Genomic DNA, 136884 nt, shown 5'->3' with positions numbered 1-136884 from the left:
TCTAGCTTCTTCTTTAAAGTTTATTCTTTTTTTGCTATTTTTCAGTACAATCACTTTCTTATGTCTCTCTATGGGGGAATCTCATTTGAGAAGTCAAACGGGCCGAAGCAAATTGAATCATGGAATTGTTCAGGTTGGAAAAGCCCTCTAAGATCATGGAGTCCAACCATCCCCCAGCACTGCCAAGGCCACCGCTGACCCCTGTCCCCAAGTGCCGCATCCACACGGCTTTAAATCCCTCCAGGGATGGGGACTCACCGCTGCCCTGGGCAGCTGTGCCAGGGCTGGACAGCCCTTCTGGGGAAGGAATTCTCCCCGATATCCAGCATGGCTCCTGCGACGTAGCTTGGACTGGGTTTTGTGGGAGCATGGGATGTGTGCTTAGAATTTCATTGTATTTCATAACACATGGCATTGATTCCTGCTTTGCTAGCACAGTCCTCTCCGCCCTGGACTTAAGTGCTCTCCAACAGAATTGTCCAATGAAATGACAGTTCCAAAAGGCTCTTTCCAAAGGAAGCTGGAGCTTCTCTTCAGCTCGAGCAATACGTGAAACAGCCACGGAGAGGAATTCAGTGTCCATTTCTTTAAGGAGCGCTCATGGCCAAGGCTCTGTTGGGAATTGCCTGCATGTTGCAAGTGATTCCTTCGAATTGCTCGACTGAAATGGAAACAAAATCAGGTTTTATGGCCTGATTTTGTGTTCTGTGGGGAAATCAAATAATAGAGTGTGTAAAGTCACTGGTGGAGCAAAAGGCCCCAGACCCACGGCAGCAGATCTCAGCAGCTGTAGCAGCTTCTGCATTTCCTGTCTTGTTTTTTGCCTTTAGTTTTTTGCTAGTGGCTCATTCAGAGTTAAGCACCTGGATGGGATTTAAAAATATAAGTCAGTTTGCCGTTCCTTTCCAGTGTGCGAGTAAAAATCACGTACAATCTCTGAAGATCTTTTAATTATCTAGAAGGGCTTGATTGGATCAGATCTGTGTCATTTGATCATGGCAATTCCAACTAATTTTTTCTTTTTTAATCCATTTTTTTCCCTTGGAATCCTTTTAATAAAGAAACATTTTATGTATTCAGCATCTCTAAGGCAGAACTTAAGATACTGTCCTTGTCAATTTTTAGAATTTCTAAATACAACTTGTCAGCCGTGACAGTTCTTACTTGTAGATGATGTTTGATTTGGTTGGGTTCAAATATGATGCGAGAATGAAATCTCTTGATTCATGCACTTGTTCTATATTTGCTTTAGTAGTTTTAAATAGGGGCTCTCAGCAGAAAAAGGACTTTCTGAAAATGGTTCCTTCTGCTTGGTGCAATTTTTTTTTTTTTTTCATTTTAGGAAAATAACCTGAGAGAAAACCCCTTCAAAAATTGGGGAGAGATTTGCTGAGCCATGTGGGCATCCTAGGGATCGAGGACATGATAAAGAGGACGAACTGCACAATAGGATAAAACAGCTGCAGAGGGTGCCCAGAATTTGTTTTGTAATTCCAGTTTCATATGCTGCCTGGCTGGCTTGGAGTTTAGGGATCATTCTAGAAAAGTTATTATGTCAGATCCATTTCTGTTTTGGCTTGCTGGATACTTTAAAAAGCTGTAATTAGTTCTGTCAGCTTAAATATTTGGTCAGCAAAATACGGCTTCAGCATAGGAAGGTGCAAAACCACAGCTGCTGTTTATTGGGCACACTTCTAATTTTGAATGTGTGTTGATGTTTTGCTAAAAAAAGCAGCTCTAGAAAAACTCAAATTCAAAGATACTTATTCTTTTCTTTGGAGAAATGTCTTCGCACAGCTCTCTGCGGTCACCTGGGATTTCATGGAAAACGACACATTTTTTCTGCCCTTTTGGGGGTTCAGTGTTAAACCTGAGGTCACTCATGTTTTCCCAGCCTTGCTTGGAGACGAGTATTTTGTTTTAAATCACAACCTACACGTATTTGCATCAGGGGTGACAATAGTTTTAATTCCCAGCTCCTCTTCACTTTCTGCTCCAGTTCCCTTGCAAACATAGGAGTTCTGGTGTATGTTTTTCCCAGCTACTTCACGTATGACACAACTACTAACATTTTCTCTGCAGGTATTAACTCTCGTTCAGCTGAATTTGAAGCATTGACTAATGGTGCTAAATACATCCATGTGGCAGGCTCCTAGGGAAGGGTTCTGCTGTGGTTTCATGGATTCCTCTTGCAATTCATGAGAAACTCTCCATGGATCTGCTCTGGAATTAGCATCTGCCCACCTCTTGCATGAAAATTTTAGCATTGGATCTCTGCTGTCAGAAATGGCATTTGGAGGAGACACAAAAATACTCATCCCTGGAGTGTCCAAGGCCAGGTTGGATGGGGCTTGGAGCAGCCTGGTCTGGTGAAAGGTGATTTCTTTGCACCAGCCAAGAGGCTGCTGTGTTCCCCCGTGTAACAGTGGCTGTCCATCCTGTAGCCCTGCTTCCACAAAAATGGCTTCATTTGGCACACAGCCAAAACTCTTCATCATGCATGACACAATCAATCAGCCACTTCCCCATGCTCTGCCTCCCCTGTAGGTAAGAGAATTCCCTTACAGATTTCTGGTGTCACAGTAGTACACAGGGGTGGATTACCAGGGAGTTCCTGCTGTTCACCAGATTTATGGATTATGTGGGAAGGGCTGTAGCCGGGCAGATGACAATGTTTACTGATCACCTGGAATTGCTCAGGGCAGTGGAACCTAAAACCAGCTGTAACTTGCGGTGCAAAAGTCTGACTGCAGTTGAAATGTTGCATTTTGAAAGGGTGGTGGAATTTATTTTCGCTAACTGCACATCCTACCTATTCAAAAACCGGAGAAGGGAAATCATCCAAGCTGTGGGCAGTTCTCTCCATCTCCAGAAAGAACCAGAACTGGTATGGACAGACCATGTGATCAGGGCTGGGATGGCTTCCAGAGAAAAATTAAGCTTGGAATGTGATATTTTTTTCCTTGATCAGAGAGTGAGATTAAGCTGAGGCGGTAAAAGAGATTAATATTTTCTGGATTTATGTAGGTGTGTGACATCTCAGTTTATTTAATTGACATCTGACAAGAAGTCTGGAAACCCACAGGAGGGAATTTGGTCTATTCAGGGGCTGGCTGGTTTATGTTTCATATCCTAGAAACACCAGGGGAAACAGAAATTTTGTTTCTACAAAATGGAAAAGCTGCTTTGTCTGTTCTTTTCTATTTCTTTAGGAAGCCAAGAATTCAGGAGAAGCTTTTTCAGCAGGGATTTTTCTGCTGGGAAGGTCTTTCACCCCTCACGCCCATGCTTGATTTTAATATTCTGTGCTGCCTGCCTGCCTCCCCCAGAAGAGTTGAAGTGCAAAAACATGGTGGTTAAAATGGTGCACTGTTACTCATCCTGTATCCTGGGCTCGAATTGAGCCTAATTATGCCACTTCCAAAATTAAGCACTACTCTTTTAGCCTTATTGAGTAAATACCAGCCTGAGAAACAGATTCTGCATCAACTGAGTCATCAGGAAAATTCTGATTGCAGAGCCTTTTGTCAGTAATGGGGATACAAGGAGAGGGCACAGCTGCACCTTTTGAAGGAACCAAAAAATAAATTGGTTTGTCAGCTGGGCACCTTTTGTCTGTGGGTCATTGCAAACTCGGAGGTTGTACGGGGACAGTATCATTGTTCTGTTTATTTTCCCTTGGCTTGGGTCTGTGTAGTCTAAATCACCATTGTTCAGTCTTCCTTGGAATTACTTGATGAGGAAAATACTCTTTTCTCTGTTTCCACTACATTTAGCAACAATTAGGGAGGGGAAAAAGGGGAGGATTTCTTCACTGACAATAAAATTCTGAATATTGTAGTTGTATGGGAATTTCACTGATGCATTGTTTGCTTCCAGTCCTGAGCTGTTGTGTAACACCAGCGTGTTCTCTTCAGTGAGAGGAGGCCTGGATGCCAATTTCAGTGAAAGACTTTAAAAATAACTCTTTCCTATGGAATTTTTTTCTGTCTTGCAGCCCTGGAAGAAAGCGTGATTTTTCACCAGTGCTTTGGAGCCAGTACTTTGAGTCTATGGAGGATGTTGTGGTAGAAAATGACACTGGCAAGGATATATCCTTTTTTTCATATTGAACTTGTCATAATCTAAGAGATAGCACATTTTTAGTTTATTGGGGTTTTTCAGCTTTTTCATGTGTTCCTTCTCATCTTCCATTATGTCTCTTGCAGGGTTCAGTGTCAGTAACTAGAACTGTCCCTTCTATGCTGATAGTTAAACTGTATCTAGCAAGGTCAGTTCCTGACAATTGCTTCTTTAGTAATCATTAATTAAAAAAAACTGTTTCCAGCAGTTTGATAGCATATTTTGCAGGGAAACACTCATCAGGTTCTCGTAATTCAAACCATGTCAGGACCAAAGCTGTTCACTGATTTTTATTAACTACAGTTAGTTAACTGGCAATCAGTGAACTGTCTGCTCAGGATTAATAGCAGCAGTACAACAGATAAACCTCGACGGAAACACAGAGATGTGAATAAATACTTCCAAATTTCTGGCCAAGACAGACGCTGTGATGCCACCAGTGTCTTCTGGCAGTGTCAGCCAGAGATTTTTCTGCAGCTGTTTCCTCTCCAAGATCAGGAATGCCATTAAGAAAACCAAACTTTCAAGTTATTTCTCTCCAAACACACTGGGAGGTGTGAGATCTCTGTTCAGTGCCTGAAACTGTGACCAACACATAAGACAAGTCACTTCATCAGCTGGGCTTTGTACACAAAGGGGATGTGCTGGAGCTCTAGCAGGTCCCTGGGGCAGAGCAGCGGGCACCAACCCAATCATGAATTCAGCTGCTTCCACAGTTCAGTCTGTCCACAGACTTTCATATGGGAGCTCAAGCTTCTGCTGAAGGGAACAGAATAAATCCTAAACAACTATGATTTGGTTAAACTTGGCATGCTTCTATGCACAACCTATCCAAATAGGTCTATTATGTTTTCTATTTTACATTAAACCCCTGGGGGAGTGCACAGCCCTTCATCAAATGTGGACAAGGTGCACATCATGAATCATGGAGTCACCAGAGCATCTGGGTTGGAAGGGACCTTAAAGCCCATCCAGTGCCACCCCCTGCCATGGGCAGGGACACCTTCCACAGTCCCAGGCTGCTCCAAGCCCCATCCAACCTGGCCTTGGGCACTGTCAGGGATCCAGGGGCAGCCACAGCTTCTCTGGGCACCCTGTGCCAGGGCCTGCCCACCCTCCCAGGGAAGAATTTCTTACAAACATTTGATCTAAATCTCCCTTCTTCCAGCTTAAAACCATTCCCTTGTCCTCTCATTATCTGCCTGTGTAAAAAATAACTATCCATCTTTTTTACAAATGGATTTCTAGTTTTCTCTTAGTTCACTGTTGTGCCCATAGCGAAAAGGACGGGAGGTGAGTGAATTACGGGGGGAGAAAACCTGGGCAGCAGGAGAAAACTCTTGAAGCTTAAGTTGAGTTACATTTTTGTCCAGGTAATGCTTGAACATTCCTGTTGGTCAGAGAAACAAGGCCTTGGGTACAGAAGGCTAGAAATAAAATACTGTTAGGTATAGCAAGCTCCAAAATTCATTCAACTGCCTTGAAGTAACTCTGTGAAATGTCCTTAACTGTTCATACACTTTTCGAATTTACAAAAGTGGGTTGGAGGGGCCTGTCTTGCTGCTGTTACATGGTGGAGGCCACTCTGCTCTGTCCTGGGCTGTGTTTACTGTAAGTAAAGCTGCTGCTCTGTAGAAATAAATGTGTGGAAATGAAGCTCTCTGAGTGTGGAAGGCAGTTATCCATTCACCTCTGGGAAACACTGCAAAACAGTATTATAAAAGATAACAGTATTATCTTTGTGTGGTTGGGGTTATTGCTTAGGTGCCTGGGCACCTTGCAGGTGAAGGGTTTGGGCTGTTTTTAGGGGCTGGAAAATACTAATTTGTGGATTCATTTGGTTTGGGGAAAGCAACTGCTCCAGTCATTTAAGAATCGAATAGCTGAAAAATCAAAAGAAGAGGACTGGGTAGCTTTGAGGTCTGGGTAGCTTTTGCCAGTTGTGTAGGTGGTTCTATTAAGAATCCCTCAGCAAATTCCCCCACTCCTGCAGGGCTGTTATTTAAATAATCAATGATTCCTTAACACAGAAGTCTTCCTGTCAACAAAACATGCCACTTAATCTTTGTGATGCCTGAAATAACGTAGTTAAATTGATCTGTCAGGGACAAATAGAGCCGTAACTGTGTTGCAATTATTATGCCCTGCCTTACCTTAAAAAGATTCCTCACTTGTTTCCCCTGACCTCTTTGGACTAATCAATTTTTATACATTTCAGCCTGTAAAATTCCTTTCTTTGAGAGCAAACTGAACGTGTACTGCAAAGCAGCTGCTTCACCTCCATGTCAGCCATGAAGCCAAGAGTAATTCTATACTGTGTGGGGCTCGGAGAGCGGGGGAATCCCTTTGGTGTCTGTAATCCCACTGCCGTTCCAGTTTTCAGAGGTGCTGCAGGGCTTGAATTCACAATCCCAGGAAACACACGTCATGTCTTAGGCACAGTGAAATAATTGTCCCTGTTAACAGTGCTAACAAGGATGGGGCTTTGGCCCATTAAGGATAGTCTTGTGGATTCTTTTTGCTTGTGCTTTGTAACACCCCATCCAATCCAGGTTCAGCCACTTCTGTGGCCGTGAAGGGTTTTTAGGGAGTTCTTGTTGTTGCTAATCCCATTTTGCAAACAATATTCTCTCCCTCTCTCCTTGCAGTCTGCAATCATTAACAGGATCCAGTGTAGGATTGTGGCTTTAGACCTCCGAGGCCATGGTAAGTCAAAGAAATAAGTCGAGTTAAATCAGTGTGTTACACACTCCCAGTTTTTAAAGGAGATGCAATGAATTCCTCACAGGATGACTAGGGAAACATCCTTAAGGTATCCCAATTTGGATTCGAAAGCAGGGATGGAAGACTGGCTTCTGTCAGAAGCTGAGACCCCCTCAACTTTTGTGCGAGACAGTGGTGGACTAGTTCCTTCCACCAAGCCCTCATTCAGATTTCCATAACCTAGAGGTGGTCTTTGCCATGAGAAACAAGGGCTGTTCTTTCATTTTAACATCCATTAAGAACAGTTACGGGCAGTGTTTCCTACCCATAGTACCAAGTGTTCCTGTTAATTCTGTGTTTCTTAATTATTCATGTTCATTGCAGTAGGCTTGCTCTACATATCTGTGCCTAAAGCTTTGTACAGTCACTGCTCTAAGTCCTGAGGGGGCCTGAAGTTTTTCAACTTAAGTGAACTTAACTTGGGTTGGGTTTTTTTCAGGAGAAACGAAAGTAAGGAATCCCGAAGATCTGTCTGCAGAGACTATGTCGAAGTAAGGAAACTTACGCTGATTTCCCTTTTCACAAAGCTCCATTTTCTTTCCTTGGCTGAACAATAAACTACTTGAGGGCACACAGCCTTCATTCAAAGGAGCTGGAAGATAGTTTAATTTCATGTGATCCTGGTAGTTATCTCTTCTTTATCTTCCATTCTGGGGCAGTTTGAAATTACGTCTCTCCCGGCTGAGTCAGATTCCGAACTGGTGGTGTTCTCCAGGTACTCTGAGTTTTTAAACAGTGAGCACTTCAAACCTGCAGCATGCTGTAACACTTGCCAAAGAGTTCCTAATGGAGGTGGACTGCTTTCCTTAGACATCCATGGGGTATTTTAGCCTGAAATCACCAGTTTGGCTCTTCTTGGAACGAGTGTTCAGAGCGGGCCCGCGTTGGCCTGGTGACAGTCCCAAAGTCTGGGTCACAGGCACAGGATTTTCAAGCATAGAGTTGCTTTTTCAAGCTGTCATGACCCGCTTTGGCATGCAAATCCATCCCCCTCTTGACAAAACTGTAAGAAAAACAAATACCCACTGCTAAGTACATTATGTTCTGCCCATATTTAGTACAAAGAGACTCTTTGCTGTGACTACAACTAAATGATGAAGGATTTTGTAACCTTCCCATGGACAAATCCGCTTGGTTTGTTGAGGGGAGGCCATGTGTGAAATGTATTCTGACTTCCATTGTATACCTTATTCCTGCTGCTTATGCCTTGTCAGATCCTGATGTGTAACTGTCCTGAGGAGATGCCGGATTAAATAATTAGAATATTTTAGATCTGGAGCAGCACTGCTCCCACTGGGGGGAAAGCAAGTTCCTTTTGTTTTGAAACCTTCCCCTCTTCTTAGCAATAAGCTTGAAACTTAGTCCTGACTATCTTTTAAATAGGAGCCTTAAATTATAACTGGTTTTCATGTTTGTTCTTTTAAATCAAATCCTCAAGCAATTTTCTCTAGCAGAGCAAATAAGCTGGTCAGCCCGTTCATTTCTTCACTTGTTTTCTATTTCCAATACTGCTCAGTTCTCAGGTTCCTCTGAATGGTTGTAGTCAGGAAAGCCAGCTGGGGTGTCTTTAAACTGCTCTTCAGCAGATTTCAGTCGTTAGTTCTGCTGCTGTTTTGGGGTTTGAGAATCATACTAGCCAGCTTTCCCGTCCTGGGAAAAGTGTCAAGTGACAGCTTCAGTTTAAAGTAGGTGTGCTGTGGAAAGGATGGGGAAATTTCCCCTTGCCTTGTGGCATCTGTGTTCATAGAGAGTCTCAATCTTTTTGCTCGTGCTCAGTGTTGTTCATCTTTGCCATGGTCAGTAGGGCCCAGTTATTTTTCTCTCTCTAATTCCAGTTTCTTCTTTTCAGAACAATTAATTTCTTGGTTTGTGCTTCCATGCAAGATGATTTGACAGCTTTTCCTCACCTTTTATTTAACATTCCCACCAGCAAGTGTCAACCTAAAATGTCTTCTACAAGGAATCACAGAATTTGGGTGGGAAGGGACTATAAATTTCAGCCACATGGGCAAGGACACCTTCCACTAGACCAGTTTGCTTGAATTTCTTTTAAATTTGTATCTTTTAAATGAGGATTTTCTGCTAATAAAAAGAGAAATTACATGGATGATCAGGAAAGCATTGGCTTGCAGGGTTTCCTGCATTGGTACTAAGATGAAGCAGTGACAGGAGAATAAACTTATCTGTTGCCTGCGGGTTAGAAGAGGCTTTGGAGCTGCACACCCGTCTCGGGGGTGTCCCTTGTCCTCCCCTGGAGGTGGAGGTGCCATCCATGGTTTGCTCTCCCTTGGCAGAGACGTGGGGAACGTGGTGGAAGCGCTGTACGGGGACCTGCCCCCGCCCATCATGTTGATTGGGCACAGCATGGGGGGGGCCATCGCCGTGCACACGGCCGTCGCCAACCTGGTGCCGAGTTTGCTGGGGCTCTGCATGATCGACGTTGTGGAAGGTGAGTGTGGGTGCCCTCAGAGGCTTTCAGCCCTTCAGGTGGGCTTCTGCCTTCCCCCTCTTCTCTTCGCCCCAAATCCCTGAATACAGAAAGTTTTGCCCCATTGTTAAACCAATTCCATTCTACTAACAGATCCTACCCACACAAAAATCTTTCCAGTGTGACCCTTCCTTTTCGTTTTCCCAGCTGGACTCTCTGTTTGCTTTTTTCCTGCTAATTTCACAGAATCAGAGAATCAGCTAGGTTGGAAAAGACCTCTGAGATCATCGAGTCCAACCTATGAACCTAACACCACCTTGTCAACTAGACCATGGAACTAATTCCTTTGAAACACTTTCTTGGTGGGGAAGACTGTGGCTTTTGCTGTAGTGCTTGGTGCTGATAAATATTTGCTGCTCTTAATATCTGAACATCCTACCTATTCAAATAGTAATTTTCCAATGTGACTGTTGGCTCAGAAATACTATCTGTACTTTCCTTAGCATTATATCCCCAGGGAGCTCCAGCTCTCTCTGAGGGTGTTGCAGCCAGTTGTGTATAGAGGGATGTGGCAATAATTTCATCAGATGCCATGAAGTTGATGTAGATGATGTCATTTGCTTTTAGGTACAGCCATGGATGCCTTGAACAGCATGCAGAACTTCCTAAGGAGTCGTCCCAAAACATTCAAGTCACTTGAGAATGCCATTGAGTGGAGGTAAGGCTTGGGCTCAGTCACTCGAATCAGTTGTCTTTGTAGCTTGACTCCAGAAGGAAACTAAGTTTATATACCTTGGCTGTTTACAGGCCCTCTCCCAGCCCCCTGGCATGGGTTTAACCCTGTTTCACTGTTTCCCCACCAGCACTTCTCCCTCTTTCTCACAGTTACAGTGACAACGGGAGGTCCACATAAGTTGAGCGTGAGCCACTGTGAGACCAGGAGCTGTGGGAATGGTTTGGGGAAATCCTGAGCTGTAGAGGAGTTTAACTCCTGTTTCTGGGCCTGCTGGTTCTTGAAGCTCTTCAGTAAATATTTCTGTCTGTCTTCTGATTATTTTTTTTTCCTAGTGTAAAAAGTGGACAGATAAGAAATCTCGAATCTGCCAGAGTTTCTATGGTCGGTCAAGTCAAACAGTAGGTGGCTTTTGGTTTATTTTTAAATAATTTTTTCTGTTTTACAATACTATTGCTGCATAAGTGCACTTGAAAGTGAAAATTTCTTCAAGCAAAATTGCTGAACACCTTAGGTTTAATCCTGGGTGGTTTTTTGGTTTGGAGTTTTTTCTTTCGTCAGGGAATCAGTTTCTGGTTTTATTTTCACAGGTGCGAAGGGGCTGCCAGTCCTGAATGCCCTAAAGCCATAGTAGAGGGAATTATTGAGGAAGAGGAGGAGGAGGATGAGGATGAGGAAGGGGGAGGCTCTGTCAACAAAAGGAAGAAAGAGGATGACACAGAGGTAGGGAGTTCGTTACTGTGTTTTCAGCTTCCCCTGCAAGAGCAGTCACCTGTAGTTATCCAAATCATTCTGGTATGAAAGGGAGCCACTCCAGGGAGAGAAAACTGAATGAGAGCCAAGTCGAAATGTTCAGACAATTTGTGAGCTATTTGTGGCAGTAAGAAGTAGCAAATTGATTGCCCTGAATCCTTCAGTCTTCTCCTGAAGGCTCTTCTCTTCTTGGTGTAGTTCCTGCTGACTTTCTTGTTCCTTACTCAGGTACTTTGATTTGGAGAGATACTTAGAAGCAAGGAGGGTCATCCCTGGAAGTATGTAATCCACCAGAGGGAGCCAGTATTTTTTTATTTTTTATATCTATATACTTATGCATTTCCAAGTGGCTCCCTGAGTTGGTTTTCTTTCTGCTGTTTTACTGATCACTAATGCAGAGCTCTCTCTCCTCCCTGCAGACAAAGAAGGAGCATTTATACACGTGGCGAATCGAACTGGCCAAAACAGAAAAGTACTGGGATGGCTGGTTCAGGGGTTTATCCAACCTCTTCCTAAGCTGTCCGACTCCAAAGCTTTTGCTTTTAGCTGGTACGTGTCTCTTCCAGTCCTGGTGAGCACTTCAGTGATGTCCCACTTGTATTTCAGAGGACAGGGTCAGCATTGGGCTACAGTGTTTCCAGGGAATACCTGGGCTTCTCTGTGTCTCTTAAAATAGTGTGGAGTGATTTGAACTTTTCAAGTGAAAGTCAAATACAGCTGTAAGCCCTTTTTGTACCTTAATAGGAAATACAGCAAGTAAATATCCTTTTAAGTTGTAGGGAGGGCTGTGCTCTTGCATTTTTTGGCTGTGTTTCTTTCCTGTCACTTTACTTTCTTGAGGTGCAGCAGTGAAATGTCATTGTTGTGGGTGTCAGAGGTGTTTATTTTCTGTTTTTCAAGCTAAGGTCTCTTTAAAATATGGAGTAAAGCCTGGCTCAGAGAGTTGTGTTCTCTCTGGCTTTTCTCCAATACATTTGTTTATTTGATTGTAGGTGTTGACAGGCTGGACAAAGATCTGACCATTGGACAGATGCAAGGTAAATATTTAATATTGTTACTGCAGCCTTACTGTAATGCTCTTTTTGCATGACAGCTTGTTGCTATGGGTACAGTCAATATCCTAACAAATGGGCATTAAAGAATTAGTCCATCCCCAAGTGTTCTCTAACTGTGGTCCAGGAGAGGTGGGGAAGGTGAGGAGGGAAAGGTTCAATTTGAAGGGCCGTTGCCATGGGTTTTGTTCAATCTAGTGTTCGATGCTCCCAGCAGTGGAGCTGCCACACTTCTCTTGCATGAGAGTGATTGTCTGTGAGGGCTTCCTTCTAATCCATTTTTTCCCTTTCTAGCTACATTTCTGATGTTCCTAGCTAGAGCACCTGGGACCATCCAAAACTGTCCCATCTTCCAGTGTTTCTGGCAGACAGCAGACCAAGATTAAGCATCTTCATTCATGTTTTGGGTTGGGTTTTTCCCCCCCCATCCCGGCTTTCCAGAGCAACCAGTACTGGAAAGTAGCATTGGATAGCAGGATAAATGTTACCTTAAGGTAAATCTGATAACAGTTCCAACTCTGACACTTGCCTGCATTGAGAAGCTCTGAGAAGTTCAGCTTCATTTTAACTCCTGGGAACCTGCTCTAGTTACACCTCAGGAAGGTGAATTAAGCAGCTGGTCCATGTTTTCTTTGGAGCCAGCGGTTGTGTACGGTGTAGAGTCTGCTGAGACCTCCTGCCATCCTGGGGCCTCTTTTCCAGCTACATTTAGTGAGATTAGTTGGTACAGAACGTGAGATCCATGTGCTGACTCTCTCAATCCACAGGGAAATTCCAGATGCAGGTCCTCCCACAGTGTGGCCACGCAGTCCATGAAGATGCTCCAGACAAGGTGAGCCCCACCGTGGGGTTGGAGCTACATAAGCCATGGTCTGAAATGCAAAAATGGATCTGTTCATTACCATGGAGCAGAGATCATACTTCAGGGGCATTTTTTGGCACAACAACTGGCTTTCACAAGCAGCTTGGATTTTTTAGCTGTCTGGAAAGCTCTGGCTAAGACGTTATGTGCCACAGGGCTGGGTTATGGATTTAACTCTCAGGCTCGTGGTGATGTACCTAATTCTACCCATGTGGAGTGTGGATTTCTCCTCTCTTCCTTTCCTCATGAAGTTCCCCACTATCCCTTGCACTAAGCTGCAGCTTTAGGGGTTGGTCTGTGTTTTGTTGAGTTGGGTGGCTCACATTTTCCAAATAGAAACCAAATGTTCCTGAAGCAGCTTTGACAGAGCAGTGCTGCTTCTGGGCATTGCTGGAGTTTGTTTCCAGATGGAATCTGGAATGTGGTGCAGCCAGTGGAGCCTGTGGTTGGGAGCACATCTGGTTTTAAAGCTCATTCTGCACTGACAGCTGCGTTAAAACTCAGCCTTTCTGTGCTTCACTTTACCTGTCTGAAATAGGTATTTTTATCTAAACACACTGAGTTCTTAAGTTGTTACTCTTTTTTCATACATTCTAAGCAGTATTGAACAGATTGGGTGAGGCTTGGAGCAGCCTGGTCTAGTGGAAGGTGTCCCTGCCCATGGCAGGGGGTGGAACTGGATGAGCTCTAATGTCCCTCCCAACCGAAACCATTCCAAGTCACCGTCTTGCATCCTGAATTTACCTTTTCTCCCTGCTAAACTTAGACATTGTTTTAAGAATTACCGAAATGGCTGGACAAAAAGTTTGGTCACTTCTTGATGGCAGGCTCAGTGTCTGAGTACAGCTGGAAGGGTCTTACACAGAGCTCTTGTTTTAAAGGAGCAAACTCGATTCAGCAAGAGAACCCTGAGGACATGAACTGTTGTTGGAAATACTGCAGGCTTTGAAAACTGACTGGCTTTGCTGTTCTCTTTGTGTCCCTTTAAATCCTGAGCGATGTTTTTCCCTTCCCTCAGGTTGCTGAAGCTGTTGCGACATTCCTGATCCGTCATAGGTTTACAGAGCCCATCGGTGGATTCCAGTGGTAAGGCTCCATGGAGCTGTGTCCTGCTCTCACTGCCCGTTTGGCTCTCGAGGTGGGAGGTTGGAATTCTAGCATGGTGCTAAAAACCACAGATAAACAAACAGCTCTGAATCACAGCCAGTAATACATTTGGTGTTTGTGTTCCCTTTAAACTTCTCATGTATTTACATGTGCTGATGAAACCTCCTTCCTTGCAAGGGAGGAGCAAAGCTGATTTCTTTCTTTATAGCCTGCCAGAAGGCAAAATGACAAATTTTATGACATTTAGCTTAAATAGTATTTTAGTAAGTAACCAAGGCCCTGTGGTGTGGAAACAACTTGCATCACAGTCCCTTGGCCAGGAAATACTGGTGAGATGAGGCAGGTAAAGCTGTGTGCTTCACTTTGCAGACTTTCCTTACTTATCTCATGTGTTTTCTTATCAAAATGGTCTGTGGAAGCCAGGCCTCTGTGATCAGCCAGGCAGTGAGAGAAGGGTGTGATTGATATGGTTGGTAGGAAAAACTCCCAAAGTCTTACTTACAGCACCATGAAGCGTAGACCTCACAGAAGGTGCTGATTTCTTTTAGGATCATATTTCAGGTGAGTGGTACAATAAGCCTGTTTCTTAAGCAGTCCTGAAAAGTCTTCCCGCTTTTAGCTAAGAATTCCTCTACAAAAGCTGGAAACCCCAGAAAGTGTGATGCTAGAGTGGCAATGCTAAAGAGGTATTGCTGCACAACATCTACATTTATTTTCGTCTTTATCTTGTCCCTTGGGGTTGAAACTGTAGGAATGCAGGACTGTGGACTGCATGTTTTAAATCCAGTGAAAGGATATAGTGTAGGTTGATGTGTAAATAGGGAGAGAGGGAGAAGACCAAAGGACTTTACAGCTAAATTTAGGTTGTTGCCGAGTTTGCAGAGAATACCTTGATGCTAACACGGGGTCTTTCTTCCACTCTCTTTTTTGCCTCCTAGTGTGTTTCCTGCTTGTTAATATCCTGGTGTTCTCCAGCACTGATTCCCATTGTAAATAAACTGCACCAGAGGCCACTGTGATGTATCCATATCCTCTCATCTCCCAGTCCAGCAGCAGTGAGAAGTTGATGTGAGATTCCTCCCCTAGAACTAGTTCTCCAGAATATCTAAATTCTTAGGGACTTCCTTGCTGGGAAGCAGCTTCTACTGAAGACCATGAAAAGCTCTTCAGGCCCTTGGAAGTGGGATCCTCTTCTCTGCTGCCACAAGGAAAGACCTCCTGGAATCCCATGCAGTCGATCATACCAATCTCCATCAATTCTCAGACTTTCTTGGACCCAACTGCAGAAGGGCTGTTGGCAGTCCAGATTCACTGAGGGCATTGCAGCACAGCCAAAGGCTTCAGGATTTCTCTGTGGAATCGTAGAATCATCTTGGAAGTGCCCCTTAGGTTTGGGTTTTATATATACACTTTTTTTTCCCCTAAAGCAGACGAGGAATTGGCTTCATTGGGAGCTCAGGTTTCACCTCACCGGCACCAGCCTTTGGGGTTAAGCTGTGGGAAGAGCCTGGAGGCCACTTTCCTGGGCAAAGTTGGATGGGATTGTAAATCAAAAAGGTGAGGGGGGGACCGTGAGCTCCATTTCAGAGTCATGCAGCTTTTCTAGTTCTCATTTCAAGTCCTCTCTGGGAAGAAGAGCCTGGATAACTCCATCTCCTGCAGACACATCCCAGGCCAGAGGACTCTGAACCTGCATTTATGGGGAAGACCCAAGAGCAGCAGGGACAATGTGGTCAACAGGCAGTTTGGCTGCTTTCTGCCCCTGGAATGTGTTTGTTCTTCCCTTCTTGTAGCTGCCACACACAGCTGAGCACAGATCAGCGCCTTTGGGATGGAGAGACGTGGAACGGGCTGTAGGAAAAACCCTGGGAGAGCTTGGAGTCAGTCCTGCTGATGTTGATGCAGAGGTGTAGGCAGCTGTTCCCCGCAGTATCAGAGGAAGGACCTTGTTTCCACTGTTGCTTCCTAGATCATTTTGCTGCCTGCCTTCCAGAATTCCATGTGCATAGAGCTTTTCTTCAGGGTTCAGTTATCCACAGACAGTTTGTGGGCTTGCTTTCACCTAAGAGTCACTCTAGAGTGTAACAGCAGACACAGTTTGGAGCAGTTTTCCTCAATATTTTGCTGGTGGATGTCCGAAATCCCCTTTTTTGCCTGGTGTCCATAATCCCTTGCTGCTGTCCGATGATTTTAACCCTGCTTTGCCAAGGCAGGGTTCTGGGGTCATTTGGGAGCTGCCCTGTGCATCCCATGACAAGAGCCATCAGGAATTCTTGGCATTTGAGTGGTGCAGATGGGGCAAAGGGTTTAGCCCTGGCCTTGGGCCTGGTGGAGATCCACTTAGCTCTGATTCACCGGGCACAGCAGCCCCGTGGCCTTGCTCTGTGTCCCTTCCCTGACACATCAGGATGGGAAGCACCTGGATTAGAGACAGGAAAGCCTCATTCCAGAGAGGAATGCCCTCCTGGCACTTTGGCCATCGGCACTCAGGTGTTACAAGAGCAACTGCTGGCTCTCTGCACTTCCCTCTGTGAGTCACCATGTTAATTACTGCATTAATTTGATGTAGCATCCACGCTGGTTTAGTTCCTGATGGATTCAATGGATCTTCAGTAGCTGAGATGCAAAATAGCTCTTTCCCCAGCCATGTCCCCAAAATGGGCAAAATTCTCTTTTCCAGGCAACTATTTTGTTCAGATTGTTAGGGATTAAATAATCCAGTGTGTATATCCAGAGTCTCACTTCCCGGGATCATACTCATGAATGATCGTGGTGAAGTCACATTCCTCTGTGGTGAAATAACTCGGAGAGTCTGACTTGGAGTGATTCCTTGTGTTATCCCTTTGGTTTGTGAGGTTGTAAAAAAGCCCAACCAAACAGAACCCTCCTTGGAAAGCAAATCAGTTTTGTGTTCTGTAGAAGCACCACTGGAAAAGGAATGATTTCTGAAATCCTGTGGGCTCCCCGGGATTCTCTTTTGTTGTTAACATTGAGTGAGTGAAAAGAAAATAAATCTTTCAAGAGCCTGTTTAATTGAATGGTGCGTCGCTCCGTGCCAGCTCCCAGCCCCCAGCCCTGCCTTGCCCAGGATAGGTGGCTGTTCAGGGACTCATGTGGTACTGGATTAAAAAAATGGATTCCAGGGACAGCAGCACCACTGTGGGGGTGGGGGAAAGGGAAATTCCTTTCGGCTCTGTCAAGCCATGTACATTTTTGAGACTGTACTTTTGTCTGAGAAATATTAATGCTCCTGCTGCAGTTTCCAGGGGGCTGCAGGCTGGGATAAATGGCATTTGGTGAAGGATACACAGGCTGTGGTAAAAGTAACTGCAGAGAGAAGGAATCTTCTCTTTGGCTCACGAGAAACAGGGACATAGAGAAATTCCCCCCAAAAACTTCCAGCTTTGCATTTTTCCTGCAAGAAAGCCTTTGGATTACTTAGAAACCTCTCTTGGTTTTGTTTCACTTGTCAGATTGAGGATCAGTGACAACTTTCCCAATGGAAGATCCCAAGGCTTGGCAGGAGCAGGAGATGTACTTTAGGATGCTGATTTGTTGCAGGCTTCATTTTAATTGAATAAATTAAAGAAAGAAATGTCTAAGACCTAGGATGAGTTTTGCCAGATTATGTGCACTGGACAAAGCCATCAGGGACTTGCAGATGATTGGAGCATTGGGATTGTTGGAAAAAGATTATTTCCTGTATTGCCAAAGCAGGTTTGAACTCTTGCTTTGAATAAATCAACCCCTGAGTAAGGAATTAAACTCAGGCCTGGGACTGTCCAGCCAGAATTTTCCCCTTTTGGCAAGGGAAGGGCCTGGACAACCTGAGGAAGCCCATTCCAGCCCTGTTTTCCACGTGTTTGTGATTTGCAAGCAGTGTTGGGATGACTTGCAAAAGGTGGAGCTGGGCAACACAGACCTTGGAAAATCCCCCCAGGAGGGTCGACTGGGTATTAGGAAAAAGGTTTTTTACAATTTAGGCCCTGGCACAGGTTGCCCAGAGAAGCTGTGGCTACCCCTGGATCCCTGGAAGTGTCCAAGGCCAAGTTGGACGGGGCTTGGAGCAACCTGGGGTAGTGGAAGTTGTCCCTGCCATGGCAGGGGGTGGCACTGGATGGGCTTTAAGGTTGTTCTGTACCCAAATTATTCTGATTCTGTGACCTTAGCACTGACATTTTTCGTCTTCTCCACTACTGCCTTTTCTTTTGGGAGCAGGAAGGCCCGCGAAAAGGGCTGTGTGGAGGTGCCTGGCAACCAGCTGTTCACTGGTTTGAACTGGTCATCAACACTCCTGGAAATCTAGACCTGGATCTTTAGGCAAGGTCAAAAAATTGAGCTTATGGCTTGTCACTTCCAAGAAATCTTGGCCCTAGTGCATTCTCCCACCCGTCTCTGAGCCTGGCGCTCTGCTCACAGCCTGGAAGTGCCCTTTGTGTTGCCCAGACCTGCATCCCTTGGTTGTGTCATCCGTCCCACGATGCTGCACCCTTTGGTGGCATCCAACATGGCGGGAATGGGATCGGCTGTTTGCTCCAAGTTTTGCTGCCGGATGCTTGGCCAGTTGTGGCTGAGCTTTCCCAGTGTGGCAGGGTGACCTCTTGCCACGTGCTGCTGTTTCCAGAAGGAAAATGTGTGTGTGTGTGTGTGTGCGCGTCAGTTCTCTGGAAACCACACGCTGTGTCCCATGTCAGCCTCATCCTGGTCTTGTCTTGTTCTGTGTCTGTTTCCCTCGCCTACAAATAAAGCATTTGTGAAAAGCCTGGAGTAGGAATTCCTGCTTTCCCTTTAGCTGTGATTCTTGGGCTCCTCGGAGCAGCCTGTGGAGGAAGGGGGTTGATCCAGCTGTTCCTGTGCCAGACCCAACCCTTGGGTTTTTCTGGTGACTCACGGAAGCCTCTTGTCGTCTAAAATGCTGCCCCATCCCTTCCCTGCACCCCAGTGTGGGGAGGAGGGGGGAGTTTAGCCACAGCTTTCGCTTTTCCCCCTCCTTTCCGTGACCAGTGACTCCCACGTGTACAGAAACATCTGGAAGTAATAAACCCCAGCACTGGGGCTGGTAAGTAACCTGTGCTCTGTTCAGCCTTCTCTGAGTCCTGTGGTCGTTGTTCCTGGCTGAAAAGCAGGAACTGGGAGAAACTGGAAATCTTCCAGGCTGTTTTACATTCAGGCAGGTTTAACAACCCCAAAGGGCTGCTGGAGCCTCTTCCCAGTGCTCCAGCTCCTGCTGTCCTGCCCAAATGCTCCTTGCAGCTCACCCCCTATCCCTGTGTGCCTACGGAAAGGTTAATCCACGGCTGGATGAACACAGCCAAGGAGTGATAAACGCACATTTTTGAACCCAAAGCAAGCAGGAGAGCCTTGGGAGAGGTCTGCCTGCCGTTTCTATCCCCCTCCCCGATTTTTTGTCCTTTTCCTGCAAGCTGGGATAGAGGCCAACAGGTGACATGGTGACTTAGACCTCCCTGGGAAGCTGGGTTTCCATCCTGGAGGATTTGAATCTCATCCAAATGTCACCTAGATGAGTGTCTCGGTTTAGAGACAAGTTTAGGAGAAAAACGCTCTGGAATGAGTGTTTCATCTAAAAAAAAAGGGGTTCCAACAATCCCTTTCTGCCAATAGGAGATTAACACTAGTGAAAACCCCCCAATCGTTTATTGACAGAGTGCCCACACGGCGCGGAAAAAGAAAATGAATAAATGCCAGATATTGAATTGTCCGACCTTACCACCGCCGCCCCCCCACCCCCCATACCCACACACACCGGATAAAAACCACCAAAACCAAAAACAAACCAACCCCTCCTCCCAAAACAAACAAACAACAACAACAACAAAAAAAAACCAAACAAAAAAAAGCAACTAAAACCCCCCCAAAACAACAACAAAATGTCAGGGAAAGGAAAAAAAACCACGACGGCGCAACGTGCTGGAGAAGAAAAAAAAATGGCGCCGGCTCCTGTCTCAGGGAAGGAAAAAAACCAAAGGGTTCACGCAGCAAAAACAGGCAAAACAGATGGGAACCTGGTGAATCCCTGGCGTGGGTCCCCTCCTCACAGCAGATGAAGCCGGTGGATTTGGTGTCCTTTCTCTCGTTGGCTCGGCTGTCCCGAGCTCTGGGGCCGGGGCGGAGCGGCCCCTCTCCGTCCCGCCGGTCCCCGGCCGACGCTCGTCCCGTCGACTCCGATCTCGGACCAAAACCAAACCGAACAGTTCAGGGGGAAAAAAAAAAGCTGCCGAAGGATTGCTCCTACAGTCTCCAAAGCCAGAAAAAAAGGAAAAAAAAAAAAAAACACCTTCTTGCCTAAGCTAACAAAACCCAGGCTAGCCAAGCAAGCGAAGAGAGCCCCGCCCGCACGGCACCGGACACCTGAGGCCTGAGGCTTTGAATAAACCCGCGCAGAGCAAGGACCAGGGAATGGGAAACCTCGACAGCACCATCGCTGGGCACAGAGCAAGGACCAGGGAATGGGAAATCTCTACAGCACCATCGCTGCGCACAGAGCAAGGACCAGGGAATGGGAAATCTCTACAGCACCATCGCTGCGCACAGAGCAAGGACCAGGGAATAGGAAACCACCCAGGACAATGAGGCGGGGTAGGGCTGGGGAGCTGCTGTGCCAGAGGTGTCCCCTCCAGCGTGACCCTCATTCAGCCGGGCTGTCGCCCACGGGAAGTGCCGGGGCTCAGCGTGGGCTCCGGCCCGATCTCCGTGCGCTGCCGGGCATCCCGGCCGCCGGCTCTTTGCCTTCCAGTCACGTAGGAGCTGCGGTCAAGGTGGAGAAAGGGAACTTGTCTGCAGGCAGGCGGGGGGGGGGGGGGGGGGGGGTGTGCCTAGGACGGCTGGAAGGAGCTGCCTTCTCCCCGAGACTGGATTTTGGCATTCCAAAACAGATGGGAGCCCCAGGGATAGCGTTTGGCATCCCAGAACAGACTCCAGTTTAGTCTCTTTTGACTTTATTTCCACCCAGTTTGGCCGTGGTCGAGCAAATGCCTCTCCCGATCACTCCCTGCTCCGCTGCTACCCCCTTCCCTCCCTTCCTCCCTCCCTTGCTCCGCCCTTGGGGCCACGCTGTGCCGGGGTGGCTTTGCCACCTGCAGATGTCACATCTGTGATCCTACGGCGGCTCAGTCCTGTGGGTCAGCACTGCAGGGCCGCCGAAACTCCTGCCCGTGTTCATGGATCCACTTATTCGCCACTGGAACAGACAAGGACACCGACCTCTGTCTGTTCCCATCCCTCTGCACCCTTCTCTAACCCTGCATTGGTATCGGTGAACTTCTTCCTTGTTATCCAGGATATCTGGGCATTCCCAGCCCCCCTTGCCTCCCTGCCGGTGGAGCTGTCCCTCCAACCCCGTGTGACCCTGGGGTGACACCTGGTAGCGTCTCTCACCCCACTTGTCCCCGGCCAGGACGGGGCAGCCGGCGTGGAGGGTGTCCCCGTCACCATTCCCGTTCCTCCGCAGGTTCCACCAGAAAAGAGCCGCATTCTGTGGAGCAGAGATGGGTTTGGCACCCTAAAACAGAGCTGGGGTCCCCAAGACTCGATTTTGGCACCCTAAAAGAGATTAGGGAGCCCCGGGGCTGGGGATTGGCGTCAGGAGAGGCTTGACCACAATTCCCTGCAAGAGCTGAGATACAGAGAGCAGCATCCTCACTTCCCTGCTTCCAGCGATTCCACATGTCCCCCTCACCTTGACCACGGGCACGCTGAAGTTGGCATAGATGAAAGCAGTGGAGCCTCCAGCCTCCACTGCACTCAGCTGGAAAAGGACCACAAATAGGAGCCATGGATCCCCCTTTCCCTGTGATGCTCCTTTGCACAGGGAAACTGAGGCACAAAACCTCCCTTGGGCCCCAGCTCTGTTCCCCTCACTTTGCCACAGCACAAACTCCTGAATACTCCACAGGCACTGGCATTTCCCACCCACTGCAGTGTTTTAGGGCTGCCCTTACCCATCCCATACCCTGAGGACCAAGCCAGTGCCGTCTCTCCAGGCCTGGAAATGAGGGAGGACTCACATAGATCATGATTGTGGCGATCCTGTTGCCTGACTTCATTCTGTACAGGGGGCTCTTCTTGGACTGCTCCAAAAGGGGAGGTGGGGTGGTCAGTCCCATGGGGACAGTCAGTCCTACACTGACACAGCCCAGCCCAGGCGCACCTCACACCCCAGCAGCTCTAAGCTGCCCCACCCTGCTCCCCCCTGGAAAATCCCTCCCTTTCCCTTCTTTTCCCTTCCTTCCTTCCTTCCTGCCTGCCTGCCTTCCCTTACCTCCTTCCCCCCTCCCTCCCTCCTTCCTTCCCCTCCAAGGAATACCCCAGGCAGCCACCCAGGGACCACCATCCTGGGACCACCTATCCTACCCCTGCCAGGGGCCATCCCAGGGTCCATCACTAGGAACATCTTGGGGAATAACCCAGGGATCACCATGGGGACACCCCCAGGAACCATTCAGGGTCTTCCCTTGGGTACCATCCCAGGGGCATCATGAGGAACATCCCAGGGCCCATCTCCAGGAATATCTGAGGGACTACCCAAGAGTTCTTCTTCAGGAACATCTGAGGAATCACCTCAAAGGCCAGCCCAGGGTCCATACCCAGGAACATCCCAGGGACCACCCCTGAGTCCACCCCATGAACCACCTCCAGGAGCATCCTAGAGTCCTCCCCAGGAGCACCACCCTGGGCGTCACCCCATGGTTCCCCCACAGCCCACCCTAGCAGCTCCCTGACCGTGGCGTGGTCGAAGTGTGGCTCGTAGTGGCCTCCCAAGCCGTAGTTGACCACCTGCAGGTACTCGGCGTAGGGTGGCCGCAGGTCCAGGCCAGTGACAGCAGCGATGCGCTGATCCAACGCCCGCACCACTGGGTCAGCCGTGTCCTTCAGCCAGGCACTGTGGGACCACCCCATGTTCAGCCCCCCGAATTCATGCGTGGCTGGGCTTTACCCTCAGGGCACTGCTGGAGGAGCCAGGCCTCCCAGCATGGCCACTCAGAGGTGGCCATGCAGCCACGGTGGTCCCGCTGGCCGGAGGACAAGGGAGGGGTGGCTACTACCTCTTGCTTATCCGGTACTCGGCTTTCTGCTGCTTCTCCCCAGAGGCAACCACGGATCTCTGCAGCTGAAGGACACATGGGGGATGCATGTTGCTACACATGGGGACCCTCACACCAAGCAGGGGCCATGGTCAGGGTTGAAGTTGGTGGGTTTGTACCAGCTGGTTGCCAAACATCCCACCCCAAGGGGTCCCGCTGGGGTGAGGGAAGCAGTGGCAGCAGGTGGAGGCAATGCAGTACGTATCATCAAGTCAAGCCTGGTTGGGAAGCGGTTTAGGTGTATCCGTGGACCTGGTTTCTTCCAAAAAATCTTTTGGGGGGCTCAGATGGAGCTGGGGTCATCATCCCCGGGGTCTCACAGAATCCTAGACTGGTTTGGGTTGGAAGGGACCTTCCAAGATCATCCAGTACCACCCCCCTGCCATAGGCAGGGACACCTTCCACTAGACCAGGTTGCTCCAAGCCCTGTCCCATCTGAACTCCCTGGAGGAGGCTTTGGCCTTAAAACCTCTCCTATCTCTGCATTCACCCTGGATCAGGATCTCCTGGGGCACCCTGCTGCAGGAAAGGGACATCCCTGGAGACGGGGACAGCTCACCCAGGGCCCTGCCAACCCCTTGATGGTCTCAGCCTCAGCATCGGTGATGAAATCATGGTACAGAGCCACATAGGGCTGGATCCGGACCATCTCCTTCTTGGCAGGCTGGAGGAGGAGGTAGGGGCTGCTGTTGGTCTCATAGGAGCAGCCGAGGTGCAGGAGCCGCTCTGGGGCTGGCTGGGGAGAAAGGGGACCAAGGAGGCTGTGAGGGGGGGAACAGCGGCACTGGGGACCATGGCACCCCTGCCAGTCCCACCTGCCCCCTGGGGCGCTGGCACAGCTCCTCGTAGGCATCACGGCTCTGCAGGCGGGTGCTGTTGGGGCGTTGTAGGGGGCTGGCACTTGCCCCCGTCCCCATCTCCAGCAGCTTCTTGTACTTGGCCACGTTCCTCGACACCCTTTGGTTACTGGGATCTGCCGGGGAGGTGGTGTCACCCCGAATGCCGCGTCCCCATCAACCCCCTTCCCCGGCATCAGTCCCGGGAGAATTACCCCACATGGGGCAAGAAATGGGGTGAGGGAGGCTGTTGCCATGAAGAGGTGATGGGGAAATCCCAAAATCTTTCCCCTCTTCCTGCTGCATCCAGGGTTGTCCCACATACCATAGCGGAGAAACTCCCTGGAGAGGCTCAAGGCATGAGAGATGTTTCCAGCCTGGATAGGGGAGTGGAGACTCCATGAACATCCATCCTCCCACCCATGGTCTGGCTCTGCTGGACACTGGCAATGGGGAGGGGACTCATGGCTGTACCATGAAGTAGGAGAAGGCCAGATGGTCCAGAGCATCCTCCAGGCTGCTCCGGTCCTCCAGGTTCCAGCTGCCATAGGAGAGGCGGAAGAGGCTGACAGCCTCCTCCAGCCACGCAATGGAGTGGTAATAGTCACCTGTGTCATAGGCCACCTGCGAGGCAACACATCCCCTGCACCTGCCAGCTGGGCCAGCCTGGCCTGCATCCCATCCCATCCCATCCCATCCCATCCCATCCCATCCCATCCTATCCCCTCATGCCATGTCATGCCATCCCATTGCAATCACCCCCCATCCTGTACCATGACATGCGTCACTTTCCTATTGCCATCTCCATCCCCATTCCCTCCCACATCATCCCCATCCTGTCCCATCCCTTCCTTTCCTGTTCCATCCCCATCTCAATCTCCATCCCCATTTGCACCTGCACTTCCATCTCATCCCATGTAAAGAACCCTCAGTGTCTATTCCTGTGGAAGAAACATCCCGGGCTGGAGAAGCTTTGTGGAGCTTTATGGGGTTTCCCCTCACCTTTCCCACATGGAAGCAGTCGTCGGCAGAGAGGGAGACGCGCCGGCCGGGGCTGTAGAGAGGCGGGTGCCCGGCTCTCTGGAAGACGCCTTTGGCCAAGCCCCTGACGCTGAGTGCGTAGACGTCCTGCAGCCGCATCAGAGCCCTGGCTGCCCCATCCAGGTCCTCAGTTCCAGGCAGCTCCTGCTCTACCTCCTCGAGGCCAGCATGGAGTGCTGCAGGGTGGGAAGGAGGTATGGGGAGGGATAAACAAAATTCTGAGGTGCAACCGCCCTTATCGTCTCTTCTCCCTGGGCACCCCACGTCCTGCTCCTCCATCCGTTCCCCTGCTCCTACACCTGTTCTCCATCTCCATCTGTTCCCTTGCTCCTCCATCCATTCTGCTCCTCCAACAATTTTCTTGCTTCTCTACCCATTCCCCAGGCCTTCCATCTATTCCCTGTCTCCTCCATCCCTTCTCCTGTTCCTCTACCCATTGACCCTTGCTCTCCATCCGTTCTCCTGTTCTTCCACATGTTCCACTCTTCTATCAATTCTCCTGGTCCTCCATCCTCTCCCTACCACCTCCTGGCTCTGCTCAGGTGACAGAGGGGACACACGGCTGAGCATCTTCCCCGTACCCTGAGTGTTCCTGGTGACCTCGTCGCTGTAGATGACGTTGGGCCAGTCAGAGTGGAGGCGTTTGATGAGGCTGAAGGCCAGCAAGGGGTTCTCCACCGAGGCCTTGGGGTCCTGGTGCAGCGCCTGGACCTTCTCGTAGAACCTACAAGGCACCCACTGGGGGACACTTTGATGCTCCTCAGTGTTGTCACCACCTGGGTGGGGGCTGAGTCCTCCCCATTGTTGGGCAGCTTTGCCTCAGTGTCCACTCTTTGGCCAAGCCAGAGCGGAGGGATTGTCTGACCCCATCCCTGGTGGGTGTGTGGGAATGGCCCGTGCCCTGGGGATGCTGCGACCCAGATCTCCGTGGGTGGGGGAACCATGTCCCCCTCCCGGGGGACGGCTGGGGGAAGTGGGGCGTGAGGTCTGTCCGGTCTGAGCTTCCCATCCTCCCACCATCCTCTTATTTAGGGCCACCCCCAAAAACTGGGTGCTGCGGGGAAGGTGGGGATGGGTTAACCCCTCCTCGTAGCCAGGGAATCACCCACCCCTGGGGCTGGGGGGCGGGATGGGTGGCTGGAGGAGAGCGGATGCTGCGGGTGCCCCACCCGTGGCCGCGGCGCGGTTGGGGGGTGCCGGTACCTGCGGAGGCGGCGCAGGCGGGAGCTCTCGTCCCGCAGGTAGGAGCGGAGCCGGCGGAGCAGGCGGCGCTCGGCGCCCAGCGCTCCCCGCACGCTCAGCATCGCAGAGAACGTCTCGGCCGGGGCGGGGGGCGGCAGCAGCGCCAGCAGCGCCCCCAGCACCCCCAGCGCCCCCAGTGTTCCCAGCGCCCCCAGTGCTCCAAGAATCCCCAGTACCTCCACTGCCCCCAGCGCCCCCAGTCCCAGCAGCGCCCCCAGAACACCCCGTATCCCAAGCGCTCGCCGTGCTCCAAGTACCCAGAGTGTCTCCTGTCCCAGCAACGCCACCAGCACCCTCAGCGCTCCCAGTGTCCCCAGTACCCTCAGCGCCCCTAGTCCCCAGCAGTGCCCCTAGTACCCGCAGTATCCCCGGTGCCCCCAGTATCCTCAGTGGCCCCAGTGCTCCAAATATCCCCAATTACCCCCAGCACTCCCCAGCCTCAGCGCCCGCATCCGGCCGCCGCCGCCGCCGCCGGGAGAAGCCGGGGGAAAAGGGGCGGAGAGGCCCCGCCTTTGGGGGGAAAAGGGGTGGGGGGGGTGCCCCGGATCCGCCACGCTGGCTGGGGAGGGCGGTGTGGTGCTGGTCCCCGTCCTGCTTGTCCCTGTCCCCATCCCTGCCCCTCTGTCCCTATCCTGCTTGTCCCCCTCTTATCTGTCCCTGTCCTGCCCCAGCCTCATCTTGCCTGTCCCTGCCCCTTTCCCCATTCTGCCCTGGCCCCATCCTGCTCTGTCCCCAGCTGCATCCTGCCTGTCTCCCTCCTGTCTGTCCCCATTTTGTCTTCTGTCCCTCTCTTGTCTGGCCCCATCCTGCCTGTCCCCATTCCATCTTGCTCCCATCCTGCCCGTCCCTGTCCACATCCTGCCTGCGCCCGTCCCGATTTGATCTTCTGCCCATCCTGCCTGTTCTTGCCCTGCCTTGCAGTCATCGTGTCTGCTCCCATCCTGTCCCCATCCTGCCTCTCATACCCCAAACATAGCACCAGGATGGAGTGGGAGGTGCCACGCTCAGGGCCATCCTACATCCTTGCGGGGCAGGGTCAGCTCCGTTGGGATTTTCCCAGTATTGACTGGATTTCTTATATTTTGGGAGGATTTTATTTGACAGCAGCACAGGGATGTGAGGTCACTGTCACTGTCGGGATGCTACAGCCCGTTCCCTATAGAGCAGAATGAAACACCCCCCATCCCAAGATTTGAGCACCTTTCCCTAGGAGGCAGGGAGTAACTCAGTCTGAAGCTGGCAAGTGAAGAAAACAGGATAAAAAAAGGTAAAAACTGGGAATTATCTGCCACCTGCAGGAACAAAGGAACTGGAATGTTTTTAACTAAAGCAAGATTTTTGGGTACTTTTTCCTCAGGGAACCAGCTGCTCTTGCTGGCACCTTCTGCTTTTCTGATGCTACCAGGCAAAAAATGCTGATTTTTGAGAAACAGCGGCATTTCGGACCAGAGCAGATCCTCCACTGCCGCAGGTCACCGACAACATCTGACGGGTGATTAAAAAGCCGTAAATAAATAAAAGGTACACGGTGCTGAGTCTCCTGATGTAGCTGAAATATCCTGGTGAGGTCTCGGCACTGCCGTGCTCACTGGATCCGGCTGCCGATGCTCAGGAGTGACTGCACTGCCTAAAATGGGTCTATTTTAGGAAGCCGTGAGGTTCTGATCGCCAGAGGGGTCCAGGATGAAGAGGCAGAAGGTGATTTCCTCGCAGGCGCTGCTGGCGCCGCACTCGAACAAGCACCCAAAAACGCCGCCGGGGCAGACGGCCAGGTCGGAATAGCCGGCCGGCCCCGTGTGCAGCAGCCACGGGCGCCGCCAGCCCGCCCCGTCCAGCGGCGAGGGGTTGACATAGAGGCCCAAATCGCGCCGGCGGTGCCGGTCGGTGGGGTGGGAGTACAGTAGCCAGGTGGGCGCCTGGGCGGCGCGGGCGGGCGCGGCGAAGCTGACCACGCTGCCCTGGCAGCCCCGCGGCGGCTCGCCCAGCGCCTCGCACCGCGCCGGCCGCTCGAAGCGCAGCCCGCGGTCGGAGCTGAGCGCCACGGCCCGGCAGCCCCGCGGCGCACGGGCGCTGCAGTACAGCAGGGGCTGCTGGGCGCCGCGGATTTCGGCCACCTGGCACTCGCCCGTCCGCTCTCCGCCCAGCAGGGCACCCTTGTGCCAGTGGCGCCCGCCGTCGTCGCTGTAGAAGACGAGGGAATGCTGCCGGGTGAAGCACGGCAGCCGCACGGCCCCGCACAGGCACCCGTGCACGTAGTAGGTGTAGGCCGGCACCACCAGCCGCCCCGAGTCCAGCTGTACCCCGTGGCCCGGCCCCACGGCGAAGGTGGCCCACCGGGACAGGTCGGCACCGATGGCTTCGTCCGTCACGTCCCGCAGCGCGGTCCAGCCGCGGCCGCCGTCGGCGCTGGTGGCGAAGCAGAGGCGCGCGGCGCTGCAGCCGCTCAGGATCTGGCATCGCTCCGTCTTTCCCTGCTCCACGCAGATGCAGAAGAGGAAGACGGTGCCGCTCCTGGCGTCGTAGAGAGGACAGGGGTTCATGGTGCGGTGGCCGGGCAGAGCCAATGCCGACAGCTCCTCCATGAGACCCCACTGCCGGCAAGGAGGAAAACGGGGCTCAGCCACGGGATGCACCGCTGTCGCTGCACCCTGGAGTCACCCGGCATCGCCCCCATCTCTTGTTCCTACAGCCCGGGGAGATTTTTACCTTGACCGAGGAGCCGTGCCGGCGGCCCCGCCGCAGCACCAGGTACTTGGCATCCTCGTCCCGGGCCGAGGAGCGCTTCTCGGCAAAGGCCAGGAAGGAATCATCCGGGGGGACGTAGAGCAGAGCCGGGATGCGGTAGGTGACCCCACCTGCCTGTCGGAAGAGCGTCTCCCGAGGGAAAACATGCGGGGATCCCGGTGGTGGTGGCAGTGGTGGGGGGCTCTCCCCACCGTCCCCCTGCTGCTGGAAGAGTGAGAAAGTCAGATGTAAAGGGTTAAATCTTGGCAAAAGGAAGGGGTGGCCGCTACGAGGGGATAGGGATGGAGGCTCACCTTGAGGCAGGTGGTGGCCTGGGACATGGTGGCCTCCCTGAGGTTCCCGCTGGGGCCTGAGCAGGGTGGGAGAGGGGGATGAGAGCAGAGCCTCTCGGTGGGGTCACACCCGCTTTCCTGCCCGTCCGTGCTGTTCCCCTGCACTGCACAGGCTCCCCTGCTTCACCCACGGTGCCCACGTCCAGGCTGTTCCCAAGGGCTGTGCACCTCCTGCACTACACCAGGACCCCCAAGCTCCCACTCCCTTCAGCTCCCCCGGTGTCCCTAGCCCAGAGTCCCTGTGCCCATGCACCCCTTCACTCTCCATGCACCCCCAATCTCCCTACGCACCTACGCTCACCCACAAACCCCCTACACCCCAGCATGCACTGACCTCCCCAGGGACAGACATTCCCTCCGTGCATCCCCCGTCACGTGTCCTGACCCCCCTTCACCCCCGCAGGCACTGATCCCCCCGATCCACCTGCAATACCCAGCTTCTCCCCGTGTACCCCCCGACACCCCCACAGCCCTACTCCTCTACACCCCGCATGCACCAAGCCCCCCGTGACCCCCCAGTCCCAGTCCCCTGACCCTCCTACACCTTGCAAGCACCGACCCCCTATCCCCTCCGTGCCGCGACCCCCGCCGCATTCCCCTCTCCCGCATTCTCTCCATCCCCGCACTCCCCCCTCTCCGCATTCCCGCATCCCCCCATCCCCCCCATCCCCGCAGACCCCGCTCCTCCCGCCGCCGCCGCCGCGCCGCGGCCGCCCCGCTCCGCCTCTTCCTGCAGCTCCCGGAGCGGGGGGGCCGGATCAGGCGCTCGGCGGGGCCAAGGAAGCGGGCGGGGATCCAGCTGTCGGGATACCGGAGCCTGGCGCCGGTGCCCGAGGGCAGCAGGGACAATACCTGTGCAGGTGTGAGCAGGCGATGTGCTGAGGCTCCGGCGCTCCTACGGGGCAACTGGAATGGTGGAATATCAGGAGGAGATTGACTGGTGGAGCCGCTGCCGACCCTCTCCCCAACAGGCAGGAGGGGAGCCAAGAGAAGGGATGGAGGCAGGACCCTGCTTGAGGTGCCAGGAGAGTCCCCTCCCGGCCGCCCTTGCCTTCCCAGGTGCTCCTATGGAATGGATGTGGAGAGGGAGGAAAATCATGAAGGTCCATCTGGGGGTTCCCTGGGGTGAGCCAGCCAAGCCCAACCAGCTCTACAAGATCAAAATGAGTCATCTTTATCCACTGCCTTCCGAGGGAACGGAGGCCGTGATAAGCCAACCAGAGCCGTCCCACAGGGAAGTCTGCTCTGTCCCTGGGGCCCAGAGAAGGGACAGTAATAGGAAACTCTGTGATCTGTGCCGCCTCTGACTGTTAGCCACTGTTGCTGTTGGCAGAGATGAGATGAAGGAAAAAGACCTGGGAGAATGCAAAGGGACTTCAGGGCACGGGGACAATTGGACAAAGGAGCAGGTGCACAGGTCGTGTCCTCAATTCCTTCAGTACCGGGGGGAATACTGAAAGGAACAGGAAAAGAGGAAACCCACCCTGATTAATACATGGCCTAGAGGCTGGTGCCATCGGTGGAATTTTGGGATTTTTGACTGTGGTGTGGTTTACACAGGAGTCAGTCCTGAAGGGCAAGGGAGTCCAGGAAGGCCAGACGTGCTTGAAGAAGGAAATCCTAAAGCATGAGGAGCAGCCTGTGCCCATGGGACATAGGAGAAAGCCTGTCCTGGTTGAACAGGGAACTTGGGGTGGAGCTCAGGGGAAAAAAGAGAGTGTATCAGTTCTTGAAGGAAGGGCAGGAAACCTGGAGGGACCACGAGGATGGTGTGAGGTTATATAGGGAGAAAATGAGAAGGGCCAAAGCCAAACTGGAGCTTAATTTGGCCACTGAAGTTAAAGACAACAAAAAAGGTGTCTCTAAATCCACTGGGAGTGACAGGAGGGCTAAGTGTCTCCATCCTTTACTGGATGTGGAAGGTAGCACTGTTTCTGGGGGGGGAGGAAAGGCAGAGGTATTTAATGTCTCCTTTCCTCAGTCTTTAATACCAAACCTCAGGATATCCAGCTCCCATGGCTGGAAGTCAGTCATGGGGAGATGAATGAAGCCTCACAAATCCTGAAGGAATGGTCATCCCCAAGTCCCTGGGCCCAGGTGGGTGCATTGTTCGCTGGGTGAAACGCTGGAGCCTGGATGTGGCACCTGGGGACGAGGTTTAGGTGACAAGATTGTGGTGGTGCTGGGGGAATGCCAGGACTCTTCCAACCCTGAAAATTCTGTGAACTGGGATTCCCTCCCCAGCCATGAAACACCCCAGAGATGCTCCAGGACACATTTGATGTCTGTTCTTCCCTTTTATTGAAAAAACAACCCAAAAAAATCTCTCTTTTAAAAAATGCCAGTTTATAGAAGGGACGTGTGGAACAGGAGATGCCACAAGGGAACCGCGGGACAGACAGACACAGCTTGGAAAATCTTTTACACTTTCTGGGAAGCTTCGTGGCTGAGCACACAGAAGTAGCATATTTGATTCTCCCCCCCAACACATAAAAGGTTTTTATATAAAACAATCCTCTACCCCCAATTAGATAAATACAAAAATAAAGCAAACTTGTTTGCGAGGGGACGGTTGTTTCACAGAAGGGTTTTGTCCTGAACTCCTAACACAAAACAGAAAGGTGGGATTGGTAAAACCCCCTGGACACAGAGCCATGTGATAAAGCAGTGCCAGGAAAAGCAGAGGATGCTGGGGCAGCATTGGTGATGTGTTTCTCCTCCCGGGGCTCCCCAAAATCCAACTTTGGGGTCCGCCTCAGAGCCAGGAAGGCAGGCACACAGACCAAGCTTAGCCATGAGCTTCAACAAATCTTGGGTCCAAGATTAAAATTCCTGCTTATGCAAAATGCAATAGGACTTCAGGACAAAAAGAGAGGCCATGATTCACTTTCTTTGCCATTTGACTTTATTGGTGTTAATTTAGCAGGCTCCCGGGAGGCGGGCGGGGTCCGAATCATTTTGTTTTCCTCTCCAGGGCCAGACTGTCGTGCAGCTTGGACACCTCTGGCTCGTAGGCCTCCATGACTAACGTCCCGTTGTTATCGAAGAACTTGGCGATGGATTTGGTGAACTCGGCTTCCCTCTGCTGTTTGGTTTTCCCGCTGATGAACGTCAGCTTCAGGGTGTACTTGTCATCGAACCTGCGCGAGGGGAAGACAGACCTCAGAGCAGGATCCCAGTCGGGACAGAAATCCCCCTCTTGTTTAAGGGGAAAACCCTCCCGGACTGGAGGTCCCACCTGGGCACTCACAATTAACACAACTAAAGGCTTTTATCCCCTGCCTTAAAGAGAAGCGAAATGTGAACGTTTGTGGCAGAAAACCACTTGGAGCCGCTCCCGTTCCTAGACTGGGACATGGACTTTGATGGAGCAGAATGGATTTGCAGGTTTCAAAGGAAAAGGCAGTGTTTAGGGTGATCTCTGGCGAGGGAGGGAGGGCAGTGGTGCCCGCTGGCTAAGCCAGGGCTGCTGGAGCAGCTGGTACCGTTTGAGGCTGGAGGAGAGCTGCCAGACGTCGTCGGGATCCATCCCCGCCGGGTCCTTCCTGTGAGCCACCAGGAAAATGCTCTTCTCTTTGTACGAGGTATAAATGGTCAGGATTCCCATCATCACAAAATACGTGCGGAGAAAGTCAAGGAAATTAAGAAGGTGCAAGGAGAAGCAGAAATTAGGCAGAGAAGTCGCTTGGATCCCCTCAGACACATTGTTTAACCACCTCTCGTGACACTTTAATTCCGAACAGGACGTTTGGCTGATGCTTCATTAGCATGAGAAATGAAGTAATTAATTTGAACTTGAATAATTTATTATTCACTCCCTGGAAGTGTCCAAGGCCAGGCTGGACGGGGATTGGAGCAACCTGGGATAGTGGAAGGGGTCCCTACCCATGGCAGGAGGTGGAACTGGATGAACTTTAAGGCCCCCTTCCATACAAACCAGTCTGGGATTCCCTAACATTTGTTGGGAGATAGTGGGAAAAACTGAGACTGAACAAGCCACAGAAGGAGTTGCTGGGCATTCCTCCTAAGCACAGACCAAGCAATTCCTCTTCCCCATTTTCGGAATTAAGTAATTTCAAGTGCTGCAAGACAAATCACCCATTTGTTCTGGAAGACACCCAGAACAGCCTGGAACAATGAAACCCCTTAGGATCACAGAATTGTTTAGGTTGCAAAAGGCCTCTGAGACCACGGAGTCCAAGCACTCCCCGAGTCCACCATTCCTCCTGCCAAGGCCACCACTAATCCTTTGCTTTGCTGAACCTCACAGAGTGACCTCAGCCCATGGATTCAGCCTGTCCAGATCCCTCTGCAGAGAGCTGCTGGCAGGAATTCCCTCTTTCCCCTCTCAGTATCTGACCTATGGTATTAGGGAAAAGCAAACATGTCTGTAACCAGACTATGGATAGAATGAAAAACGGATCTGCCCTCAGATCACCCAAATTTAGGGGCATTGCACCCAGACAGGCAGGAATTTCCCTATCACATGAAAACTGTCTGATTGTCAGCTGATCTCCACACGACAGGAAGCATAATTCCCACAGGCCTGAAAATGGGAATATCCCGAAGGCTTTTGTTCTTGTGGAAAATAAAACCCTTTTGGGGTAACCAAGATAAGATCTGTAAAGGATATGAGACAACACAAAAGGCAAGAACAGGTTTGGATTCAGGAAAAGGGTGCAGGTAATCCCAAATCAAAGCAACGATGGCGAAGAGACAAGAGATTGTGCAGATCATGAGGCGGCCGTCGATCAAACGGAAATTTTCCACATATTTGTACTTCTCCAGGAGGACCTGTGGGAGAAACAGGCAGCTGAGTCTGTTGGGCGTTTTTCAGGACTTTGACACACTGTTTCAGAGAAGGGTTTGAAGGAAACAATCCCAGTGGCACAGGTAAACCGAGCAGAAAGTTTATGGGGAATTAATGTCTGCGTCAGGCACCTGATAATTGATCCTGATTAAGCACAAACACGAGGGAATCACAAGAGATGCCACAGACCCAGCATGGATATGGGCACAACCAACCCCCAAAAAGCAGAGCAGAAAATCACAGAGTTTCCCAAGAGGAACAACTCAGCAGAGAGAGAACGCACCTTTTTGGCAGAGTCGTCCAAGGAATTTTTCACAGCTGAACCATCCCATTTGTCAATTTTTACTGGCTTGTCATCAATCTTCCACTGCAATGGAAACCAAAGGCGGTGAGGGGAATGTGGTCCCCCCGTGCTTGTTCCTGTCGTGAGCACAAGACAGGAGGCAAACCAGAAAGCGGCTGCCTGTTTGGGAAGACCTGGCAGGACACAAATCCGCACCCAGAAGCCGCCGGAGCAGCGCTGTACCCGGCCCCTGGGCAGGTTTCAGCTCACACCTCTTGTCACAGGCTTGAGGTGGCTCTGACACCACCAGGTTTACTAATTTTGCTTCTACATTTGCTGCTCCTGCTGCCACCCCCAGGCAGTGACAGTTGGGCTGAATTCCTGCCTTTGGATGGACTCCTACATTCCAGCCACACCGCTACGCACAGACTCTTGGGGGATGGAGGAAAATTTCAAGAACCCCCAACTAGCTTTGTACAAGGGGAGAAATAAAAGGCACAAACAAGGAATTTCAGTTAAAACCATCCTCCGGAACAACAGCAAAGCACTCTGTCACTCTTCCATATTCAAATCTTCTGCAGGAATGGCTCTCTCCCCAGTAACAATTCCCATATACAACAGCTCAGCTTTTCCAAGGCATCCACCTTCTCCTGAACTACATTATTTTTTGGTGACACATCAGTTCGAGTCCTGACTATCCTAAGTCATCCCTTATTTCAAACAGTTGAGTGACTGGAGCTGGAATTGTAGCTGCCAGTAAAGCAATCCTCAATTTCACTGGTGTTATTTTCCTGCTCTGGAAGCTCCCAAGCTGGATTGATTAACTACCAGCCCAAAGAGCTCCTTGCCCTCCACAGGAAGGAGAAAAAAACCACTTTAAAATATGATGTAAAACTCGATCTGCTTCCCCTGCAGCTGCACAGGGAAAAACGCCCCAGTTATCCCCCAGGCCCGGCACGTGGGAATTACAAGGCACACAGTGAATGTCACTGCGTGTCCACGAGGTTTATGAGGCACAAAAGCACCGGCCACAAGGATCTAAAATCATGGAGAACTAGGACACAGCTCTCACATCAGCGCACGGTACCAAATTATTTTAGGTGGCTGCTTTTTCAAGCATTTTCTTCCAGGGTTAATCAGCACACGTAGTAATTGGAAGCCAAACCCTTTGCCGTAAGGGAATAAGGTAGAATTCTTTCCACTATTTATTTTTCCTTATACAAGCATCTACAGCAGTTGGAGGGGGACGACTGGGACTGAAGGGAGGATGCTCAGGGAAGAAGGGGGATTCTCAGGGATGAGGATACGCAGGAATGGGGATGCTCAGGGCTAAGGGGGGAGGCTTAGGATGCCCAGGGGTGAAGGATGGATGCCCAGGGCTGAGGGAGGGATGCCCAGGAGCGAAGGGTGGATGCCGGGGCCGGCGGGGGGACGCCCGGGGCCGGCGGGGCGGTGCCCGGGGGCGCTGCCCGGGGCGGCGGAGGAGCCCCGCGCGCGGTACCTTGTCCAGGAGCCCGTTCCGGCCGCTTTTGGCCGCCATCTTCTCGCCGCCTCCGCCCCCGCCCCGCCCGCGACACCTGGGCGCCCCTGATTGGTCGCGCGGGAGGAAGTCCCACCCCCCCCGCGCCGCGCGGCACGCCGGGAAATGCAGTCCTGCCCGCCATCCCTATGACGTGCAGCGGGTGCTCGTATCGTGCAATCACAGGATTTGGGCTGGGAGCGACCTTAAAACCCATCCAGTCCCACCCCCTGCCATGGGCAGGGATAGCTTCCACGAGACCAGGGTGCCCCAAGCCCCGTCCGATCCCGAGAGGGTTATCCAGCCCTGGCACAGCTGCCCAGGGCAGTGGTGGAGTCCTCATACCTGGAGGGATTTAAAGCCGGGTAGAGGGTGGCACTTGGGGACACGGGTTAGCGGTGGCCTTGCAGTGCTGGGGGACGCGATGACCTTGGAGGCCTTTTCCAGCCCTGACTATTCTATGGTTCTGTGATGTCCAACAGGATACAGCAGCCCTGTTGTGTGGTCGAGCCATGTCAGGAGGATGCTGCTTATTCCTCCTTAATTAGACCCTGCAAGTAGAGCTTGGCCCCAGCCGCCATTCCAAGGAACCCACTGTTGTCCATTGCAGGAGATGTGATGCTAAGCTGGATGGCCATTTGGACTGATCCAATTTAGCTGCTTTGATGTAGGGTATCAGTTTTATGTTAAAAGAATAAACAACAGCCCCCAGTCTGGTCTCCCGGCAGATGCATCTTCCTACAGTGAGAGCAAATAATGGGTTTTTACCGGTCTTTGCTCAAGCCTATTATTAATGAGCCTCTTTGTACCTCTGTTCCCTTTGGTGGGAATTGGGTCTGGCTTGTTGCCCTGGGTCTGCCAAGACATTCCCAGAGGAAACCGCTCACTGTCCTCAGTATTTGTGAGAGCAGAGGGGGTGGGAGTGGTGCAGGCACAGGTCCTTGAGCAGCCTCTGGAAGCATTCCCGGTCACACGGAGGTGCCAGTGGAGCTGGAAGTGGAGAAAGGACAGCTTGAGTACATCCTGCTGCAGGTGCCAGGGATCCAGACAGGATGGGCGAGCGGCACCTGCCTCTCCCAGCCCGCGCGGAAACCACGGGCGTGTTCCAGCGGGAGAGGGCTCAGCTCTGCCAGGGTGCCACAGAGACACCACTGGGATCTACAGCTGGATTAACTTCAGCCCAAACCCAGCTGTTGGGAGATCAGCCTTGGAGTAAAATGGGTTTGCCCTGAGAGGAAGCAGTACTAGGGTCTCTGAGCACTGGCCATGTTTTATCTCCATACCAGCCCTGAACAGGGCTCCCTCCTGAGCTGCCAGTGCAAGCAGGGCCTGGCAAAACCCCAAAAGGGTCTGTCCAGCCCTGGCACAGCTGCCCAGGGCAGTGCTGAGTCCCTGTCCTTGTAGGGATTTAAAAGCCGTGTGGACTTGGGGAGAGGGGTCAGTGGTGGCCTTGGCAGTGCTGGGGGAGTGGTTGGACTCCATGATCTTAGAGGGCTTTTCCAACCAAATGATTCTGTGATTCCACAATTACTCCACAACCTCCTTCAGCTGGAGGCAAGTGTCACCTGTCTGGGACAAGCAGCAGTAGGATCCTGCTTGTTTTCCAAGCACAGCAAGAAACGGGGAGTTTCACTGTCAGAACCTGGTTTTATTCCGTTTGAACCTCGGCCTTTGCCCTGCAGTTCAAGTCCTGGTTGCTGTTAAAACGAACACTGTTATTTGTACACATTTGTTGGCATATTTCTGGTTTGTGACAATTGTTTCACAAGCAGGATTTACTCTGTTTCAAACAACAGAAGCCACAACATGACAGACGCCTGCATGTCATTCCACTCACACATTTCACACATGCAAGTCAGCGGTCCTTTGGTGCCTTCCATCGCTGGGTAACACATTCAGGTGAAGCCACGGGGGTGCAGCTGAGACCAGAACGACCGTGAGAGTCTGTAACCAGCCGGTGCTCTGCTGGCGCGCGGAGAACACGAAAGCACAACGATTGAAAGCGTTACTGGAGAAGAAGTGTAGCGACATCTAGGTCGGTTTTGAACAGTTTGACAGCAAATCCCAAGGAAACCAGGCGCACACCCCCATCCGTGACCAGCTGAAGGTTTTCCCATTTGCATAGTGAAGAGCTAACTCTGGAGCGGATGCGTCGCGGTGTTGCAGGGACGCGGGGAGGGGACAGGGTGGTGCCAGGCGCGTGCGGCACGCAGGGATCATCCCAGCTCCCATCCCCGGGACACCCCGCGGGGCTCCACCACGGACAGGGGGTCGTTTCTGTCTTGCATCCCCCACCGGGCAAGAGGGTCCAGGTTCTCCTGAAACGCTTCCCCTCGTGTGTGGGACAAACTCTTTGCCAACCTTCTGCTGGACAACCGGGAGGCAGGACAGGGCTGTCGGAGGGCCCAGGTGGAGCCCTGCCCTCGGAGCATTGCTAAAGGCTTGTTTTCTAAAATCAGTGAGAGTCTTTAAGGCTTCGATCTCCCCCTTTGCTTTCACTGAGAAAATACAAAGAAGCGCTTGTTCAAGCTACACTTCATGACTACTGTGCACTGCATGTACAATAGCATTGGAAGAGAAATACTGACAATATAGAACAACGTCATACAATCACCTGGCATGATCCCTTTTGGCACTTTTCCTTCATTTATCTGATCTCGCTGACTCCAAACACGGATCTTTCCATACGGTTTTTCCCAGGCAGAGAGCCCCAGAGGGTCAGAAAGCAACTTTCTGGGAGTCGGTGGCATCTTTGGCAGACACAGTCCTTCTGTCGCGGAACCAACCCCAGCCCCTCCGGATTAGACAGCTTCACATTTTGGGAGGACACTCCCATGCCCACGCTGTCCCACAGCCAGCAAGGAATGCCTTCATCCCGGAGGGAAGGCAGCTGAGGGTTACAAAGGACTTTCAGAGAAGTGTGAATAAATACTTGGTTTAATCTTGTGCTGCATCCACCATTCAGCACGAGGTGTTTTCCTTCTCAGCTGGCATGATTTCTGGCAAAGGTGGCGTCATTCCTGACCTTTACAGGGGAGAGGCTGAGAATTCCTGCTCTTTTGAGTGCAATTATTTACAGTTTTTGTTGTTTTGTGCAAGCTTACCTAAACTTCGAGAGTGTTAAATTAATAAAACATTCATCCTGGCTTTGCATCGCCACAACCCTTCCACAGGATTGTGATTCCACATCCAAAGGTCTCCTTGAACGCAGATGCCATGGCCCGTGCACGATGCTTGGGGAGTTGGGATCTCTGCTTTGGGGGCAGCTGGGAGCACGAGGGGTCCCATGAAGGTTTTTTTGGCTGGGGACAAGCTCCAGCCCAGGCACTGCCTCCTGCACTTCTGCCCAGCTTGGACCTGGAACCAGGAAATTAACACACAAACCCCAAAATATTTATAAAATCTTTTCAAAAGAAGATATTTAAGACACTGGCCTAGTGCATTGGGCTGTGAAATCTGTTTAAAGAGGGGAAAGAAAAGATACATTCAGCGTGTAAATCTATTTTTTTGTAGTGTAAGCAGCCCAGGCCTGGCTGAACCCCCACAAACACCATGAGAAAAAAGGAAACTGCTTAGGGAAGTCTGTTTGGGGCTCCAGGGATGAGCTGCAGAGAAGGGGGCCTGTAAAAATAATTCTCAATCTAAATGCACCTGGGAAGTGCATATTTTAGCTCCAAGTGTTGGGAAAAACAGCACAGATTCCAAGTTAAAGCTGTGGCTTTCCCTCCTGAGCTCCAAGGGCAGATCCAGGCTGTCACTACTTCTCTCTTGCGCTGTTCTTCTAGGTCCAGTCAAGGCTCTAATTCCTTAATTTCCTTCTAATTCACAGCTGGAAAGAGGAGCAGGATTCGGTTTGGGTCAAAAGCGCCTGCTTCAAGCAGCACCTGCCAAGGCTGCGGTGCAGGAGAGGGCCCGGAACGCTGGGAAGGCAGAGCAGGCCAGGTGTCACCAGCCCCAGGTACAACTTTAACCATCCAGTAGTTTGTGTGGCAAGGAGATACAGAGATAGAGATATATATTATGGAATCATTGCTATAAGATTTCTCAAAACAAAAGTGTCGATCTGTTGAAATATAGTATTTAAAATATATAAATTTTACCCAATAAAATATAAGATTTCTTTTTTTTTCTTTTTTTTTTAATCCAGTTCAATTAGGAAAAAAAAACCTGCCAGGGTCCTTGCAGTGAAAAAGAAAACCAGTTCCTCTTTTGTTTTTGACCGTTTAAGATGGAGGGAGAAAATTAAACCATTTTTAGATAGAGGAAATTGGGCAATGCTGTTGTCTTAGATCAGATCCGTCTATTTATGTGCACTGGCTGCCCTCCCTTCACACCATCCCTAGGGAATTTTGCCCCAGCACTGTGCTCATCCCAAAAACATCCCTGCCACCTGGCACACGGTGGGGGCAGGATGGGTAATGCTGCAGCCCCCGCCCTGGGCAAAGGTCCCCGCGGGCTCCGAGGGTCCTAGTGAATACTCTGCAAGGCAGCTGTCAAGGATTGAGCTGGAACGCTACTTTTCAAGCTACATTACTGGAAATAATCCATGAAATGAATCCATGGGAGAGTGTTACAAACACTCAGAGGGTGGCCTGCCACATCTGTGCAGAGAACACATGCTCCACCAAGCCCAGGCTCTGAGCCAGCTCTGCTCCAGGCCCCACTTCATGCCTGGAAGTGGAAGTTTTTAGTGCATTGCTCACCTGAGCTTTCTTAGTGGTTTGAACCTGAAGGCAGGGAGCTGGAGCAGGGCAGGGCAGCGCGCTGGGGCAGCGGGGCTCCCGTCCCATCGGGTGCCTGGAGAGCACAGCAATGCGCCGGATCACTTGGGATGCTCCTCCGGGACATGCAAGGACAGGCCTTAGGTGTGCTGAGAGAGCTCTGAACCGAGCAGGGGACGTGTCAGCTGGGAGGACATCCTTCCTCGACATCCATCCTGAAACTCCCTGGCTGGCCTTTCCCTTTCTTCAATATCATAGGGAAGAACAGGAAACCCTCTTGGTTTGGAAAAGACATGGTCTGGGAGAAAAGCTCCCTGGGTCCCAGTGCTCAGCGTGCGGCTCCAGCTGCTCCACCTGAGCTCTCTCCCCTGTCACGAACATGAAATTACAAGTCCCTATCAGGTTTTTCAGTAAAATCCTTATTTCAGGTCTTTCTTTTCACTGTATCTGGCCTTCTGCTTCAGAAAAGTGACAAATGATCTGTAGTGCTGGTGCAGACAGTGAGATACATTCATTTGGAAGTACTGGGGGGGGGCTCTGTTTAGGACTTCCCAGAAGAAACATGGAGCATGGATAAGAGCCGGACCCCACAACCAGATGTGGCCTGATCGCACGTGGGCCCGACTGCGTGTGGAGGTCTTGCAGAGTATTCACAGGGATGACAGACAATTCCTTCAGACCAACGGACCAGAGAGGACCGGAGGATTTTTTTTTCTCATTCTCTCTTTTTTTTGTTTTTTTTTAAAAAAACCTGAAAGGACTCTGGCTTCTCTCTGAACTGGACCTAGAAATGTCTTACCACCGAAATGAAAAAACAATTGCATGGGTGGAAGTAGGGCAAAAAATAGTTTTCCTATAAGATAATCTGATAAACCTCATCGTCCTCTAGAAAGGCAACATCGTCCAGCAGTGCTACTTGGCACCCAGAGTGCTCTTGGACCGCAGCAGATACCGATCCACGCGGACTTTCCGCCTATCCACTGTCCTGTTCTCGCTGTCGAAAATCCGCTGCAGGTGCAGGGCCAACCTCCTGTCCTCCTCCTCTTGCTGGAGCTTCTGCTCCACGTCCCTAACCTCTGGAGGCAGGCCCACCTCCCCTGCCACGTGCCTCAGTCTTTTGACGGAGCCGTTGTGCTCCAAGTGCTTTGTTTTGCAGCGTCTCTTCCGGCCCCGCCGCAGCAGCGGGGGCTGCTCCCCGATGATGTTCTCCACAGAATTGCAAGTGCTGTTCTGTACGTTGATCAACTCACTGTTGTTCAGGTATTTCAGCTGCTTTTTCCCCGACGGCTTGATGGGGACTCCGAGCGCGCTGGTGTCAGGCAGTGAGGCGCTGACACCCATGAGTCTTCTGCTCAGCATTTTTGGGCCTAGACTAAGACAGGATTTGTCCATGAATGTATTCACTTTTAGGTCAGGGACTTCAGACACTCGTGTGTTTAGGGCGGTTACGTTTGATCTCACATCTGGTTCATCAGCACCGTCATCTGTGGTTAAGGCCTGTGAACCTCTGCTCTTCTCACTCCCTCTTCCCAGCTTCATTTCACTGACAGAAGGGAAGAAATCCAGGTCAGCTCGAGGCTCTCCTGTAGTGTCAGGTGGAAGGTGATCATCCTGCACTTGTGGCTGCTCTTTAGTGCAACTGCTGGAGTTGGTGATGTCAGGAACCACGGTGTCTTCCCCAGGCTCCGAAGCCAAGGACGTAAGGGTCGCTTTAGAGAGAGTCTTTTTGATCTGACGCTCCTGAAATATCTGCTCCCATTTTTTCAGTATTCTAGGACTGGCCTCATAGGTGGTTGGCTTCTGCAGGCTGCGGTTCAGGTTTCTGGGGGTGGATTTGATGATGAGGGGGCTCAGGACTCTGCCATCGGGAAGCCTCTTTGGGGGAGTGCACGGGGAGCAGACGATGGGCTTGAAGTGGTTGAGCTCCTCCGAGATGCTGTCATTGCTCTCGGGGCTGATGGATCGCTCGGGCCTGTGCAGGGCCGACAGGGAGGACACGGCGTTGAGGACCAGGCGCTTCTCGGCCGTCAGGTCCGGGGCGGACAGGCAGCGGTTGTTCTGCGTGGACGACAGCACCCCGAGCAGCGGCGTCGACGCGCCGGTGATGGGCAGCACCTGCAAGGCAAGGCAGCACAGCTGGGAAAGCCGCTCACGGAGGTGCACACGGGCAAGCGAGCGTGCGAGAGGAGGCCGGCACAAAGGATGGCTGCCGCACACGGCTGCCCCTGCCCGCCTCTGCCGGTCACAGCACCCCCCGTGGGACATGATGTGGGACATGAGCAGGAGACTCCGGAGTCCAGCATGATCTGGGTGTCAAATTTATTACAGTCTAAGAGCTGCTCTTGCCACAAGTAACAACCACTCCGATGGCAAAATCACACAGCCACAGGGTGCTTTGGGTGAGGAGGAACTTGAAAGACCATCTCATTCCACCCTCTGCCATGGGCAGGGACACCTTCCACTAGACCAGATTCCTACAAGCCCAGTCCAACCTGGCCTTGAAATGTGTTTTCTCTTTACCTGAATAAATCAGCCTGATAAGAACCCTTTCAACCTCCAATTAGCCTCCAATGCTACACAAGAACCCTGACACCTGTCTGCTTTTCTGCTTAGCAATTCCTAACCCAGCAGGTTTTATTGGGAGGCACAAGGAAGCGATTGGCCCCATGGCGGTAACACAGTGCCACAAAGCCCATATTTTATATCTCCAGATTACCGCTGCTGTGTAACCTCAGATAAGAACACTTACACGCAGGAACCTGTTTCCAGATGCTGCCTGTACCTTTGTTTTGGTGGCTGGGGCTGATCTCTGCCTGCTCTTGGATCTCTCCTGAATGGTGTCATTGCAGCTCCGACTCCTTTCCACCTTGGTGGTTAAATTCCTGAAAAGCAGATGGGTGAGAACAGGAGACTGTTCGTGACCTTAGGAACAACCAGCTCAACAGCCCTGGCAGTAGCTACCTGTGGGAGAGGCATCAGCCTTGGCAGCGCCCGGTTGGCAGAGATATTTCCTATGCCCTCAGCAAAAAGGGATCCAGGAATCTCGGGTTTCCGGCAGAGTCCCGGTCTGCGGTCCCGGGCTCCGCGCTGAACACACGGACACCTCCGCCCACGGCTCACAATTAACCGAGGTCAGTGCTAACGAGGAAGCTGGGGAAACCCCTTTGCTTCTCACGTGGAAACACACCTGGTTACTCAGCTGCTCCTGCTGTGCCGAGCAACAGCTTTCCAGGGAAAAAGCTGCTTGGGGCTGATGCTATCCCTTCATACCTGTGCTGGAGAAGGAACCGGCAGTCTTGAGTTCATCCTACAGAATTTTGATTTCTGACTAATGGTTTGAATCTACAGGCAATGATTTTTCTCCTTCATGGGATAAACGTTAACTTCCAGGTAGGAAGTAATCAGACAGACACCACATTCTACCAGTGAGTCTGTTCTAAAATTCCAGAAAAAAAATCACGTATTTTAGATTGGAACCACCATTTGAATTAGAGCATCTCAGGTGTGTTTAAAACAAGTCGAAAGAACATCTTTAAAGGACATTATTCTGAATAAAGTCTCAGCATCTTACCCTGAAAGGAAGGCAAAGGAGTAGGCACTGGTCTTGGAAACAAAAGCTGACCGATGTGTTTGCTTGCCCTGGAATGGTTCTTCATTCTCGGAATCCGAGAGACGTTCAGGAAACTGAAGTCAATCAAGGAAGAGTTAGCTGACATGTACAACAAAAAGAATAACTTGGAAAATAAAGATCTTTCTTGCAGAAGTGTTAAAGATCCCCAATTTCCCCATTTCTGATCATACTGAGAGGACATAAGGCATAAATAAAACAAAAATAAGCACATAGCTCCTGTATATAGCTGTTAGTCATCAAATAACATTAATTTATTGATCAAGAAAATGTGGGAAAATTCTACAATAAAGGTTACTACAGGGTGTTGGTTACTCAGCGCCCATGGGTCAGCCCATCAAATGGAAATTCTAAGAGCATTTCCCGCAGAGCCTCCCAAATGAAATGGGAAATAGCCAAAAGTCAGCATGAAGAATGTGTTGAACTTCAGTTGTACAACTTCACTGCAGAAGATTCATGGAGAAACGTTCATGGAAATGCATGCAAGCCTGAAGACCAAGGATATCCCCAAAGCTGAGGGGAGCTGGTGTGTTTGGAAGAGTCACGTAGTAGAGGGTAAAAGGGGGATCAGAAACCTCTAGAAGAACATCTGCAGCCATAACAAACCTTAGAAGACAGTTCTCATTAACAAGGATCTTTAAAATCTGCCAGCTCAAAGCCTTCAAAAACTGTAAAAACTCAATCAAGGAATCCTGGAAAGCCAAAGAATGAAAATTCTGATATATGGGCAGGAAGGAGAAGCATGAGCTTACTTACACACTCTTGGTTCCCTTTCAGCACTACAGATTCATCTTTTTTCTGCTGTTCCTCCATTTTTCTTTTCCCTACATCCATGTCATCTAGAATGAACTTGTTAATCAGATCCTCGGATGTCTTTTCTTCTTGTAGTTTCTCTTCTCTCAGCTAGAAATAATGACAAAAGAGGTAGAGTAGTTATAATTTGAAGTCCTACACTTACAGACTGGCAAGACCAAGAGTTAGGTCACATCATTTAATTTTGTGCCTTCATTTCTCTACTCTAGGGTAGAGCCACTGCCTCTGTCTCACAGTAATGTGAAGATTGGTTTGCTTCTACACCACATTTGTGTTTTATACACAAGTATCGCGGATTTTATCTTCTTTGCAAAACAACAAAGGCACCGTGAGGCCCAGGGCTGGACAATGCCTTCTCTGCCACTGTATTTTCTGAAATACAAAAAGCTTTTCTCTACTTGTAGATGATCATACTGGATATAAAAATGTGCACAACTAGTTTTCTGCAAGCTGTGATATTTCAGTTTTAGCCATCCGACAGCCTGACATGCAGCACGCACAATTTGGCAGACACATAAGCAGCATCACCTAAAATAAAAGGTGAGATGCAGCAATTCCCACGTTGAAAGCTACACGAGAGATGAACTCCCATTGTTTCACTATGTGCTGGGATGGAGAAGATCCAGAGAGGCCACCTTACCCCTGACAGCTGACTCCAGGCACAACGCTTGAATTCAGTTTCAGACGCAGCGGAGAAGTGCAAGGGAATGCCAGGATCTGGGACACAAGGTACACGGACCCTGACAGGCTGCCTGTCCTGCTGCACTCTTTTGCACCTTACCTAAGGACTCAAACTCCCCTCTTCAGCCAGGACCTCTTTTTTTTTTGCAGACTTGCTATCAAAACCAACAATACCCCTTTTCTCCTCCTTTCCACCACCTTGTCCTGATGAACAGGCTCAGCAGAACACACTTCAGATAACGCCACCTGATCATCCCTGCCCAGGGTAACATCATCCAGCTCCCTTCTCCCTCCATCACCCAGCCATTTTCCCAGCTTGTGTCCTGCCTCTTGCTCAACTTAGACACAGCCCAGGAATAGCCTACATGTGTCTGTATATAGAACAGATCCTCCCTCCTTCCTCCATCCACCCTCCGTGCAGAAGTCATCCAGACCTTTGATTGACACATCTTCATCCCGCTCATGAACCACAGCACCAGGAATTCAAATCCCCGTGTTCTTCCTCATATTTGGGCCTAGGCATCTCAGGTGCTTAACAAGCTCCCTAACTCATAAAGGCAGCGGGGGATGTTGCAAAAACTCCTCATTCTTCCAAAAATATTTAGTGTTTTTCTTCCCTGCTGGAGGAGGGGAAAACCCCGAAAGTCTGGACATATGGATGACAAACAAAACAGAGTTCACGCGCCATTACATGAAAAGCACATTGTGATTTTCAAATTGGGAAGGACCCGAATCCTACTGAATCCAAACCCCCAGAGATGAGGAAGAGAGAAACAAGGAGGAAAACAAGGAGGAAACAAGGCAGAAAGCAGGAAAAACTCCACTGTTTGGCTGATTGTGGGTGTTCAGCAAATATTTTCAAAGACCAGTTTGACTCCTTGCTTAGAGTTGTTTTAAGATCTATCTTTAAATTCCTCATCTATTAATAATCTCAAGCAGTAACTACAACAGTGTCTGACTAACATAGACTGTCACCACCTGATGTGGACGTGATGAATAGTCTGCTCTAAGTCAACAATATTTCTGCCTTTTTTGAAGCATCTGAAAAACAAATTCACATCAAGATTTATCATAAAGATTTTTTTTTTTTTGGCTGGCTGAAATACTACCCAACACTCATGTTCCTCCTGTATTTCTCAGGTGAAAGAAAGTTTTATGGAAATATTCCCTTTTCTGGCTAAATTATAAAATTATACTCAATTCCCAAATTGAAAGACACAAGAATATGTAACAACACACAAGAACATTTAAGGATTTCGGGCAAATCCATGGCATAATTAGTGTGAGGTGACAACCCAAGCTTTGCTGACAGTGAAGTCAAAAAGGCAACAACAGGATCCTAACCCTAATTAATAGAATACAAAAAAGAATTTAGGTCCAGAATTAAGGCTGCAAACAAAATCATACTCTAATGATAAAATCTGTACTAATTACAAAAATAATAATCTGAAGTAACCTTAATGTAAATTATCTCCCAGAGAATTTGCTTCCAGACGTGGCAATACTGTGCTGGGACAGGAGGACAAGAAACTGAAACAATGTCGTGTGAAACATGTACCCTGGGAGAAGGACCTCATGTTACCTGAGTAGCATCTCTGAAATACTGGATGCAGGACCAACAGCTGCTGTTAACAGCACAGTTATCAGACAATGCATTTTAGCCCTTTTGGATACCACAACTGCAGGGGAGAAAAAGTGCTGTACAAGCAATCGATAATTTTTCACTCAAGAAACGCCCATTTCAGGACCATCATTCCTGACACTAACATTTATTTCCAAAAGTTTGGCAAACTCACATTTGGTATCTTCTCTTGCCTCCACAAACCGTCCAGGTTTGCTCCCTCCCGGAGCCTGCTCCGTCTGCCCTGGCTCTGGGAAGCTGCGTGTCAGCACATGCCTCAGGTAGGAGTTTCCCTCCCACTGCGTGTGCTTACAAGCAACAGACTTGCTTGTGATAAAAAGACAGCTGGACAGGATGAGCTAGGGTTTTAGTACACAGAAATGACAGCCTCCTCTGGAAGAACATAAAATGCAAGAGCACCAAGGGCACAAAAGAGAGAAAACCCATCTCGCTATCCTGCACAGACAGCAAAAATCTATCTCATTCTGAAAGCCAGTTGAGAAAATTCAACTATGAGATTATCCCCGTCAAATTATGCTACCACTTTGTTTTCAACTGCAAAAGGCTGGGAAGCAGGTCAACAGTTCAGATTTATAAAACAACTCCCATTCTGGGAGATGTAAAAAGGTTTGGAAATGCTCCTTGCCCTTCCTCAGGAGGAAAGCCCCGGTTATCCCCATTCCATGGGCAGGGAAGCTGGGATGAAACCCCATGTCTTGAGACGTGGAAGGAAATCCAATCAATACACAAGCTTAGACTCCCAAACCTCAGATTCTGTCTCCTCCTGCCTAATTCAGACACCAAGAGACTCTTGATAAGTAGCAACAGGCAGAATTTTGCTTCCCTACAACTTCCTGACAGGAGGGTAGAGCCAGATGGGAGTCAGTCTCTCATCCCACGCAACAAGTGACAGGACAAGAAGAAATGGCATCGAGTGGCACCAGAGGAAGTTTAGGTTGGATATCAGGGAAAATTTCTTCCCTGAAAGGGTAGCCAGTCATTGGCACAGCTGCCCAGGGCAGTGGTGGAGTCCCCATTGCTGGAGCGGTTTAAAAGCCATGTGGATGTGGCACTGGAGGACGTGGGGTAGTGTTGGCCTTGGCAGTGCTGGGGGAACGGTTGGACTCCATCTCAGAGGGCTTTTCCCATCTAAATGATTCTGTGATTCTATTCTGATTCCATTAATAAGGACACAGTGTGACTGCATCATCAGTTGTCATTTTACCAGCAAAATTTCACTGCCATTTCCTCTTAGATGACGATTCACAGAATCTCCTCCCACACAGCTCTTTCAGCTGAGCTTCACAAAAAGCAGTTTAAGCTGGCAGGGGGAAGAAACCCATCTCCCATCTGGCAGGGGGCAAGAAGGGGAAGGCAGCAGGCTGAACAAGAACAAGACAAAAACATGCCAAAAAGCCAGAAACTAGGTAAAGTATTTCCTCCTGACTGGAAGGGAAGGGAGACGTGTTGGCACTGGACTGCACGTGGTATCTTTTTGCTGAAGTCAAAAAATACAGATATAAAAACCTGACCGTGCTGCAAACGTGCTTTCTTAAACTTGATAGAGAATTGTTGCTGAAAATGCCTCAAGTCCCACGGCTTTGCACACAAAGTGTCCCTGCCTTCCAGGCAAGGCACCTGAATTGGAGAAGAGCTTGCAATTCCTATGATCAGTTAATGAAATAGCCAAAGTTATCTCAGCAACCTGCAGTGACACTGTTCATCAGTGGATAATTCCACACAAGGAGAAGCAGGAGGGAAGGCCCTTCCATGCTTTTTAACTGTCTCCTCACACACACGCATTTCTCAGATTAATTATTGACCTGAGAAATCACCTAGGTGGTATTTTCCTACTCAGACAAGGCTGTTTTTCTAACTCAATCAGCCTCCCAGCCCTTTTTACACTTGTTGAGATCTGCAAGTGAAAACCCAAAGAAAATTCTTCAACAATGAAAAACCCCTCTGGTTCGTTTTCCCCAGCAGGTAAAATAATCAGCAAGGAGACGGACCCATCTCAAGGGAAAACAAGATCACAAAGATCAAAACTCCAGAAAATATTTTCATGGACTTTAATTCCAAACCAGCTGAAAGCCTTTATTCTCTTTTTTTTTTTTTTTTGGGGCCTTTAAATGCCATTATTTTCTTGGCTAAAAATAAAGAGAAAGCTCCAGTTTGGAATAGTTTGCTTTTGAGGAGAAGGATGTTACTGCAGGAGATGTCTTATGCTGCAAAAGCCTTTATGGAATTACATTCACAACCAAACAGTCACTCCAAAGAAGGTACATTTCCATGATCTGGAAGGCAGACTAAGACAGCAAAATTTGGCTTCTATATGCTCAAATACAGCCATTTCCTGAACTGGATGAACAGTATAGAGAGAATAAATGACCTTTGTTACAGAAGAGGAAAAAAGAGCCCTTCAGGTTTCCCTACAGGTAGGATGGCATTCCTGCAGGAAATCCAAGTTATTCTGGAAGAAAAAACACAATTACCCAGAATACTGACCTTCCTTAGCTGGCTTTCATATTCTTCTCGAAGTTCCCCTGTTTTGCTTAATTTAATGGGTGCTCTGAATATAAAGTCTGGAAAGAAAAGGGAAAAAAAAGGAAACACTTTTTAGTGCAGGGTAGCTGGTGTTGGCCATTATTTCCCAAAAAGGGTGAGATCTCCACAGGCTGCACAAGAGGTTCTGCAGCACTTTTCTCAACCCCAGATGTTTATATTCTGCCACTGCTATCACAGCTCTGTTTAACATACAGAAACATGGGGAGGAGGATGGCCAAGTAATCCCACTTTGCACTTCCTGAGTTTCCTTTGAGATTCTCAAGAGTCCTTGACAAGCAGTTAAGCAATCGGGGAGCACTGGGACGATGTAAACACAGGGGTGAAGTAACAGCCCGGAGATTTCACAGGGAATCTGAGTCCCAGGAATAAACCCAGGCTTTAAGCACAGGGAATCTGAGTCCCAGGAATAAAGCCAGGACTGAGGTGCCTGCTGCAGCCAGACACCCCAGGCACACAGGCTGCCAGCAGCAGCCCCGCACCTCGAACTCACGCCGCTGCCCTCCTGCCACTGCCGCCGATGCACGGAGACCGCCCCCGTTTTCTCGATGAGGTCTCCTCCACATCCCCTCCCAGCCGCAGCAGCACAGCCTTTTTCCCGCTTGCCGTGCACTCCCCAGATCAGCGTTTGGAAGCTGAGCGGGCAGGATGCTGTGTCTGGCAGAAATTCCCTGTCCTGCTCCCACTTCCTCCCTTTCCCCTCGGGAATTCAGAAACCAAAAGCATACTGGCATGGGGTTATAGCTTAACCTCCATCCCTGGAGTCTGTTACTCCCAAAGGACTCCCTTGCTCGCTCGCATCAGCCTCAAAGCTCCCTCCCACTTCTGTGCAGTGCAAGTCTGGGCAAGTTGCACTTCACTTGGAGGAGCTCGGAGGGAAAAGGGAACAACCAGAACAAAACAACAACCCCTGGACAACCATCCTGGCTCAATCCCTATCAGTATTCCAGGCAGGGCACAGCACAGTTCATCATACCAGTGTGCTGTGGTCAGGATGGAACAGGTTTGAGCAAGGAAGAAACATCAGGGGTACTTCCTTTTCCCACCCTGCTAAAATTAAAGGATATAAACCAGCAGCTCCACCACGTTTTCACAGAATCCCAAAATCATTTAGGTTAGGAAAGATGTCTGAGACCATTAAGTCTCAGATCCCACCTTGTCCCCAGCCCAGAGCACTGAGTGCCACGTTCAGGCCTTCCTTGGACACCTCCAGGGATCGGGACTCCAACACCAACCCGGGCAGCCCCTGCCAACGCATGACCACCTTTTCAGTGAAGAAATTCCTCCTGATGCCCAGCCTGAGCCTCCCCTGGCACAGCCTGAGACTGTTTCCTCTCCTCCTGTCCCTGTTCCCTGGGAGTAGAGCCCAAAACCCCCCCTGGCTGCCCCCTCCTGTCAGGGAGTTGAGGAGAGACAGAAGGTCCCTCCTGAGCCTCCTTTGCTCCAGGCTGAGCCCCCCTCACAGAACTTCCCTTATTTAGGAAGTGTTTTTATTTGGCTCAAAACAAAAGGTTCATGGCAGGGTGGGTGAATCAAACACCCAATGACCAGCTGCTGACTATTCTGCCAGGCATCCTCTGGTTCACGGCCACATTTCCCTCCTCCCTGGGGATGGCCCACAGCCCCACTGCCCAAACATGCCATTTACAGACTGATGAAATCCTGTTACCACCTGTCCTGCTTTCCCCTGGTTTCCCCTTTCAAAGTTCCTAGGGAGCCCTGTAACTTCAGTCCCTCCTGCTGGTGAGGGTGAGTGCAAACTCTGCAGCCTCTGAAGAGGCAATTGCTGCCAATGCCAGAGCTGCACAGATCACAAAGCATTTATCTAATATTCGTTTCAGAGGGAGAAAAATAATCTCATGTAAGCAAACATTAAGCGTATAGACTATAAGGCCTTTTTATCTCATTAAAAAGCTGCTATTCCCTCATACTCAGAGGCCTGCACGAGCCAGGCTTGTTTTTAAAGGAAAACATCCCAAATGTCCCTACACATGTGATAAAAATCCCAAGCGATATTGATGCTGGGGGGGCCAGGCTGCATTCCTTGCTCCTGCTCCTGCGCCCGCAATCGGCCACACTGGAAACCTTCCACGGCTTCCCAAAATGTTTTTTCAATTGTGTCCTTGAGCGGTTCCAGTTCTTTGTGAACTTTATCAAGCTGAATTTCCACAGAGACAGTCCCAAGAGCAGCAGCAATCTGTAACTCGCCTGCAGCAAACTTCAATTACTTCTCAATGTTTAAGGCTTGTCTCCAGAGCTATAAAGGTGGAGTTTTTCCCTCCAGGGCACGAGCTAACCTGAAGGAAACACGCACCAGGAAAGATGAGCCACTGTCATCGCTCTCATTTCTCACTAGGGTTCAGCAAGCTGGAAGAAATTTTAAATGATGGAATAACATTTATGTGTAAGTTGTGGTGGTTTAGCTAAAGGGGTCCAACACCAGGTAGAGACAACTTCATCAATAGTATCTTTATGTAACAACTTGGATATTTTACAGATGGGTCAAAAAGAGATGAGACTCCAAATTTCCAACTCTGTATAAAAGAGATGAAAACAAAAATGTATGCAAAGCTGTGTATGTGCATTTCACAGCACTGCAGGATGGGTCAGGCTGCAAGGGACTACTGTGGCTCACCTGGTCCCAGCTCCCTGCTCCAGCAGCACCATCCCAGGGCACAGGGCACAGGATTGTGTCCAGAGGGTTCTGGAATATCTCCAGTGAGGGAGACTCCACAGCCTCTCTGGACAGCCTGTTCAGTGCCTGATCACCGCACAGGACAGAAGTTCTCCCTCATGTTCATGTGGAACTCACTGGGCTCAGGCCCTGCCCGTGGCTCTGGTGCCGCTGCTGGGCCCCGGAGCAGAGCCCGGGCCCTGCCCTGAGCCCTCCCTGCAGCCAGGGACACCCAGGGCTGAGGGCCCCTCTCAGCTGGGGCTCCTCTCGAGGCTGAGCAGCCCCGGCTCCCTCAGCCTGTGCTGGGCACGGAGCTGCTCCAGGCCCTTCCTCAGCTGCGCAGCCTCCGCCGGCCCCGCGCCAGGAGCTCCCTGGCCCTGCTGTGCTGAGGATCCAGAGCTGGACACAGCACTCCAGAGGTGCCTCCAGGGCTGCCCACAGGGGCAGCATGCCCTCTGCTGACAGGGCAGAAGGGTGCTGCACCCAAGGATGCTTCTGTCGGCACAAAACCATTCCAAGTGAAACCAGACCGGTCCTCGCACTGGGAAGAAGACAAGGTGACCAGAGCATCACATGTCTTTCTCTGGCACAGCTCCCCATGCCAATTCTGGATGTTCATGTCCAGGACAAGGCTGCTCAGCTGGTTCGATGTGTGCCACAGCCCAGGACAAAAACAAAGCAGGCAAAATCATGGAAGAAAAGGCTTTTTACTTGATTTTGCAACAGATTTCCTGCTTGCCCTTCCTCTCGACTGATCTATGGGTCAACAGAACTGGTTTCTAAATGAAGCTGACTCTGAAGGTCTGCTGGGAGTGCTGCCACTGGGATGCTCCTTCCAAGCCCACCGAGAGCACCGAAACAGTCACAGTGCCAGGATCAAACCCGGCATCCTGCTTTTTTATGCTGACATACAAGAGTTGCATCCTATTGTGCTCAGTCTTGGAAAAAACCAGCAGTGATTTCTGCACTATTTGAGAGGACAAAAGATTTTCTAATTATTTAACACTGGTTTTCTTTATAAGAGGCATCTGACTTGCAGCCTCAATCCCCCTGAATGCCTCCATCCTTTCCATGCCAGCTCGGAAGTGTGTCTTACACACCATCTCCGTGGAGCCGCACTCCTGACCAGCACATTTTATATTTACTGGCAAAAGGTTCAGAAACCTCCATCTGGTGGATTCAGCAACATGGGCTGAATAAAAGTGAAGTTGAACTCGATTCAGAACCCTTCGGTTCCCTGTCTGCTGTTCAGAGGCTCCTGGGTTTTGCCAAACTGATGCCATCCGGCAAGTCCCAGCTCTGCCACCGGCAGCAGTGAAACCCAATCACTCCCAGCTTCCACGGAAACTTTCAGCAGGCTTTGCAGCTTCCATCTCCCTTGAGGCTTTCACTGCTTTTCCTTTTAACTCCTGGCAGTTAACACTTGCAGCTGAAGACAAAATCTTAAACATTTTTCTCAAAACACAAAACAAGAAGTTAGGATTTTTCTGCCCCTAGCAGAGGTGTAACCACTATTCAACTGGAAAATTATTTTCCAAGAGTTGACGATCCACGGCCATTCCTCTCACACTGACCATTGGGGCTAACTCTAGGTCTGGTCCTAATCATTCTCTTCATTAATGGCAGACTAAAAATAATTTAAGTATTGCAGAGGGCTGGAGATGGGACAATGAGGAAAGAGATGGAGGTGCAAGCCCTGTGACAGCCTCACGGCCCCCAAAGAGGCACCCTATCCTATCTTCCCAGGAAATCTTAAATTTAACCCATCCCATTAGCAATACAACACTGTGACAAGGAGGAAAAAAAGAGATGGTGTCAGTTTAAAGCAGTTTGATGTGGGGAGCAAATCACTGATCTTCCCGAGGCAGGGAAAGGCTTCTTCAGGATTGCCGCTTCCAAAGTCGTAGCACTGTGGTCTTGAGACAAAAAAAACCAGCTCCTGACAGGCTACAGAACAACAGAAATGACAGGAAATTCAGGGATCACCAGGAAATGCTCAAGAACTAGACTGGTTTAGTCCAGTGGGGAAAGGGGAAAGCCACTGCCAGAAAAAGACTGGCAGGAAGGAGGGGGAAGTCATGTTACAAGTCTGGCAAAAACACTCCACCCCTCTTACATGAGCATCAGTTATTGATTGCTGTGCATTGCTACTGGGCAGAGGAGAAACAAAAGAAATCTGACTCTCTGAAATGCGAGTGTACTTATTTTCTCACAATCAGGCTGGGCACCTTGCTGCAAACATGTTCTGTTCCTTCTCCTTGGCCATCTGAATCCTCAAACACACACCCGCAGTCTCCAAGCCTCCCATCTGCTGCTCCTCTCTGCCTTCCAAGAATTTCACCAAGCAACTGTTTTAATATAAGAAACCTCACTTAGCAAAGCATTGCAGCCAGCACTGCATCTCTAGCTCAAAGGGTGGCCTTACACCAGCATCTAGGGTGCCCTCCCAGGTGCTCTGTGAACTTGGAGATGTCCAGAGAGGACGTGGGACCCATGGGCCACCTGCATCCTTCTGGAGCAGCAGCTGGCACCAGGCTGAAGGCAGCAGGGCAGCTCCAAGGGAATCAGATGCCCAGGAGCTGTCAGGAAAACCAGCCCATGCCAAGACACAACAGGCACCGAGTGTGTGTCTCCGCTGATTTCTATCGTTTTGTTTGACAAGTGTCGTGACAAGGATTTTGACTTTATACCTATTTGGACAGCACCTAGTGCAGAATCCCCAGCCTCAGCCAAGGTCTGAGAGCTCCTTAAGTCCACTATCATGGAAGAATCCCAAAGGGAATCGCAAAAACTGGGACATGAAACCATGATTAATTAGCTGGTTTAAGCTGGAATAATCAAGGTATGTCAAGTGGTCATACTGAGTAGTTTTAAAGATTCTGCACATTTTAAGTGATTTAATGAAATACCTGAGCTTAATCAGTGTTTGGTAACAGAATCACATAATAACTGAGGTTGGCAAAGACCTCTGGAGACCCAACCCTTCTGCTCAAGCAGGGTCATCAGGAACAGGCTGCCCAGGTCCATGTCCAGTTGGATTTTAACTGTCTCTAAGGATGGAAACTCCACAACCACCCAGGGCAACCTGTGCCAGTGCTTGGTCACCCTCACAGTGGAAGGTATTTTTCTTACAGCCTGTGAAACTTGATGTGTTTCACTTTGTGTCCTTTGCCTTCTGTCCTGTCACTGCACACCACTGGGATGAGCTGGGCTCTGCTGCCTTCACTGCCCCTGCTCAGGGGCCTACAGACATTGGTACGTGTATAGATACATCACGTATCCATTGATAAGGTCACGGTGATGCGGAGAGGTTCGTGAAGCTTGGGAGAAAGCAAACGTCACCCAGCCCTTCAAACAGGGCAAGGAGGAGGGTCAGCCCCACCTTGATTCCCAGGAAGCAGCTGTGCCTGGAAACCACTACTACACAAGGACAAGGTGTTTGGGAGGTAGGCCGCTGGATTGAAGGAGAGGAAAGTAGGCTTAACCAATGCCTTCCATGATGAGATGGCGGGCTCAGTGGAGGAGCACAGAGCAGCAGATGTTGTTTATCCTGATCCATGAGGGCAAAGTGACTGGAGTATCTGACATTCCAGAGGAGGCTGAGAGATCTGGGGCTGTTCACCCTGGAGAAGAGAAGGCTCAGAGGTATTTCACCAATGTGTTTAAATACCAAACAGAAAGCAGAGAAGACAGAACCGGGCTCCTCCGCCTGGTAACAGGACAGGAGGAAATGGGCACAAATTGAAATAGAAGTTCTGCTGAACATAGAAAATATTTTTTTACTGTCAGGGCCGCAGAATCTCTAACCTTGTAAATGGTCATAACCCACCAGGTCACAGTCCTGGGAAACCTGCTGCTGGTGACCCTGCTTTGAGCAGGGCTTGGGTCTCCCTGCCAGCTTCAGCTATGCTGGGACCCTCCAGTAGGCCTCACTAATGTCAGGAGAAACCACATCCACTGCTCTCTCTGTGCATGTAGTAGGTCCCTGTTTGTAATGGATCATCTGCCTTTGATTCCTCACACTATGAGCCCAGCTTGCATCACAAGTGGGAATTTGGGCAGGCAGAAAATGACAGCCCACACAATGACTATGTGCCTTACTGCCAGACAGAATCACGGAATCATAGAATGGTTTGGGTTGGAAGGGACCGTGTAGATCATCTCATCCCACCCCTTGCCATGGGCCTTCCACTAGACCAGGAGGCTGCAAGTCCTGTCCAGCCTGGCCTTGGACACTTCCAGGGATGGGGCAACCACAGCTTCTCTGGGCAGCCTGTACCAGGGCCTCAGCACCCTTACAGGGAAGAATTTCGTCCCAATATCCCATCTAAACCTGCCCTCTGGCAGCGGGAAGCCATTCCCCTTCGTCCCACACAATTCAGGACAAGCAGAGAATTAAAACGAATTCTTCTTAAAAAAGCCCAGCTAAGACACTAGACCAGCATTCCTGCAGCATGGCTGGATACTCTCACCCCAGCTCGCCTGGACCACACTGAGTCCATTTACGCACGACTGACACCACTGCCTTGGAGCAGAGATTGACTCGGCAGTTCCCACTGTCCCTTCTCCGGAGGAACCACTCCCAGCCCTTGGGCTCAGCTCCCTCTGGAGAGCCCATCTGTTCATTGATTCAGCAAATCCTTCCGCGTGAAGGCTTCCTAAATCTCTTCCAGGTTAGTGGGGTTAGTTCAAACCACCAATTTAAGCTGTTTAAGATCATCCTGCCAATTCTTCCCACAGCCAATTAGAGGATGCTGACACAAGCATGAACTGGGAGACCAGAAACACGCTCAGAAAGGAACGGGTTGGGCTAAAAGGATGTTTATCTGTAGCTTAAATCCTTGTTTGCTCTGCAGGGTTCCCCTCAGCACTGCTATGTCGCCGAAGTGGGCACTGCTGCAACACCTCTCCAACCAACAAATCCGGGTGCATCCCGAGTTCTGACAGCAGCAAGGAGGGCATCTCCGAAAGAGCAATGCCACCGTCTCAGACCAGGATTTATTTTGAAGGAAACACAGGGAGCAGTTTTCTAGGAGTTGAGGAAGGCATCTAGCGTTGGAGGCAGGGAGGAAACGTGTGACAAAAAGCCATGAACTCAGGGATGATGGACTTTCTTAATGTCAACAAGGGACTAAGACTTCCCATGGTGCAAAACCCTTCCTGTCTTGACGCAGTACAAACCTGCCCGACTCCTGGCAGCACTGTTGGATTCGTTCACTTTTGGGGCAAGGTTATCACAAAAACACCGGAGGAAGTGGGGAAACATCCCTCCCACTCGGACATCTGCTCCAGGGGATGGTGCTATCCATCCCCTCCATCTCCCGATGCCACAGAGCAGGGTGGGCTCAAGCCCACTGCCCCCTTCCCTGCTCGGCCCCGCAGGACTTGGCCTGAGTCCCTGCAAGCTCATCGCACCTCCCGCGTTTGGCCCCGCAGGACTCGGGGGAGCTGAGCCCCCGCAAACTTATCACACCTCCTACGCCTGCACACCCCCGCCGCGCCCGGGGCCGGGCTGAGCCCCCGCAAACTCATCGCACCTCAGCGCCTGACCACGCCCCCTCCGGAGCCGACCCCCCCGCAGCTTCACCGCGCACCCCGCCATGGCCACGCCCCCCCGGGCTGAGCCCCCGCGAACTCATCGCGCCTCCCGCGGCAGCCACGCCCTCTCCACAGGCCACGCCCCCGCCCCCGCGCCCCCCCGCCCCGCCCGGTCCAGGATGGGGGGGGCGCAGGTGCCGCCGCCGCCGCCGCCGCCGCAGCCGCACCTTGGTCCGGCGGCCGCTGCTCCCCGCCTGCTGCTCCGGCGGCCGTGGTGGCTGCGGGCTCGGCCTGCTGCCGCCGGGCCCGTGTGGAGAGGCGGCTGCGGCACAGCGGGCAGCAGAGGCCCGGGCCCTGCAGGCAGCGCTGGAAGCAGGCGAGGCAGAGCGAGTGGCGGCAGGGCGGCGTCACCGCCTCCACCAGCGCCTGCCGGCACACCGGGCACTCAGCCACCGACAGCACCACCGCGTCCTGCTCCTCCTCGGCCGCGGACCGGCCCCGCCGCCGCCGCCCCCGCACCGCGGCCCGGCCGCCGGCGCCCGCCGCCGCCGCCGCCATCTTCCCACACTTTGAAGGGCCGCGGCGGCCACGCCCACCCCGCATAATTCATGTGGGGACGCGCCCCGCCATCCATATTAATGAGCGCCGCGCGCGCCGCGCGCTAGCCACGCCCTCTCATGAATATTCATTCCCCTCCGTAGAAGGCGGGGCCAGCCGAGCGCTTCCCGCTCTTTGTGGGGATGGGACAGCGCTGGCCACCCGGTTACTAGGGTGGGATGGAATCATGGAATCACAGATGGTTTGGGTTGGAAGGACCTCAAAGCTCACCCAGTCCCACCCCTGCCATGGGCAGGGACACCTTCCACAGTCCCAGGCTGCTTCAAGCCCCAGTGTCCAGCCTGGCCTTGGACACTGCCAGGGATCCAGGGGCAGCCACAGCTGCTCTGGGCACCCTGTGCCAGGGCCTGCCCACCCTCCCAGGGAACAATTCCTTCCCAATATCCCCCCTAATCCTGCTCTCTGGCAGTGGGAAGCCATTCCCTGTGTCCTGTCCCTCCATGCCTTGTCCCCAGTCCCTCTCCAGCTCTCCTGGAGCCCCTTCAGGCCCTGCAAGGGGCTCTGAGCTCTCCCTGGAGCCTTCTCCTCTCCAGGTGAGCACCCCCAGCTCTCCCAGCCCGTGACTGTAGTGGGTGGCCGATCTCTCTCCGTTCTTTTCCTGACCCACGAGCCTTTTGTTCAGTCTTCCCTCTGCTGTCCGGCTGAGAAGGGGAGTGATGGAGCAGCTTTGGTGAGCACTCGGCGTCCAGCCAGAGTTAAACCACCATGGATGGTGACTCAGAGCAAACCAGAGGAGGCAGAGCCTCTGCACCAGTTGCTATGGAAATCTCTTGTACTTCTCTTCTGCTTTTCATCTCCTCACTGGGGCACTAAACCAGTCAGTCTTTTCATCATATCTTAGCACCCCCTCTGATGAAGCCTCTCAGCTGCATTGGGTTGGCAGAAGAGAAAATGTGGCTGCAGAGACAGAGGTGAAGCCCCACACCTTTGAGCCTCCTTGAGGAGGCTCCTCTCTCCATGGTTGGAGAGAAGAGGGGATGATCCGTGCCCAAGAAACAGCCTCTGCACGTGGGCCAGGAACTTGCTGGGGGATATCATTAACTTTCCGTCTCACCCACTCTTCTATCTTTAGTTGTCTCTGGCTGTTGAATGACTAAAAGGATACCAGCATGTGGATCCCTGCTGTTGTAGGCTCCACAAAATGCCAGTTGACAAAAAAGTTCCGTCTCATGAAACAAAAAAACTTGTACTGACTTTATTAAGATGAATTATGGCAGTGGTTTGGTGCTGGGACTGGACTTAGTCCAGCAATTTGTGTGTCTGTCCCATAGATGCTGCTGCTGGCCAGAGTCAGACAGAGTGTGTCATTCCCTAGATCCCCACAAAGCTGCTGCTCCCCGGGATCAGCCTGACCTGGGAGCTGGGCCCTGGGGAGCCCCTGGGGAGGCACAGAGAACGTGGGAATAGGAGACACTTCCCCACCAAAGCTACTTGTAGGACAAAGAGCTGTGCAGAGCTTTAGCTTTCTGCAGAGTCCTAGGCACGTCGGATTTGGGAAAGGATCCCTGCCTGCTGTTCTCCCAAATTACTTCTGCACATCCAGCCTGCCCTGGACAGAACTTGGGTTTTGTGTCTCCAGCTTGTCTTTCAACCCAAATCCCCGCAAAGGGCAATGGTTCTACTCTTCCAGAGGGCAGGGTTAAACGGAATATTGGGAAGAAATATTTTACAGTAAAGGTCATAAAAAAATTGCCCAGGGTGCCCAGAGATGCTGTGGCTGCCCCATCCCTCAAAGCATTCAAGATCAGGTTGAATGGGACTTGGAGCAACCTTTTCTAGTGGAAGGTGTCCCTGCCCGTGGCAGGGGGTGGAACAGGGTGAGCTTTAAGGTCCTTTCCACTCCAAAGCCGTCTGTGGTTCTACAGTTCGGGACGTGCGGAGCTCAGCGCTGGCCTGCAGAGGGAATCCTAAGCCCGTGCAAGGCTCCAGCCTCAAATCCTGCCGTCCCCAGCCGAAACCTCAGCCTTGCCCAGCCTGTCAGGGAACGTTTTTCTGCTTCTCACCTCTCCCGAGGAGCTGGCAGAGTTTTGCCACCACCTTTTCTCTTCACGTTCCTCGCAGCGATGATGCTGGCCCCAGCCAGGCAGACACTTTCCATGGGGTGCAGGTGGGGTGTGTCATGGTGGATACAGGAGACACCGACAGGCCCATGGTGCTATGCTCTCCCATTTTTCCTCTCTATCCTTCCCCTTGCTTTATCCAGCCTTTCTTCACCAGTCCCTCTTGCTTGGCTGCTGATCTCCATCCCTGGAGAAGAATCTCTTACCCACTGTCCTCTCTGTATCACTGGTTTGCACTGATTATAGATTATTTATTTGGGTTTGTGCTTGGCAACACGCTCAGACTCTAAAATAAATGACCAGATTTCCCATTCCAGGTTGGACTATGTGCTTCCATCGGTAAATTATCTTTTTAAGCCTCACCAGTCACTGACTGCCTTAAACCCTCAAAAAGGTGTGGCTTTAGATCTCTTCAAAGCCCACCAGTTCTCAAGCGAGGTGGAGTTTCACACGTTGAGAAGAGCTCCATGGGAAACACTCTGATGAACATCCCCCAAACACAGTCACCTTCAGGAGACCTCCATGAGGAGCTGTTGCCAGCATTAATCACCCACCAGGCCAGGACCAGGGAATCATGGACTGTTTTGGGTTGGAAGGGACATGAAAGCTCATCTCATTCTAACCCCCTTGATGTGGGCAGGGACACCTTCCACTATGCCAGGCTGCTCTAAGCCCCGTCCGACCTGGCCTTGGACACTGCCAGGGATCCAGGGGCAGCCACAGCTGCTCTGGGCACCCTGTGCCAGGGCCTCCCCACCCTCCCAGGGAACAATTCCTTCCCAATATCCCATCCATCCCTGTCCTTTAGCTTTTGAATGTCCAGGTGAAGAGAGGAAACCCATGAGGCTTCAGGCTTAGGATGGGAATTGTGTGAAGGTGTGGCATGAAGAAAATATGGATTTTGCTCGATTTAGCTCTCCCCTGTGGAATATGGCAGAGAGGCATCATTCTATTTAATGCCCATCTCCAACTCCACTGATGTAGCTTGGACTCTTGGCAACCTGATGTGGAATGCAGTGACTCCTCCTCAAATGCAGGCCAAAGATAAAGGACATGGTCACTAGTCATAAAGAATAGCAGAGGAAGACTATGGAATTACAGCAAGAATCTCACCTCTGCCTTAGGCAACCCCATCTGCCCTCCTGCGGACCACAGTTCCCACATGGCTGTCATGGTTTTGCTCAGGGTGTCTCTCATGCCACAGCCCACGGTCAAAAATAAAAGCAGAATGAAATCATGGGAGGTGTTTTCCCCTCACGATGGAAGGAGGTTGGTGCCAGCTTGGATTGTGTGGCTGGCTGAGGGTCAGCGGGGCGGGTTGGCCCTGGGGTATGAGTAGGGACTGTGGTGTTCACTGCAGGAGGGTGGACAATGCATCCTGGATAACAACGTGATTAGTAGCTTCCTGATCAACGTCCCGGCCTGTCCCAGCACTGGGGTGGCAGCAGCACCAGGGCAGTGCCTGTCCCCTGTGCTGGCACTGCTGGGGCACCTCGAATCCTGGGGGCAGTTCTGGGCCCCTCACTCCAAGTAGGACAGCAGCTCCTCCATTCCCACGACAGGGCTTACTCCGGCAGCCGGAATTCTTTAGACCAGCTTCCAACAATTCAGAGTCCTGCAGGTTTCCAGCTCCATTGCCTAAAGCTGACAGCCCTCTGCTGTGCATTTCTCCTCGCCCACACTGGATCAAATGTCAGGAACGCAGGGCTACAAACTTCCAAGGAAAGGTGCAGTGTGCAGCCAGCTCCTCCAGCCTGCAGCCTGGCCAGCTTACGCTCCTGCCACAAGGCTTGCAAGGTGGGGGGCGTTATTGGAGCCCACACTGTTTACTCAGTAGTTTGTAGGAGATTCTGTTTGCATTCTCATTAAAAAAAAAAAAAGGAAATTGTCTTGTCTTCTCGACTGCCCAGAAAACATAAAGTGAGTTTGACCTAAAGACTCAGGAACCAGAAGGCAAACAGAACAGACCCATGTTTTATTATTTGCAGGCCAATGCCATGGTTTTTGGAGCCTGATTCATGATCACAGATGGATTGGTGTTGGCAGTATTGAACTGTCAGACGGATTCCTTCACAGATGAAGATAAAGAGCCTCGGTTTTGCCAAAGGGTGAATGTATTCTTTATGAGACCCAACAGAGATGTAACACAGCACCTTGCTCCTGACAAGGCTGGCCTTTATTTCCTGGGTCTGCACTTAGGACATGCCTGAACTTTCCCATAAGTTTTTGCCCTGATGTGGGGCCAGGATCCACAGTCCTGAATTCAGCTGCTGCTATTGCAGCAGAGGCACAAAATAACTTCATTGACTTGGACTTTGTGTCCCCATTTACCTAAGCACTTTCATAACTTGCCCACAGACTTTTGCTACAAATGGGCTTTTCAAGTCTGCCCTTTGCAAGAGAAGAGCTCCTAGAGGAGGTACCAGCTTTTCCTGGTGGGAGCTGGAAGGAGCCTGCTGTTTACCCAAACCGCTTTAAACATCTTTATCGAGGCATGAGGGGAAAATAGAGGGGCATTTCTAGAAAAGCTTGCAGGAGCTGGAAATGAGTGGAGCAGTGAAAAAAGGGAAGTGGCATTAGGTGAGAACTTTCAGCTCTGAGTCCAACAGCAGAAGGACGTCGAGCTGCTGGAGTGATTCCAGAGGAGGCCACAGAGCTGCTCCAGGGCTGGAGCCCCTCTGCTCTGGAGCCAGGCTGGGAGAGCTGGGGGTGCTCACCTGGAGAGGAGAAGGCTCCAGGGAGAGCTCAGAGCCCCTTGCAGGGCCTAAAGGGGCTCCAGGAGAGCTGGAGAGGGACTGGGGACAAGGGCTGGAGGGACAGGACACAGGGAATGGCTTCTGCTGCCACAGAGCAGGGTTAGGTTGGACATAGGGAAGAAATTCTTCCCTGTGAGAAGAATTCCCACTTGTGGTTGGCCCTGGAATGGGACAGCACCGCTCGTGCTTTCTGTAGAGGGTCAGTGCCAGATATGTGCAGAGCATCCCTGGATTCTGGGCTCCTATATCCCCTGGAGTTCCTGGGTCTTCCAGCAGAATCGTACTCACAATTTCCAGGGGAGGGCACAGAGCAGTAAAATTGTTGTTAGAGCTGGTAAACAACAGATTGTGACCATCCCTGCAGATGTCTCAGCTCTGTCTTCTGCTCTGCACACCAGGCTATGCTCTTGGAGGATCACAGGTATTCCTGTGGGGAAGAGTCAAGGTGGGGTGAAGATTTACCTGCCTTTCATCACTGGGATTCAGTGTTTCCCACTTTCTTCCCAGCCCATGTGGGCACAGAAATGCGTCTTGATTTCTTTTGCTCACAGCTTAAAGAGAAAATAACAAAGATGGTGATTTAAATTCTTATTACAAAGATTTCCCTCATATCCGGCTCCATGAATAGGCACCTGCAAACATGGTATGGTACAGGGGGATGTGTTGGCACCTGGGGTAGAGTTAGAGACAGACAAAATTAAGAGATGGATGGAAATAAGAGGTTTTTTCTGCAGCAATTGCCCTTGATTGCTTTCACCTCTGCAAGAAATGGGGCTCGTGGTTGGAGCAACCAGAACAAGGGGTTTGGGGACACCGTGGCAGACCGGTGGCTCGGTGCCACTCTCCGTGTGGGATGGCATCAGGCGCAAAGATCTCACCCTGGAAAGCCCAATCCTGAGCTTGAATTAAAAGAAAAAAGTGAATAACTTGGCTGATGGAGGAGATCTCCGGTCACCAAAGGGATCACAGGTTATGACAGTTTCTCACTGGCCAGTGATGTGAGAAAGCTGAAGGAGATGGGGAGAAGAGAGAGACCTTGCATTGTAGACATGAAGGCATTTGCAAAGAAGAAGCCCAGGACTCCTGCAAGGTCCAGGACATCCATCCGAGCCTTCCCAATGGTGGAGCATGAAGGTGTTCTTTGCTGCATTAAAGCCTGTGTTTCATGTGCTAATGAAATGTCTTGCTCCGAGCACCCCTGTGAGCTGTGAAGGTGAACAGGAGGAATGGGTAAAAGAGCACACAAAATCTGGTCTAAGGGAGCTGCAGAAATTCACCTCCATAATGAACTGGTGGCCCTGGCTTTGTCTGGCCTTGGGAAGTGGCCCTCCTGAGGGGCCACAGCTGCTCAGGGAGGATCCAGTGCTGCCCAAATTCTCCATGAGGATCTTGGAGAGTAGAAAGCTGAGCCCCACAGACAGGCAGAGAAGGGTTGGCAGCCAGAGCCGGACCACTTTGTGCAGGATCTGGGGAGCAGCAGGAACAGGAGCAACGTTGTGTGGAGGCCGGGTGGCTTCTCCAGGGATGACTGCATGACCAGTGGTTTTCCAAGCAATGGCGTTTCATGCCCATCAGGCGGAGACGGATGGCAGCTGGGTGGGAGCGCTGCTCTCCTCGCTGCTGGGGTGGTGGGAGGAGGGTTTGGGACTGTGGACTGGGGCCGGGGGGTTCCTGAAGGCAGAGGCTACATTTAAATGGCTTTATGAAGCTGAGGGAATGTCAAGCATCTGGTGGGCAGAGCCGGGCGTCCAGGTGGCGTTTGACAGGGAGAAGGGGTGCAGCCGGGCCTTGTTTGTGGCGGTGATGTACCCCGTCAGTGTCACCTCTTGGCTCGTAGCCCCCAGGGCGAGGTCCAGCCCGGCAGAGCCCCGGCCGGGCTGCAGGGCTGCAGGGGTTAACCCTGCGGCTCCCGCACCACCTCCCCGCCCGCCCTCCCTCCTCCCTCCCGCCGCCGAGGAATTTCCTAAAACACCCCCCCAAAAAAGTGGGACTATAACAATAATATATTAAAAAAAAAAAAAAAAAAATACCCACCCTGCGGATCCCCCCTCCCGCTTCCATCTCCGCCTTTAATACCAACAAACAACTCCTCGGCTCTCCCTAAAGGAGGCGCCTTTGATCGGAGCGAGACGAGCCCCGCCGGGCACCGGCACCGGCACCCCCGGGCACCGGCACCACCGGCATCGGCACCGCGACACCTCCGGGCACCCGCAGCCTCGGCCACAGGCGCTGCCGGGCACCGACGCCGCTGACACCGGCACCGACATCCCCGGGCACCGGCAGCCTCGGCACCGGCACCTCCGGGCATCGCGCCGTCCTCCGAGCGCCCGACGCCGCAATCGACACCGCGGCACCGCCGGGCACCAGCAGCGGGAGCGAAGCCCCCAGCGCAGACTCCGAGACATCACCGGCACATCGGGCAGCGCACCCCCGGGCACCGGGACCGAAGCCCCAGGGCACCGAGCACCGGGCTGCGATGCTTCCCGGGGCGGGTCCGCTCGCCTTCCTCCTCCGGTGTCTCCTGCTCCTCTTCGCCTCCGAGAGCCGAGCCCGGGCTCGTAAGTCTTCCCCGCTCCTGTCCCGGCTGCGCTGCTTCCCTCCGTGCCTCAGTTTCCCCGTCACCGGGGTCCCCAGGAATTTGCGGGGGTGCTTTGCGGTCATGGCTGGGGGCACGGGGAGGCTTTTGACCACGGCAGGTGTTGGACCTCCGTGGCTGGGATGTCCCAGGCCGTGCAGCCAGCCAGGTTTCCTGTCCCGCACCACATGGCTGTGTCCCCCTCTGCCTGCTGCTGTCCCCGCCTGCTTTGTGGAGTTGTACAGCACCGAGCACAGCACTGCCAGCTGGTGAGGGGGCTGGGAGGCTCCGCGGGCCGCCAGGGGTGTGAGGAAGGTCTGGGACCCCCTTCCATGGGCTAGAAATGCCACAGAGAAGGAGGCTGTCTTACAGACCTTCCTCTGCACAGATCCCACCCTGCACGAGTGCATCTCCCCTCCGAGGGTGGATGGGGATGGGGCAATGCCTCCCCCACTCCAAACAAAGCTGGGGGCTTTCCTCCGTATCATCCCTTGTCCATCTCCATGTTCATCCTTCAGTCTCTCCCACTTTGCTCCCAGCGGGCTGACTGAGGCAGAGAAGGTTTGGGATAGGGAAGGGAGGTTTGGCACTTCCCACAAAAAGGCTTGAAGGACTTGGCCAGGGCTGTTCAGGAGCTTGGAGGGTGTTGGATGTGTTAACTGCAGCCAGGAGGTGGGCTTGGCTTGGGCAAGGCACCAGTGGGTGCTGAGCACCCCTGCAACATCGCAGAGCCACTGGAGCTCTAAGCAATTTGGAGCAGGACCTGTTGTGTCCCTACATTTATTCTTCCCTTTAATCTCCTGGATCCCAGCGGAGTCTGCCGGTGGCTGCGTCAGGGTGATTTACAACTTGCCTGCTGCCAGCAGTGCATTAGGCACTCAAATAATCATCCTCCTGGAGCGTGGACCCAAAATACGAGCACTGGATTGCTCATCCTGTCTGTGGGGTGTGCTGGGGGGAGAAGGCAGGTGGATGGATAGGGCTGTGCAAAGCCCCGGGGAGCAAAATCCGGGTGAATTCAGCTGCTTTCCCTTCCCTGGGCTCATCCAAAGCCGCCAAACCCAGCCCGCAGCATCTGTTTCTTGAACAAGGGATGTGGGTCTGACTCCCTGCTTCTACCCGGGCTGCTGTGGTAGAGTTAGGAAGAGGATGGAGACATCTCCAGAAGGTGAAAGAGGTTTTAGGGGAGGTGTTTGCTCTTTGGAGGTGGTAACAGAGCCTGTAAGTTGGGCATAAACTATGACGGATGGGGGCAGTAAGGGTTTGTATCATTTGGGATGACGTGCTGGGGCCTGTTTGCAGGACTTAGAACGCTGAATATGGGATTGAAGCAGGATTGGAGCAGTGAGGTCCAGAGTCACCCCCCAACTCTGAAACACTTCAGCTTTGCTACAGGGCATATCCCACAATGTGGAGGGCTTGGCCAGAACTTGCCCCATGGTCGAGGGCAAGGTGGTTTGGGTGACAGAGTCATGATCAAATTGTAGACTTCTCTCCACCATCCACCTCTGCAGCCTCACACTTTTCTCAGGGCCGAGTGTTCAGGGAGAGTGAAGACAGGAATAAATTAGTTATGAGCAGGCTCATCAGCCAAGGGACCTACAGTGTCGTGGCTAAAAATAGGTGAGAAGCAGAAATGCTCAGGCTTGAAGGCAAGTCAGAAAAGAAGAATTTGCCCACAGAAACAGTCTATTTTAGGGGATTTGCACTCCCAGCTGAAAAGAAGTATCAGAGGCACAGGTTACTGGGACGAATGTGCTGCATTCTGAGTAATTCAGGGACAATGGTTGAACGCAATGATGTTTTGGCTGGAGGCATTTAAACACCAGCATCTCTGCAGAGCATGGGGCAGTGGTTTTCCCCAGGAGCTTGGAAGTTGCTGTTTCATTTCTTTTTAACATGGTTGCTGGAGAAAACGGGGTTCCTGGGATCCCTCTGTCCTACAAGTTTGGATCCAGCAGGGATGAAGGGACTGGGTGCTCCAAGATGGGAAGGACCATGATGGAAATCAAGTGCTACCATGTCCATGGTAAGGGAGAGGTGAGGGCTGCACACCCTGCTATAAGTAATGAAGCATTCCCTTGGGAAGGAGTGGGGGGAAGCAGGACCCTATCTGCCTGGCTTCTCCACCCTGGGGAGCTCAGAGATGCTTCATGAGACTGCATTTTCAGAGCTACAGAGTTTTCCAGGCTCCCAAAGTCCCAAGCAGATATTCCCAGCCAAGAACTGAGCGAGGTGAGCGTGTAGGAATTGATCTGAATATGAGCAGAGTCTTCAGGATGCCACATGTCAAGGGTCCAGTGTGTTTTAACCAGTCCCTTGTCAGCTAAGTTGGCATTTTAAGCCCTTCATAAATACAGGGCTGTCACAGGAGCGCCTGGACTCTGTGTACCAGACAGTGCTCCTTACACTTTATTTATGGCTGCTCTTAAAACTTACAAACTGGTTTGCATGAACTCCCTCCCGCATGCCCGGCACGGCGCTGGCTGGCAGGTGTGTGACCTCCAGAAAAACTGCTGGGGCTGGGAGCCCAGCTCAGACATGCCCTGCTCCAGAGACAACTCCAGGGGTGCCATCTGGGAATGCAGGACCACCCTTCCCCCTCAGCCTCGGGATGCAACAGGAGAAGAGGAGTGAGGGGAGATGAGCAAGACCCCACAACCTCTTGCTGAGCCATCGAATTGCTCAGAACACTCCCAGAGACAGAATCACAGAATCACTCATGGCTTGGGTTGGAAAGGACATTACAGATTTAGGATAGGTATTGTGGGAAGAAGCTTTCCAGCTACCAGGAAATTGAAATCTCACAAGGGGCTGTTGCAGAAGCTCTGAGCAGCATCTTCCCTCAGTGGTTTAGAGACACCAGTCCTCAGTGACAAACTGAATGGTGTGGAGAAACCCATCCTGGGCTGCATCTCCCACACCATGAGAAGGGAATGTCTCCTTAGGATGTATCGCAACAACTTCAGACACCAGCCACCAACGAGATGCCACCCCACAACTTTCTGACCTGCTTTAGATCCAGTGACAAGTAAACCCATGTGACTTTTCTGAGTGTGCTGCTGCTGAAGGTGCAATAAATAAGGTGACTGATCAGCATGGGAGCAATTCACTGCTACAAATGGCTTTTCACTTCAAATGAATTAGGAAGATATCCAAAGTTTGACCTCTGAAAATAAAATTATTGGCCTGGCATGGGAAAAAATGGTCCAGAGCCTCCAGCTTTTAAGCCTCCTTCCTTCCTTCCTTCCTTCCTTCCTTCCTTCCTTCCTTCCTTCCTTCCTTCCTTCCTTCCTTCCTTCCATCCATCCATCCATCCATCCATCCATCCATCCATCCATCCCCATCTTGCTTTTGCCCAAACATGCTGGCACCTCTTGCCAAAAACACGGCGTAGCACTACTGAGATGCCAACAAGTGTCTCCTGCTGCCCAGCCCTGCCAGTCAGCTTTAATTTTACCAGCAGGCCCTTTGCAGACATGAATCAGGCTGCTTTCGAGGGCTGGACCCAAACCAGGGCTCCACTTGTGATTAAATGTTTGAAGGAAGCAGCCAACTGGCATGGGAGCCTGCGAGCTGAGCGGGGCCACGTCACACCAAGGCAACTTGATTTCTTCACCCTCAGCATAATTCATGAGGATGCTGCAAGCAGGGAAAGATGAAGTCATTTTCTCACCCTTTTGCAAAACTATGTTGTTGGTTTTTTTTTTTTTCTGTTTTTTAGTTTTGTGGAGTTTTTTTCCTCTCTTTTCTGGGTTTCTGCATTTCCAAGCCACATGCTCACCAGTTTTGTGTGGTTTGCTGTAAGCTCATGACCTGCCTGGCCAGGAATAGGGAGTTGATGACTTGTCAAGAGCTATGGGGACAATGTAGAGTCCTGATCTGGGAAAGGGAAGGAAAATACCTCTGCCTGTTCCTCTGGTAGCATCCACTCCAAAGCTATTGCAAACCTCCACCTCTGCAGATGCAGTGGTGGCCTGGACCGGGCGGTCTGGACAGCTGGTGGTCACCACTTGTGAAGGTATGACTTAGAGAATCAAGTGCTTAAAGCCATCAAAGAGAGGCTCAAGTCTGCTGGCAGGGCTTGAGTTGGAAGAGACCCATAAAGATCTTCGTAAACCCATGGGGCTGCCTTTCCTGCTGGCCAGAGGGTCTGGCCATGGTAGAGCATCACCTGGGTTCTTCCTGAGGATGGTCATGAACTAGAGGAGGGACTGCAGCCCACCCCAGCATATCTGGGCGAATTTCGTCTGGTTGATTGGAGAAATCCACCAAGCAGGTGGCATCTCTGGCTTTGGTGAGGTGGGACAACACCAGCTGGGCCCTCCCAGCCACTGCCGCGTCCCAGGTGACAGAGCGAAGCACTGGCTCTTAGCACCTTTGGGGTGGTGAACACCACTGAGATCATTTTGGGGACCCTCTGCTATTCTTTAAGGAGCCCTCCCAGCAGCCTGGCAGGGTCAGCACCTGCTGGCTCACCGAAGTTCACGTAGCAGGAGGTGGGCATCATGCCTTGGAAAACAGCCCTCCCCCTCTCCTGCATCCCCAGGGTGCCGCAAGTTTTTAAAGACCCATAAATGCTTCAGGAGCCGTAAATGTCTCCACTGCCTTCGAGCAACGCAATCACCCAAACTACCTCAAATTCCCTCGATGACATAACCTTTTAAATCACCTTCGGTTTTCAGCTGGGCTGTGAGCACGTAAACCACGAAAATCACACGCAGACAGGTGTGTGCTTAGAAAGAACTTGGCTCCTGGGGTGACCCTCTGCCTGGTCAGAGCTTTGGCACACGTCACGGGAGAGTGGGAGCAGCCCCACGGCTGTTAGAGGGTCCAGGTTCCTGCAGGTCCAACCGGGTTTGGAGCTCAGTCCTGCGGGACCAGGTGATGCCTGTGGATGTGAACATTAAGGGTGACTAAATTGGGGTTTTTGGCCCAAGTCCTGAGGGGTTTGGTGGTGATCCTGGCCACCAGCTACTTGTGGGGAACAACGTGAAGGCTGCCCTTGCTCTCATCACAGAGAGTTGTCCCAAGAACCAACCCCTTTTCTTACGTAGCTTCTCCTGGTTGACTTTCAGGGCCGGACATGTTCTGCGACTTCAATGGCAAGAAGTACAGCCCGGGGGAGAGCTGGCACCCGTACCTGGAGCCCCAGGGGCTGATGTACTGCATCCGCTGCAGCTGCTCCGAGGCACGTCCCCACGGCGCCGCGGGCAGGCGTCGACACTGCTGCTGCTGCTGCTGCTGCTGCTGCTGCTGCGCTGGGGCTTCGCTCAGCAGCTTTGAAGCAAATCGGTCCCGGTGTCTCATTTGACCAGAGAAGCCCTTTCCAGTCCCATAGTGGCATTGGATTAATCTCTTGCCTTTGGCAAAGGCTGTCCCCCTGGGGGGTGTTGGGTTGACCTTGTGAGGGTGCTGCTGTTTACCTTGAGGAGACCTTTTGGTACTGAAAGGGAGCTGGTGAAAAAGATGGAAGTTATTTTTTACACAGATGGACAATGATGGGACAAGGGAATGGTTTTGAGCAAAAGAAGAGGGGAGATTTAGATTAAATGTTCACAAGAATTTGTTACCTGTGAAGGTGGCGAGGCCCTGGCACAGGGCGCCCAGAGAAGCTGTGGCTGCCCCACCCCTGGGTGTGTTCGAGGCCAGGTTGGAGCAACCTGGTCTAGTGGAAGGTGCCCCTGCCCAAGACAGGAACAAGATCTTTAAGGTTCCTTCATACCTAGATCACCCAGTGATTCCATGATTCTGCCTCTGTAGCGCCGGTGGGTTGTGGGTGGAGGCAGCTCAGGGCTGCTGTCAGATGACGGGTGGCCTGTGCTGGTGAGAGACCATGAGCTGGCTGGGTTTGAACCAGGGCTGGAGACATCCCTGCCGAGTTACAACCAGCACAATTTGTTGCAATAATGTTGTGTTCCTCCCCTCGCAGGGGTGGACCATGAAATGAATGTTCCCTGTGGACTAAACAAACCACCTCTGTCTCTCCCCAGAACACCAACATCAGGTGCTACCGGATCCAGTGCCCAGCTCTGCCGTGTGCCAGCCCTGTCACGGACCCCCAGCAGTGCTGCCCGCGGTGTCCTGGTAGGTGGACATTCCTCAGGGATGGGGTGACAAGGTGGCTGTGGTCCTACAGGGTGGTACCTCCACTGCTGCCACTTGTGGCAATGCAGCGATGCTGGGTCTGGCCCTGGTCACGGAGCTCCGGCTGCTTTTCTCCTCCAAAAATGTCATTTTGATGGAAAAGGGCTCTCTGCCAGACACCTTTCTCCCCCCCATCCCAAGAGCTTTGTAGGGACAAAATGTCAGTTCACACGTCAGGGGCAAAACAGAAGCTGGCACTTTATTCTGATCATTTGCCAGCAAAGTGTCTTGGACAAAAAAAAAATTACGTTTTTTTAACAACTTCCTTCTCTGAACTGGACACTCTCTCAAGTTTTATCCCCAAAAGTTTTCCTACCTTACCACTACTGATTGCCTCATTTTACCTCAATATGTCCATTCTCACCCCCACAGATTATCTCAAGATTTAGTCCCAAAACTTTCCCTGCCTGAGTGCTGGCAAAGCTAGTCAGAAACCATCAGTGATTTGAGAAATCAGGAAGAAAAAATAGAAAAAAACCTCATTAATTTTGATTTTTCGTTAATTACCCATGAGAGAAGCCCTTTTTACCTGACTCCATCTGAATCTGACGATCATTACAACCAGGGGAGGGAAAAACCCAAGAATTTTCTTAAAAATCTCGTGAGGTTCGGCTTTCAGGATTTCCCTCTGTGCTGAGCTCAGCACAGCCAGGGCAGCCCCATTCTCCAGGAGCTTTTGGACACTTAATTGCTGACCAACCATGCAGTGCCCTGGCCACTTCACAGTGACCACAGTGTGTAAAGGGCTGCTGGGCCTTTAGGGATGGGCTGGTGGGGCATCAGTGCTGCATCAGGGCCAGGCAAGGGCTGGCTCTCATCCCGCTCCTTTCTCATCCTCTTTTCCAGAGCCACACTCTCCGTCTGGCCTCCGTGCGCCCGTCAGGTCCTGCCAGTACAACGGGACGACGTACCAGCAGGGCGAGATGTTCAGCACCAGCGAGCTCTTCCCCAGCCGCCAGCCCAACCAGTGTGTGCAGTGCAGCTGCTCCGTAAGCTACCACGGGAGCTGGGGGCTGGGGCTCTCTCCTGCACCCAGCACTGCCCCACCAGCTCAAAAACCCCAGCAAGACCTGGTGGTACCAGCCTGTGTGCGGCTGGTTTATCACTGGGATTGGTTTATCGGTGCAGAAGATTTACTGGAGGTCACATGGGCCAGGTCTGGGCGGGGGCAACTTGGGGTAGGCAGTGGGACAGCCCTGTCCTCAGGGAGCACCCCAGTGCTCCGGGGCTGTGGCAGCAAAGGGTGGGACCAAGCTTGGCCAGGAAATAAAAGAGGGGCAGAAGAGCCCAAAGCACCTCCCTCTGTCATGCCAAGAGCACACACACAGGGCTTGCATCAGTTGATGCTGGACAGGGAAGTATCTGTGGCACTGGAATAGCTGGTCTGAGCCTCTGGGGCGTGCGTACACCTCAGAGCTGTGTAGCAAGAGGAAAAACTGACGTGTAGAAATTACTCGGCTTTTGAGGCTGGTTCCTCTCTTAGGGACCCCAGCTGGATGGTGGGAAACACTGGGAAGGAGCCCTTGAATCTGACTGCGTGTGCTCCTCTGCCGCTGTCCCCAGGAGCCCGTGGAGCTCCCATGTCCCTCTCGGCTGTCCCTCAGGCTCTGTTTATTTCTCAGTTAATGCCTTGGATACAAAGGGGGAAATAAAGGGATGGCTGAGGAGCCTTCAATGGGGGGATCTCCCCAGGCTGTGTCTGATGTGGTCAGCTGCTAGAACAGCTGCGTGAACAGCTGGTCTAACCCTCTCTGAAAACTGCCCCAAGACCGGAGCCTCTGGGATGAATCCTGCCTTTTATGGCACTGGCTCTTTCCTGCCTGGGGCAGGTCATTGCTACGAGCTGCTGGTCAGGAGAAGGAAGGAAGAGGCAGGTCTGGACTCTCTGAGGTGGAGAGCAGGATTTGGTATGCAGTGACCTCCGCCACATCCTGTCACCCACCAAATTTCCCTCACCCTCTTCATGTTCCTTACACAGTGGTTTGGCTTCCTGATGGGAGAAGAAGCAGCAGTGGTTTGGTTTTCTAAGGATATCCTTGGCTGACCTCTTGGTTTTGGTTGACTGGGAGCTTGTGGATACCCCAGAGAAAATTGCTGCATGGAGAAGACGACCTTGCTGTCGAGGTCTGGCTGCTGAACATCCTTTTTTACCCTTTGGCAAAGTAGCAAAATCTGATTCCTGCAACAAACTGGTGCAAATCCACTGACTGAGGTGGGGCTGGGATGCACTAAGGTCAAGGCTGGCCTCGACCTGTGGTTTTCAGCTTGAATCACTACATCACTACAGCAATGATATTTTCCAAACTACCCACTCAGGTCTGTCCCTGCGTGCCTGTGTGCTTGGCTCTGGCGTTATTGAATAAACCAGGAGAGAGGGAGGGCAGAGCTCCGGTGTGGACCTGAGTCTGGGTTCAGAATCCTGCTTCCCATTTCCACCTGTCTCCTCCGGGTCCTTTTCCTGGCAGATGTCGGAGAAAATTGTCTTCTGCCCCTTTGAACCGGGGGTTGTTCTGCAGAATTTGAAGGTGTGTGGGGGCTGTTTCAGGTCTGGCAGCACTCATGATGCCGGAGAGGAAAGCACTGCCTGCCCCTTTTTGAGGAAGACCATTCCACTCAGGAGCTTGTGTACTGTTCATGGAACAGCCATGCCAGGAGAGGACATGACCCTGCTGTGCCCTGCAGGATGGACAGTGCAGCAGGGGCAGACCTTCAGCTTTCATTAGTTGCTGGATGATTGGTGGTATTTGAAGATGGACCATCAGAGGGCTTTTGATCGTGGAATCATAAAATCCTGGAATGGTTTGTGTTGGAAAGGACCTTCAAGCTCATCCAGTCCCACCTGGGCAGGGACACCTTCCACTATCCCAGGTTGCTCCACACCCTGTCCAGCCTGGCCTTGGACACTTCCAGGGATCCAGGGGCAGCCACAGCTGCTCTGGGCACCCTGTGCCAGGGCCTCCCCACCCTCCCAGGGAACAATTCCTTCCCAATGATTTATGGTAAATCTGCAGTTTGAAGCACTGGCAGCCCATCATGGGGGACATTCAGCTCTTTATAACGCTGACAATGTTTTTTTCCCTCCTGCCCTCCTAGGAAGGCCAGATTTACTGCGGTTTGGTGACCTGCCCCGAGCTGCTGTGTTCCTCTCCCTTAACCGTGCCGGATTCCTGCTGCCAGGTCTGCAAAGGTAACGAGGCTGGGACTGAGGGCTGGGAGACTCCAGCTGGTTGCCACCTGACAGCAAGAGCCATTTCAAGCCACTTTAGCAGGATTTTGGAAGCCTGAGCTGTAAATCAGGCAACTTGTTATCTCTTGGTTGCACTGGGAAACAAAAGCTGGGGGCTTGGGTTTTCCTTGGGTAATAGGAATTGCATGTGCAAAGCTCCTGTCTCTCCAGACTCCCAGGTAGGCCAGCACCTGAAGGAGAGCTGCTTTCAGCAACAGAGAGCAAACCTCCATTTAGCCCCACAGCATCTCCCAGGACAATGTTTTTCCCTTGCAGATGGCTCCTTTGAGAAGTCCACGGAAGAGGAATCCCTGCAGTTAAACAGAGGTGTTGTACGTGACATTTGTGTTTTAAAGCTCCGCTTCTTGCTTCTAGCACAGCTCCCTGAACAGCTCACAGGATGCCCTAGCACATTGTCCTCTACCCCAGCAGCTCTAGGAGGACACTCAGATCCTTGCACAGCAGGACCATGGACACCTGATTTGCAGGTGAATCGTGCCATGGAATTTAATCTAGCTGAGGGATATCAGCCTAGGTGACACCTCAGGCCACCAGGGAAAGACTCTTCTACTCTCCCTCTGCAGCATCTTAGGGACATGGTTTGGTGAGGGACCTGGCAGTGGCAGGGAAAGGGTTGGACTCGATGACCTTAGAGAACTTTTCCAACCTAAATGATTCCGATTCTATGGTTCTATAACATCTTTGGAAGTGCAAAAGACCAGCAGGAACTGGAAATCTGGGACACTTCTCCTCCTTGTTGGCCAATGTCTGCCAGCTCAAACAGCTGAAGGACGTTGTCAGAGCAGACCCAGAGGTGACCAACAGCCAGGCCTGACCTGTGTCCATAGAGTCAGATGCCCAAATCTCTCTTGGGAGGGTTTCTCCTCCAGGAGAAGGTGTCTCCGCTCCCCTTGGGCTTGAAGGTGTCCTGCCTCCCACGCAAGAGGGCAGTGCTGGAGCTGGCCACCACTGCCTTCCCCAGGCTGTTTGTATCAGCAGCCCCAGCAAGGAAAGAGTGCTTCCTTGGCTGCCAAGGGTTCCTTCACGGCGACATTTCAGAGCTGGGCAGCCCATGCCAGGTCTGTGGGATTAGGTCACTTAGCTCCTGGCTCAGCCCTTTTCCATACTGCTCCACCACCTATAAAATCTCCAAAATAGACACAAGGGGACCCTTTGTGCTGCGTGCCTTGTCCCAACACTCTGCTCTTGGAAGCCTGGGATGTTCCTGGGATGTTCCTGGGATTCCAGTCCTGCTGGCTGGCGGCACCATTCCAACTCTCCTGGTCCCTGCCAGGTGAGAGAGCAGGATATGGCCCATTCTCACCTTTCTGATCCTGTTTGAGCCACACAGATGCCAGTCCTCGTCTTCCCGTCTAGGAAAGACCAGCCCATTTCCCTGTGTGCGTTAGGGACGTAGGACCTCACATGCGTCTCTGAGGGCATTGGGCTGAGCTTAGGGAGGGAAAGGTGCTGCCCCAGTGAGGGTGCCCCACGTGAGGAGGACACCAGTGTGGGACACTGACACCAGTTGCTCAGCACCCCTTGGGTGGTGGCAGCAGCAAGATGGGGAAGGGGCTGGAGCCCCAGGAGCGGCTGAGGGAACTGGGAAAGGGGCTCAGCCTGGAGCAAAGGAGGCTCAGGGGGGACTTTGTGGCTCTGCACAAGTCCCTGACAGGAGGGGGCAGCCGGGGGGGGGGATCAGGCTCTGCTCCCAGGGAACAGGAACAGGAGGAGAGGGAACAGCCTCAGGCTGGGCCAGGGGAGGCTCAGGTTGGATATTAGGGAAACTTCTTCCCCCAAAGGGCTGTCCAGCCCTGGCACAGCTGCCCAGGGCAGTGGCGAGTCCCCATCCCCAAAGGGATTTAAAGTTGTGTGGATGTGGTGGATGTGGCACTTGGGGACACAGGTTAGTGGCGGCCTTGGCAGTGCTGAGGGAATGGTTGGGCTCCATGATCTCAGAGGAATTCTCCAACCTAAGCATTTCTGTGATTTATATGGCTTGTGGGTCATTGCTTATCCCTGTGGTCTCTGCCCCTTCCACTCCTGATGGAAGGTGTGCAGGACACAGCATGGCTTTTTCCAGCATGCTTTGGAGTGAGAACAACTCAACTGCCTGAATCTGAACCCCCTCTTCTCTCTGGCTGCTCACAGAGACACTCACAAGACCAGTGCTTGGGAGAGGTGATGGGGAGGAAGCCACCTGGAGCCACCGTGTCCACTGTTCTCAGTTCTTCCCTGGAGTTAATTCCCAGGAGCTTCAAACCCAAGGGAACAGGTGGCACCACCGTGAAGATCGTCTTGAAAGAGAAGCACAAGAAAGGTAAGGGACAGAGAGGCCAGGCAGTCTGTATGTGGCTTAAAGTGGCTTCTCCAGGACTTGGAATTCTTCAGGGAATCTCATTCAGCAGCAGGTTTCCACCAGCAAGTCCTGCTCCCCACTCTTCCACAGCCAGCCTCACCCAGGTATCTCAGTCCTCGCGCCCACAGCCTCCTGACTGCATGCACTTTCCAAAATGGGTTGGAAGAAGAGTGGTCCTTGGAATGTTCTGGAGATCTGGGACTTGGGAAGGAAGGAGCTCAGCTGGAAGGCTCCACATGGACCTTCCAGGACAGTGCCACAGAAGGGCAGGATATTCCTCCTTGTAACTGTGTGCAAGTGCTGGGTCTGACGCAGCGCTGTCCCAGGTGTTGCTCCTGGAGGAGAGAGTAAGACAGTGAGATGAGGAGGCAAGCCCCTTGATCCAAAGGGGGGAATAGCAGGTCCTTTCTCCTCTTGGTGGCTCTCCCGTCACTGTGCCTCCAGAAGGGCTCTTTCTAGTCCTTGGAGATGAAGCCCTGGAGGAAATTTTGGGACCTCCAAAAATTTCCATGGAGGAGTCAGCAGGTGGCACTCTTCACTGTGCTTCATTCCTGTGACAGCCTCGGAGGGACCCTGGGCTTCCAGAGGTTGGGAGGCAGGTGAGGTCCTGCCCACACTTGCCCTTGTCCCCACCAGGGTGGTCAAACCCAGCAGACCCATCTCCTGGCGCCTGCTCCCTCTGTCCCATGGCACCTCCTGGGTGTGGTGGCTGTGGTATCCCAGTGACCACTGCCAGGGGACCTCGTTCCTCGACACAGCAGGACCACCCATGTCTGAGGTGCTGAAATGCAGTGACTCCACCGAGCCTTGGGTTTACAAAGAGAAGAAGGATTTATTTCCGCAAGCAGCTCTTTTCTCTCTCTCCTCCAGCTTGTGTTTACAATGGGAAGACCTACTCCCATGGGGAAGTGTGGCACCCCGTCTTCCGGCTCTATGGCCTCCTGCCCTGCATCCTCTGCACGTGCAGGGATGGCGTCCAGGACTGCCAGAAGATCACATGCCCCAAGGAGTATCCGTGTGAATACCCAGAGAAAGTAGACGGGAAATGCTGTAAAATATGTCCAGGTAGGTGGGATCCTGCCTGCTCCTGCTGCTGCCTTCCAGTTCCTTCCTTAACCTTGGTTTAAAGCCTCAGGCTGACAGATGTGTAGGGATTCACATCACTGGTGGCCAGAATTCACACCAGACAAGTTCAGCAGGGCAAGCACTGGTGGAAGGGTTGGCTTTTCTGGGAGGGCAGTAGGACTCCTCCAAGGTAAGGAAGCTGCACTGACCCCCAAAAGTTTCCATCTGTTGGGAGGATGAAGTCTGGAGAAAGACGCTCCAGGCGGGACACACTGAGAGTGCTCAGACAGATGGGAGGTGCTTTCAGGGGAGAGGACACAGTCTGTTCTCCAAACCTCTAGGTGGGACAAAAATCAGAGGTTTACATTGTGGCAGCTGAGCTGTAGGTGTGAAGGGAGAAGGGAGGACACTTCCCAGGAGAGGGGTTGCCTGTGGTACTCATGGTTTGTTGGAGCTGGAACTCCTCATCTCTGGAAGTGGAGGTTGAACACACAGATTTTGGGGTGTCCAGGTAGAACTGGGCTGGGACATGGAAAGGGGCTGGAGCCCCAGGAGCTGCTGAGGGAGCTGGGAAAGGGGCTCAGCCTGGAGCAAAGGAGGCTCAGGGGGGACCTTGTGGCTCTGCACAAGTCCCTGACAGGAGGGGGCAGCTGGGGGGGGTTCGGGCTCTGCTGCCAGGGAGCAGGGACAGGAGGAGAGGGAACGGCCTCAGGCTGGGCCAGGGGAGGCTTGGATTGGATGTTACAGAAAATTTCTTCCCCCAAAGGGTCTGTCCAGCCCTGGCGCAGCTGCCCAGGGCAGTGGTGAGTCCCCATCCCCAGAGGGATTTAAAAGCTGTGTCGATGTGGCACTTGGGGACATGGATCAGTGGTGCCTTGGCAGTGCTGGGGGTACAGTTGGGCTTGATGATGTCAAAGGTCTTTTCCAAACTGAATGGTTCTGTGATTCCATGGTGGAGAAGACCACTTTTCCTTTCCTGTTCAGTGTGTTTTGGGTCTCAGCTCCTTGGTCTTTGGAAAGCTGTTTGCCTTAAACCACAGACCTGGCAAAGATGTGGCAGGGATGACATCTCCTCCTGGTCCCACTGGAGAATGTTTTGTGGATTATACCTCTCTGAACTGACATTTATCAGGAGATGTTCAGCTGATGGACCGCCCACAGCTTCCCTGGGGAGTGTAAAGGTACCTGAGTGTCTTTGAGCCTGGCTGCAGGTGCAGCAGATTGTGCGTGATCCCCTCTGATCAGCATCTTCAAGGGGTTTCTGTGGAGGGGTCTCACCCAGGAGAGCAAGCAAAGGGCACTGCCGTGTTTTGGAATGGCTGCAAAGTCATTTGAGCTGAGATTTTCAAGGTTTTCCAGCCCCTGAGCAGAGAGGTTCTGGGATGGCCTCCCTGGGGGAGTGAAGGGCAGAAGCTCAGCTTGTTTTAATAAGGTTTTTGATGTGTTTATGAGCAGGATTTATGATGTGGTGCCTGGTGGGAATGGGATGTGATGACTGAGCAGAGCCCTTCCAGTCTTGCATTCCCACTCCAGTGGGTCTCTCTGGTTTAAAGCTGACAACTTTCCCTGCTTGGATCTCTTGTCTGTTGTTCAGACTTCATTTTATTTCCAATTAAACACCCTGATGCAGCCAAAATGATTTTGTTCTTGCTTTCCAGTTCTCACAGATAGCGATCACACACACACACATTGCTCAGCCAAGTTACATCCCTGCCCTTTCCTTCCCTGCATGGAGGCTTTGGCCAGCTTCTTTTTCCAGGTGCTTTCTGTGACTGTGCTTATCTTCCTCCTTTGTACCCCGTAACTTAGAGAGGAACACTAAGGGATTTTGCTGAAGGGACCCTGATCCCGGGAATGGCTGCGATGTGTTGTTTGGATGTGGGGAACACGGCTGTGGGCAGAGCAGGTGACCATGACCTCTGTGTCCCTGCTCCTCCTCCCTGATGCTGTGGGCAGTCGAGCGGCTCCAGCGGGGAGCTCCTGAGTTGTTAAATTCCTGTTGAATTCCGGGGGTTCCTTTCCTGCTGTGAAGGTGGGGCTTTAATCATGGGCTCCATGATCTTAAAGGGCTTTTCCGGCTTTAACAACTCCACGCTTCTGTGAATGCCCTGGAGCAGGTGAAGTTTAAGGCTCTGGGACAGAGGTTTCCCTGCTCCCTGACCCCACAGTGGGAGGAATGAGGGTGCTGGGCTGTGCTCATCCCCCTCTTCCTCACGCTGAACTGCAGAACTGAGAGCCTGTCCTCTGGTTGCTGACAAGCTTTGCTTCCCTTTAAATTGGGACTTCTATCCCCTCTCAGAGAAGAAGAGCTCAGGACCACCCCAGAAAGCCTGGGGGAGAGCAGAATCAGGCCTAAAATAACTGTCTTACTAAAATAAACCCCAGGCATCTATTTATAGCCAAACTTTCTTTCGAGTAGTGTAAAAAGTTTCAGCATCCAAACTGACTGGGAGAACAAGGCTAAATTCAGCAGAGCTGGGCTCCTCTGCATTCCAAGGACCACAACCAAAGGCAATAAATCTCCTTCCAAAACCATGGGGGATTCTTAATTACTCCAGATACATTAAAAAAAAGAGGGAAAAATTAGCAGCTCTTCTTTACCAAGAATGCTGAAAAAGTCATGTAGGACCCAGTGTGGATGTCCTTGTGGTGACACCCCGTGTGGCGAGGGTGCTGGCGCTGGTGCTGAGCCCACCTGTGGGGCTGAGCCGGGTGTGCTGCCCAGGCAGCCCAGGCTCCTTTGCTGTGGACTCATCCCTTGGCTCCCCTGATGTTCCTCCTCCAGTGGGAGCGAGGTAGGAAGTGGGGAATCCAGCCTGTGCTTTGTGGCGATGGTGGCATCAAGGTCACTGCAGAGAGTATGAGGGATCCAGATGGACAAAATCCCCTTCCCCATTCCACTGGCACAGAGGCTGCCAGAGTCAGGGGGAATGAGAAACGTGAGAATGAGGAGGTCCACAGGTCCCTTATTAACCTCTCCTTTGCTGCTGGTTCTGATGCTGGGGACTGGATCATGGGACAGACACGACTGTGCCACGTGGCACCAAAGCCAAGATGCCTTTTCCATGACCTGGGTGCTGAGATGGTCCTTCCTGCCCCTTTTTAATGAGCTCTGTCCTTGTGTTTGCTCAGAAACCAGAGTCAAACCCACGGATGAAATCACCACCCCCCGGTGTAGCAGGAGCCCCAGCCGTGTCCTGGTGTACACATTTGTGCCGCCACACTCCGAGCCCTCCAAGGAGATCCTCAGGACCATGGCGATCGAGAAGGAGCTGGCAGAAGAGGTGGAAATCTACAACTGGAAGTTGATTAAAGGTGAGCACCATTATGAAAGCAGCCAGCAGAGCAGGAGGTGTGTGTGGAAACCTGATGCTTTCCAAGCTTTGTTCGATTTTTCTGGCTTTTCTAGAGGTGCTCCACCCCTCGCGTGATGAATCAAAACCTGCTGACAGCAGGCTGTCTCTTCTGCCTCCCCCATTTCATACTCTTTTCCTGCATTCCATGCAGACTGGGGGCTGGAAACCACTTTTGGCCCCACTATACCTCACCATGAGCTGCAACACCATCTGGAGGCACAGCACACGGGCAAGCAAGACAAGGGCCTTGGGGCTGCTCCTCCAAACCTCCCTGCTCTCATGCCAAATGCACATGGAAAACAAACAAAAAAAATTCTTCTGGTCACTCCGTGGTTTTGCTTTTGCTCTTTTTTTATACCCCAGTCCACCTACAGCGTGAAAGCTGCTGCAAAGGTGCACACAAGGGGGATGAATTGTCCCCAGCGCACTTTTTGGATGGGTGGATTTGGATGCTCCTGTTGTTGTGTCCTCTGGACGTCGAAGCACAGCAAATACGCTGTCAAACAGCACCAATCTCTTGCTCTCTCCCCACGCCTTCAGCTTTGCTCTTATAGACCAGAGGAGTCCAGGGACACCTGGTCCTGTAGATATTTGTGCTGTTTCTCTGCAGCCCATGGAAGCATCCCAGTGCCCCAGTCCTGAGTTTCCATCTGACATACTCTACCCCAAAAAACTTGAGCACTTAAGGTTGGTTGTATGTTTGCTACGGATCCAATGACCCTCGGCCTGCATCTGCTGGGCATGTGTAGCCAGGTGTTCTGGTCTCCTGGTATGTCTGTGTTCCACATCACTCCCTAGGGAGACCTCAGCCAGCTGCTGAGACTGGGCACACATGGACAGCAGCCCGAGAAATTAACTCCGGAGACAGAGCCCTGGCTGCCACCATGTTTCCATCCTGCCCCTGCCATTCTCCATGCTCCCCGGTGCCCTCCTGCCCGTGCTCCCGCGCCTCAGCGGGGCCTCCCTCACAATGGCACCTTGTAGCTGAGGACAGCTCTGAGCCCACGCTGTCTGGGCCCCGCCGCTTCCTCCCCTTGCTCCTTGGCACGGGGCAGCACCCAAACCTTCTCGGCACCTTCCGAGGCCAAAAGCTTCACGTCTGCATGGAGCTCCCAAGCCCTGCCAGCCAGGGACAGGGGAGGCCCTTGTCCCTGAGGCCAACACAGCTCTTTTGCTTGGCAGACTGAAGTGTTATTATTGGGAGAGAGCATGAGCTCACTCACATATGGATTCCACCTCTCCATGGTCCATCACTCTACCAACAGAGCAGAGTGTGTGGAGTAGAGAGGCTGCAAGTCACGCCTGGACCTCGTCCATCTGCCTTTGTATGGGCTCATGATACCTACGTGGCCTCATCTATTTCTGGGCCAGGATGGTTTCCTCCATGAAGCAGGAGTTGGGAGGAGAAACCAGCACCAATTCCCAGACAAAAGTTTTACCCAGCTGGCTGGTGGCACACGACTGGCCTCCAGAAGAGTTGCAGAGCAGGCTTCCCCATCTTTTTAGGGGTCTGAACATCACCAGGAGTTTTGAAAAGTGGCTTTCTGATGTTTTTGACCTGTTGTCCTCTCGCTATAGGCCCTGTTAAGAAGTCCATCCCCATCTTTCTTACAAACCCCCTTCGAAGCACCAAGAACGGTGGTGCGTGCCCGACAGCCCCAGCAGCTCGCTCCATCTCCCCCCAAACGCTGCCAGGAACGCTGCTGCCTGTTGGATGGGATGTGCTTGCCAGGAATGGCACTGCCCTGTGCCAGCTCCATCCATCCTGCCTCTCCGCTGCTGGACTGTTCTTATCTTGTGCTCTCCTGATTCCTGCTGGAGCATGGCCTGCGTTCCTGCTCTGCTCCCCAGCTCCTGGCATGCATCAGGAACGACCATCCCGGGGGGCAAAGGTCTCAGCCAGCTCTCTGAGAGCTCTTGGGGGAGCATTATCTAGGTCGGTTGATTAAAAGATGTTTATCTCTTGTAGCTCTTGTTTAAAATATCCTCTTGGTTACTAATGTGCTGGAAAGTGCTTCATCAGCCCCGGGGACTGTAAGCACACCCTCCTGCTCCTTTCTAAGTATAGACCAGAAGGATTTATTGAACACTTGTGCCTTTCTTGCGTCAATAACAGTTTTATTATCTCCATCCAGTATCTTCTTTTGTTACTGGTAGGACTTCTTTACCCAACCCACTGAAAGGACTAATTAATAGTCCAAATATCCATCCATTTCTCTCTATGTCTTTGACTTCCTGTACTAACTTTCCGCAGTGGATAATGTCTAATTTATATGGATTGTGAGGCGCTTCCCCTTCATTACATACTCTTTTTGTGTGTAATTGCTGCTGGGAATCAGGGAAAGTCTCTTAACCAAATAAGGGGGACCATGTTTCCTCTCACATTTGCTGGCAGCAAGAGGCTGAGTACTCCGGGAGCCTGAGGGAGAGGTGGGGAAGGATATTCCAGGCATCCCTGCCTGGTTTGTCATGCCTTGCAGGAGAAAAAGAATATCATAACCCCTAATCCCACAAGAAGGTCACTTTCATTGCTAAATGCAGATTCTGGTTTGCCTGGGTCAAACATCTGAGTCAGGCACCTCCACTAAGAGGACAATGCTGGCAGGGGCAGAAATACCAATCTCTGTTGAGGTCACTTGTGTTTTTTCCTGTCTGGAGGAATTTCAGCACTGGTGACAAAGAGATAGAAAACTTTGGTCCCTGGCTGCTTCCAGGACAGGAAATCATCTGAGCATGGAGGGGTCTCTGCAGTCGGGGAACATGGGTGGTTGAGAGTGAGCAGAGGGGACAAGGATCCCAGCATCCCCTTGCTCTCACCTTTATTTCTTTGATGGTTTTAGGGGAGACTTGAACTCCTCCAGGGCAAGATGCTTTCTGGAGCAACACAATCCTATTGCTTTCACTGCTGCATGGTGAAACATCCTGATTCAACAAGCAGTGACTCTTTTCATAGAACCATAGAATCTTAGAAAGGTTTGGGTTGGAAGGGAGCTTTGAGCCCATCCCATTCCACATCCCTGCTGTGGGATGGGACACCTCCCACTAGACCAGGTTGCTTCAACCTGGCCTTGGACACTTCCAGGGGTGGAGCAGCCACAGCTTCTCTGGGCAATCTGTGCCAGGGCCTCCCCACCCTCACAGGGGAGAATTTCCTCCTAATATCTAATCTGATACTTAAATGAGATGTTTCCTGGCCTTGGCCCACCCTGGATTCATTCCCAGTTCCCACCAGGCTTTGGCAGCAGGTCCTGCACCAAACCAGGACCCTGGGGCAGCCAGGGCAGGCAGTGTCAGGAGGGAACAGAGAATCCAAACCTGTGTGAGCCTTGAATCGGACGCTGCAGAACCTGATGCCGTGTCCCTTCTGCAGGAATATTCCATCTGATCCAGACCAAGAAGATCAGCAAACAAGAATTCAAGCAAGAAGCACAAAACTTCAGGCTGATCACCAGGACGAATGAAGGTAGGGAGAGAAAAATCCCATTTCCTGACTCCTCCAGCGCTCCCTGCCCCAACCAACCTCCTGATTTCCTGCTCTGCTCTGGCCATTCCAAACAGGCTGCAAAATCCCAGCATGGCATGGGGAGCTGAACCATGGGGAAAATGCTTGTGCAAGTGTAGCTGGGTTGGGGCTGACCTGTCTTCACATCCATACGCAACACTCCTGGTTAACAGCCACATTTTCACTTTATGGTATTGGAAAGGGCAGCCAGCTTTCTAAAAGTGGATGCACTCTTGTGAAATCCAGAGGTTTTGTCTCTCCAGAGCCCGTAAAACTGTTTGATTTTTATATCTAATCCATCTGGTGGTACTGGGAGCATGGGGGGAGGAAAAAAAAAATGATGCGAGGGATTAGCAAAAAAATAAACTGTTGAAATATTTAAAAAAATCATTCTGGACGTTCCGGGATGTGCGTAAACATGACAAAGAGCAGGAATGCTGGTGCACATGCTGGGAGTGCCTGCATGGAGCGAAGCTGCCACGCTGTTTCCTGCTGGCTGCCTCCTCGCCTGGCTGCGTTGGGGTTTAATGGGATGGGTTCGGATCAGAGCCGTGCCCGCAGTGCCCAGCACCCATGGGTTATGGGGTCAGTCGGAACAGCGCTGCTGCCCAGCGCGCACAGCGCTCCCGGTGCCCCAGGGACGCTGGGGGTTGGTTTTCACCCCTAGTCCCTTTGAGACAGCAGCTTTTGACCAAACCCCGGGCGATTTTCCAGTCCCTGCTCCCAGGCTGGGCTTCACACCCTGGTGGAGTCTCTGGAATGTGCCTCCTTCTTCTTGCCTCAGTTTCCCCTGACAAATAACCCTGTTGTGAAATAACCACTGCCGTGGCTGCAAGTTCTAGGAAAGCTCTGACCGGTGATTTCTTCACAGCAGGAGATTAATTCAGCTAGAAAATATTCCCTCCACCCCCGGAGTGGTGACATTGGGGCTGCATAATCCTTGCTGGGACTGCACTGGGGGAAGAGAACACCTGGAGGGAAAACACCTCCACCCACCTCCTACACATTGGGGGATTCTTTGTGGGAGCATGGAGAGGGATTGGGACACTTTGTCCTGATTTTGGGGGGGGGTTTGCAGTTCCACATTTGATTTGCTGGGACTCTGCAGCTCCTTGAGGGATTCAGAGGGATTCCTTCTTTTTCTGCAGCAGGATTTTCCCCTACCATGGGTGCTGAATGCAGACCCAAGGCTGAGGCAGCAGCAGAAAGATGAATATAAATGGGGGGGTTTTGAGCAACCCAACCCAAACAAGTGGGGCTGACAGAAGAGAGGAGAGAGCCATATCTGTCCACTGCCCATGAAACTGAAATTGTGGCTTTGTGAGGTTGAGACAAAAGACAAGCAAAATGCTTCTTCCCCCAAGAGGCAGAAAGTCAGCCCAAAGCTGAGACATGCCAGGGAGGACATGGACCTAACACCATGTCAAAGCACCCCTTGGGGAGGTGGAGAGGGGGAGTCTGAGCCCCTTTTCTTTTCACACTGTGCAAGTGTTTTCCAGAAAAGTATTGTAAGGGCCGTTGATTGTCCCATTAATTGCAGTGCAAGGGCAAGAGGGCCCCTCCAAGCACCATTTTAACTGCGAGATGACGAAGTCTGGGGCTTGGATCACTTACAGGCTGCTCTGACCACGGCCGCTGTAGTGTGCAGAGCTCTCCCACAGCGAGCTCCTTGCGGATCCTGCAGTGCCGAGGGTGCTACACATGGGGCAATTGTGCTTTCCTGCTCCAAGGCTGCTCCTAATGTGAGTCTGTCGTTGCTCATCCAGGTCACTGGAACATCTTCCGAGCCCAGACGTCGGAGCTGAGGATGACAGAAAGCCCAGAGAAGGAAACAAAGAACTTGTAAAGCAAAGAACCTTTCTGTAGCTAATGATTTATCTACACACAGACACACATACACATATATATGAACTCCAGAGCTGCATTATTAAATAGACTGGCACTGCAATACAGGTTACACTAGTGGAAACTCCAGGAACTCCAGAGAACAATCCCAATCCATTGGTGTCGAAGCCGCAGCCGTGTAGGTGCCTCTCTCCAGCGGGAGAGTGCAGGAGGTTGGCTGTCACCTCCCGCTATCCCAAAGATGTCGGCTGAGCAGAGGGAGGAGGGAGAGATGGAGGAGGGGCGAGACCTGGTGCGGCACGAGGAGGTGGGATCCAGCCCGGACACCCCGGCGTTCCTGAGGAGCACCAGGAGCGCGCAGCAAAGCAGAACACAACCGTGCTCCTTACCAGCTGCTGGTGGAAAGGTGACCTGCAAAGAAAGAAAAACCATCCCTCTTTCTTTCCTTGGAGCCCCTGGGAGCTGCAAAGGGGTTTTTTTGGCTGAATGCCCTCCAAAGGGTGTTTTTTGAAAAATCTCCTCTCTTCCAGCTGGGACGATACTTTTCCCTTCTTTGCAGGTCACTTGGAAATGTAGGTTCTGGGAGGACCCACCTGCTGGCAGGGTCTGAGACCCTGAACACTGCACTAAGGTCACTACTAAGCATTTATTGTGCTATATATTTATATCTATCCTATATAATATCTATGGGGCTGTATTCACAGGAGAGGCATCTCCCAAAGGGCAAACAGGATCATTTCTGCAGCATGGGGAGGAGGGCATGCAGCAGCATCACCTTCCCCCTGTCTGGAAATAACTTTGGGGGATTTTCAGGTTGTTTTGGTACATGTATTTATCCTAGGATTCTTGTTATTTTCTGTTTTGATAAATCTATTTATTTGGAGATCCAACTCTGTCTGACAAATCTGATTAAAACATCTTCTTGATTCAGCTTCCTGTGCTGGTTCTCTTTTCCCTGTACGGTCTGTGTTAAGGCTCGGGGGCCCTGGTGGGGTCTGGTTCCCTTGCACTCACTCAGGCAGCATCCTCAGGGTTGGGATGCAGGATGGAGGCACACAGAGAGATCCCACGGATGCTTTGCTCATCCGTAGGGGATCACCCCTTCCCATTTGCTTGTGGTCTGCTCACAGCTCTGGGCTGAAAACAGAGCTTGGGGCTGGGGCCCTGAGCTGGCACTGCTCACCAGGGCCACATAACAGGGCTAAGGTTATCCAGGAAAAAATCCCAGTGAGGCCTTGAGCATCAGGGTGCTCCCCATGGCGTGAGGTGAAGGGAGAGGGTGAAGCCACCTCCTTGCCCCACGCCCACCTGCATGGCGGTAGCTGCGCACAGGCAGGGAGGATGCTGCCAGGCCTTGGGCAGAGCCTGACCCCTCTCTTGTCAGCCTAATTAGCTGGCCCTTGTGTGATCTAATTGGAGCTGAGCCGAGGGCCAATTTGTGCTCATTTACCAGAAGTGGCAGGTTTGGAATGAAGCTGCTCTGGTGGATTCATAGGGAAGGCTGGGAGAAAAGCAGCATGGATTCTGCACTGCCTGGTCCAGGTGAGGTTTCCTGCAGGTATCTACAGGGTGCTGGGCCCACACAGGCTGTCCTGGGACCATAGACACTAAGCCCAGACACAGACAGACCTCTCGAGTGCAACTCAGCTGCATGCCTTACGCACAGAACTCCTCGGCCATGTCCAGGAGGGTGGTGGATGCTGCTGGATGCTCCGTGGCCAGGAGAAACCCTTTGGTGAGCAGCAATAGAGGAACCTGCATGGGGGCAGTCTCTTCTCCCAGGGAACAAGTGACAGGACAAGAGGAAATGCCCTCAAGTTGCGCCAGAGGAGCTTCAGGTTGTATGTTAGGGGAAATTCCTTCCCCAAAAGGGCTGTCCAGCCCTGGTACAGCTGCCCAGGGCAGTGGTGGAGTCCCCATCCTGGGAGGGATTTAAAGCTGTGTGGATGTGGCACTTGGGGACGTGGGTTAGTGGCGGCCTTGGCAGGGCTGGGGAAACAGTAGAACTGGATGGTATCAGAGGGTTTTCCCAACCAGAACAATTCAGTGACTCTGTGATTCTATGGATGTGGTCCCTGACATCCCTCCCTGAGCAATTCCTGCCCAGAGTGAGGTACATTGTACAGAGAACACCACACATCTGAAGTGACCACAGAGCTTCCTCGCCCCGGTGCTGCATTGCCCTGGACTCCTGGCTGAGCCCTCGACATTAACAGTGATGTGCAGGATGGAGTTTCTTTGGAGAGAGGTTCATGGAAGCACAAGGTGGAGATGGAAAAATCTCATCCTAAGGAGTTTCCCCCCAGGAGATGCTAGTGCTGCCTGGTCCCTTCCTGGGAAACATGGATGGCATTGTCCTGGTGCAGCTGCTCTGGGGGGAACAGGGTTTGCTCTGCCCCTGCTGCTGTTGTCCTTGCACTGAAGGTGGTCCCAGCAAACAGGGTTTGGTGCTGACTGCACCCACCAAGAAGGGAGATGGGGAAGTCTCCAAAAATGCCGTTTGTGTGATGTGGCTCTTCCATTCTCCCCTGACACCCCCAGCTCTGCTGGCCTGTCTCCAGAGCAGAGGGATGGGAGGGAGAAGACACCAGCCTCCCCTTGGCTTACCGGTGTCAGAGATTTCCATTTCCCCCAGGACTGTAAAGGCCCATCCTGTCGGAGTGCTGGGAACACGCACAAGGGCCACACGGGCTGGTGGCCGAGCTCTGTCGCAGCACTGCTGGGGACACGTGGCTGTGACGGGGCCGAGGGACAGGCTGTGGGCTGGCCGGGGCTGTGGGCAGCGAGCAATCCCTGCAGCGGTGTCAGTGACTCCCAGTGATGCCCAGCCTTCCCAGGAGCCTGCCCTCGTGCACCTCCGAGAGGCCCCTCTCTCCACGGGGCACCTGTGGGATTAACCCTTTTAATTGGATCAGCAGCCCCGCGGCACAAGCCAACACTTCGCGGTCGGTGGCATGGCCCTGCTCGCCCTGCTCCTCCTCCCTGCGTCCGTCCCCTCCGCAGGCATCGCCCCGCGCAGACCCCGAGCTGTGAACACGGGGTTGATTCGGGGGCAAAGCTGACACGGTGCCGGGGGACCTTCCATCTCCTGCAGCACTGGCCGTGTTTGCACATCCATGAGCAAGGAGCAGCCTCAGCTTGGGGCTGCAGAGATGGTCACGGAAGCGTGGAATTGTTTGGGTTGGAAAAGACCTTTTCACTCTCTCCAACTCCCTGACAGGACGGGGCAGCCAGGTGGGAGTCGGGCTCTGCTCCCAGGGAACAAGGGACAGGACAAAGGAAATGGCCTCAAGCTGCGCCAGGGGAGGTTCAGGTCGGATATTAGGGAAAATGTCTTCTCCTAAAAGGGTGGCACAGCTGCTCAGGGCAGTGGTGGAGTCCCCATTCCTGGAGGGATTTAAAAGCCATGTGGATGTGGCACTTGGGGACATGAGTCAGTGGTGGCCTTGGCAGTGCTGGGTGCACATTTGGTCTCATGGATCTTAAAGGTCCTTTCCAGCCTCAGTGGTTCTGTGATTCTGTGGTAAGCTCAATGATGGATGGTTTGAGGAAAAGGTGGAGCTCTCCAAGACCTCTCTGCACAACCTGGCTGATGCCCCCTGCTCTGGACAGGCTCCTCCTGAACAGCCACAGGGCATCAGGAGGCGTTTCCACCAGCCTGGGCCTTTCCTGACGTGGACGAGACCCATGAGCAGAAAGTCAGCATCTGCTGGTGGCCCCACCAAGCTGGAGGAGCGTGAAGGGCCTTGAAGCTGTCCCCTGAGAGGAAAATACCTCACAGCAAACACCCAAATCCAGCTTGTGTGACACCGAGGGCTTTGGGACATCAAATGTCCTGTCTGAGACAGCCTGGCACGGGCTCAGACAGCAGCCCAGCCAGGAAGACAGAGAGACATCAGCCCTGCACGGAGAAGGGCTCGCACCGAGGGCTGAGGTGGCACTGAGGGGATTTGGCACCATGCCTTCCTCTGCATGAGGGTTAAACACGGCTGATCCTGGGCCCTGCGGGGCAACTGCTCCTCCACTGAGCTCGCTGTGGGCTCCTTGGGGTGCTGGCAGGGGCATCCATGCTCTTGGACCACAGCAACACCTCACCCACAGGGAAGGACTTGGCTCCAAGGGGGACAGGACACACAGCAGTGTGCAAGGCAGCATCCCTGCCGGGGGCGCTTGCTGCCTCACCACAGTCCCTTCTCAATCCTGGGGAGAGGTCGTGATCTGATTGCTGCTGCTTCTGCAGGTCCTGCCACTTCTGCAGGACCCAGACCTCCTGCTGCTTCTTCTCTGGGACCTGCATCTCCTGCCAGCCCTCTGCAGCCCTCTGTCCTCCTGCTGTGGTCTGTTTGGAGTGCAGTAGGTGCACCACATCTCCCATGGCTGGTCCAGCCTGTGCTGAGACACCCTTGGTCTCTGCAGAGAGCATTTGGGCACAGGGTCCAGTTTGGGTCCCTAGTGCCAGGCAGGCAGGGACTGGATGGACCTGGTCCAGCTGGAAGATACACCAAAAACGTTTTCCCCTTCAGAAATGCTGGAACTGGGACCAAGAGAGGGAGGGACATCCCATCCTTGGAGAAACCCAGCCTTCTCCTGGACACAGCCCTGAACAACCTGATGTAACTTCGAAGTTATCCCTGCTTGGAGACAGAGGTTGGACCAGGGACCTCCTGGGGTCCCATCCAACCAGAATTACCCCGTGGCTATGTGCTCTTGGATGGATGGCAAGTCACCATCAAAAATCTTGGCTCTACCTCCGGGGTCTTAGGGCTTTTTTACGTCAGAGCCATGCTATTTCATGCTCTATCATCAGGTTAGTCAAAACACTTCTCCAAACTATATGTCTATATAATTGCCAGCTACACTCACTTCCTTGGCCCCTGCTGTTTTCCATTGTATCGGGTTTTCAGTCATGCAAAATATCCACTTCCACCCTAATCTGTACGAAGCCCCCTTCCCTGGGGGGGAGCCAACACCTCTTGGTTGTGTTTCCTGGAGTCTTGCTCCCCACAGGAACAGCTGGGAGAGCTGGTGACGAGCACTGCTCAGCCTGGGGTGTCATGGCATCACCAGGGCTCTGCCACAGGGACATGCAGTCACACAAAAGAAGGTTTGGTTGGGTTTGGTGCTGCTCCAGATGTCCTGTGTGAAGCACACAGCTCTAGAGATGGTTTGAATTTTTAGGCATCTCCTGATGAATTGGGATGTATGTTCTCATATCACCTTCCCCCAGTCAAAGGGAGGGATTTCTCCCCTAATGGATAGGATTTCCCTTAAAATCTCTCCATAGAGACCCACATACTGTGCTGGGCGAACGTCTCTCCCGCATCCACTCTCCTCTGCACATCCTTTTCTTTTTTTGGGATGAGAAATGGAGAAACCAGAGGATTGTCGGTGCTGCAGGGCTCACAGGCTGTTCTCGTGCCACCACAGACCTGTCTCCTCTCCAGACTAAACAGTCCTAATATTTCCTGTCTCTTCTCACACAGAAATGTGTCTGTAATCACTCTTTTCTCCTGTTCCTTCACCTTTTTGGATGCAGGAGCAGCTCAGGATGTACCTAATCTGGTGGGTTGTCCAAGCTCTGCTGGGGAAATAGGATCGCATTTCCCTGTCTCCAGCTTTGTCAAAGACTGACACCCCCAGAATCAGGAAACGAAGAAATCCCTGCAGAGAACAGCTTTGCCAGCAAGTCACGACTATCCGGACACTGGAAAAAGCCCCTGGCTTCCTGGAAGACGGGTGCTGAGAAAGGGGTGATGAGAAAAGCAGGGAAATCCTTGGAGATCGCGGCTGGAGCCAAAGGAGGGATGGAGGAAATGTGACTGGCGTGGCACAAGTGCAGCTCCAGAGGCCCTTTTTGTCCAGCAGGATGCCTGGCCTTTGCCCATCCCCAAAAGTGGGGGCTCCAGGGAGGAGGTAGGATAGACCCATGGCACAGAGGAGCTGGTGGATTGTCCCGTGGCTGCCCTGCCCTGTGGGATGAGGGAGAGTTGCTTTTGCTGCCACTGACTGCCCCTCTGGCTGGCTTTTCTTGCTCCCCTGTTTTTTGGCCACGGAAGTGTGCAGTTCCAGCAGAGATCCCTGTTTGCACAGGCTGGATAAATCCCAAGGAAACTGCTTACAAGTCCTTCTCACCAGTGTTGCCAAAAGACCATGATTCAGTGCTACTTTTTTGGGTAGAAATTAATTAGTTCAGGCCCATCACAATTATCTAACTCAACGAGCACGACAATAACCCACTGTCTGATGGTTCTTCATGGCCATTTAGCACCATCTGGGTCGTCTGATCAGGGGCTTTGCAAACAGTTGAAAATGAAGTAAGAGGGATTGCTTGGCCCAGACATCTCTTTTTGCCTCCCAGCTGCACAGACAATGCAAATAATCCTGGTGGACCCATTAGACACAGGGACAGGGACTGCAGAGCAAACATCTCTCACCCAGCTCCTCTGAGGCTCATGTGCCCAAGTGGAAGGGGGTGGCCTTGGCAAGGAGCAGGGAAAAAGAGCTTGGCCACTTGTGTTGCACCCTGGACCCACTCCTCTTCCAGCTTTAGGGGCTGAGTTGGAGTGGGGGAGGACTGACAGCTTCTCCAGCCCCTGGCTGTGCCCTGCGGCACCAGACCCCGAACACACACCCACACCCGTGGGACAGAGCCCCAGTCAGGGCTAAACCCAAGGATAACCTCAGCAATCCGTCCTCCAGCCTCCAGACAAGGGAAGCTGTGAGGTATTAAACCCACAGGTCCAAAGAGGGATGGACAGGCCAGTCTCCAAGAAAACTTTCTAGCTGGGAAATGTGGGCAAGTGTCCCCCCAGCAACGGCAGTGTCCATTCAGACAGGCCAAATTTAGGGGTTTAAAATTTGGTTTTTTACCCTGCCTGTCTCTACATCTGTTTTTAGCTTGGTGCCGAGTGCTGCAGGCTGCAGTTTTCACAGGAAAACCTGGGAAAGAGGAGTTTTGCTCACAGGGGGCTGCCCCAGGCAGAAGTTTGCAGGATTTGGCAGGGGGCTGCAGAGGGACCCACGGAGGCTCCTCCAAACCCCGTTAGGCTTCCGGCTCCTGTTCTGTGGCAGGAAGATCGGCACTGAAAAATGAATGGAAATTTTGATCCCCTTCCAAGCTGCTTTTAGCGCGTCCCGAGAAGCTGCGCAGACACCGGTGTGGGCTCCTGCTCCTCCCAAGTGCAGTGAGGGAATCTGGAATGGCCTGGACGTGACACGGAGGAGAGCTGCACACTGTCCTTCCCTCCACGACCTTCCCTGAAAGTCAGGAAGACCCAGTTCCACGAGGGTGGAGGCTTTCCATACATGCCCACGGCCGCATCGGTCCATGCTGCGGCTGTCAGCCGTCACCACCTGGGCCAAGAGGCTTCCAGGGAAAACTGCAAATTACTTTGCTGCCTTCCCAGGATGGATTATTGGCCTTTGGAGATGAATGTGAATCACCAAAAGGAACAAAAAGGTGGATTAGAGATGATTATAACTTGGCCCTTCATCTAAGCCACCCCCAGCCTGTGATAGAAATTCCCAGGACAAACTCTCCAGACAGTGTGGACCTGCTAAGCAAGAGCTCACAGGACTGCTGTTGGATTTCTGTATCAGCCTCACCAAATGCTGGCCCAAGCTGACCATGATCCCCAAAAAGGCATTTGGTGCCTTTGGAAACCTCTTGCCCTGCAGGTCTGAGCAGCTCCGGTGCAGACTGGGACACATTGGTGTCTGAAGAGTTTTGTCCTTCAGGTTGGCAAGGCCAGGGTTAGCCCTAATTCACCCAAAAGGATCCTGAGGAAGGTTTTGCCTTTGAACTGGCAATTTAACCCATTCTAGCTGGTCATTACCTCTGTGAGATCATTTTCCCATGACCCAAAAGTTGAGTTTTCCCTCTCTTCCTTGGCCAGGCAGCACATGTGCAGGTCGGGATGGGGATGTCTGGGTTGGCTTGGCTGCTGGCTGGCCCCAGGGGACTTGGTGTCTCCTAGGACAAAGAGATGATGGGCTGGGTGTGGAGAATGGTGAGAGCTGGGACTGGCAGCCATAGCTCAGCTCTGGCTCCCTGCTCTTTCCTTAGGACATTCCAGCAGCGGAGCAGCCTGATCCCTGCATGGGGCTCTGAGACAAACTTTGGGTGGTGCTCTCCCCAAGCCTGGGGGTCCCTGCTCATGGTGGGGATGGTCCCTCGTTCTGCTGGAGTTCTGCACCCCCAGGGAGCAGCCGTGCTCCCCACACCTGGTCTGGGGAGGAGGGATAACGTCATCCGCAGCTCCTTGGCACAGAAGAGGCTGTGAATTCCCACCCAGCGGGCCAGAGGAGAGGCCAGCTGGGGGAAGAGTCCTGGGGGAGCCCACAGCCAAATCTCCCAGCTGGGAATTGGTGGGGAGGGCTCAGGCTCCGCTCCTCGCAGGGCCTGCAGTTTTATTCCCTTTCCCCAAGGTATGGGGAGGGAGGAGGAATCTCTTGCAAGCAAAAATCCCTGGGATTTTCTTCTTCAAACATCGTGGTTAGGGATGAGCAGTGGGGGATGTCCGTGGAGGACTTGTGGGAAATGACATCCCGGTGACCCTATGGGATGGATTTTGTGCACACTCCTCTCCCATGTCCTCCTCTTTTTCCCCCTCTCCTGTCTGTTTCAGTTTTTAGACATCCTGGAGCTTTTTGAGAGGCTCAGCTGAGCGTTGTGATGGGTCACAAAGCTCTCCAGGGCTTTGACCTAGGCTCCAGCCCTCGCTTTGATGCCAGCAGGGCAGAGTCTGCTCCCCTTTCCAGCCTGTGGTCCCTGCTGGGAGAGATGGGATCTTGGGAAGCAGATGCTGCTCCCTGGGTGGTTTTTTTTCCCTGTAGTGAGTTTTGAAGTTGCCAACCACTGGCCATGGCATTGCTCAGACTGATGGAGGGGAGTGTGGGTGAGGAGATGCCCCTTCCGTGGGGTGCCCCTCCTTCACCCAGTTCCTGGCAAGAGATGGGGTGGGGCCTGGAGGAGGATGTCACATCCGCTGGCTCTACAGCCAGAGACTAACCTGGTCCCTGGAGCAGCCGCAGGGGAGGAGGAGAAGGGGGAGGAGAGGCAGGCGGAATATCTTGAACAAACAGGTCAAAAGCCTTCAAGACCCCAAATTTAGCACGACAGGAGCGTGTGGTGCCGTGGTTGTGATGTACATCCACACCCTGGGTGCAACCCCCACAGCCACGGAAACAACTCCCCAAAGTTCTGCAAACAGCGCCTGGGCACCCACAGCACGGCGGGGAGGGGGAGGAGATGCAATTCCCTGGGGAAGGGGGTGTAGTGCCCCAGCTCCAGCGTCCCCGGCGGCTGTGAGCCCCCGTTTAGCCCCGTTCCCAGCGAGGGCGGGGCCGCTGTGTCGCCGCTGGAACTACGGTGACAGTCCAGCGGGACAATCCCTGTCACCTCGGGCCGTGGCACTGAGCCAGACCCTCTGCGGATCCCCGGGGACATCCCGTGCGCCTCAAGGGACCCGCGACGGGCAGGGATGGCCCTGAGGTGACTGGGCCCTCACAGCCGGTCCCTGTACTCCCCCAGGAGCCACGGGGCTCCCAGCTGCGGGGAGCAGTCCCCAGGCACTCCCTGTCCCTGGGGAACGACGCGATGCTCCCTCGTGGTCCCTGAGCTGAGCTCTGCCGCGCCCCCGGGCTCGAGCACCCCCTTCTGTTGCAGGCAGGGTGACACCCCAGTGGCCACCCCCAAAACACCCCGGCCATGGGGCTGACCAGTCCCCTGCACCCCCTCGCAGAGGGGCCGGTAGCCGGGAACCTGCGCCAGGACCAGAAGCCGGTTCCATACAGCCAGGGAATATAATAAAATTAAAGCTCATTAAGCACTTAGAAAAGGGTTTGCATTGAGGGGGAGTGGGCGGGGGGGCCGGGGGGGCCGTGCATCTCAATACTGGGCTATTTAGAAGGGAGAATTTAATAACAGGGGGGTTGGTTTTTATGGCAATAGATTTATTCCACCTGGGCTAAGAAATACATTCCACATCTGCCGAGCCGTGTAACCAGACTCTAATTAAAATCGTGTGCCAAGCGAGGGCCTGGCTGTAAAACACAAAGCTGGCTTTTAGAGCGGCTGGGAAGCGCGGCCAGGCGGCCCTGGGGCAGTGGTGGCCGGCAGGACGGGCACGGGCGGGCGGCAGGGCTGTGCCATCGCTCACCGTCCCCACGCCGGGGCACGAGGGGTGGTGAAGGGGGGATTCCGTGTGTCTGCAGGGACCTTGGGACACGGTGACACCCACGGGCATGTTGTGACTGTGGGGACAGGGTGATGTCCCTGGGTGTGCTGTGACCCCGAGGAAGGACGAGGTGGTGGCTCTGCATAGTGATGGTGACACTCACTCGTGGCATGGACCACAGGATGGCTGAGGTCCACGCAGACGCAGTGCCACGGGGATTGGTGACATCCACGTGTATAGGGACAGAGTGACACCCCCGTGTGTCTGCAGTGACAACAGGGAGAGGGTGACATCCACCTTTCCAGAGTGGTCATGAAGAAAGGGTGACATCGATACACTTCATGGGGATGGGGTGATATCCACGCACCTGTAACAACCAGGGGATAGGGTGGCACCCCTGCTCTGTGACACGGGACAGGGAGATGTCCACAGTGACGCCCACACACCACGGAGTGACCGTGGGACAAGCAGTGCCCACGCACAGGCAGTGCCAGGGCCGGGGTGACACCGGTGACAGCCGTGTCCCCGCGGCAGCCGCAGCGGCGGGCAGGAACGGGGCTGAAAGGGCCCCTGTGGGCCCCGCCGCAGGACACCCGCGCTGGGGTTTTACAGCCCCGCGGGTCGGGCCGAAAACGTCCCGAACAAACAGCGGCTGTGTCTCGGTTTAACAGCCCGGCCCTCAGACAGCGGCAGCAGCGCCAGCTCTGATGGAGAAACTAATGAAACCTTCGAAATAGTTTGTACAGGAGTAGTGAAGTGAGAAAAAAACCCCAGAGCACTTGTTGCCAAGCAAAATACACTTACCTAGTAAAGCATGAGTAATAAGTGGCATTTTTTACAGCGTGAAGATATAACTTTTCATGAAAATACCAAATAAGGCTCCGTGCGAAAAGTGGCAGGCCTTTCTAGTTGCTTTTTTTCTTTCCTTGTCTTTCTTCCCTTTCTTTTCGCTCTCAAGGCACACGTGTGCTCTCCCCAGTGCCCCTTTTGCAGGAGCCTGTTTACGGGGCCGCCTTCCCGCCATCCCCGGCGCGGCCCGGCTCGGGTTCCGTCTCCCTGAAATGAAATGAGCAGGGAATGGAAAAACAGGAGCTGCTGTTCTGCGAGACTTTCTATTTTTAAAAGGTTAAAAATATCTATTTTCAGACACCAGCCCAGGAAGCACTGGGGTGAAGCGACGCGGCGGGACGGGAGGAGTAAACAACGCTGGGACGTGCCGGGTGGCTCGGGAGCTGCAGCTCTGGGGATGCTCCTGGGGGCAGGGACAGCAAGGGACACCACGAGCCGGGGATGTGGCCACAAGGAGATGAGGGATTGCAGGGCTCCGTGCCAGGGGATGCTCAGTCCCAAGAGAGGATGCTCAGATCAAGGCGGGATGATTAACCCAAGGCAAGGAGGTCCACACCCAGGCCTGGCCCCAAGGTCAGATGCTCAGCTCCTGAGGGGGATGCTCAGCACTCAGGCAGGATGGCTTATCATCCCCAGCATCGTGGCCCTGGTGCCCTCACGAGTGTATGGGATGGGATGCTTGGCTACTGCACATGGATCCCACTGCAGGAGTGGGATGGAGTACCCACTGTGAGGGGAAGGATGTGGAAAAGCCATCTCCAAAATCTCACGGATGCTTTTCCACCTTCAGTTTTGCAGCTTCGCTCCCTTCTCCTCCCTGCCCAGGCTGAGGTCCCGGTGATGCTCCCTGGGCTGGCAGCGGCTGTGCCTTCGTGTTCATCCCTTGGCTCCACCTGGGAGCTGGGAAGGGGCTGGAGCCCCAGGAGCAGCTGAGGGAGCTGGGAAAGGGGCTCAGCCTGGAGCAAAGGAGGCTCAGGGGGACCTTGTGGCTCTGCACAACTCCCTGACAGGAGGGGGCAGCCGGGGGGGGGGGGGGGTCGGGCTCTGCTCCCAGGGAACAGGGACAGGACAAGGCCTCAGGCTGGGCCAGGGGAGGCTCAGGTTGGGCAGCAGCAGGAATTTCCCCATGGAAAGGGTGACTGGATATTGTCAGGGGCTGCCCAGCGTGGACTCGATGGCCTTGGAGACCTTTCCCCCCGTACCGGACTCCGTGGCTCCGCGGTGCCCGGCGCTGAGGCAGGGCCCCGGCGGGCCCCGCTGTCCCTCGGAATGGCCGAGCCGCGTTCCGCTTCCTTATAAGGCCCTGCTGTTCTCCGCTCCGGTGTCTGCGGCAGAGCTGGCACCGCCTGTTGGGAGAGCAAAACAATTCCCAGCAGGCTGCCGGGACACCCTCCTGCCCAGCCCAGCTCTCCTCCGTCAGCACCGGCAGCGCTTGCCCGGGTCCCTCGGTTGCTGTCTCCCAACTGCCCGATGCCCGAGCGGGAAGAGCGGGAGGGCTTTTTCCGAGCAGGCCCTGCCCCGTGGGAAGGAGGGTCATAAATCAGCTCCGCTGTCTCCCGAACAAGGGATGGGGCTTTTGCATACCTCGGAGCAGCGCTTCCAGCCCCTCCCCAGGGCCTGCTGGTTCAGAAGCACCTTGTCCAACCAGAGCCCCGTGCAGCAACAGTTTTAGCCCGGAGCGTCTGACAGTGCAACTCCTCAGTGCCCCTGGAAAACAAGGATGAAGACTCCTCTGCCTGAAATGAGGCTGTCAGGGAGGAGAGAAACACCATAAACCGCACTTCATTAAATAACCAATATCTTCTCCCACTGCCTCTTCTGAGGCTCTTGCAAGGGTGTAAATGTGGTGGGAAGGGAGATACAGGGGGAGGAGGAAAGGAGATCCCCCCGGGATTTGGATCTCCAGCTAAAAATGACAGATGAACAGGTACAAAGACTTCTGCATCTCCAGGAGCAGGCTTTGGACCCTGAGCCCTACCAGTGTGTCCCAAGGTGGGACATGTGCTCCGCATTCCAAGAGCTACAGCCTGGCTCCCAGACATTTTGCCACCCTCCAGCCTCTGGGTGCCAAACGAGCGACCCCCACCCACAAGGGAGCCTTCTCCCTCTATCCAGCCCCAATTCCTTGCTCCCAGGCAGCGCCTAGGGACACTCCAGCCTCGGCCAAGGGGCATCCAGGGATCTGAAGCCCCTCTGGGGCTGGCAGCCCATGGAGTGCAGGAGTGGGGAGTATGAGATCATGATTTTTGGAAGTCTGAAGTTCTCCCGGGTCCTGCTCCTGCAGACATTAAGTCATTTTCCTGAGGAAGTGCCGTATGACGTCGATCTGGTTACAGGAGTCGGGGTGGAGCCGGGAGCTCCAGCGAGACCACGGCAGAGGTGAGGAGCACGAGTACCAGGACACCCCGTCCTGTCCCTCTGCCACAGGAATGACACTCCAGGGGTCCAAATTCAATACAAATCCTGGTATTTTGAGGTTTCAGATGCCCTAAAATACTCAGTTGAAAGCTTCCAGCACTGGTTTTGATGGAAGAAATCTTTACCCACTTCACCAGGGAAATGTCTTTGACTTCCATGCAGTCAAATATCACAACAACCCTTGGAAACTGGGATTTGACACATTATTTAATGAATAAGGGCAAACGAAAAAAAAAATCTGTGTTTAATGGGATTTGTTACTTATCGTTACCTTTAAAAATACCCCCTCAACTCTACCAAGAACAACAGAACCACTACAGCAGGGTGGGTTTTTCTCTCAACAGTTAAATTTTCTTCATTTAACCAGAACAAGGTTGTTCATTCTCTTCCCAGGCCACAGCACAGGCACACACCCAGTGATGCTGCTGGTGTGCAGCAGCTCCTCTCAGTCATCCACTGGTGACACCAGCCCCTGTGTGGGAGCACTCCCCAGCCCAAGCCGCAGAAGCGCTCGGCATCAGCCCCTCTGGAAAATCTTTTACATCTCTCTATCAGCCTCAGCACCAGCCGAGCAGGAGGCCCAGACCAAGAGCTCCTTTCTGGTTAACAGGACTGCTGTGCTTTATTCCTCTCCCCTAACAGGTTCCCCAGGACCTTGTACTGTGACACACTTCCTTCAGCAGGCAGATGACGATATGTCCAAGGAGAACCTCCTCTCTTGTCTGGTTTACACCTGTAAAAAAACCCTTCAGGCAACCCCAAACCTACCAACCCCGCAATGCAGCACACAACTGTTCCCCTGGTACCTGCCTGGTGCTATCAGCAGTGCCCTCTCATCACCCTTCCCTCTGACTCATTGGCCTCCAAGGTCAAAGATCCAGTGCTTTCCCAAGAACAGCAAAGCCTTCCCCCAATTCCTCTGGAGCCAATTGGGTGGGAAGCCTCAAGGATGTTTTTGTGAAGACAGAACACCAACAGTGTCCCAGACTATAATCAGGCATCTGAGCAAGTTACAGAGGATACGTTCAAGGAAGAAAAGAGTAAGAGAATTTTATATGCACTGCTTTGTCCAAAAAAAGATTATGAAAGGCAGAGCAAAAACTATTTACCGGTCTTAGGGGGAAAATGAAGTACATTTCATTCAGTTAAAGCTGCAGCAGATGTTCAGTATTCGTGTCTGTGCCTGAAGACCTGCTACGTTACGGCTTCTACCCAACGTGAACGTTTGGATCAACCTGGAGAGCTGAGGGTGTACAAAGAGCAGAAGGAAACGCCACAGCTCCTCTCCTAACTAGCACCAAAGAGGTGATTAAAAAACTACAATTTCATGTGAACAGATTTAACAGCCTTTCAGGAGCTCCTCTAGATGTTGCTTCTAGCTGGCAGTTCCCATACTGCTTAGTGAAGATGACTGAAATTATGGCAGTAACAAATAAGAACTTCTCTCTGATACAAAATCTAGCCCAGAGGGCTTCCTTACACAGTAAGCGGACACCTTGTGTAACCAGGGGTGGCATGGTGGCCTCCACAAGCAGCAGCAGCTTGCAGAGAGCCACACAAAAAAAGGGAGCAACACTCCCAAGCTGCCAAGAGGACCAGGAGAAAGACCCAGTTCATTTCTTCTGGAAAAAGCCCATGATGGAGACCTGTTTGTTGGCTCTGTTGGCAGGAGCTGCCCCTTTCTTCAGGCTCTTCCTTTCTTCCTTTGGTTCTCTCTTTGTGGGCAGTGCAGGCTGTTTGTGTGGAGCTGGTGCCTTGGGCTTGGGGAATTCATCCTCGCTGTCCGTGCAGGATTCGCTCTCGTAAACCTTCTCAGTCACTGGTGGAAAGGAGAGGGAAGGGAACAGAGGATGATGATGGTTAAGCCATCTTTATACCAAAGATCTCCCCACCGCAGCCTTCCCAGTGCACTCCTGGAAAGGAACATTTTAGGTTCAAGGAGCATATGTCAGACACAGGAATTAAGTCCATTGCTCAAGGTTAAGCAGTAGGAAATGGCCTCAAGTTGTGCTGGGGGAGGTTCAGGTTGGCTATCAGGGAGAATTCCTTCCTCAGAAGGGCTGTCCAGCCCTGGCACAGCTGCCCGCAGCAGTGGTGGAGTCCCCATCCCTGGAGGGATTTAAAGCTGTGTGGATGTGGCACTTGGGGACAGGGGTCAGTGGTGGCCTTGGCAGTGCTGGGGGAACAGCTAGAGCCAATGACCTTAGAGAGCTGTTCCAACCTCAGTGATCCTGAGATTCTAATTCATATGGCAGAGGCTGACAAGCAGCCATCAGCAAGTGATGAATCTGAAGATCAGAATCGGTAGTTTAGCATTAGACAATGGAACATCTACTTTATGGCTACACCCCATCATTCTGACTTGGTCCGATTCCTACAGGGGCCAAAGCAATCAGACTGTCCAGAAATCCAGGCAAGACAACCTAGAGACAGCCCCGTGCTGCTCTCACCAGCACACTGGACAGCCAGGGAAGAGCCAAGCCGACGTCGCCCATCTCAAGGAGCACAAAACCTTTGGGGCAGCTTCTTTCCACAGAGGTGGCCAAAAAGGGCAAATATAAAGAAATCCTTTATAAAGAACCAACCCAAAGCTGTGTCTGCAATCAGGGACTGTGCCTGAAGGGGATTGCCAGCTCACTGCTGTCAGCGTCCGGCGATGGAAAGCCCAGGGATATAAAACAACGCTCACGGAAATTAAACTGGAGTCAGCTCTGCTGATGAAAGCCACCGTCAGATCCCAGTAAATGTTGTTATATCAGCTTTCCCAGCAGTGCTCTGGGATTCTTCTAGTAAGCCATTTTTCTTTAGCAACTGTATTCTTTTAAACAGATGTCTTAACTTCCCTTCTTCTGGGAAACTGGCTTTCACTTGTATTAATGCATCAAATTAAATAAGGTTTCCTACGTAACCAGAGACCGGGAAGAGGAATGCTATGAAATCCTCCTGGGCAGCACTAGCAGAACCTCAAACAGGGACTGCAAACCCAGCAATCTCCCTTCAGAGGCAACAGGCTTTTCAGGGAGCAGCTTCCACAGACCACTGGGTGAGCTTAAAAACCTTACCCTGTTGTCAGCCCTGTCAGGAATCGCTGGGAACTCCTGAAGCGTGCAGTTAACCCCCTCCAACTGCAGTAACACAGCTTAGATCAACTGCCTTTGGCTGCAATCTCAGCTGAACTTTACAGTTCTGTATTTGCACCAGCTCTGGGTACACAGACACAGTTACTGATGCCCTGCTCACAGCCAGACTCCCTAAATCCCAGTGGCTCAAACGATGGGAGCTCTGAAATGCTGTAACACAGATTTTCCTCCAATGCACGTCGATATTCCCACCTCCAAGCCCATGCATGTCCTTTCAAGCTTTAGGAAGTGTAAGGTAGAATCACACAAGCTTAAACCTCAGTAATTCCCCTTTACTAGAGACTAAGAGCAGGCACTCAATCCATGGATGCCTGTTGATGCCTAGGAATGTGTCTTGTGCTTCACTCCACAAACACTTTAATTGCTCAATTTCCCCCAGGGCTAATCCCTAAATTACTTCCGCTTTTTGACACCAATTCCTTGCTATTGCAGCTATTGTGAAAACCATCACTTAAAATTGTGGAGAAAGATAAAGTACAGCCTCATTCTAATGTTAGGATTTAACATCTCTTAAAACCTAGCCTTGGTTTGAAACAAAAAAAAGACAGCACAGAGAGGGGAAAAAAACCCTATATTTCAAAGAATAACTAAAATTTACATTAGCCTGGGAGATTTGTAAGTTATTTAGCCTTTGAATTATTAGGCCTGTGCATGGAAAAGGTGGGGAATGGAAGGGAGGAGAGGAACTGGACAATAACCAGACAGCAAGTTCTGCACAACAGGCTGGAGGGTTCTTAGCAGAGAAAGCAGCATCTCCTCCCTACCCAGTTCCTCAGTATCCCAGCTCCATCCCTCTCTCCATCCCACAGGATGTGTCTCCCAAAGGGACAGCAGGGGCTTGCAATCCCTTTTCATAAAACGGATATGAACTGTAAAACCACGAGTCTGGATTTTCCAAGGGACTATGAAACCCTGTGGGGGTGAAAAGCAGAGAAAGCAAGGCAATATTCCCAGCCCTGGTCTCACTAGAGAGGCTGAACAGAGGGAGAAGAGCACTATTTGCTGGACGCTGAACCCACAGGAGTCATTCCTGTGCTCTGGACGCAGAGTTTGTGCAACTCAACTCCCCATCTAATGCTACTTTGTTCCCTTTTCCTTCCAAGTGTTTTAATGGTTCTATCTGGGATGGGAGAGCACAACACCCCGTAACGGAATGGGCCAAAGGTGTCGATAACTTTGTGCAAGTCCAATTCTCGGACACGAATCCAGTACTCGGGATCTCAGTCCCCAGTGCAGCCAGCTGCTGAGTGCTACAGCTTTGTGTTTCTTTAAAGGAGACACACCAAGTTAATGGGAAGCAGAAGATGCAGCTCTGCAGACAGGTGCCAACAGACACAGGCTGAGTCCAGGCCAGGCAGCTCCGCCGCTGGGCCAGGAGTGCCCGAGTCTCTCCATGCTCAGCACCACAACAGACCTGCAGAACAGCACCACACCCTCCCCAGCACTGGCTGGGCTCCACTGACATCCCCTCAGCCCCTCCAGCTGGGGAATGAAAGCATCCCATACAATCGAGCTGACAACAGCTTTACAAAGAACACATTCCACGCTCTTCACTATTTAAAGGCTCTAAAAATACCCCCAAAATCCAACAAAACCCAAATGAACATACTCTGAACGTTTGCAGCTCAACTTCAATGTCAGGACATGGAGGAAACAAATACAGTGGTGTTACACAGCTTTCTCCAGGTCACAGGAGGAAGCAGAGTCCAGTCAGGCTGGAATTCAAAGCCTCTGGCTCTCAGGGCTTCCATAGGGACTCTCTTCCCTTCAGAAAGCAAAGTCACCCTTATCAGAAACAGAAACCCTATGAAGTATTTAAGCCCCAACTTATTCCCTGTTTATCTGGGATACCGAAAGTTTCTTTAACATATAATCAAGTTCTTCTGCACAGCTCAGGATTTATCCTCAAAGGAAAAAAAAACCAACGAAGTTATCTCAGCCAGAATTTATCCCAAACCCTAAACCTCCTTCTGTACCATCATTAAAAGCTTGCAGCTTTGCAGAGGCAAGTAAATGAAGGTGGTACTCATGCTGGCAGGAGGAAAGGGAAAAGAACTGAAGGAAAAGATGTGAATAATCAAAAAGGGGAAGGCTTCAGGTACAGCTCTGACTCCCTACCCAGGCCTTTACCAGAGGGGCAGTTACCTCATTCTGGGAGCAGGAGTTCCAAGTGGGATGACAAAGTGATTTTTTGAACCTCTTTCTAAGCCTGGGAGAGGCTGGCCTGTTAAAATGGTCCATAAAGTGAGCTCCAGTGAGTGTAGGGCACAGCCAGTCTTACCCATGCAGCCTTCCTCTTCATCAATAAACATCTTGGATTTCAGCACACGCTTCCGCTTCCTCTTCCTCCCTCCAGCTGAGCCCTGGAGGACATTGCAGCATTGTGAGAAACCAGGAGCTAATTTCTGGCAGTTATCACTCTAATCTGCCCTCACCTCCGTGGATGCAGGCTCCAGTTCAGTTTTCAGAGCAGGTGCAGGTGGTGGAGATGGAGCTCTCTCTTCCTCGGGTGCGGGAGATGGCGGGACATCTGCTAAGAAGAGGAACACCTTGATAGCACGTGGGTCTAATGCTACACGCTGCAGTTCCCAAAGGAAGGAGAGAGGGATAGGATGGGAGAAGTGCGCTGGGGATTTTTGGTAAGCCAAAAAAATCAGTTCCACCAAAGGAAACTTTAAAAACAGGCACAGGAACTGGCATGTTTCAGCTATACATTTCACTTACTTGTTAAAAAGAACAACTGTCATTTGTTTAGAAATTAAAAGAGGCGGGGTGTGGTGAAACAGTTGCTGCCTCACTGGTGGTGCTACACATCCCAAACAATCCATGCTATTAGCTTAACCCAAGAATCAAGTGCAGTATACTGCCACACATCCTAAAAGATTGTTAAGGGACATATCAAGCTTTTATTTGAAAACAAACAAACAAACAAACAAACACCCCCAACAAACCAAACCACTGCGAAAAATGAAGCTGATTCTCTCATTGTTTCATCTCCTTGCTCTCCTCTGGGTTCAAGGACAGGGATACCGGGCTCCATTCAATGCCAAGACTGATCGAACCAGTCCAGGACACCTTCACACATTTTTATGGAGCAAAGCAAGCTCTGGAGCCTCCACCAGCAACGTCAAAGTGAGACAAGCAGGGCTTCAGACCAACAAGCAAGGCAGGGTCACCCTCTCGTGGGGCTGGCAGGGCGACAGAGCTCCATGAGATCCAAGGGAGAAACGCTGCCACGCAAGCCCTCAGATGCGGGGGAGAGCTGGCAAGTGGGGGAACAAACTCCTCCTGTGACCTATTGCTTCATCCCAACCAGGATGTGGCTGGAGCGGACGGTGAGTGCCTGCCTGGCTCCTGCTCGCAGCCCTGCTGGCTCCAGCACCGCCCTCACTCATCCCGCCCGAGCACCGAGTCGGGATCTGGAGCTGTCCCGAGGGATTAGGTCAGTGTGAGCAGCTACGGCTCTGCCAGGCACGCGGCCAGCTGACCTTCGGAGGTTACGAAGGGCTCGAGTTGAAACGGTGCTCGGCTGCCAAGGCCCAATAATAAATTACATTCCTCAGCAAGGACTCGGCCTCCCAACTACTGCAGTAAGCGAGGCACGGGAATGCAAACAGAGTGGGGTAACGTGACTCGGGTTTCACCCTGCTCCAGAGGGCTGGGCTGGCAGCGCTGCGAGGACAGGGCCGAACGAAGGCTCTGCTCCGAGGTGGAAGTGCTGGGTGGCGAGGGGCTGAGGGGGGGCAGAACTCCCCGTATTTATCCCAGCCTCGCAGCAGTGGAGGCCTCCACACACTGGCCTGCCCGGCACCAAACCTGCATCACCACTGCCCAGCCTGGCCTCAGACTTTTGAAATATCTTTAGGAGAGGACAGGCTAGGAGGGTTGAAAACCAGCCTGGTGAAAAGCCTCTGCCATGCTCAAGCAGAGGCTGCTGAAGGCATTGTCAGCGTGCCAGCTCCACTAGATTCCTTGGGGGAAATTTGGGCATTTTTAACGTCCTTCAAACAATTTCCCCCGCTCTTGGCAGGCAGAAGGCACCTTCTCCCCACATCAGAGTGTTTAGGACTACTATCAAGCTCTTTATTACTTTATTGTCCTCTTCTAGCCAACACAGCCCTCTGACATGTGATAACTCCTGAGTCAACCACTAGCTGCTGCCCACAGTTTGCTCAACAGCAACAGCTGCATGAAATGGATACAAGCTGGGCAACTGGATGGACCAAAGATGTAAATCCTGGCTTTGTTTGGTTTGCTCTGACCCTGCCTGGAAAAACTGTGAGAAGCTTTAGTGCTTCTGCTGTGGCTCTCCAAAACCCACGGAGTTTGTAGGTCACAGTGCCACTGAAATCACCCTCCAAAGTGGCTGTAAAACACTTGTCAACACTGCAAAACGCTGCCTGTGTTGGTACAGCTGAAGCTGCCAAACCTCCTGTCCTCTGTGGGCGCATTTGTGGAGTTTATTCTGGCACTGGAAGCAAAACAACCCGCAGTGACTAAGGAACCCTCATACCAATATCACTTCTTAATGAAAAATCATTTAAATGGAGAGGATTGTGCCTTATGCCCTCTCTGTATTTTCAGCGTGGTACAATGTGCTGATGCTGGTGTAAGGAGAGCTTATTTGGGCTACTTTTAGTACATCAAGAGCAGACTAACATAGAACTAGGCAGAAGACCTGCCTGACACAGAAGTGTCCATACAGCGCTTCACATCAGCCATGCATGAGTTTTGCACCCACAAAACCTTGCTAAGTGTGCCTGTCACTCCAGGCCCCATTTTGCTCACTGATGCTGTTGATTCAAGTTGCCCCTGCTCTCTGGAGAAACCTGTTTGCACCTTTCCAAGGATAAATGCTCTTGAAGTCCAGCTGCTGTATATATTATTATTTTTTTTAATTATTTGTTTCATCCAACTCACAGTCTTCTACTTGAATACGGAATATAATATTACCAGTTTGGACTCATTAGAAATATTCCAAACAATTCAAATCTATCTTCTTTCATCTGGTTGGATTTAGGAGGGCAAGTAGCAGGACCAAAGGGATGAGTTCTCTCAATTCTCATTTTCCCTTTTGAAAGGGCAAACTGAGTGATATCCAAATTTCATATGCTGTAATTTGCATAAATTTAAAATTCTAATGCACAACACAAAGAAATAAAGAACAAAGAGGGTTCTGATGACAGAGCAGCAATGGCAGTGACAAAAATCCTCTCCAGTCCCTGACCATCCTCTGGGGGAAGAACTTTTCCCTAATATCCAACCTAAACCTGTCCTGACACAGGTCCAGCTGTTCCCTCAGGTTCTATCCCTGGTCACTAGAGAAAATACAATGGAATAAATGAAACCAGAAGGCATCCCATTCAAAAGCACTAACTGGTCAACACATGCTAAGGTTACGCAGGTATCCCATAGGAGACCAGAGAGTTCTAATATTCCAAACTCCTGCCAGACCTCACTCACAGGATGTGGATAAGCTGAGAGATTCCAGCCCAGCAAGGATGGGCTGATTTCAAAATTCCCTCCTCAGAGCTAAACAACTCGGCTTGTCAGTAGGGGAGTGATGAGGAAATGGAAAGACAAACATTTGAAGAAATAAATACCAAAGAATGTGAGCATCTCTATATAGATATATATTATAGCCAAAGAAGGAGCTTCACACAGGAATGTGACGGAATTAAGGCTGATCACGAAGAACAGCTTCCTGAGAGATTTATCATCCTGAGGAAGTCTAAGAAGTGATACATACTTGATGACAAAGATCACTTGAAATTATGTGGGCAGAAGGGAAACTATGAAAACAGGCCTAATACTGCAAAGATACCAACAGCGGCCACCTCTCCCCTGGCACTGCAGATTTTCCTGATGTCCTGGTTGTTGCCCACGTGCCAGCCACACTAAATGAGAAATCAGCTCTCCTGAGGGACTCCACTTCCTCACCAGTACACCCCATTTGCTGTTTCACCTTCTTTTACTGGAGCTCTACACCAAACCGGTGGTTTCAATTACTTGTCCGTAATGATCCCCATGTTCTTTTCCTGAGCAGCGTGTTGGATGACTGTTCCATTTAGAAAATACTCCCAAGCTCAATTCCAACTTATTTTCCAGTTATCTATATTGAACGGCATTTGTCACCTCAATTATCCAAATTCTTTGGAATCCAGCCCTGCTGTTCCTCATTATAAGCCCAAATCTTGCAATGTTCTGCGCACCCCACTCCTGTCACAGCCACCGAGGAGACGCAGAGTCGCAGCGGATATGGCTCAACCGCTTCGCCTCCAGCTTCCCTATTCTCTCTCTTCTTTTTGGAAGTCTCGCTTCCAACACTGTCTTCCAAACCCTTTCTATAAACAGACAGAATAAAGATACTAAAAATGACCCCGTGAGGAGAGGGAGGTCACTGGTGAGTGTTTCCTCCCCGCACAAACTGGTTCTGACCAGCCCTACGGTTCTGGAAGGCGCGCTATCTTTCACAAGAGATTTGGGAACATCCTTCCCACACGTCAGTGGCACTGGCAGCACACTTGGTGAGGAGACAGCCAGGTCTGAGCTAAGCTAAAACAAAGACTGAATCGCTGAGACATCTCAACTCTATGCCCAAGTGCTTGCAGCACAAACATAAACAGAGAGCTCAAGCTACAGCCATTTCCACGGTCTTTAGTCCTTTAAACTATTCCCTCAATCATTGACCAACAGATTTGGAGAGTAATGTTTTGGAAATCAGACCCCTGACCTAAATGCCGGATTGTTTACAGATCTTTTTACCTTCTTCATCACTGCTGTCAGACTGAAGTTGTTTGATTCGCTTCCTCTTTTTCTTCACATTTTCGGGATCTCCTTCTTCCTCGTCATCCGACCTATCTGTTCTCTTCGTTTTACTGCCACAAAAAGTAAAAGGGAAAAAAAGGAATGAACACCCATTATCTCTCATGTGTGCATGAAAGCATCATGTGTGTTTGGATGAGCACATTCCTGATGCAAGGAAATCAAATGCCTCTTGAAAACATGAGCATCTCGTGCTCCGAACTGTATACTCACTGCACAACCAGGCACAGGCACACGAGCATTTCCAGGCCTCTCATCCTTACCCACATCCAGCTCTCCAAAACAAGGAGGATTTCTTTAGCCCCTCTGCAGTTCAGCCCAGTACCTCACCTCGCCTGGCCACAGCAGCCTGGCAAGAGCGTATTTCTGATCTTGTCTCTTTAGCTCAGGCTCCCAGTGTCCCCAAAAGCATCACTCAGAAGCTCTTTTGACAGACTGCTTGCCACTGACTGACTATGAGGTAGTGTCTCAGAATCCTGGAGCCATTTTTAAAGACTACTGGAAAAATAAAATAGCTTCTTTCTTTTTAATGTTGGCGAGACGTGTCAGACGAACAAGCCTGGAGGCTAAAGGCCCACGTATCCTCAAAGAGCTGGGACAGCCCAAGTGGCCTTCCCAACTCCATGCTGCCAACACCTCCAGGCCCTTGGCTTCTTGGACAAGACTATCAATAAGACGAGCAGTTAGTCTAACTGTGATGGTGGGCTGGGTGGTGTGCTTACCTATTCAGTTAGAAATGGATTGAGACCACCAATTAATTACTCATAGGCCACCAGAGAGCCATCAGACTGTAGTGATTCTTTGTCTCTGTCAGTTTGGGTTGGATTAAACACAAAGGGCTGAATTTAAAATTAACTTGCAGCCTCAGCCCAAAGTAAACCAGTGGCATTGAAAGCAGCCGTACATGAGCTACGGAGATCAACAAGCACAACTTTGTGCTGCAAGCTGTGTACATACAGGCCTGGGAATATCCCACCTTCCCTGCAGGACAGGTGCTCCTGCCAGCCCCCCCCACGCTGCCTGCAGGGTCTCTCCTACAGCTGCTCACAGTGGGAGGTTGTCTCATGGAAAGCCATCCCTTCCCACTGAAGACAACCTGGGCCGTGTCCCTTCCCATATGCAATGGCACCAATGGCCCTGAGGCACCTACAGCAGTAAATGGAAAAGAAACACCAGGAAAAACTCCTGAGATAATTTTAGTCAGGTTTAACACAATTGAGTAGATGGAAACAGGAGGTGAGCCAGCATTGAATGACCAGCCAGCTCCATGCAGGCCGTCCACAAGCAGGTTCACAGGGACCCTGAAAGGCACGACCCACCTCTTCTTGTCCTTTTGTTGAATTCTAGCAGACTCTGTTTTCTTCCCAGGTTTCTCTGCTACAGTATTAGGAGATGACTCTGGTTCTGCTACAGCAACTGAAGGCTTCACCACTTCCTTCTCCTCCTTTGGCTGCTCAGGCACCGAGCTGACTTTGAGTTTATCTGCAAATACACCATTCAAAAAGAACAAACACCAGGCATTCGGTTTGAATGACAACTTACAAAGCAGCTGGCCAGCTCTGTGCACCAAGAATACAGACAACACTACCCATCGTGGATTTAGGGATCTGGACTGCATTAGGGATCTAGACTGGCCAAGCTGTATCAGACATGGGAAAAAGAAGGGTATGCTTAAATTTCTAGGTGATTTTCCACGGTTCTGCTGTTCCTGATGTCAAGCCACGTGTACTGCAGCAGTTAAACTTTGTGGAAGAGGACTGGGAGGCAGTGGCAGGAGATCATCAGTGGGGTCAGAGGCTGCTGGGAGGGCCACGACATTGTGCCAATGCCTTTCTGGGAGTGCTGGAAAACCAGGCTGGCTGCTTCCTTGGGCAAGCGCAAACACCACTGGAACGACAGCTCCCCTATTTATAATCAACAGCAGAAAGCCCAAGGACCCCACTGCTGTTAACTCAGGACTTTCTGGCAATGGTGGAACCTTTGAAGCCAGGAGAGACGTGCATGTAGGGAATAAATCTTACTCCTGGAATCCCACCCTCTCTTCCATACACATAATCATTTCCAGTTCTGCTCAGTTTGCTCCTTCTCCGCAGCCACCTCACAAGTTTCCTTGATGTGCTCCCTGACAGGACTCGTCAGAGAAGAGAACCCCTTTGGGAATGATGGAAATGCATCCACAAAGCCTTCCCCATCACCACTGGGTCACCTTTACCATGCCAGTTTGGGTTTTCAGCACATGAACTTTGGTCTAGGGCTCTTCTCAGACCTTCAGAATTTACTGCAGTTAATTGTAGTGACTGTCCTTAGGCTGAGAGTGTCCTCAGCTCCCTCAGTCTCACCAAAACAGGGACGCAAAGAGTCCCAGCAGGGCTGTGCCTTGTGTGTTCTGTGCTGGAACTGTCCCCTGCAAACTCTGAGAGATGTCTGTTAGAAAGTGAACTTTGCTGTTTACTCTCTCCCAAAATTCCTCTTTGAAGCCTCTTGTACTCACTGTTATGAGGAAATCTTTGAAGAAGGTCCCACAGTCCTTTTCCAATATCTACTTAAAAGCTTCAGCATATTTTCTTTAGACTTGGATAATTCAGAAGGGACTTGAAGAGGCCACCTAGTCCAAACCTCTGCTCAAACAGAAAGGCCACCCCTCACTTTTATTCTCCATTTATTAGTCCTTCAGTTTTCAGGAAAGAAATTAACCCTAAAGGTAATGATGGGCTCCCCAGTGCTGTGTGATGAAAAGCAAGCACCATTAACTTGCCCTGCAAAACAGGTTTTGGCAAACATCACCAATAGCTGATCTTCCAGCCAGGAGAACTCACTTTAAATCAGATTTCTTCTGCACTAAAAATCCTTCCTGAGTTAGTCTGTTCAAATATGTCATTTTAATTGATCTCCCTCCAGCAAGCTTTTTGTCTGAAAAATTCCACTGAAAACTCTTAATTTTTGCCTTAAGAGCTGTGTGCAAAAACATTAACCCCTTCGAGTGCAAAAGAGCAGAAAAACAGTATGGAAAACTATTAGGAAAGAAGGGATATAAAACAAATCCAGTGAGTTTGGTAGTGTGGGGACGGGGAGGAAGAGTTCTGCTCCTTTCTGTATGCCTCCCATCATGGCTCCACTACGAAACACTTGATTCCACTGAATATTTTTTAATTCCTACCCAGCTTAAATAAAATATAATTAAAAAAAAAAAAAAAGAGACTTCAAATAACCCTCAGGTTTGAGGGCTTTCTGGTTTGTTTTTTTTTTCAACTACAACAGGCTGTTTCCTGACCATGATGGCCTCTGAAAACAGAAAAGCACTTACTCATAGCAGCTTTTCCAAAGAAGTTGTTCATGATGTTGTTCTTTGTTGGTGGTTTGCTGCTTGCTGCAGACACCTGGAAGCAAAGAGAGGAATAACCACAGGAATTGTTCCCAGTCCCCAAGATGCACAGCACTGCTTCTGGACAAGCAAAATAATAGATATCATTTGTTCCCACTGCCTTAGATTTTAGCAGCTGTTTTTGGAGAATCTGAAGATACTCACTAGATACTACGTGCATCAAAGGGGCCAGAGTAAGTTACTAAGGACTCTTTGGCCAGGCCTTCAGATCTGGCTTGGGGCACACTCCCATCTGATGCCTGACTGTTACTGAAATAAGTGCTTGGGACTTGGGTCAGCTCCCAGGAGAGAACTGTTCCTTTTGCAAACCATCAGTGCCTCAATTCACAGCGGCCGACAGAGGAAAGAACAGGGATTGGCCAAACCAGGAAGGCTTTATCCAGCTCCTCTGGCACGTAGGCTGTTAGCAGAGAAATATCACTGCTCTATTGCACCAATGCAGCCACCAAAGTAAGAAATCACACACCCCCCCCACACACCCACGCCCACACCACCTAAGGAAGTGCAGCCTCCTAATCCAACTTATTTTCATGCAAATAAAAGGCAAACAGACACTAAAGTTCCCAAAATGTGCACACTTCACCAGTTCTAAACTCCCTATAAAAATCAGAAAAAGGAACTGAAACGTACTCAGCTGTTATAAAAAGGCCAAACCATCCACAGGGACTGTTACCATTTTAACACCCGTTTTGCTGGGCACATTGCTTTAAAAACAATTATACTAATTAAAATGAAAACATAATCCTATCCTGGAAAAACAGCAGTCCAGAAGATAAACAATTTAGTCTTGCACAGGTCAAGCTCTGAAACTTCCCTAACAAACCGAGTTTAAACACCTTGATACTTTTAAGACCTGGGCTTCTCAAGTTTCACCTATTGCTCAAAACAAATCCTTTTAAGCACAATGGAGAGAGCAAGATCCTCAGCTGGTGTGTATACTGGCATAGCTGGGGACAACGCAACAATTGTCTCCATGAGGCAGCTATGCTGGCTTACGCTCGCCGGAGACCCGGCTGACTGGGGAATGTCAAAGTTATGGCAAATACACGTTTGTGGAGAGATCAGGAGCGTGGCATGAGGCGTTTCTGCCCCAGTGACTGCACACAGCCAAACACTTTCAAAGCATCACTGAGCATTCCCAGCGGGACGCGGGTTTAGCACGAGGAGCAGCGCAGGGCTGGCTGAGGTCACTGAGGTGCTGTGAGAGCGGATCACTAACGCCATGAACCCAGGGGCTCTGAGGTAACTTACACCTGGGGCCTCCTTGGCCTCTGTTTTGGCCTCCTTATGTGCGTCCTGGGGTCTGGCCGCTGCTTTGGCTGCAAACATCCCCATGATCCCTTTGTGCTGCTGCGGGGGCGGCTTGGCAGCCGGGGGCCCGTGGCCGTTGACCGCGCTGGCAGCATCGGGGTCCCTTTGCCTCTGGGGACTCTGTGCGGACGCCGGTGCTCGGGAGCGTCAGGCGGCGTCCTGGGCACGGCGGCGGCACAGCGGATGGCACTGAACCTGTGTGACGGAGTGAAAAATCCCATTAGCCTTTCAACTCGGCCATGTTCACCTCGCCTTCCCCCCTCCTGCAGCGCCGCTGCTGCTCCGGGCCTGCGTTCTCCTGTTATGGAAAAAGGAGCAATTTAATCTGTGCATGGGACAAGAAAGAAAGGCTGGCACAGAGCAAGAGACCTCTGATGAAAAGATCAGCTGAACCTGTCAGCAAGAGCCACGGCATTTGCATGTTAAACGAGCTGTGCAGCTTTCCTGGGGGGAAAAGGGCCTTCTCCACACCCAGGCTGGACAGGGAGCAGGCTGCATTTTAGTCCTAATGGGTTATGCTCTCCAAAGCCTGTGGCAGAAGTTGCATGGATGTGTGAGGGTCTAAAACATTTACAGCTTTCCGATGCTGACAAAGCCCACAGCTGCTGCAACAAGTAGACACATTTGGCCAGGTAAAGAAATCCCAGCTGAAACTGAACAACTGAAATGGCTCAGAAGATATCCGTAACACTCTGATTTAACTATACAAAGTCACTTCCATGTAATCGCTGAGACTGAAGGCAGCTCAGCTTATAATGGTCTGAAACGTGATTGTTTGGGGATATGGAGATATAAGAACTAAATGACGTGCTTGCAGTTACAGCAAAATTCACTGACAGTCAGGAATAGCACTTCCCAAAAATAGCTGAACTCTGCTCCCCACTGTGCAAATCACAGGCGACGCTTTCCAGATTTCCCACAGAAATGCCACAAAAGAGCCCAGGCTCACGCCTCCCAGCCCACTGAATTACACAGCATATTTTTATTTGCCTAAGAAATAAAGCAGCCTCCTTCTGCCAGTTCATTTCTGTGCCTCAGCATTAGCTGCTCACGTGCACAGTCCACTTCTACTCCCATCAGGATCTGTATTAGCAAAACAACACCATCTCCACAGCATTCCCAGGCTGCAGCAGCAACCTCTTGACATTCAAACCTTTAAAGGAAGGAAAACAGACATTGAAGAAAAATAATCCCACTCTCCTTTATACTTTCAATCTGTTTTTAACATGGCTAGTGCAGCTCTCAGGGCAGCTTGTGCTCCTACTCCAAACACCACCAACCCTCCAAGTCACAAATATTGTCAATAGTTACACTGACCATGCAGCAGAGCTCAGCTAAACTTCCCACATTCCAAGTCAGCTTGCCTTGATGCTGCTGTGTGACTATAGCTTTATGGGCTTGACCCAAAATTCACTAAATAATCACTGAAAAAACAGGCAATACTTGGCCTATGCTCTGCAAACAAGGAGCTGCTTCTGTTTGGAAAGCTGGCAATGGCAACAGGCATTACACCCTGATAACTGCTATTAATTAGTACATCCTACCATCCCCCCTGTCCTCACAGCAAAGCAGGTCCCATAGAAACACCCAAGAGAACAAAGATCCTTGTCCCAGAGCTGTGAAATATCTGGACTGACAGGGAGGTTCTGTTTGCTACAAGCATCACATAATTAAACTTCTGGCTTTTGCAGGTCCTACAGGAATCTTTTCCCAAGTGTCAAAGGCAAATCCATGCAGCTGACAAGAGAGAGGGAATGTGATCAATTTGTATTTACTTCAGCCAGGTCACAAATGAAGAAGCTGCCATTTTTCTTAGTTTGCTTGGGAAATCCTGCTTCAAAGCTGAATTTACACACAGGCTTCAGAGAGCTGTTTCAGAACCAGGATTATCTAGATGACCTTCTGGATGTTTAAATCCCAAAGGATACAAGTATCCCTAAGGCACAAGTATCACCGTGCTGGGGTGCCTAAGAGCAGACAGAGAGGAAGAAGGCAACTGCAGCCACATGCAGGGCACGTGGCTCCACTGAGGCAGGGTTTTCCAGCACCTTCCAGGGCAGTGACACTCGTGCCCCAAACACACAGCTTCTATTTTCTCTGCCACTCTCTTGTCAACACTTTGGATACAACTACGTTTTTCCTTTCAAATTCTACACTCCTCCTATGACACAAGCTTCAGGCATCCCCCTTTAAACCAGATTGGTCATGGCACTGTGCATCCCCATGACTTCAAGCCGAAGCTGTCATGGTGGGAACAGCACACAAATGAAAAGCTCCAGCTGCCAGGCGCTGCTCAGGAGGGAGGCAGTGACTCCTGAAGACTGCAGCCCCTCCCAGTTCTGCTCCAGTTCCACCACAAAGGACACTTGTGCTGCCTGGGCTGTTTTGTGTGCTTCTCCTAAGTCTCAGAGATCACAGAGTATTCTGAGCAGGAATGAACCCGCAAGGATCAAAGCCCAGCTCCTGGAGAAGGAGCTCCTGCGAGACATCTTCAGAGAGGTGGATGAGCCCAGAAGATGAAAACACAGTTTCACAAAACAGAAAGCAAACTCCTGTTAATGCTTTGCTGAACACATCACTCATGGTTTTATCAGCCTGTTTCGATTTTCTCTTCCTGTGTGGCTGCGAACTGGATTAAAATGGTCATGATTAAGTGTGGCCTGCAAAAGAGAGAAATGTTTCCAGCCACCAGACAAGCAAGGTACTGGAACAGTCTCCCTGCTGGGGTAAGGACCAAGTGAACTAACTGTGAGCTCAGTTTACGAAACCATCACACAACGTGCTCTTTGGGCACTGCTCTGGCAGCACTTTGAGGATATCTTTTCCTAGCTTTCTAAAAATCCAGGCCTGTCCAGTAAGCACTGAAGTGCAACACCAGTCTGGAAGTGCTTCAGAGGAAAAGGGAGACAGGACTCACTTGCTGCAGTGCTGCAGGTTTGTTTTGACGATGTCGTAGTCAGTGTTGTAGAGGGGGGAGCTGTCCTTGAGCAGGGCCTTCTGAATGCTGTACACGTGCACACTGGCAATTGTGGACAGCTTAGACTTCATTGCTGGGAAAAAAGAAGGAAAAACAGCCCTCTGTTAGCACACCCTTCAGGATGCAGAGACTGACAGACTACTCGACAGCAAAACTTGAATGTGAGAAGGTCCAACCGCACCTTCCCCCAATGCTCACTAATGAAGAATTCAAGGTAGCAGACTCCACAAGCCTGTCACGTTTTCCACTACACACTCCTGGTTCTTGCACAACTGAATTACGAGTGATCTCTCTGTGTTTACCTTCAAAACATCCAGTGTTTGGGATCCAGAATATCTGTGTGAGTACCTAGAGCTAAGGCAGAAAGCAGCTGGTCACTGCTCTGCCCCACTGGAACTGCTCTCTGTCACTGGCGCCGTATCCAGCACCACAGTGTCACCCCCACCAGTCTGCTGGAATCAAAACTGTATCTCTTTTATGCTACTTAGACTGCAACCCCCTTGAGACAAGGGCTGGTTTTCAGGAATTCTTTGTTCATTGCTTATATTGTTCTTTCCACAGAGTCCTGGTCTGAGGCTGAGCTTCTAGGCACCGTAAAAATACACACAGCAATCATTTCTTGGGGCCAGTCCTAGACTATGCAGCCCTACTCCCATCACAAATCTCAGCCTCTTCCAAATATAAGTCATACCTTTGGCCTGCCTTCCAATACAAAAACCATAAGCAAGCCTTTCCTCCACAGCAAAACAGAGTGTTACGCAGCACACATAACTCAACAAACACGACACAGAGTAGTTGCACTGCCTGACAATCTCCTGCCCCGAGGAAAACAGCCTGAGCTAGAAATCCACTTCAGATTTCCAAGAGGAAAACAACGCAAGTCTTTCAAACAAAGTGAGGTCATTAGCACAGATCCTTAAGGTCACAAATGCCACAGTGTGTTCTTAAATGCCAAAGATGTTATTTGAAAGTGATGAAGAGCCTGAAGTTGTGTTTCAATTGCTGTGGGTAAGATTTCATCAGCAGGACTAGAGCTGGAAAGATGGTGAGACAATGGACAGTGCAGGAACAATGTTACAATGGGGTTTTTTTTCACCTTTTACTCACAAAAGTGACGTAAATGTCCCATGAGAATGTTTTAGCACCCCCAGGACTCAGGGCAAAGGCCGCAATTGCATTGAACCAATAACCAGAATTACCAGTTTCAGCATTCCTAAGGGCCTGAAGGCTCACAATTGTTCTGAGACACTACCGGGGTATTGTTGTCTCCCTGCTGTCAGTGGCAGGGAGGTGGAAAGGAATCACTGACAAAACGTTCAGAATTTAAAAAAAAAAAAAACAGACTCAAATCACAAGCCTGAAGGTTGAAGCTGTTGGCTCAGATACTCCAAATTCTGAGAAACAGCTGGTACAAAAAGTACACACCTGACCCCAAGAGCCTGGCTGGGCATTTACGTGCAGATGGCAAGTTCTGAGCGTTGCTCATTTTGCAGTTCTTTCAAAGAAAAAGGTTAAAGCCACACGATTTTCCTGGTCTGCTTACCTTCGAGTTTGTCCTCCCTCACTACTGCAACCTTGTGGCACTGGAAAAAATAAACACACGGCAATCTTAGAATCCGAGGTTGTATGCAAGACTGCTATTTTCAGTTATTGAGTAAGAAAGTCTACTGATTATTATAGCACAGAACACTGCCAATGCCTTTAAACACTCATCAGCCACTAGCTTTTAAAGCTCTGCCATCCCGCTTTCCAGTTGCACAGATACCCCTAAAGAAAGCCCCTGTCCTCCACTCCTGACTGTGGGAGGCGAGATGCAGATGAAACAAAGCCTTAACAACTGTGCAGCAGAAGCAAAGGGGACGGGCAGCTGCTGGAGACCTGCCCCAGGAGCCCACAGCACCCCTGCACACTTGGAATGCCAGGGCACTTGAGCACAGCAATCTGTAGCCCAGACATGGCACCAGGGAAGCAAAACACCGTGAAAATTAAGCATTAATTTAAAAGCCAGGAATGGGTGTTTCTGGAAAAGTGCTCTCTGGCCAGTCTTCTCTACCTGCTCCAGGACATTTAACAGGCTGTGGTTAATACTGGGAGGATCCAAACACAGGCTAAAAACCTGTGTTCAACAGATACCACAGGCCTGTCTGAAATCAGAGAAAATCCCGTTAAATTTGGGCTATAAACATGACACTGCCTGTGCAGCTTTAATTAAATACATCCCATTATACAGAACTAATGCAGTAAATAATTACCTTCCATTTCAGACAGATCTGGAGACTGAAAGACAGTATTTCATGTACATGAACCAGGTTATTACTCAGGAGAACAAAAAAAAGGTTTGTTGGGTTCTTTTCCAATCTACAACTAAAAGCCAGGACACCCTGAGATTTACTATTCCTACAAGAAGACTGGATCATATTGTAAGAGATATTTGTGTATTTGAAAACACTTAGTGGGATGTCAAAGGCATTTAGTGTTTGGCTCTTAAATTTGACTGGGGGCAAAGGGGAACAGACACTGAATTCATTTTCTCATCTTCTTTTAAAAACCTCTGGGGTATCTGCCTGAAGTTTCAGCTGACACTCCTGAAAATCTGACAAGCAAAATGCATTAAGCAGCAATTCCTCTGCTTAATAATCAGAAGCACTTTAAATATAAAATACTGTTCATAAATTCATATTTCTTTTGTTTACCAGGATTAGAAAGTTGCTTTGATTAGGCAACAAAAGAGTTAAGTGGCAAGAAAACATAGGCAAGTGAGAGGGTAAATAAAGCCTGGCAGTCTCGGCCCCTCACTGTAGAAAGCAGCAAGGAAAGCGGAGCAGTGCTTAAGGAGGAGTACCGCAGAGGGATTTCCATCCCCTCTCCCTTCAGGAGTGTGCAGCTGGATCCACAGCATTCCGGCTACACCTACTGCCAGCAGGCAGCAGTGCAGGGCTCCCAGCAAGCCAGGGCTGACCTGCAGCTCTCCCAGCCCTTCCCACCCAAACCTCCCGGGCCACCCAGCCCAGGGACCTGAAGCCTCCCGTGGGTCACCCCTAGCCCTGGCGTGGCTCCACACCCCTGCACCCGCAGCGATCCCTTCTGAGCAGGCACTCACGCTCCAGCATCCAACTCAAAATAACAGGGCACAAAAGTCACCTTCCTAGAGTTCCCCTTGGTAGATCTAGTGGAAGGTTCCCTGCCCGTGCCAGGGGATTGGAAGGAGATGAGCTTTGAAGTCCTTCCCAACCCAAGCCAAGCAGTGATACTGTAATCTTATTTTAGAAATACACAAGCTGCTAAGACAAGAGTTAAAAAATAATTATGGGTTCCTACGTCAGAAGTCACCTGGTTGTTTCAAATACATCAAATATAATAGTACAGGTTGACAATCCCCTGGCCAGTCCTAATGAGCCAAGAGACTCGTTATTTCCAAAGAAATCAGGGAAAAACCTGTTAAACTTGGGCTGTAAATGTGACACTACTTGTGCCACTTTAAATACATATATTCCATCATACAGAACTAATGCAATAAATAATTACCTTCCATTTCAGACAGATCTGGAGACTGAAAGACAATATTCCATGCATGTGAACCCATTTATTATTCAGGAGGACAAAAAAAAAAAGGTTTGTTGGGTTCTTTTCCAATCTACAACTAAAAGCCAGGACACCCTGAGATTTACTATTCCTACAAGAAGACTGGATCATATTGTAAGAGATATTTGTGTATTTGAAAACACTTAGTGGGATGTCAAAGGCATTTAGTGTTTGGCTCTTAAATTTGACTGGGGGCAAAGGGGAACAGACACTGAATTTTCTCATCTTCTTTTAAAAACCTCTGGGGTATCTGCCTGAAGTTTTAGCTGACACTCCTGAAAATCTGACAAGCAAAATGCATTAAGCAGCAATTCCTCTGCTTAATAATCAGAAGCACTTTAAATATAAAGTACTGTTCATAAATTCATGTTTCTTTTGTTTACCAGGATTAGAAAGCCTGTTTAATTAACAAGACCACTTCAACTGTACATTTGCTGTTCTATCTGTTATTACTCCATGCTACAGGAGTTCCAGGCTCCCTCCAAACACTTGTCAGACACTTCCACGCCACAGCAGATCCTGGGACGTGGATAGGTTGATCTCAGAAGGGCCCCTCCATGAGGTTTTGTAATCTTTGCTGCCCAACAGCAGCGAGAGGATTGAGATGAGGGGTAACAGGGTCTAAGTTAATCAGTTAAGAAACTGGGTGCGTTATTCAGTCCTGTGTTCCCAAACTGATCTTTCCTGCCCATTGTGTGCACGCTGGGACAGGCACTGAACCTTATCTTGTACCTGTCCAGAAGCCCTGGCACACTGTGGCTCCTGCTGGAAAAAGCCAGGCCAGCTTTTGACCCCAAGATCACAACGCAAGGCGGAAGAGGCGCCACAACAAAGGGTTCACTCTGAGAAGTGAAACACTCACAACATGTCCGTTCTGGAGGAGGTTTCCTGCTACTAAGTAGGTGACGTGAAGCTGAGCTCCTGAGTTCTCCTTCCGTTTCCTCTCCACATAATCATAGAGCATTCTGCACAAAAGGAACCAGCGTTAACCACCGAAGGAAAGAGCTGCGGCCACCCTCCCATGGAGCCCACGTCAAACAAAGAGCAAAGCCAGCCTGACATGGAAACTTGCCACACAAGCACAGTTATTTTCCCCAGGATTCATTTAATCTCCCTGAGAGCCTTCCTCCCCTGCCACTGTGGAGAACCCAGTCCAACCATTACAGAAACCAAAGGGCAAATACATTTCATAGTGGGTCCCACAGCCTCTGGGCAGCTTGTTCCAAGGTCTCCCCTCCAGAAAGGCATTTCTGAAACCCCTGAGAGGAACTGGAGGCTTTTTGGTACATCATCAGGTGTATATGTACCATCCCAGCCACATCCACACGTGGGGCCATCAGGAACAGGAGGGAAGAGCGTGACTAGGACTGGGCTGAGCCTCAAGCTTCCAGCTCCCACTCACACCACTGATCTATGACGAGGTTACAGTCATTTTTATTCTTCAAAATATAAGACCAGGCTACAGATTAGTGCCAAATTTGGGGAATTGCAGCTGACTTCTCATCCTTCACACATTGCCCAGCAAGCCTGGCAGACAGTCAGGCACACGGAGTAACACAACTGACTGTGCCTGAGAAGACAGGCAGGGTTTTTAAGTACTTCCTGAGGAATCATTTCAATATGCTCACCACGATGATGGAAACAGGAATTAACAAGGAATTAACAGGAATTGACTGCGCTCTGGGGGATGCAGTGACACCTACTGTTTGGCCTGGTTGACGTGGACTCCCAGCGTGTAGCTCAGCCATTTGTACGTCACCTGGAACAAGGGAAAACCCAACAAACCACTTCAATAACAAAACCTTGGCCTCTCAATTCGATCAATCTCCCATCTCTGCCTCATTGGTCAATTGAATTCTTTAGATAGCCTCCTCCCTTCCAAGAATCCCGTGGCAAAAGTGAGAGCACACGGACACCTGTGAGTCAGTGAGTACACTGAATTCCTGAGACCTGTCCCAAAAGGTGTGCTGGGCAACTTCTGCCCCCCGCTCCTGTCCCGGGGACACGGGGATCTCCAGCTGCACCAGTGTGCCAAACATTAGGATCTTAGGGCTGGAATCACAGCCCTGCCCTGCCTTGCTGTATCATCTTGACCAGGTACATCTCTGACACCTGTTTCTCCTCCTGCTCTGCCCTTTTAAACCAAGCCCCAGGTTGTGTAAAACACAACAATTAAATTGTTGTTTTTCTAGATTTTTCTTGGAACAAGCTACAAAGCCACAGGCAGCTCATGTTCACACAACCACTTTGTCAGACAAGATGCACCACCTTTGCTGCACCATTTGCTAGGCAAAACCTATTTTATTTTAATTTAATTTAATTTTCTTTCCAAATAAGTTTTTTAAAAATAAAATTTGAAAGGAACAGACCCACGCAGAAAAAACCATCAGCTTTCTGAACTGCCTTCAAAACAGTTAAGGAAGGGGGGAAGAGAGGAGGAGGAACAGGGGGAGAGGAGGAAGAGAGGGGAGAAGAAAGAGGAAATGGGAGATGAAGGAGGAAGGAGGGGAGAAGAAAAGGGAAGGAGAGAGAAAGAAAGGGGAAGAATAGAGAAGAGAAGGAAAGAGGAGGAAAGGAAAGGGGGCAGCGGAAGGAAGAGGGTGGGAAAGGAGGAAGCGGTGGAAGGAGGAGGAAGAGGGGGCAGAGAAGGAAGGGGGGAAGGAGGAGGGAGGAGAAGGAAGGGGCAGAGAAAGGAACGGGCGCCGCGGGACTCACGACGCGGTTCTGGTCGGTGACGAACTCGTCGATGTTCTCCAGGTACAGCTCGTCCGCCATGGCCGGGCCGGGCCCGAGCTTCCCGCGCGCCCCAGCGCCGCGCGCGCGCCGCCGCCATGGCAACGGCCCCGCCGCCGACGGCGGCCGCGCGGGGACACGGGGCGGCGGGAACGCGCGCGGACGGGGAACGGGCGCGGGCAGCGGGAGCGGCCGGCATGGCACCCGGTGCCCCGGGCGGGGGGACAGCGTGGGCATCGGCCACAGCTTGGACTCGATGGCCTCAGAGCTCTTCTCCAACCTAATTAATTCTGTGCTTTTGTCAAACACGTCTCTTCCGCACGCTGCAGGGACCTCCCGGAGCCGCTCCTCCCCGCTGGATTGTATTCCCAGCAGAAATCTGGTGTGTTGAAGCCCCCACGGGAACAGGGACTGGCCATGGTGGGGCTTCTCATCTGCCTCTTCGTCCTGGTTGGGTGTGTACCTGGGTCCCACCTGGATACCTGTCCTGTCGGCCTTCCCCTGATCCTTACCCATCACCTCTCCACCCTTCCTTCCATCACCGGTTGGACTCGATAAAAATAGAATAGAATAGAATAGAATAGAATAGAATAGAATAGAATAGAATAGAATAGAATAGAATAGAATAGAATAGAATGCTGCTTCTTAGATTTGGGGAAAACCAACCTGTAACAGCTGATAACTGGCAGCAAGAAGCAGCAATTCCGAAACAGACCTGCTCCAGTCATGAGAGGGTCAGCGGCTCCGCAGAGCTTGGGAGCGGCCCAACAGCAGCGGCAGCTCGAGTGTCTGCAAACGCACCGGCCCCGTGTCCGGCACGGGCAGCACATTTCCGAAGGAAGGGTCCCTCCTCATGCAGTTCCCTGTCCGAGGCGGCAGGTGACAGCGGGACACCGCGCTCGCCCGGCAGCCGCGGCGCGGCCCGCTGGAAGGGCCAGGGAGCTGCGTCGCTGCTCGGCCTGCGCGGGCAGAGCGCCCGGGCGGACCCTGCGCGCCTCCAGCGGCGGCGGGACAGCGGCGGGACACGGACACGGCTGTGCCTGACAGCGCCGCGGAAAGCATCCATGGAGCGGGCGAGGAATGCCGCCACCGCAGCGGGGGGAGAGCCCTCCAAGAGCGTCCAGTCCAATCTGTCTCCAGCGCTGCCAAGGCCACCGCTAACCCATGTCCCCAAGTACCACATCCACGCGGCTTTAAATCCCTCCAGGGAGGGGGCCTCACCCGGAGAGCTCTTTCCATGAAGGAACTTTCCGTAATATCCTACCTAAACCTCCCCTGGCACAACTTGAGGCCGTTTCCTCTTGTCCTCTCACTTGTTCCTTAGGAGGAGAGATGGTCCCACTCCCCTTCATCCCCCTGCTCAGTCAGCATCAGCATCTCTGAAAACAGGTGCCAGAAGGAGCTGAGCAAGCTGAAAAAGATCCAATTATCAGCAAATATCTGGGGTTTGGTTGAGCAGGGTTGCATGACCCCAGGAGCAACTGTGCTCTTGCTCCAGCAGGCACAGAGCCCCAAGGAAGAACCTCTGGCTGGGGAGTGCAGCAGTGATGCCACCCCAGGGTGGCCACGTCCGTCAGGAGTGTCCCTTGCCCTGGGCGAAGTCACTCACTCCGTGAGAACTCCAAGCGGATGCAGATCCTCACTTGAACACAACAGTTTTTTACCTGGCAAAGGTCAGGGAAGGAAATTGAACACGTGTGATAAGTGTTAAAATAAACTCACGGTGGCCCCGTGCAGGAGTGTTTCTCTAGGGCTCACAATGGCATTACTCAGCTGGCACTGGCTTTGTTTTGCTGGTAACAAAATGATCCACATCCTCTTCCTCCTGTGTCCCAGGCACCTTCTGTCACACTCCTGTTGTCTCTTTTTCTTCATTTCGCTGTAGTTATTCTCATGCTGTGACATTCCTGGCTTGACATTTTGGTCTGGTTTATGGAAGGAGTGTGCAAGTCCTAAATGCATTACTCATCTTTTTGTTGTTTTAGGTCTCTTTTCATCTTTTGTTTTTTCTTCCTTAAGTTTTCTGCTTTGAGATTTCTGGATGATTTCCTGGCCTGGGCTAATGTGCCTGATAACTGTAAAATTACACTTTTCACCCTCAGGGCACAGTGTGTGTTGGTACTGCAGGTTGGCTTAAGGGTACGAATGGGTGTGAGAGGTAAGAATTCTCTAGCTGAGGATTTCTTTCCTCTGTATTAAGATGCTTTGGGATCTGGATCTGGTCTCACTCACACGTGCTTTATACTCTGAGGGAGCTATGTGGGCTGAAGTTGAAACAGGAGAGGTTCAGACTGGACATAAGGAGAAGCTATTAGAATCACAGATGGGTTTGGGTTGGAAGGGGCCTAAAGACCATCTTGTTCCACTCCCCTGCCATGGGCAGGGACACCTTCCACTAGACCAGGTTGCTCCTGATCTCCTTGGTAAAATATTTTAAGGTCCTTTAAAGTGGACTTGCTTTGTTCTCTTTCTTCCTCTGTTGTGCCAGCTCTGAAGTTTCAGCGCCAGCTCCTCTGAGGTGTGAAAAGCAGAGTCAACAAAGCACAGTTACTTCAAAAGAGCCAGGTTTCTGGAGGACACACCGACAAGCAGGGCTGGCTCCTCGCTGTCGGAGCTGCGGAACCACCCTCTGAGCAACCTCTGCCCTCGCCTCATCAGAGGCTGTGTGCAAGTGCTCTACAGATTTGTAATCCCGGCACAGGTTGAAGCTGGGCTCTAGCTGTCATTTGTACCAAGGCATTTGGGTCACTTGGAGCCCCTTTAGGCCCTGCAAGGGGCTCTGAGCTCTCCCTGGAGCCTTCTCCTCTCCAGGTGAGCACCCCCAGCTCTCCCAGGCTGGCTCCAGAGCAGAGGGGCTCCAGCCCTGGAGCAGCTCCGGGGCCTCCTCTGGACTCTCCAGCAGCTCCAGGTTCTTCTGCTGCTGGCCCCAGGGCTGGGGCAGCTCACTTGGACATTTCTCCGGTGCTCCTGAAGAACTGCCATCCCTCCCCTAACTGAGCTCTCCCAGGGGATCTTTCTTAAAAGCAGTGCTGTGACGAGTGTTGAACTCAGCAGGGGTGATTTTGGCTGGTCTGTGAAGTCGTGCTGGCTGTCCAGAGGGCAGGGTGACCCCTGGCAGGGGGTCTGGCCAGCAGCTGGGGACAAACTGGAGATGAAGGCATCTTCAGCAGTGTTGCTGAGGGACAAACAACCCATCTGAGCTTGCGAGTGGAAGCGTCAGCTCCTGGTGGCACGGGAAGCTCGGAGGAGCATGGAGCCTGCCACGCTGGCTCCAAGATGGGCCAAAAAATGACTGCCCAGAGAAGTGCAATCAGCACAGAATCACTTGCTCTGACCCATCTGCCTGGGCCAGCAAGGAGCTTCCTTAAGTACTTCCTTAATGCACCCGTGGGGCACAGCCCATGGCACGGCCTGACACGTGCGTTTCCTTGTTTTTCTTCCCCTTTGGCACAGCCTTGGGAACGTGCTTCTTGGAGTCAATGGACAGACTGGGGTGGGGGCAGAGCAGTTCTGCCTGTGGGACACATCCACCGAGATCCTGCCCAAATGAGCTGGGCATCTCAGCCCGAGCCATTCCCTCCCCACGCTCCTGGGGAAAGGTGCACTCTGGAATAAAATGTTTGTCCTTCCTGGTAACTGCAGGGCTGGTGGCTGATGCTTGCAGGCCTTGAGTGATGCTGGTGTTCTCTGTAGGGAGGCTGTTGATGCTTCCAAGCTATCACGCGGGAACCTGGTGTCATCAGATCGAGTTAAAATAAAACCAGAGCTTAAGGCTTCCCAGCACCACCTCCTTTTGCACCGAGCCAGGAGGCCTCTCCATCACTCGAGGCCTTGAAGACCCAGCTGGATATCAGCAGGGATGACCAGCCAGGATCATACTCTGCAAGGGGCACAGAGGAGATGATCTCTGCACTCCTCCCAGGCCTGTGGGAGAAGAGAGGCAGCCATGATTCCAGAAACATGGCCAGGGGTGCTCCTTCGGGACAGGCTGCTTCTTCTGAGCCTGTGTGGCTCCTGGCCACACCCTGAGCTCCCGCTTGTTCCAAATAATTCATGCCATCGGTACATGCAAATGGCCCTCGGGTACAATTCCCTTCGAAAGAAAAGGGATTTTGCTGAAAGGCTTGTGGCAGCGTGGGGAGGGGGGTGCTGTACTTGGGGGTGCCAGAGGCAGCCCGAGCTGGGCACTCCACTCTCAGCTCTGCCCCTGACGCCAGCACAGCTCTGTCACCTCTCTGTGACATCCCAGCCTTGCCAAACTCAACAGGAATTTTGTCCCAGCCTTCACTGGAGCCAAGATGTTGTCCTTTGCCTCTGCCTGTAGCTCTCTGTGAGCTGTGACACTCCGTCTTGCCAGGCACCTGTTTCACAGCCACCACCTCTGTCCTCCCCTCCTATTACTGCTACTAAGCCCTGACTTGCATTAGCCCTAAAGTCCCCTGAGGGAGGCTCTCCAGCCAGAAAAAATCGGGCCCTGCAATCCAATGAACCAGTGAGGACTGCAGAGGCTCTGCTAATGTTTAAGGCACCCAGAGGAGAAGGTACAACAGGACAGCAAACGACTGTATCACAGAGACAAAGAAAACCCCACTCCACTTTAGAAACTCCCCAGCCCTGACAGAAGGATAACATGTGAGCCATCCGTGGCCCCCTTCCATACAAATTTCCGCCCTGGTTCAAAAGCAGGATGTGGACAGTAAATAGGGCAGTGACGCCACCGCGCTGCTCTGCCGTGCTGTTTACGAGGGTCCCAGCCCGGTGACACACAGCTCGCCTCGTCCTACGCAGGCGGCGCCGCTGCCTGCCAGAGAGGAAGAGCCCTTGGCTTTGATCTCCAGGCAAGAAGTGGGGGCCTAATCATAAAAAAGAGGAAATAACTCGCTGCACACATGCTGTTCGTGCAAAATATTAGTCTGTCCTGCCAAGGCAGAGACCTGGAGCAGCTCTCCTGGAGCTGGTCGAGGCAATGATCCCACCCCAGGTGGGATCCTCAGGCTGGGTGCTGCTTGATTCCTGGTGAGCTTTATGGTGCTTTTTCCCTCCCTTTTTTCCTCCTTTTCATTGAGAAAATGGCGTAACAAAGGGAAGCACCTTCCCTTCCTTGCCAGTAACGCAGAAGTTGACCTTGTCAGCTGACAGCCGAATTACCTGCGGCAGCAAAGGGCAAATTACCAGCGAGGTGTGTTTGTGATAGAAGCGGGAGTTCAGGCACACAGTGATTGCTCTATAAAACCAGGACATACTTTCACACGCTTAACCCGGTCGATACGCTGGAAGGGCTGCAGGCTGGGAACAGTTTGCTCAGCTTTTAATGGTTGACTCATTAGCAGTTCAGCCAGATTTGTCTATTTTCTACATTTGGAATAAAAAGCTAAGGCGGGAACATTTTCTCTTTCCCAGTGCCAGGGTGATGAACTGCAGCTCTCACCAGCGCCTCAGCAATACAAGAACTTTATTTACAGTCCACGACCTTGAGGTGCCAGCCCAGAATTACAAAGTTAAGAGGCTGGAAGGGAACTTAAAGCTCATCCAGTTCCATCCCCTGCCATGGGCAGGGACACCTTCCAGTAGACCAGGTTGCTCAAGGCCTTATCCAACCTGGCCTGGAACTCATTTCCAGGGTTGGAGCATCCAGAACTGTCCTAATTTTACCCCAGAATCCTAATTTTAGCCTGCTTTGAGCACGCCTGTGATTGCCCAGCTGCACTGGGATGTCATGTGCCCATTCCCTGCCCTCACCCCCTGCCTGTCCCCCCCTCACCCTGTCCCCAAACCCTAGTGTGCCACATCCCACACCCTATGGGGACAGGTTCCCTGTCTCTCCTCCCTGTGCCCCTCCTGCAGCCCTGGCCCTATCAGCTACCCGCAGGCCCTCGACCTCCTCCCTGTGCCTTATCCCCTGTCCCCTATCTCTAACCCCTGTCCCCGGGCACAAGCTCCCTGTCGCCAATCTCTTATCCCGTCTCCAAACCCCCACCACAGGCCCCATCCCTGGTACCCTCCCTTGGGCCATGTCCCGTGTCCCCAGGTCCTGCTCCCCACTCTCCAAGCCCTAATCACCATCCTCTCTCCTGCAGACTTTATCGAGAGGTTCTCCTGCTGCTCCCGCTTCCCTGTCCTCCATGTCCCCCATGTCCGCCCCCTGTCGCCCATCCTCTGCCCCTGCACCCCCGTCCTCCATCCTGTCCCCGTGCCCTACCCACGTCCCCCACCCATTTCTGTCCCCTCTGCCCTGTTCTGCCATCCCATCCCTGCCCGTCTCCATCCCCACTCCTTCTCCCTGCCGCCACGCTTCCGTCCCCCTCCCCGCGCCGCTGCTCTCGTCCCTGCGGACTCTCCCATCCCTCTGCCAGTCCCTATCCCCGCCTTCTGTTTCCATCCCCGCCTCTCGTTTCTATCCCCGCCTCCTCTCCCCATCCCCGCCCCCTGTCCCCGTCCCCACTGCTTTTCCGTGTCCCCATCCCCGCTGCCTGTCCCCGTCTCCCAGCCTGTGCCCCGTCCCCCATCCCCTCCCCCATCCCCGTCCCGTCCCCGCCGCGCCGGCGGTGCCCGGGTCGCTGCGGTGTGCTCCCCCCGCCCGGCGGCTCCCGGCGGCCCCGGCGGCCCCGGCGGCGGTGGCCATGTCGCGGGGGGCGGTGCGGGTGCTGCGGCTGGGCGCGGTGCCGTACGCGGAGGCGCTGCGGGTGCAGGAGCGCTGCGTGGCGGCGGCGCGGGCGGCGCGGGGCCCGGCGGCGCTGGCGGGGCCGGGCGCGGCCCGGGGCGGCCCCGGGGGGCTGCCGGGGCTCCCCGCGGAGAGCGTGGTGCTGAGCGAGCCGGCGCAGCCCGTGTACACCTGGGGGCTGCGGGGCGCGCCGGGCGCGGCGGCGGCCGCGGCGCTGCGGGCGCGGGGCGCGGCGCTGGTGGCGGCGCGGCGCGGCGGCCACATCACGTTCCACGGCCCCGGGCAGCTCCTCGCCTTCCCCGTGCTCGACCTGCGCCGGCGCCGCCTCCCGCTCCGCGCCTACGTGGCCGGGCTGGAGGCGCTGGTGCTGCGGCTCTGCCGCCGCCTCGGGCTGGGCACGGCCCGCGCCCTCCCGCCGCCCTTCACCGGGGTGTGGATGGGCGACAGCAAACTCTGTGCCATCGGTGAGCGGGGACGGCTCCGGGAGCGGGTGTGTGTCTGCAGCCGGGCTGGGAGAGCTGGGGGTGTTCGCCCGGAGAAAAGAAGGCTCCAGGGAGACCTGAGAGCCCCTTCCGGGACCTAAAGGGGCTCCAGGAGGGCTGGAGAGGGACCGGGGACAAGGGGGAATGGCTTCCCACTGCCGGAGAGCAGGCGTAGATGAGATACTGAGAAGAAATTGTTCCCTGTGAGGGTGCTGAGGCCCTAGCACAGGGTGCCCAGAGCAGCTGTGGGTGCCCCATCCCTGGAAGTGCTCGAGGCCAGGTTGGACGGCGCTTGGAGCAACCTGGGACAGTGGGAGGTGTCTCTGCCCGTGGAACACCTCCCAGTCCCATCCTGTGATTCCATGTGCACCATGGCAGGGCACGCTGGCAGGGAACTGTGGGGACGTGCCGTGGAGCTGTGGGTACCGGGGAGGGTGGGTGTGCACAGGGGAGCATGCAGGGGTGGCGTTTGTATCCAGGAGGAGGGGGCAGCATAATTTTGCAGCCCACCCAGGGCCCAGCACTGTGCACCACTGCACCTGTTAGTCTCTTGCACCCAGGGCTGGGTGCCTGCTTGCAGCCCAGTCCCCAGCCTTGCCCCCTTCCCTTGTTCCCCCTCCACATCCTGTACCTCTTCCTGGGACCCTGCAGCCTGCACTTGGGGTCCTGCAGCTATCCTCATGTCCAAGCCCATTGGACACTGCAGCAGCGGGAGGTGCTGGGGGATGCAGGGCTGGGGAGGAGGGATCTGGACATGTTGTGCCCCATCTGCCCCAGATTGGGGGAGCCTGTCTGTGGGTTTTCCCTGGCAGAATTGAGGAGCACAAGATGGTGCGGGGAGGATGTTTATAGTGATCTGGGCAGTGTGGTCACTAAGTCTCTCCCACCAGGGCACCCCTGGTGATGGTGCTGATGGGTGGGTGCTCTTGGCCCCTGCAGGTGTGCACTGTGGGAACTACATCACCTCGCATGGGCTGGCACTGAACTGCTGCACCGACCTCACCTGGTTCGACCACATCGTCCCCTGCGGCCTGGAGGGGAAGGGGGTCACCTCGCTGAGCCACGAGCTGGGGCAGCATGTCGCCGTCAGCCATGTCCTCGAGCCCTTCCTCGACTCCTTCCAGGAGGTGTTTGACTGCACTTTGGTCTCTTCAGAAAGCCCCGGGGATTAGGATTGTTGCAGTGCCTTGGCCGGGTGTTCTGGCAAAGCCACGGCGCAGCCAATGGAGTCGGGGAGCCCAGGGGGGCTCTGCTGAGACAAGAGCTCTTGTGCCTTTGCCTGTAGACTGTGAGTGGACAGTGGCACAGAGGTTCAGGCTGCTGCTTGAACATCCAAACCTCCACTGGGGCTGTTCTCTCCAGCCCCGTGAGTCTCCATTCCTCGGCTGAGACCTGCACGGATAAAAGCAGGAGTTCAGGCACACAGTGATTGCTCTATAAAACCAGGACATACTTTCACACGCTTAACCCGGTCGATACCCTGGAAGGGCTGCAGGCTGGGAACAGTTTGCTCAGCTTTTAATGGTTGGCACAGGTACCACATCCCCACGTCACTTGCTGGGGAAGTACCCAAACAGGTGCTTTTTTGGGGTTTTTTCTGCTTTTTGCCCCACAAAAATTAAAGATTTGTGTGAATGCTCATGAACACTTTGGACAAGAGGAAGAGGGACTGGTGGGTTGAGCCCTCTTCCCTTGCTGACTGGTAAAAAGAGGCAGATTTTATATATAAAGATAGTTGCTGGGAACTTTGGCCTGCTGATCCTTTTCTCATTTATTTACCCCAGACTTTATCAATGACAACCTTTTTCTCACCCTGAGCCCAGGGAAATCCTCACGTGGCAAAGATCCTCTCCCTGGTGTCAGGGAGGGTGGAAGATGGCTGTAAACGTTGGTTAAAACACTGGAGTGCTGTGGATGCAGTGGAAAAGCGGGAGGAGGAGGGAAGGGGGTCAGGGTTCACAAGGAGAGAAGCCACGGCTGTCATGGATCCTCTGGGACCACGCAGCATCCCGGCTGGGTGATGCAGACCTGCTCTCACTGGGTCTGTGGTGCTGGAGGAGGTGTTGCTGTCAGAACTTCAGAGGTCGCTGTCCCAGCTGCAGCATCATAAGCTGATTTAATGGACAGGTTTATTCGGGGGTAAAAAGTCCCCACGTCCTGCTCAGAGCAAGAGCTGACCCCCACCCACAGCCTTTCACTGCTGTTCTGGGCCTTCTCCCTGCCCCACAAGCTTTGGGTTTCTCTGCTACTGCGCAGCACTGAGCCACCCGTGGGTGCCCAATGGGGCTGGAAGCGGGGGGAAATCCCATTTCATGGAGCAGGCTGAGCTCCAGGAGGGAATGGTGAGCAGGGAGGAACATGCCCAGGCAGGCTCAGTGCCAGCATGAGGGCTCGGGGACAGCGGGGACGGACGAGGAGGGACAGGAAAGCGTGACCGGCAGCGTGTGCCGGGGGAAGCGCAGAGCCCCGCTCTCCCGGCCCCATAAAGCCCCCGGAATCCGGCTGGGGCGAGGGGCCGTGGCAGGGCCCGTGGGGCTGGGGACAGGCTGGTAGTGGCCCGCGGCGGGGCTGGGTGGCTGCGGCAGGTGGCTCTGCCCCGGGAAGGGGAGGAGGCTGGCGGCACTCCCAGCCCGGCCGGCATCCCTCCCCGCCGGCAGCGATGCTCAGTCCCGGCTCAGCCTGGCAGCAGCGCAGGCAGGAAGGGCACACGAGGTGAGTGCGAGCCCCCTTCCGACGCCCTGAGCCCCACTCCTTTCCCCGTCCCTACACCCCTCCTAAGGTGGGCCCCCACCAAGTCGTACCCCATCTGTGGGTCCCCTGCTGGGATAAGCGCAGGTCTTGCCCCAAACCTCCCAAATTCAGCCTACTTCTCCTAAGTCAGGAAGGCAGCCAGATCCGACCTCATTGCCGTGGGCTCGTGGCTGCTCAGCCCCTTCCTCCTCGTCCTCCTCGTCCTCCTCCTCCTCCTCGCAGCTGGGGTCACATCCTGGGAGGTGCACCCCGAGTTTAGGGTGACCCATTTGGGAGGGGGATGAGCTGCCTCTGCGCAGGTACAGCTGCTGGGGCAGCAGGCAAGGGGTGCTCGGGAGCTGGTGGGGGACAGGGTGGACACCTGGGGGGACTACGGCGGTTTGTGGGGCCGGCGTGCCCCAAAGGACGGCACACGTGGGGGGCTGTGTCCCCGTGTCCCTTCCTGGCCGTGCCTGCTCCGGGGCCCCAGCAAGGTGCGAAGGGGCACAGGGGAGCCCGGCGGGGCTGGCAGAAGGGCACCATGTCCAGTGGGGGATGGCAGGTCAGAGGGGCTCTGGCACTCAGTGGGAAGGGAAATGCCCAGGGGTTTTAGGGCAGCAACCTCTCAAGATGGGTTCACAGTGATTTGTGGGGGGCTGTGCCAGCTCTGCACCTTGCAGGGGTGCAGGATATGTGCCCACCATCCCCACACAACCCTGGCAAAAGCAAACTTTGAACCTAGCCATCCTGGTCCCTCGGGACAGCTGTGTCCCTGCATTGTCCCCAGCCCTGGGGAGGAGAGAGGGGCAGGCAGCTGCCCCGGAGCCCTGGGAGCTTTATCCCCTCAGTGGAAGGACTGAAATTTAGGGAGAGGGCTGTTGGGAATGCAAAGGGCTTGGCCACCCTGCTTTGTGGCAGAGGAGGTGCATCGAGGACCATTTTGGGGTAATTGTTGGGTCCCGGGAACACCTCCACTGTGAGGGCAGCCTCTTGCGAGTCTCCCTGTCCTTCCCTGCAGCCTGAGGAGGACATGGATGAGAACAACCGGACGGAGACTTGGCACCAAAGCCTGCAGGCAGTGCTGAATGCCTTAAACCAGACGCTGCACGGGGCCATCCCCTGTGCTGGCGAGCCCCCGGCCAGCACGGCGGGGACCGCACGCGGCGGCCACGCCGGCCGCAACGACAACGCCTACATGTACATCCTGTTCGTCATGACGCTCTTCGCCGCCACCGTGGGCAGCCTCATCCTGGGGTACACCCGCTCCCGCAAGGTGGACAAGCGCAGCGACCCCTACCACGTCTACATCAAGAACAGGGTCTCCATGATCTGAGCCTGGCCCACGCCTTGTCCCCGGGGAGCCACTTGGGGTCACCTTGCAGTGCACACCCCGCTCACCTGTGGGATGTGACTGTGCTGCTGGCCCCAAAGCTGCTGGGAACTCCCTAAAGCTGCTGAGAACCCCCCAAAGCTGCTGGGAACCCTCACCATGGAGGAGCTCAGCCCTGGTGTGAGCAACACCGGGATGTCCTGGCTGGCAGGAGCTGGCAGAATGTGACCTGCAAGCAGGTCCTGGTCCTGCAGACCCACCTCGGCTCCACCGTGGACATGGGGATGGCAGGGGCAGCTCCTTTCCCACTGTGGCCTGCATGGGCTGGCAGGAGTCTTCAAGGAGAATATTTCCCCATTTCCCTACTCAGATCAGCCAGCGTTGACCTCCCTGGGCTCCCAGCAGGTGTGACAGGGGTTAGCGGGTTTTTCTGGTGCTGAAACCCTGTAATGTTTGAGCTGGGCTGGGCCCTGCTTTTCTGGCAGGGAATTAAAGGAGGTGGCGGGTTCCAGGGGACTTGTGTTTGCTTCTTCTCCGAGCACAGCTGGCGTTTGGGGCAATCCATGGGGCACCGCTCTGTGCCAGAGCCCAGGGCATGCTGAAAGGGCTGAACCTGCTCCCTGTGCGCTGCCCAGGTGGATTCAAGGGCAGCCCCTCGGTGGCATCACGGCCCCTATGATGGGACAAATCCCCCAGGCTGGAGCGAGCCCCGCACTCCCGGTTGGATGCTTTGTCCCTGCTGCTGTCCAGGCAGTGCTGCTGGAGCTGTGGGCATGCTGTGAGTGTGGCCGGAGCCCGGCCGGAGGTGTG

At 52.2% G+C, this 136884-nt stretch overlaps 9 protein-coding genes and 2 long non-coding RNA genes across 15 annotated transcripts in view; 5 read left to right on the top strand and 6 right to left on the bottom strand.

Moving 5' to 3' along the window:
- Window positions 1–18582, top strand: part of PPME1 (protein phosphatase methylesterase 1) — a 20605-nt gene extending 2023 nt beyond the window's left edge. For both annotated transcript variants that reach the window (XM_010413284.4, XM_010413283.4), the window contains exons 2-14: window positions 3998–4091; window positions 5641–5733; window positions 6771–6828; window positions 7325–7376; window positions 9180–9334; window positions 9941–10031; window positions 10382–10447; window positions 10637–10769; window positions 11219–11348; window positions 11792–11836; window positions 12619–12683; window positions 13732–13799; window positions 14759–18582. In XM_010413284.4, coding sequence (XP_010411586.3) covers window positions 3998–4091; window positions 5641–5733; window positions 6771–6828; window positions 7325–7376; window positions 9180–9334; window positions 9941–10031; window positions 10382–10447; window positions 10637–10769; window positions 11219–11348; window positions 11792–11836; window positions 12619–12683; window positions 13732–13799; window positions 14759–14777 — 1069 coding nt within the window. In that variant the 3' untranslated portion in view covers window positions 14778–18582. The remainder of the gene's footprint in view (window positions 1–3997; window positions 4092–5640; window positions 5734–6770; window positions 6829–7324; window positions 7377–9179; window positions 9335–9940; window positions 10032–10381; window positions 10448–10636; window positions 10770–11218; window positions 11349–11791; window positions 11837–12618; window positions 12684–13731; window positions 13800–14758) is intronic.
- Window positions 18583–20759: 2177 nt separating this feature from the next.
- On the bottom strand, window positions 20760–26965 carry P4HA3 (prolyl 4-hydroxylase subunit alpha 3). The gene is made up of 14 exons (XM_039564544.1): window positions 26903–26965; window positions 26002–26390; window positions 25380–25522; window positions 24760–24974; window positions 24232–24381; window positions 24083–24134; window positions 23737–23894; window positions 23481–23657; window positions 22883–22947; window positions 22560–22719; window positions 21845–21907; window positions 21517–21585; window positions 21216–21312; window positions 20760–21018 (listed from the first exon to the last, which is right to left on the bottom strand). The coding sequence occupies exons 1-14, from the start codon at window positions 26963–26965 to the stop codon at window positions 20948–20950; spliced, it is 1872 nt and encodes a 623-aa protein (XP_039420478.1). The 3' UTR covers window positions 20760–20947.
- A 146-nt stretch (window positions 26966–27111) lies between these two features.
- On the bottom strand, window positions 27112–30298 carry NEU3 (neuraminidase 3). 3 transcript variants are annotated; one of them, XM_039554746.1, is made up of 4 exons: window positions 29970–30298; window positions 29079–29134; window positions 28747–28989; window positions 27112–28631 (listed from the first exon to the last, which is right to left on the bottom strand). In XM_039554746.1, exons 2-4 carry the CDS (start codon window positions 29103–29105, stop codon window positions 27684–27686), a joined length of 1218 nt encoding a protein of 405 aa, XP_039410680.1. In that variant the 5' UTR covers window positions 29106–29134; window positions 29970–30298; the 3' UTR covers window positions 27112–27683. The 3 variants fall into 3 exon arrangements, with proteins under 3 accessions (XP_039410680.1, XP_039410684.1, XP_039410695.1); XM_039554750.1 differs by lacking the exon at window positions 29970–30298 and adding an exon at window positions 29795–29811 and having other exon boundaries at window positions 28747–28986; XM_039554761.1 differs by lacking the exon at window positions 29970–30298 and having other exon boundaries at window positions 27112–28551; window positions 29079–29452.
- Window positions 30299–31399: 1101 nt separating this feature from the next.
- SPCS2 (signal peptidase complex subunit 2) lies at window positions 31400–35804 on the bottom strand. Its single transcript, XM_039554737.1, has 5 exons — window positions 35712–35804; window positions 34211–34294; window positions 33751–33911; window positions 32603–32737; window positions 31400–32257 (listed from the first exon to the last, which is right to left on the bottom strand). The coding sequence occupies exons 1-5, from the start codon at window positions 35748–35750 to the stop codon at window positions 32071–32073; spliced, it is 606 nt and encodes a 201-aa protein (XP_039410671.1). The 5' UTR covers window positions 35751–35804; the 3' UTR covers window positions 31400–32070.
- A 1552-nt stretch (window positions 35805–37356) lies between these two features.
- RNF169 (ring finger protein 169) lies at window positions 37357–58570 on the bottom strand. Its single transcript, XM_039564261.1, has 6 exons — window positions 58195–58570; window positions 49699–49775; window positions 44835–44981; window positions 44022–44134; window positions 43233–43332; window positions 37357–42565 (listed from the first exon to the last, which is right to left on the bottom strand). The coding sequence occupies exons 1-6, from the start codon at window positions 58568–58570 to the stop codon at window positions 41363–41365; spliced, it is 2016 nt and encodes a 671-aa protein (XP_039420195.1). The 3' UTR covers window positions 37357–41362.
- Window positions 58571–65545: 6975 nt separating this feature from the next.
- CHRDL2 (chordin like 2) lies at window positions 65546–88406 on the top strand. 2 transcript variants are annotated; one of them, XM_039556514.1, is made up of 11 exons: window positions 65546–65959; window positions 71055–71167; window positions 71970–72063; window positions 72970–73112; window positions 75217–75310; window positions 75626–75681; window positions 77501–77669; window positions 78579–78773; window positions 81906–82088; window positions 85500–85592; window positions 87398–88406. In XM_039556514.1, the coding sequence occupies exons 1-11, from the start codon at window positions 65878–65880 to the stop codon at window positions 87475–87477; spliced, it is 1302 nt and encodes a 433-aa protein (XP_039412448.1). In that variant the 5' UTR covers window positions 65546–65877; the 3' UTR covers window positions 87478–88406. The 2 variants fall into 2 exon arrangements, with proteins under 2 accessions (XP_039412448.1, XP_039412442.1); XM_039556508.1 differs by lacking the exon at window positions 87398–88406 and having other exon boundaries at window positions 85500–85721.
- A 9003-nt stretch (window positions 88407–97409) lies between these two features.
- On the bottom strand, window positions 97410–100081 carry LOC120410411. Its single transcript, XR_005602537.1, has 2 exons — window positions 99706–100081; window positions 97410–98710 (listed from the first exon to the last, which is right to left on the bottom strand). It is a non-coding gene; the product is annotated as an uncharacterized LOC120410411 (long non-coding RNA).
- Window positions 100082–101107: 1026 nt separating this feature from the next.
- POLD3 (DNA polymerase delta 3, accessory subunit) lies at window positions 101108–124958 on the bottom strand. The gene is given in 13 exon segments (XM_010413288.3): window positions 101108–102740; window positions 106343–106424; window positions 106497–106591; window positions 110827–110939; window positions 112206–112368; window positions 114191–114263; window positions 115520–115710; window positions 115713–115774; window positions 118497–118629; window positions 120100–120139; window positions 123001–123103; window positions 123842–123897; window positions 124854–124958. Coding segments are annotated over 13 exon segments (1377 nt in total). The 5' UTR covers window positions 124914–124958; the 3' UTR covers window positions 101108–102534.
- Window positions 124816–126851, top strand: LOC120410413. The gene is made up of 2 exons (XR_005602538.1): window positions 124816–124895; window positions 125201–126851. It is a non-coding gene; the product is annotated as an uncharacterized LOC120410413 (long non-coding RNA).
- A 4640-nt stretch (window positions 126852–131491) lies between these two features.
- Window positions 131492–133764, top strand: LIPT2 (lipoyl(octanoyl) transferase 2). The gene is made up of 2 exons (XM_039566608.1): window positions 131492–131996; window positions 132954–133764. Exons 1-2 carry the CDS (start codon window positions 131492–131494, stop codon window positions 133184–133186), a joined length of 738 nt encoding a protein of 245 aa, XP_039422542.1. The 3' UTR covers window positions 133187–133764.
- A 781-nt stretch (window positions 133765–134545) lies between these two features.
- KCNE3 (potassium voltage-gated channel subfamily E regulatory subunit 3) lies at window positions 134546–136585 on the top strand. The gene is made up of 2 exons (XM_010413289.3): window positions 134546–134726; window positions 135763–136585. The coding sequence occupies exon 2, from the start codon at window positions 135775–135777 to the stop codon at window positions 136075–136077; it is 303 nt and encodes a 100-aa protein (XP_010411591.1). The 5' UTR covers window positions 134546–134726; window positions 135763–135774; the 3' UTR covers window positions 136078–136585.
- Window positions 136586–136884: the final 299 nt, after the last annotated feature.

This window comes from Corvus cornix, chromosome 1 (genome assembly GCF_000738735.6).
Source record: "Corvus cornix cornix isolate S_Up_H32 chromosome 1, ASM73873v5, whole genome shotgun sequence".
In the NCBI taxonomy this organism is placed as follows: domain Eukaryota; kingdom Metazoa; phylum Chordata; class Aves; order Passeriformes; family Corvidae; genus Corvus; species Corvus cornix.
This window is presented reverse-complemented; position numbering and strand designations above follow the sequence as displayed.

Bases quoted from the DNA above. Each gene is read 5' to 3' on its own strand.
- P4HA3 (XM_039564544.1), bottom strand. From the start codon at position 26,965: ATGACTGCAAGGCAGGGCAAGAACAGGCAGGATGGGCAGAAGATCAAA. The intron at 23,658-23,736 runs GTGGGACTGGCA...CTTTCTCCCCAG, and splicing joins GCCAGCGCCCCAGGGGGCAG to CCAGCCCCAGAGCGGCTCCT. The intron at 22,948-23,480 runs GTGAGCTGTCCC...TGTGTCCTTCAG, and splicing joins AGGGGTTGGCAGGGCCCTGG to CTGCAGAGATCCGTGGTTGC.
- NEU3 (XM_039554746.1), bottom strand. From the start codon at position 29,105: ATGTCCCAGGCCACCACCTGCCTCAAG. The intron at 28,990-29,078 runs GTGAGCCTCCAT...TCACTCTTCCAG, and splicing joins AGGCCACCACCTGCCTCAAG to CAGCAGGGGGACGGTGGGGA. The intron at 28,632-28,746 runs GTAAAAATCTCC...CCTTGCCGGCAG, and splicing joins GGCACGGCTCCTCGGTCAAG to TGGGGTCTCATGGAGGAGCT.
- SPCS2 (XM_039554737.1), bottom strand. From the start codon at position 35,750: ATGGCGGCCAAAAGCGGCCGGAACGGGCTCCTGGACAAG. The intron at 34,295-35,711 runs GTACCGCGCGCG...TTTCCATTGCAG, and splicing joins GGAACGGGCTCCTGGACAAG to TGGAAGATTGATGACAAGCC. The intron at 32,738-33,750 runs ATATCCTTTACA...CTTTCTCCGCAC, and splicing joins CTTGCCTTTTGTGTTGTCTC to GTATTTTGTGATGATGGGAA.
- RNF169 (XM_039564261.1), bottom strand. From the start codon at position 58,570: ATGCGGGGTGGGCGTGGCCGCCGCGGCCCTTCAAAGTGTGGGAAGATG. The intron at 43,333-44,021 runs GTAAGATGCTGA...TCTGCTTTTCAG, and splicing joins TCCTTTGCCTTCCTTTCAGG to GAATTTAACCACCAAGGTGG. The intron at 42,566-43,232 runs GTACAGGCAGCA...CTTGCCTTGCAG, and splicing joins CCCCAGCCACCAAAACAAAG to GTGCTGCCCATCACCGGCGC.
- CHRDL2 (XM_039556508.1), top strand. From the start codon at position 65,878: ATGCTTCCCGGGGCGGGTCCGCTCGCCTTCCTCCTCCGGTGTCTCCTG. The intron at 73,113-75,216 runs GTAAGCTACCAC...CTGCCCTCCTAG, and splicing joins GTGTGCAGTGCAGCTGCTCC to GAAGGCCAGATTTACTGCGG. The intron at 82,089-85,499 runs GTGAGCACCATT...TCCCTTCTGCAG, and splicing joins CAACTGGAAGTTGATTAAAG to GAATATTCCATCTGATCCAG.
- LIPT2 (XM_039566608.1), top strand. From the start codon at position 131,492: ATGTCGCGGGGGGCGGTGCGGGTGCTGCGGCTGGGCGCGGTGCCGTAC. The intron at 131,997-132,953 runs GTGAGCGGGGAC...TGGCCCCTGCAG, and splicing joins CAGCAAACTCTGTGCCATCG to GTGTGCACTGTGGGAACTAC.
- KCNE3 (XM_010413289.3), top strand. From the start codon at position 135,775: ATGGATGAGAACAACCGGACGGAGACTTGGCACCAAAGCCTGCAGGCA.